Source organism: Agelaius phoeniceus, chromosome 12, assembly GCF_051311805.1.
Source record: "Agelaius phoeniceus isolate bAgePho1 chromosome 12, bAgePho1.hap1, whole genome shotgun sequence".
NCBI lineage: Eukaryota > Metazoa > Chordata > Aves > Passeriformes > Icteridae > Agelaius > Agelaius phoeniceus.
The window spans coordinates 13259687-13365920 of NC_135276.1; the positions used below are offsets into that span (position 1 = coordinate 13259687).

Genomic DNA, 106234 nt, shown 5'->3' on the forward strand with positions numbered 1-106234 from the left:
TTCTTATATTCAGCAACTTGGCTTTTATTATTTTTTTTTAACTTATGCTTAAGGTTCAGATATGTAATTTATTTTCAAGATAGCATACATTCAATTTGTCTCATATAGGCTGCAGAGTAGCAGATTTTGTGCTTTCCTGTACTAAAAAGAAGTTTTTTCTGCCCCCACCAAAAAAACCCAAAAAAGGGCAGAATCAAACATTTTGGAAAGTCCCCCCCACAAAGCGCAGCGCCGCAGCGCCAACACCCCGGCGCGGGGCAGCCGCGGGCTCCGGGCGGGCGGAGCTCGCCGCTCGGGGGGCGGCGGCTCCAGTCCAGGCGTTCTCCCGGGGGGCTCCCGCCCGGGCAGCGGCGCTGCGGCCCCCGGCACCGCCCGAGCGAGCCGGCGCTCTCGGCGCTCCGCAAGCCAGGACTACACCTCCCGGCTGTCCCCGGAGCGAAGCCGCCTCCTCTCCGCGGGGCGGCTGGGAAGCGTGGTCACCGCCGCCCGTTCCGCTCGGGCGCCGCCCGGGCCGGGGCCCCGCGGAGCGCAGCGGGGCGGGGCGGGGCGGCCGCAGCGCGGCGGGCGGCGGGCGGAGCGCGGCCCCCCCGCGCCCAGGGGCGGGAGCGCGGCGCCGGCCCCGCCCGTGGCGCTCCGTGGAGCTGTTCAGCGCCCAGGTGCTGAGTCTCCCCGCGGCTTACGGAGGCTCCGGCGGCGCTCCCTTCTCACCGCTCCCCGGCGCGGCCATGGCCCCGGCGCTCAGCCGCCTCCGCCAGGCGTTCTGAGCGCTCGCCCGCCCGCCGCGCCCCGGCGTGGATGCAGCAGCTCCAGGCGCCCCTGGCTCCGCGGGGGAAGGCGGCAGGTAAAGCTTTTCCCTCCCCGCCCCATCCGCATTGCATCTCCGCCCGCCCTCCGCTCGGAGCTGCCGGCTCGGGGGGCTCTTGCCGAGCCGAGAGCCGGAGGCTGCCGGAGGCACGAGTTGTGTGCAGGGAGCGAGCTCCGCGAGGCGGACCGCGGGGAACAAAGCGGTGCGGTCCAGATGCCTTCTGAGTAGTTTCGCTATTTTAGTTTCCGGGGAGTGGGGAAGGGAAGAGCGGGATGGCTGCTTAACTGCAAATATCTGTACTTACTTAGATGTAGGGGGAAAATACCCCTACGTATATTGATGGAATCATGGAATCACATTGTTATTCTCATGGTTCAGCCGGGGAAAAGATGTGTTTGTCATACAGGTAAGATAGTGCTATAGTCAAGCCTGCAAAATGGTTTCCTTAAGTACCCTCCTCAACTGTAATGCTTGTATAGATTTTGCACTGCAATGATTTCTTACTTCTTTTCATGTGGATTACCAGCCCCACTGAAGAGCTAGGACAAGCAGCAGAAGGTCAGAGTGGCAGCCACAGTGTTTCTGTGACAAGGTGTCAGAAGAAGAGAGGAAAAAAATCCGCTGTATTTAAGGCCAAATGGCAAGTTGCACCCTACATGAAGTCATTTAGAGCCAAGCATTGTGCTGTTATGCCTGATGCTTCAGGCTTCCTCTCAGTGCTGGCTGATGAATAGGGAATTGAGCAAGCGTATTAACCATGCATAATCAAGCAGCAAGTGTTCTTCAGTGCTTGTATGTGTAGCACCTTCTGTCACAGGATCAGTGAGTATTCCTGAGCTATCAAAAGACTGTTTCACCCTAAATTGAGTAGGATGCAGCTGCACCCTTTTTGTGTTATGGGTAAGACAGGTTAACTTACCCTTCTGAGCGTGCCAGGGGAAGGGGAAGCCTGGCAAAACAGAAACTCAGCACTTTTCTCAGGTGTAGATGGTGAGAAAAGTTTAACCCAGGAGACTGCATGGAGTCAGAGCAGGAACTTGTACAGTTTCTGTGCTGATTTTCAAAAGAAACTGAAGAACCAAACTAAGATTAAAAAATTGCTTCCTTTAGAAAATCAAATGCAATCTAATAAGGATACTCTTTAGCATTTTGTTTGAACTTACTTCTGCCCTGTATCTAGAATTTCTTTGTGTATTAAGTATCTCCTCTCCCTATGTTACTGTATCAATGTCAGAAGAAAAGAGACAGAAAAAAAATTGCAGGCAGCAGTAAGGTAAGTGTTAAAAGGCAAAATCGTGAGACTCACATAAATTCCTATAATATTAAAGATATTAAAGATTCTCCAGTCTGGACAGAAACATAGTCCTTCTCATTTTCATTATTTTCATTGACTTGGCTTTCTTTTTTTTTTTTTTTTTTGGTACTAATTATTATGGTTCAGGTATGTAATTAATTTCTCAGATAGTGTGCATTCAATTTGTCTTATAGAAGCTGCAGATTAACAGATTTTCTACTTTACTATAATAAAAAGAAGTTGAATAGATTGAATGCAGTCTGACAGTCATCTCACATCCAAAAGCTCTCCTTCCAATATGCACCTTGGAAATGCAGGGGCATAACATCTGGCTTTTAACAGTAGCCTTTTAGGGATCAATTGAGTTAATAATTAAAATAGTGCTTTACTGTAAAATTAAAAATCAATTTGTGATTGATTTTTAATTTTACAGTAAAGCACACATGACTGTGTGCAAGGCAAGCTTCCCTTCACACCAGCAGAATTAGATTTCCTGACACAGCTCCTCCCCACCTCTGCCTTTCAGTGTAAGAACCATCGAAGCCTCAGAGCACGTGATCACTATGTGTGATTTAAGCGATGCTATTGAATTTTTTCCACAGGGAACAATTACTATAGAGTGACAAGTCAACCATTTTGATCTTAACAGATTCAGCTCTGTTTAGTGATGGTAACCACAGCATACTCTGCCTAACCCAGTCTGAATATCTCACTGTAGCAGTTTGCTTCTCATTTAAAAGGACACTGTTAAACCTTAACATAGGTTCTCATTTTTGGGTAGGAATAAGAGGCTTTATAACAGAAGGATGTTGTAGATGGTTCAGCTCTATGTTTGCAGTTTGCTGCTGCCTGCAAGAGCCCTCAAGAAGCCACTAAAATATGAGAAAAGCTAAGCAGCATGCTCTGACCACACCCCTACATTGCCATAATTCATAAACCAAGACTCTGTGCTTGCTGCCACATTCTTATTTCTACCTGGTCAGTTAGGACAAAGAAAAAGCTGCTTTGTCCTAATGAAGCCACTGCAGCATGCTTTTAACAGAGCCAAAAATCTGGGCTTCCCAAAATGTATTAAAAAGGACTCGTGTTTCCCAACATTGTTTATGCTAAAGGCTATTGCAAATAGAATATTTCTGCTAATTACTTGTATGTCAGCTTGGGCAATAAACAATCAATATTTTACTGATGTAGAATTCACTGCAACTTTCTGTGTCCAGTTATCATGCCTTCAGCACAGTAAATTAAATCTCAAGTTGCAATTTCTTTGTGGAAATGTTTATTTTAACTTCCAAAGGAGACTGCTGAAGTCATGGAAATCTTTCCATTACACTTCAGTAAAAGTCTATTTTTCAAAAAGACTTGCCCAGAAACCTGACCTGGATATATTTTAATGTCAGAGCCACGGTTATGATCGCACTACACAGCAACACATTAAGGGTAAGGGTTTTTAAAGATTAAAAAAAAATTATACAATCTGTACAAAAATGATATAGTTAATAATCAACATGTGCTATAGAAAAGCAGAGACTTTTTAACTGCTGTCTGTATGAGGGAGAATGACAGGACACATACCTTTATATGGTATGGAGAATCAAAGTACTCTGTATTACCAAAATATCTTTTTAATATTGGCCCCTAGGTATGGCTGAGATGGCTTATGTATTTTCTACAATTCTAAAAACCAAAAAATAATTGCATGTATTGTGTAGTGCCAATTTTCTACTTGAATTCTAGCAATTCTTAGCGTTAAACATAACTAGATTTTACTTACCCCCATAAATGCCTGTAAATTGTTATATGATACTCCCAAGTCTACTCTTTAAAAAAGGCATTTAAATGCACACTGCAATAAGCAATTATGTACTGCTTAATTTTAGAAGAAAGGGCCTGCTAACTAAAAAGGAGCAATCCCAGTGACTTGCTTCAAGTATCAAGTAATGTTTTCAGTGATTTTTGAAGGTATAGCTTCTAAGTATATGACTGTAATGTTTAAGCATTAGTTTTAAGTTCTCCACAACACTCCCTAACAGAAGAAAATTGTAGCTGCACTCCAGGCATATTGCTATAATCATGTACTTTCATGTCTCATAGGTCAAAGCCACTCTAAAATCTGGGAAAATGTTAGACTGTCATTGAATTGTGACATTGTTGTAAAAGGGACAATCCATAATTTGAGCTGACAGCACAATGCTGACAAGATTTGCAGAAATATTCACTTCCATTTTATTTTGTCTTGAACAAGTAGTTTCTGAGAAATGGGCAGTTTGGAGACAGTATTTATGTAGATCACAATGAATACAAGGTTTTCCTCCTTGTGTAAGTTCTACTCAGCTTTGTTTCTCAGCTTGGGATGGGCACAAGAAGAGAAAAACTACGGGACAGAGGGCAAGCCCTGCACATACAGTTGTACTTATCCACTGGGAAGTCACCAGATTTTGGTGATTCCTGACTTGGTCATGCACATACTGAGCCCTTTGAGGGCTCTACTGTCAGCCACTCCACTTTTACTCTAAGAGGAGGTAGAATGCTGTCACACCTTAAAGAGGTGACCAGCAAACATCCTCTTGAGTTAAAGCAGGAGCAAGCAATTTCATCATTATAGAAAATTTCAGTGAATGTGAGGGAGACTGAGAAATCTCTCAGTCTTGGATCTTGTGCTGCAAGTTTGAGGTTTAACAAGCATATTTAAAGAACAGCTCAGTGTGAGCTGACCCCAGTCTCCTCAGTGGGAGTAAGTGCCTGGGCAGAATGCCTGCTTCTCTGTCAGGGATGATTATTCTCTCTGGCCTAATACTTGATAGTTTGCATTCTTCACTCACCTGCTATTTTACAGAGCAGAGGTGATAGGCCTGGACTAGCACCTGTTTGCAAGAACTGCACAAAACAATTTGTTCTGTTGTTTTTCAGATTTCTTTCTTGGCTTTTTTTGAGATGTGTCTGAGGCTGTGTCAGCTATCAAAAAATTACACTTGGGTTTTTTTAGATCTCTTGCTACTTGTCCTCAAAAATGCAACTTGACAAAATTTGCAAATACAGACACATGAGGTATTCCACGAGACACACAGGACCAAATTATTGAAAATTTCTGAAACAAACGGAATTTCCATTAGTTTCCATTTAAGATGGTTATACAGTCTTCTTCAAATTTGGAACCAAGATGTCTCAAAAATTATAAGAGAAGAGTAATCTATATACAACCAATATTCCACTCACAAGAAGTTTATCCTCTGCCTGTCCACTTATCTTTGTGCCAGCATAAAAGGATTATTCTTGCTACATTTTCAGTAGAGAGTTGCTCTGGTGACATGGTTTGCTATTTTTGCTTTGGAAGTGCATTAAAACTTCAGCATAGCTAACACAAAGCAGAAAAACTGGTATCCTAAAAGTATGGGAAATTATTTTTAAAGATGCCCTTTGTTAACATGATTCACACAGCATCTGTTGAAACTTGCACTTTGGAAAGTAGTGTGTGACCTATGACACAGCTCAACTACAGAATAAAAACAAGATTTAACAGTTCAGTTTTGAGATAATTAAAAATGCATATTCTTCATATAATAAGAGGATGTTTACTCTAGAAATATGTTACCAGGGAACAGGTTACAGTTAAACAACATAGGCTGAGAAATTCTGATTTAAAAATGAATTACATCAATGCTTAGACTTATATCACTGTCTTATAGGGAAAAAACCCACCAGATGCACTGTGAGTTCAGAGCAAACTGCAGAGAGCATGTTCTGGGCTCTGTTCTGGGTAGCTGATTGCTGTCTCAAGGAGTACTGTTAAGGAAAAAAGTTTAACGTGGGTTTACTGTACAATCACACCCCCACCCCCACTCCCTTGTCTTCTAAAAGGCATCAACTTGAACGGCATTCTATTAGTGTTACATAATTGCAAAGTTTAACCACATATAGCTGCTTAAATCTGAAAGCTGAGGTAATAAATGTAAGGCAAGTATTTTCTCTGAGGTACTTAAGACTTCTGTTAACTGCTGTTCCTCAATCTATTTCAGTATTAACAATAGCAAAAATACCCTTTAAAGTGACAAGCCATATCTGCCACTCAAAAGTACACAAGCTTCAATATATTTTAAAACTCACTCAAGCAAAAGAGAGATAATAACTGGATTCCATCTGTCCCTCTTGACTATTTCTAAATGAGTTAACATTGATTAACAGTTTTGCTTTAAGAACAGGGTTTTGGTGATTTTTTTTTAGCTCTTTCCCACCTATACTGTGCTTCAAGCACAGTAGAAGTTTTTCACTTTTAAGCAGGATGTCTTGCTTCAGTCTTTTCTCTGCCAAAAGAAGAGTTAAGTGGTCATTTTATTCCTTTCGCTTACTCCAAACATTGGTACAGCCATGTTGGAAAAAGGGGTAAAATTCCATAGATTTCTTTTGGGTAACTGCATTGCAAATAGGCTAGCAGGAAAATTCATGATCAGCAAGCTGTGAAACTTTGTTTTCCTACTTTACTAAGAAATTACTGTCTGGAGAAAAAGTGGAGTTTAACCCTTTCTGGGAAGAGATAATATCTAAGGAATGTAAGCAGCTATCTGTTGAGGGGCTGTAGTTTTCTGTGCAGGCTACTCCATCCTTCCCATATAGCTAAGCCTAACTGCCTGTCATTGAAAACAATGAGAAATTCTGTCTCAGTGAGAAATGACAAGTGAAAATACATCAGAATTATAAGTGTGCCCTGAAACACTTCAAATATCACAGACTAGAAGAAAAAATACTCAGTTCCTGACTCCTTCATCACAGTTAATTCTGTGGAATCAGCACTGCCATACAGATGAGAGATCAGAGATTTATAGCTTTTCCTCTAGCAGTCCTTCACTGAGCTCGAAGCTGAACTCCATGGATGACCCTGCCTGCAGAAAGAAAAGACAGGGAGAGTCTAGAAAACCCTGCATGGATAGGAGTCTCTTATCTAAGCTAAGGAACTGGCAGCGAAAAATGAAGAAAGATAAGAATCTTGTTAAGTTTATTATTTCTTTGTGAACTAGTATGTGTTAGTAGATCTAGTCAGAGGATAGAGAGCAGTTGGTGTTCTCTTGTTGCCATGAGTGAGAGCAAAGAAGGATAAAACCCCTCTTGGAATTCCTTAGTGCCTCTTTGAGAGAGAAAGAGAGGGAAGAAGAGACCCTGACAATATGAATTCCTGTGCAGGTGGATACAGACACTGCTGGCAACAGGCTGGAGATGGGGATCCTTGCTAGTCCCAGGGGATGCACACACAACCAACCCCTTTCTCATGATAGAGCTTTAAGCTGTTGTTACTCTGCAAGCATGGCAAGACAGAGCAAGTAAAGAGACTCTGTAGTGTAAAACCAGCCCTTCATTGATTCTAGTCCTGGGGAAACTTTCCTTACTCCCACAGCAAAGCTGGAAAAATTCCTGAAAGAATCCAGTCCTGATAAGGTGCAATTATGTAAATTACTCTGTTTACTGCCAGGGTATCAGCTATATGATAAACATTCCTTTGAAAGGACAATGTACAATGGAAATGAAGCACAGGAAGTTGGCTACCACAGCCTGGCAAACCTAATTCCAGTGTATGTTGCTTTAAACATATGGGAATACCTTGGATATAAAAGGATTTTTATTCACTGTGAGAAGGCCTGAATGGCAATTCACTTGCCATTTCACCTTTCATATTAAACTATTAGCTTTCAGATAACATGAGTGACAGAAGAAGGTATTTGCAACTTTTTAAAAAACAGTTTCCTGAAAATTTCTTAGAACCTCAGCTGTAGCCCAATATCCTCTTCTTTATGTCTTCCAAAGCCAAGCATAATGTAGCCTGTGGACATAAGGTGAAAAAGTACAGGCACAGCTAAATCTTTATTGAACACAGACACATTTGTTGAAAGTTTCTGTGATGCATAGCACACACACTGCTGCTGCACATAGCTAATTGCAATAGTCCTGCAAGAAAAGGCTATGGAACACAGAAGAATCAATGTATAGACACAGAACCCTACCCTACCAGACCACTAGGTCAGCACAAAGTAAGTGCTCTTTCTAATTTTGACTCTTTGGACTTTCCAAGGCAGCCTTCACAAGTAATTTACAGCAAATATGTGATGTTCATCTCAGCCAGCTGATACAATGCTTGCTTTCATTATTTCCCAATGGCAAGGTCCTTCGAGTCTAGCTTATACATTAACCTTGCAGATTTTACACATTAAACTTTAGTCAGCTAAGCCAAGTCCTAAAAGAAAGAACAAAAGAAAAAAATCCCCCAATGTCAGTGTGTCATTCTCCTCATGACTTAATGCTTTTAACTATTACTTCTCATACTGTTTTTCTTGCACAAACAAGTTTCAAATGTCACACCTAAGAGGAGGAAAAGGAAATTTTGGTTTGTTTAGTTACTGTAAATAAACACATCCATTATGCCCATTCACTCCTTCACCTGCTGGTGTGCCAGCAGCTACCTACAATTCTTCAAAAGGGCTCCCTAACACAGCCACAAAGAAAGTTTTCCCCCATGCAATCTCAGTTTCACACAAATGTATTTCCTTCCCACAGAAGCCAGGAAAATCCTGACAGATGGAAGAACCAGTAAACAGCTTCAGTCCTGGAATGGCTTCATATTAACTCTATGTCAGGCAGAGATTACAGCTCTAATTTCATAATCTGCCTCTGAAGAGCTACTTCTGATAACACTGCAAGGCCCAGCTCCAGCTTTCTCCATTCAGAATTTACCTATAGAGTCTTTAGATCTGTGCCACAGCTGTTTTTACAGAATATGTAAAGTCACTTAATTAAGCTTCTTACTGAACACATGATAGGTGAATGGAACAGCATGCCATGCCCTGTTTTAAAAAGTATGAAAAAGAATGGTAAACTCTACACAGTGATGTTCCTATTACTTTAGGATGTTGCAATGAGCATTTCTGGCCAACTGGGTGTGACTTGCTTGCATAGTTTTGATAAAATGTAAATCTATTTAACTATAATACAATGTAAAAACTATGATGAAACTAAAGCCATGATGGAAAGATTTTATTAGTCTAATATAAAAATTGAGTTTTTATTCACTTCACACTTCCTCAACTATATTGGTGGGAATTCCAGCTGGTGTGTGAGGAATTCTCTTTGGTAACTCAGATTATTTAAAGCATGAAATCTTGAAATCTTATGAGGCCTAACTTTTTTTTTTTTTTAAGAGGGAATTAATTGAGATTCCTTTTGGTTAATAGCATGCTAAGTAGTAGCTAGCTCCTTCTAGCCTAGCACGTAAGTAGATTTTGTTTGCTCTTAAAATACCCTTCCAATCACATTCTGGTGAATAGTTTTATTCTTCTGAAACCAGTTTACAAGTTATTTCAAGCAGAGTAAATTATCACAGGTGGTGTGTTCACCTACCAACAATGACATTTCTTAATGTTCATGGGGTAATGCTTGGCTTGAACCCAGACTACAGAGCACACCCTCATGACAAGAAGGGAAGATAAGTTGTAGCTCACCAGTTTCCTCTGCAGCTTCCTTGGATTTGGATACTTGCTCTTCTTAGCATAAGACATCTGTAGCTTCACATAATGAGAGAAAAAGTATATTAGTAACCAGTTCACTGTTGGAGATTTCTGGACAGTTGCAAATTTCTTTGCCTCTGCTGGTTATATTTAATCATATGACTTGGCATGATCACACCTGAGTACTTCACTTAATAGGGTTTTGGAGACAATCTCTGCTGTCACCTTCCTACTGGAAATCACATTCTGGAGTTAGGGAGTTGATTTGCCTGGGACAAAGCCAGAAAAGAAATTAATTTACTCTCACTGTCGTATGCTGCTGTCTTGAATGTTTTCACTTTCTGTGCACAAAGGAAAAAAAGGCCTGAGCAATGGCAGAAAAACACTGTGTAACTTAGTAAAACTTTTCTGTACCACTGGAATGACTTATTCCACTGGCATAAATTCTGTTACCAGTGTAGTAATACAGCTTCAAGTTTCTAGCCCAGAAGGGATGAATGCATTATGAACACACTTCTACCAGCATAAGAGCATCACACTGTGAGAAGACCTGCTTCAGTGGCAATGTTCAGTTTGGATGCAAACCTTCCTCAGATGGACAGCCCCTCATGAAAGGCATTAAATGACAGGTCTAAATTTATCCTGGAGGTCATAAGTACAGTGGGGAAATGAAATCCATCTCACTAATTATCAGTTACTACTGTAAGCACACTCAGATTTCTTTATCATTAAGAAACATTAAGTGTGGAAGAAATCCAGAAGATTACAAACAATGACATCTAACATGCAAATCAACTGGGAGTTTTAATCTTCTGGGGCTTCTTCATTGTGGACAGCTGCCAGCTGCAGATGCTTGGCTGACTAATTGGCACTAGCAATAAACAATATTTGAGTTTGTCCAGGAAAGGAGCAGAAGGTCTGAGAAAGGATTACCAATATAAATTAAAATGAAGAAAAGCTGCTATGTCTCTATTTAAATTATTATCTGTGTGGTTCATTTCTACAACTGAAAATTGCACTAAACCCAAGTAGTTGTTTATAAAGCTCTCAACACTGTCTAACTGAATCTTAGCTATTGGAAGATTATAAAGCAAGTATAGTGTACAAAAATAAACCAAACTGCTACTATAATAAGGAAAACTATACTCTCAGGGCTTCATAAAGTAATTTTGCATCCAGACCTGACTGGCTTACAAGCAAATAGAACTTTTCATCAAAAAGATTGCTAGATTGTTTAGCAATATGCCAGCCCCTGAGCTACAAAACAATCTATCCTATCTGTAACATTGATACCAGCACAGAGAAGTTATTATCTAACTTATTGACTGAAGGTAACAATCTTACACTTCTCAGGAGCTATTACCTGACTTGTGTAATATCTGAAACTACTTAGATGCTTCTTGCAGTGATGGGTAGAGTTACTGTGCCACAACAAACAGAACTGGATTAGGCCTTCCTTGCATTCAGACATGCAATCCCCCAGACAGAATTCAGGGAAAAGCTGTCAAATTGAACAAAATTACTCTAACATTTTCAGGAAAAAAGGTGAAGTGATAGACAAACAACTTGCAAAGGAACCTGTAAAAAGGAGGGTGCAGAAGAAAGCAGCCATTAAGAGCCATGGATGAGATTGAGAGGATTGAAATGTAGGATATTCATGTGCAGCAACAATTGTTTTAAAAGCTTCTGAATAAAAAATTAACAGCTGATGGCATACTCACTAGGACTTACATCTAGTCTGAGAAGGAGAGCTGTTAAGATAGTGAGTGAGCCAGCAAGACAGATGGCTGGTGAAGGAACTGACACTGCAAGAGCTGGAACATTCAGTAGGGAGGAAAAACAACAGCTCTACCCATGAAGGGACTGCTGCCAAGCACGTAAGTGAAGTGAGCAGAATCACACAATTTCAACAGTTTCTATAAAAATGTCGATGATGTGCTGAACTGCAGGCAGTGTATAGGGCCCCAAGCTGACAGTTCTGCATCAGCACAGAAGCAAACAGACAAAGGAAGAATTAAAAGGTCATTACCTGAAAACCAGCAGCAAATAGCTCAGAGATGTGAAACTACACAAGTGAGTAAAAAGACACTGTACGAGTGAGGAAGTGCTCAATAGGCATAAGCACTTAAAAGATAACTCTATCCCCTAGCATTCATTTGCAAAGACTGCCTCTTGTATTCAATATGAAAAACAGTGTCAGAGGCAAAGTTTTATGACATCACCTCACCCCTCCTCCCCAATTTAAATCTGTCTACTAGGAATAAAATAGTTTCCACAAAGCTTGCATTTCTCACAGCTACAGATTTACTATCAGTAACATTCCAGACATTCATTACAGTCAACTCCAACACCTGTATCTTGAAACCCACCAAATATTTGCAGTCAAGTCTCCACATACTTTCAAATATTTTTTAGTACAATCCACTTCTCTTTACACTGATAAAAAGAATCCTTGAACAATCTGGCCATAACATATTGTTGAAAATTGAGTGAATTCAATGCACAGGGTTTAGGGGTTGTAGGAAGAACAAGTTTGAGAACTGAACAGCTTTGCATGAACAAGGAGGTGTTGTGAGGTCTCATGAAAACTGATCTTGAATTTTGATACCAACATGTGGAGAGATAGTTCTTACAAAAAAGGAGGTTTAGAATAGTATACCAAATGAGCACCTTATTTTACAAAGTTTCTACATTCACTTTCAGTTACCAAGTTGCTCTTTCCTATTATTTTTCCTTATTATTTTTCCAGCCCATTACTGCTGCCAGTCATTGAAAACAAGAGGAAAAGTGCATCCTTCTTTTGAGTTCTGTGATGGTGTTTCTGTATTTAGCATTAGCACACAGACATACACTGAAGTACATGTTGTTTTCATTAATTGTGCACTGTGTAATAAGTGTTTAAGCTGCACAGTTCAAGAAAAACAGCTCATTGCTGAGGACAGATCTCCAGAAATTCTTTAAGCACTGATGAATCTATTACCACTACTGTAGCAGAAAAATTACTATGGCATAGACAAGTAGATTATTAAAAATCATTCCAAAATTCATCCAGAATATGATTATATTTCTGGTATTTGGGAAATTAGATTACTTTTCAAGATGCAGAAAGATTTTAATACAGAGGCCAGGCAAACTAATTAAATAAACAGTATGGGACGGCTCCAAAACATTATAGATCACACATAATGCAAAAAGCCAATATAATTATGAAGAACTCAAGTCAGCCATCAATAAAGGTAGTAGGGCTTATTCATTATTATCAGTAAAGGCACCTTTTCCCTGGTTTAAGAACTGTGTTGTTGAGAGTTTGTTGCATAGCATTAGCAAGATACAGGTAAGGCAAAGCGAGGCTATTCCTCAAGAGGGCACTGACACTGTATTCTGAGGCCAACATTACCTTCGAACAAATACAACATTGAGATTAATAACATACAGATCACACTTCATCTAGAGGAGAACACCGGTGAACGTTTCACATTTCACCCTGCACCAGAGCACCTGGCTCCCGGGAACAGCAGAATCTCTGACCAAACCCCCTGAGCCATCGCTGCCTCAGGGCCCTGAGCGTCCCTGCCTTCACATCACTGTCCCCACCTTCACATCGATCTCCCCACCCTCACACTGTGGCCCCACCCTCACACTGTGCTCCCCGCCCTCACATTGCGCTCCCGCCCTTACCACGAGGCCCCTGCCCTCACACCTCACTCCCCGCCCTTACCACGAGGCCCCGCTGTCACACTGCGCTCCCCACCTGCACACCACATCCCTGCCCTCACACCGCATCGCCGCCCACACACCACATCGCCGCCCTCACACTGCATCCCCGCCCGCACACCGTATCCCTGCCCTCACACCGCATTGCCGCCCTCACACCGCATCCCCACCCTCACACCACATCCCTGCCCTCACACTGCATCCCCACCCTCACACTGCATCCCCACCCTCACACCGCATCGCCGCCCACACACCACATCGCCGCCCTCACACTGCATCCCCGCCCGCACACCGTATCCCTGCCCTCACACCGCATTGCTGCCCTCACACCGCATCCCCACCCTCACACCACATCCCTGCCCTCACACTGCATCCCCACCCTCACACTGCATCCCCACCCTCACACCGCATCGCCGCCCACACACCATGCTCCCTGCCCTTACCGTGAGGCCTCACGCTCACACCACAGCCCTGCGCTCACACTGCGGCCTCCACCCTCACACTGCGAGGCCCCGCCCTCACACCGCACTCCCTGCCCTCACACTGAGGCCCCGCCCTCACACTGAGGCCCTGCCCTCACCTAGGCCCCGCCCCCTCCACAAGCAGCCAATCAGAGCTCCCTCATCTCTGCCCGCGCCGTGAGCAGCCAATGAGAGCGCACGCGGCGGGAAAGCAGGATCTGCATGGCAGCACGTGTGGGTGGGCAGATGAGCGCGCTGCCTCAGGGCGGGCGAGGCCCCTCAGGAGCCCGCACCGGCTGCTGCTCCACTCAGGCGTGTCACAGTAGCCTTGCAGAAGGAGGGAGAATGAGGGAAAAGCCAGGAACAGCAGCAGCTGAGAGAGGCTGGTTAGCGAGAGGCACAGCTGCCGTGTTGGGATGTCGTGGGTCATCTCCTCGGAGCAGGACTTCTGCTTGTAAAGCTCTTGGTTAGTGTTGTGGAAATAAATCCTGCTAGGCAGTGTGAAGCAAAAAGGTGTTTCAGTGGCAGTAGCTTTATTAAGTAATTAAATGTTTTATTAAGTAATTTGTTGGTAATAGATATTAAGCATTGTTATAGAATAGACTATTAGGCATTGTTCTAATACATAATTTTTCTCATGTCAGTGTGCAGATCCTTCCCCAAGCTGTACCGAGCTGAAATCAAGGCCTGGTTACAGTTTCTCTTGAAGGAGGTGAGGTTTAGGGCAGATGTGCCCATTTTCAGGGCATCTCATGAGGGACCAGCCCAGCCCTCAAAACAGGGAGTTAGACAAAAAACAGCACCAAATGATAAGTAAGTGTTGCAGGACAATGTCTCTCCTCTGAAATTACTGAGAAATGATGGAAGCACAGGAAGCACATGGATTTGCCATCCTCTTCCTCTTAAGTGAGTGAACCTGTAAATTGGGTAAGCACTCTTAATCCTCGAGGGTAGCCTGGGATGGCTCTTCTTTAAACCTTCATCAGCTTTTATTGAGGCTTTAGGATCTTGGGATCAAATTGATTAGCTATTCTGTGTTGTGTTTGCTCAAGGGACAGGAAGGAAACATTGAATTATGCCCACCTGGGGTTACTTGCTAATGAATAATGTAATTATACCCCAGGGTATTAGAAGGGTTTTACATTTAATCCCATATGTTTTTGTTTTCTCTTAAGAATCACCTACGTTTAGATAAGCTAGAATTAACATTGCCTCTTTGAGAAGTCTGTATTTGTGACCACAGTAAAAATAGTTTTTGTTAGAAAATAAGATGTTTAAATTATCAGGGCAGGTGGCAGAAGTAAAAAGCCAAGCACTTCATGCATATGTTTTAAAGGCAAGAGTTCCTTAACAGATGCATGGAGACTTCTCCATATAGCTCTGATCACAGCAGAAAAATGATGGTTCTTTTTCTATGTGGCAGTTCAGAGAACTAATGGAAAGTGACTTTCTAGTGTAACAACTATATGAAGTGGACAAAACTGTCATTTCAGTTTTAAATTTGAACCCAGAAACACAAACAACTACTATACTGCTAAATTCTGATATCCTCAAATAAACTCCAGCAACAGAACAACTTTTATTTGTGTCTTTGGGACAAAGCATTGTGCTGAAGGCAGAATTTTGGCCTTGGTATTTCACATTTTATATTAAAGTTCAAAGCTGTGAAAGCTTTAAAATATGTAATTCAATCTCATTTTGCACAACACTTTAGGAAATGAATTCTGGGGTGTGTGTTAAAGCTAAGTGATACCATTCTAGCCCACGTAAATAGCAAATGGTTACATTCTCTTTCACACCTGTATAAATTTACAGTTGGATGAATATTCTGGTTCTGTCTTTTTTTTCCCATGGTGTGTAAACTGGGATAATTTACAGACATTGAACCTGATTTGGTTGCAGGAAAAGTAAGGTGTGAGGGATTGCTACATTTTCCTTCAGGCCAGCTCATTGTTCTGGCTCTTATTTACTGTCTGTAGCAACACCTCAGGCTGATATCAGTGAGGAATTGGCAAAAGGAAGATGTGCTCAGTGCTGGCTCAGAAAGACAAATATAGAAATAAAAAAGAGGCTAAACCCAAAAGTGGATGGTGCCAGTAAATGTAGTAGTGGTAGTAAGCTTTGTGATTACAAATAGACTTATTCAGTAGATTTACTCTGTATGTCCTAGGTTGCCTCTTACTTTGTTCCTCCTCTGACAGAAAAACATTGTCAGGACTCCCTTTAGTGACTGCAGTGTTGGTTTTGAACATATGAAAATTGATTTTTAAGAGCTTGGAGCCAGGTTTTCAAGTACTTGGCATCTATAATTGGGGCAGGTTTTCGAAAGAGGTTAGCACTGACTGTTCTGAGCTCTTGTGAAGATTTGTCCATTTTGATTTTGTGCCTAACTGAACTGATTTGTTGAAAATCTGGTCTCTGTAGCAAAGCGTGACATTCTTAGAATGCTGTCAGGGCAGTAATAACACTTCCAAGGAGAAAAAAAAGCTGTACAGCACCCCCCCCTCAGTTCAGTACCCCAAAACTGCCACCCAGAACTCAGAGTATGAGTAAGGCAGGGTTGTAAGCCGGTATGTGTTGCCAAACAGTTTTCTAGGATTTCACAGTGTACAAGTATGGTATTGCTACTTCTGTTCTGGATGTGTTTATTTAAAGTAAAAGCTGCTGTGAAAGGAAGCTATAAATGCTAGTTATAAGAGTGCAAAAATGTGTTTGGGAAGCCACAAGAGGAAAATGCTTTAATTGAAATGTACTGTAGCTGTTGTTAATAATTTTGTGAGTTCTGAGATAACAGTACTGCTTCTAGAGCTGTGCTGCCTTCTGACCTGGGGCCTGGGATGAACATTTTGATTGTCCATCACTCTAATCAATAGTGTGAATCCTACTGAATTTGATTTAGCAGTGTTGAGTCCTATGTTAAAATAGTAGCAGTATGAACAAAATGAATGTTTTGTGCTGGAGAAAAAAATTTAAATCAGCCATGGGCCATCTTTTTTACTGGCAGAGCTGTTACAGGGTGATAATATTGATTGATGTGGTCTTTCTGGCTAGTTATGTCACTTACTATTGCAGATTACTGCAGAAGATTTCTATTTCTGTTTTCAAATAATTTCTTTTATTTGAAATTAATTTAGTGTCCATTTCTGCAATGTTTTGGCCTTGTCTTTGTCTCTTAATCACTGTCTGAAGAATGAATTATTAATTATTGCAGCTGGAAGAAACAAACCAATAATTTTCTGTGGCCTTTTGAGGAGAAAGACAAACCAAACCAAACCAGAGCTTCATTTTTGCACACATTGTACTACTTGCCTAGTGTGCTTGCACGGTTGAAATAAGGATCTCCAATAATCCAGGATAAGCAAACAATAATACTGTAATTTCCATGTAGGAAGTATGGGATACATGTCTACCTGCTACGGTTGCATTTACAGAACAGCTGAGTGAACCTCTGATAAACAAATGAAAATAAATTGAAAATGACTACATTTGTGTTGATACCTCTCAGAGCAGTAAGATTCATTCACACAGAGGTGATAAGGGAAAAGAGATGAGCTGTTCTTGAGCTACCTGCTTTCCAGACCTTTCATAAAACTGGAGATTAGGGCATCATGCTATTTTTAGCTTGCACTGGCAAGCTAGCTGGAGTGAATTCTAGGCTTTGAAAACATTAATAAATTAGAATAAGATGGTGATTGTAGAGATTGAAAAAACTTGCATGAAGGGAGCTGCCCATAAACAGTCACTGCTCTGTGAGTTCCAGGTCCAATCCCATTTTGTTTCCATTTTGTCTGGGTGGTTGAATGGAGGTTGTATTTTGCCTGTTACTTAACTGTCCTGTTGTGCCATTATTCTGCTTTATTGGTGTCAATTGCAAGTAAGTTTTTTGTTAAAGATTTTGACCTTTGGCTTTGGGAGGTGTTCTTGTGTTCCTTGTTAGCCATGGCCACAAAGTTCTGGAGGTTGTTGTCCTTGTACTGTTGCATATGTACACACTAATAAACACATGTAATGGGTCTTCTGATGTCAGTGTGCCATACAGATTCTATATTTACTGATTTCAATTCCACATAGCAGTTGTTAACATTCCATCTCGTGGTTGGTATATTTTTTAGAAGTAGAACTTGTACACTGAAATGGCAAAGCCATTTCATTTTGCCACACAAAATGGCAAAGCAGAGCCTGTTCTACACTGAAATTCCCAAAGCTATTTTCCCAGGCACTTGACTTGATCATTGTGCTTTCTCTCGGTCCTTTATGGCATGTCAGAGTGGTAAATAAACAGCTTGGGAAGGGGTGTGTTTTAAAAGATTTCTTTTTTTTTTTTTTTACTAATTATTTAGTGTGTTTGGTCTGTTTTGAAAAAATCTGAAGGCTAAAGAAGTCTCACAACACTCATAAGCCTCATTTTGGACAAAGACTATTTGATGTGCTTATGATAAGACTGAGCATCCTTTTGTCACACTTTTTGGAGTGGGTGGGTAACTTAGGTCTGTTTTACATCTGTATCCCTTGAATGTCCTTCTGCAAATGAAAATTTAATTTGGTTAGGTTAGTACACTGAATTTGATTCAGCTGGCTCCTCAGTGACATCGTGAGCCCATTATGGCATCATTACTCTCCAATTACAGGCATGAAGGTGAGAAGTGACCTAGTAATGAAGGGTACACACCCAGAATGGTGTAGTGAGAATTTTGCATGAGGCAAAATGGGAAAAAATCTACTACACTGATATCTGCCAAAAGGCTGTTTGTCATAAGTGACTACTTTGAAAGAGTCCCCAAGAAGGGCTTGTGCTGAGCATTGCTGTGCTGTTGCTGGGATGTGTCTCAGGTGCAGATATCTACAATTTCTATAGTTTTATGTACTGCATAAAGTTACTGTTACTTGTACAGAAACAAGGTCAAGCAGTTTGGTACCTTTATTTAACTTGCCAGAGTAATGTCTAAGCTGCAGTTTAAAATAATCTAATATGGACTGAAACTTTCTGCTTTAGTGCTTAATGTGCTTTCAGTTTTGAAAAAAAAACTTGGTGTCAAATGTACTCCAGATATTTACTGGCATTGTTATTTAATCAATTTAATTGTATTCTGTGGTTTAAGATATTAAAAACTAAGTTTATCTGCCTTTCCAAAATGTCCTTTCTATTGTGTGAGTAGAATTTTGTGACAGTAACTGTTATGAGATCCTACAGGATACATTTTTAGAGAAACTGCACCTGCTGTAGGATGAATTTATTGGGACTGTTCTGAATATGCTGCAGTAAACTGAAGGCTTGAGAGGAAGCAGCAGGATAGTAAGTGTCAATAGCAGGCAGAGTCCGTGTAAGTTACATCATATTGAATAGTTTAATACTGATTCACAGGGATGTGTATTTTCATTCTCAAGGAAGATCACACCCACAGAGGACTGGTGGCCAGAGAAAATGGAATAAACCTGAGCAGCAGGGAAACAACTTCTAGTACAGGAAAAAAGTGAAATCTAAGGAAACTGAGGCAAAAGCTGCACATTCTTTTCACAGGATGTATCTGAAAGTTAAGGTCTCCTGACAGGAAGTGATCCAGTGGAATATACATAGTAAAGCTGTCAACTGGCAGAGCAGCAAGTAAAGTGAGTTTCATTTAGATTCTCTTTTTTCTTGTATCAATTTATCTACAAGTAGTCACATAAAGATACCAAAGCAGTCAGCTGTGGTGTGGTGTGCTGTGGTGCTGTGTAGTACTTTGGTGATGCAGACCCAAGCTCAGTTTCAAGATGATGAAAATCAGTGCTGCCACACAGTTTTTAGCTGCATCAATGCCTTGGTTTAGTTAACTGTGCAGGGCTGCATGAGGTGCCAGTGACAAGTGCACAAAGTACCATGAAAACACATATAGCAGACAAGAAAAAGTGCAAACCAATCTTATCTGGTGAAGGTTCACAGTGGCCAAGTCAAAAGTTCTGTGAACAGATGAAAAATGGTCTTGCACATAGTTTAGTTACTTCTTGCCATTTAGAATATTATTAAATTATGAAATGTCATCTTGCATTTAAATTTGTCCAGCTTTCTGCTCTGGTTTGCTTTCTGGAAAAAATCATTGAAGTTTTCTAGGTGCTATGGAGACAGTGCTGATGTCAGAAATGTTTTCAGTGGGGGCCTGGAACAGGGAACCAGATGGCTGCAGTTACTGGTGAGCATGGCTGGCTGGTGGTGCATAAGTGAGCAGGGGAGTGCAGAGCAGAATTGCTGAGCTGGCTGTGGATGGTGACTCACACTGGCAGCAAGGTGGGAGAGCCTGCAGAGCCTGGGAGCTTTCCCCTGGTGCTGCAGTCACACTGTGCCCATGGTGTGCCCACAAGCACAGCCTCACCACATGGCTGCACTGGCTTCAGTTCATGCCAGCTCAGGTGCCTCTCATTTGCAGCTCTGGACCAGATTACACTGCATGTTCAACTCTGGGGTTTTTTTCTGTCCCAGGAAATGATGAGATATATTTCTGGTACTTATATTGTCCTGACCTTTATAGACCTTTATTTTCTAGGTGACTTCACAACTTATGGGGCTTTTATAAGACCTGATGCCCCAGGGGTGAAGAGACAGTATAGGTGTAGCATGAAGTGTCTCTGTAAATGAAATAAATTCTTGGGTTTTTAAAAGTATTGAGCTTTTGGGTAATGTTAAATGCTGTTGCCTTAAAAAACTTAGCATCTTGCATTTAACTGGAGCAAAACCAAGAACAGTACCACCAAAAAAGCTTTCCAAATTCCAGACTTCTCCCACACTCTGAGAAGAGCCTCCTCCTCTGTGAACCTTGAATCCCATTTGGTGCAGTTGCCATCAGTGCAGAGCTCTGCTGCTGAGGTCACTGCTTGGCTCTGGAGTCAGCCACGCTGCTTCTCCTGCTTGCCTCTCCATCCAGCACACGAGTTAATCAGCCTTGCCAGCTGATTAACTCTGCTCTGCTCTATCTATTGTGTCACTTGCTTTTAGGTTTTATTCTGAAGTACAGGTCAGCAAAGAGTTTTGGTGGTTTACTTATCCAGCTTTCTAACAATCCTCTTTTATTTGACCTTTCCTTGTGTTTAGAAGAAGCTGCTTCTAAACATTTCTTGGGGTCACCTTTCTTCCTCTGAAGTCCTTTGAAACTCTTATTTGCTGTGATACCTGTAAAGACTTTACAGTGGTTAAACATGCTTATTGTGATGTTCACTTGTATTTTTCAGTGACTCTGTTCAGTTCTCTAAAAATAAAATGAAATATTCTGTAAGCTCTTCAGAACAGAGATTGGCTTTTTGTACAAGTGTTTAACACAGCAGGGCCCAGAAATCCAGGCAAGGGCCTATAATACCACCTCAAGAGAGAAGAAAAAATATTTCCAGGTATGAATTATTTTTTCATAGGAAGGTAAGTGTGGGGTGCCTTCAGAAATCATTCCTTCATAAGGAAATGTGCATTAATTCTAAGAATATTTGATGATTTCTAATCAGGCTGACATATCTACAATGGAAAGATCAAGATTTTTTTATCAATGATATTTAAGGCACCAGTAGCATTTCTGTGAGCTCAAATGGTCTATGTGCCAAAAGTATTCTGCTGGAAACCTACAATTATTCTGTAAACTTCAAAATCCAGAATTCAAGATGAGAAGAGGCTGAGAATTCTGCACTTGATGAGCTCAGGCTGAAAGCTGGAGAAAAAGCATTTTGCCTTTTATGCATTCTGTCAGCTACAACAATGCTAACCAAAGAAAGTGTCATCTCCCTAGAGTCTCTTTTCAGACAAATGTGCTACAGGGCAATAATGAATCTTAAAAGAAATTCATGATGGGAAAAAGCAGTGTTTTGCATATAAATGTTTCTAATGGAGCTATGAACATCAGTCTTTTGCTCTATTACTTTGAAAAATTCCATGTGAATCCTTGTAGCTGTTAGTAATTCAAGACATTGAAGGTGCTATTTATTTTTATTTGTGTTATGTTCCTTATAAAATATTAAATACTCCTTTGGCCAAAATTACTACTAACTCTTTGAGACTGTACAAAAATATTATTCATAACCTCAAAAGCTTAAGTTGCTAATGGGTGACTTGGATAAACTGTGATTAGCAGAGAGCAATTCCTACTGATCTCCTAGACAGGAGTACTAGAGGTAAGTAGATTAAAATTTGTAAGGAAATATATTTCTCCAGCATTGTTGACCTAATGAATTTTTTAAGAACTCTAAAGTTATACTTTAGAGCCCCAAATAAATCACTTAGATTTTGAACATTTTTCTTAGTTTTTCTCTTTGTATCACCTGTGATTATTTTTACAGTCTACACAGCACAGATTTCCAGCTTATCTCTTCAGCCATGGGGAGTAAACTCCCTCACTATATTTTATTTTAAGAGAATTAAGATCCCTGTAATTTGCTGGAACCTTACAAGAAAAAAAACCTAACTCCACCTATGTAAGGAGTTCTTAATCAAAAGTAAATTAGATCATCACTAAATTGAAAAGAATGTTAGACTTTTTTTTCTGTATTGCATGGGGAAATTGATCACTGTTTTAATTGTCCATCTTCATGCCACATCCATCCCAAATTCTGCCCACAGAATGTGTCATCAGGAAAATGCAACTGTGCTGAGATTCTACTGCCACATGTGATTGAAACAAATTTTGACACTTCTTGGAAATTTCACAAGCACATATACCAGCTGAATTCTGCATAGATTTTTTTTGGACCAAGAAAATATTTTACTGTTTGTACAAGTTTTTCCGAATTCGGCTGTTGCAAAATGCTATTCTTAACACTTCTTTTTAGTAAAGCAGGAATAACTGGTTGGCTGCACATGGGTGTTCTTGTTTGTTGTTGTTCCTCCTCCTTGCAAAGCACATCTCCAGGGAATGACTATTACAGAATGATCTGACTGGAAAAATCTATGTTCCATTAAGACTTTGGTAGAAGCAGCAATCCAGCCTGTTTAGCAAATAAAGACTTCATCCCATTGTCTTGTCATTGTGTGCCAGCGGTGTTGCCTGAGTAAGTTATGATAAAATAAAGAGGATTTGAGTCCTAATAAGTGGACATAAAGTTAATAGGTACTTTTCTGTGGTTCTGGAAAATATTGACAAGAAGTAGTTTCCTTTCTTCTTGGGTGTAACTGTGACCTGGTTGCATTGTGCATAATAGGTATTTTCACCAGTTACAGTTTTTCACTGGAAATAAAGTTGTAAAATTTAAGTCACTCAGGAATCCCTGGCACTTGCAACTTTGAAACTCAAATGATAAGCCCTAATTGCTTGCAGTGTTATTTTTTCTTTGCTATTAGGGAGTACTGTAGTGATGGCTGCGTATTTTTAAGACTTGTATGCAGCGATTCTCTTTTCCTGACATAGTTGGGCTCCAATGGGGACTGCAAATATTTTTGCCTGAAGACAGGGCCAATTATGATGTGGCTTGTGCTGATCAGTGCTTATTTTGCTTATTTTGGCAGTCAACAGTATTTGGTTACTGGCTACAAAAATAGTGTGGAATCCTTTGGGATGCTAGTACTGATTAGAACTTAGAAGACTCTGATTTCAAGGTTTAATGCATGTCTGAGACTGGAGGAAGTGCACCTGGTGGATAAGATGAGCAGCTGGTTCTGAGCTACTTCAGTGTCAAGGCATTATTTGCTTTGCCATATGCAATTGTTTATTAGAGATCTAGATTCCAAAATAGTTTCTTTTAACTAGGTTTTTCTGTCCTAGACTATTTTGATGACATTTTTATAAAAAGTTTTAAATAAAGGAAACAATAAATTAATGTCAGACCCAAATCTGCCTTTTGCTTTTGAAGTCAAGTAGTCAGCCAGTAAAAACCTGCAAATAAGCTGGTATTGCACTCCAACTTCCAGAACCAGAGGAATTTACAAAAGGTTAAAGGTTTCAGATACTTATAAAAGTGTTTGTTGCTAGACTGTATATGTGGACTCTTAAGATTTTGGTGTCCTTTGAAATATCTGTGGAACTGCTCTTTGTAGGACAAATCTTTTATGGTTTTTTTTTTTTAGAAGCACGGTGAGAGAACAGCAAACACTCTAGAGAGGAGGAAGAGAATACATGGGAAAATAAGACATGTTCAGTTTGTAGTAGAGATTTTTCTGTTCCTGAGTATTAGAAAACCACTTATAGCTGTATCAAAATCTACCAATATTTCACATTCCTGAATTTTTGCCTACTAATAATCACCGATTTAAGTTGCTAATGGGTGACTTGGATAAACTGTGATTAGCAGAGAGCAATTCCTACTGATCTCCTGGACAGGAGTTCTTCATTCTTTACTGCTGGATATTGAAAAAAAATATAGACAACATTACAACAGTCCTTATTGATTCTAATATCTTCAGTGTTTTGTTTTAGAGTCAGAAATGCAAGGGTTTTCATGTGTCACATCACCAGAGGAACACTTTTCCTTAACATGTTATACATTGTCTCACTTTAATAGAGACATCTCATAGAACTGACAGATTTATAGTTACTGTTCAATCTCTACAGAAAAGTAGAATTTACATCAGTTTCCTATTTCTAATCCCTATTTGAGATAGCATTCTGTGTAGCATGCTTTCTTTTCCTTAGTAAATCCTGTTTAAAAGATTTGGCTGGTTTCAGAAATTAGTTCTGCTCCATTGTTAACTTCACAATTCTTCATTTTCCTTTGCTGTAAATCTGACTTCTGAAAAAATCTGTTGTTTTTTAGACAAAGGCAAAATTTTTATTTTTATTTTTTTAAGTTTTTCTGCACGGAACTTCATACTATTACTCCTTCTTATAAAAATGGTGAAATTTGATTTTAGTTAAGTTTTAGGGGAGTGAAATTAATTTAATTTGGACTGCCTTTGTGTTAAACTGTGGTTCTTCAAAAGCCCTCAAGTGCTTTAATGTACTGATTGTAAGATTTAGGGACTGGGAAATCTGGCTTCTTTCCCTGATGTTCCTTCATGTTTTCTCTGTGTGTCAAGTTGAAATCTTGCTTCCTTCTGCCTTTAGAAATGCTTACAAATTATGCTTGAAAAATGTGCTGATTTATAGATGATAGACAGTGCACACAATGTTTAGCTTTAGGTTTAGGTACTGGAGTTCTGTGGGGCCTTGTGCTGTCCCCCTACAGGAAAACTGTTGTCTTTGAATATTCTTAACTGCCAGTACTTTCTGAAAATATAAAGACATTCTTTAGATAGATACTCAGGTGTTTTTCTGTTCATGATTGTGTTTTTCTACAGTTTAATTAGAGCTGAATTTTTAAGCTGGCGTGGATTTATCAGTACAAGTGACCTTTTCTGCTGATACCTTCAAGAGAACAAGGACGGAGAAACAGGTGTTCTGGCAGAAAGTTCAAAATAGAATAATTCAAAGTAATTTCAAAGGCCAAGGGAAACACTGAGGTTACACTTCTGTGAGGAGTAGTCAGCTTGTGTGGCTTTGTGCAACTACAGCATAAAACTGTTGTGTGCACAGCATCTCAACTAATTCAATTAATCCTCTGCCCTTTTTGGGTGGGTTTTTTTTTTTTTTTTTCCATTTTCAGTGGAAAGATGTGGGCACTTCTGTGAGAAGTGCATTTCAACTTTGTAAGTCTGAGTAAAAATAGTTGCTTTACAGAGGTCAGAGCTGTCTTCCCTGCTATGACCAGAACATTTCTTGGATATATTTGAAAGCAAAGAAGAGCACAACATTTGGGTTGTGTCTTCAGATAATGTTTAAATGTAGCATGATAAAATGTGGAGCAGTTTTGTTTAGAATAGGTTTTGTCCACACCTAATTGCTTATAAGAGATGCAGTTGCTAATTCACAGCACAGCTAAATGACTGCCAGCTCCTCACAGGGACTTGTGGCACCAGGAAGACATGCTGAATTTATCACATGCATTTATATTACTTTCCTTTGAGAAGTGGAGCAGTCTATATTTACTGTCTATATTTACTCATTCTTGGTGTCAGGTGGATGTTGATGTGTTGTTAACTCTGATGCTTGTGCTAAGGGCAACAATTAATTTAAATAATCAGAACTCAAAATAGGAAGAAACAACATATCTAGGGAAAGAGAGCATTGTAGTGTTACTTAAAAGCTAAAGCACATCTGATAAAAATAAAAGTTGCAGTTTACAAAAGATTCCTTCTGCCTTCTGCCTTGTTTGCTTAGGTGAACTGTAATAGGAGGTGTGAAATATTATAGAAATCAGTGTTTGTTCAATCCTTAAAGACCATTAGAATTATGAATACCAAGCTTTTGTGGAATTATGGTAAGGAATAATTAGTTTGCCATTCCTGTGTCCTGCTTATCAGTCTATGGTAAATGTCTTACCATGTCTTTCTGTAGCCTTAATCCAAGAGAAAGTAAACCAGCTTCATATATAACCAGTTTGGATAAGCACTGAAAATGTTACATACTTAGAAATTCCAATACGTTAAAAAAATGTAACTAATATTACTCTTGCTCTATAACAGAGGACACACTGAAGAGTAAGTGAAACTCAATATTTCACATTGGATAGGATGAAGGGAAAATAAACTGTAAAGGGTATAGATGTGTAATCTAGTTACATAGACTGGCAAAGCAGCACCATCCCATTGATACTAATGTGGTGTTGATGTGACTGTTTTGATGTAAAGTTGGGGATTTCCCTCTGTAAACCTTCCTTTATATAAGAATCAATAAGTAAGATGCTGTGATTTTGCAATTTGTTTTCTCTTTTCAGAGTTGTGGGAGATTTGCACGTTCTGTTGCAGTGTGAAAGACTGATTTATGCAGAGTTATGTGGATTAGGCATATGTAATTAAATACATAACATAGATTTTAGATTTTTTGTTTGTTTGTTTGGGTTTTTATTTGAATTTTTCTGTTTAATCTAAAAACAAGTGGTAAGTAGCTCTTGTCAATAGGTAAATGTATCTTTCAGATGTGTTGCTAGACTGCGGCTATCCAGTGCAACAAAACACGAAAAAGAAGTAAAAATTCACATTAGAAATTTATATTTTAACACCATCTGAACATAGGTGTCAATTTTTTTTTCAGCAGGCCTGCAGTTGAAATGAACTGCATTGAAAATTTTCAGAGTAGTTTACTAATTTCTGTTATTACTGCAATACAAAGCAAGTACTGTCATATCAACTGCAATGAAGTAGTATCTCTCCAGTCTTTTTTGTTTAAATCTGCATAGTGTTTATTCCCATGTCTTGTACTACTGTTCCTGGATATAATAAATTTTGCCTGTAGCATTGTAAGGAAGGCACATTTCAGAAGACAGTTATGTATCTATGCAGAATTACTCAATTAGGTATGACTAAGCCTAAACAAAGTATCAGGTATTTCTGTCAGTGACATGGCTCAGAAGCTACTTCAGTGTAGGTTAAAAACAAACAAAAATGTGTAGTCTAGCTAAGGGTTTGGACTTGTGCTTTCATATTCCAAATGATGACTCAATGATATTTTGTACTGTGGAAATGTGCTCTGACACATGCTGATCCATCACTATGAATATGTGATCCCATAATAAGAAGTACAGAGATTAATGTTTTATTACTGCAGGGTAGCTTTTACAAGTACATATGTAATGACAGAGGGAGCAAGGGGATTGCAAAGTCTCCATCCTTCTAGAATTAATATGGAACTCAAATGGCCTAAAAATGAAGAACATTATGATCCAGGAAAAGTTAGCTGGCTTAAGTTTCATTCTTCCCCCCATCATGGCTCGTTACTGAGGAAAATCCTTTCCATTGCTATTTTGTACAAAATGATATTCAGCAAGAACAGAGAGTGCTCATATCTCCTAGATGACACTGAGCCCTCCCAACAGCCATACAGAATAATTTTATCTCTGCAGTGAAATGTCTGTAGTTCACACTATGGTTCTTTCACTATGGTTTGAAGTAGTGAGGTAGCTCCTTTCAATAGTTGGTTCTTTGTGTTCTTCACCTTAGAAATTACTGATAAGATAGGAAAAACAGCACTATGTCTGCTTGATTCTGCTTTCTGTCCTGCTGTTGGGCTTTCTAAAATTCACAAGCATGATCTGGTATAGAAGGTAATTACTCCCCAAGTCAATACTGTTCTCCTTAGTAATTTACAGTTATGAGTGCTGGGAAAGTTTTTGATGTCATCTGTTCATTCCCTCAAATTGACTTGTACTGACTAGCAAAACCAGCTTTGACTTGAATATGGGGGAAGAGCAAGGTAAGGAAATCTACCCATAGTGACCAGGGTCATTCTATTTTGTTGTTTTCTTGTAATTCAACACCAGTTCTGGATATGATAAACAGAGCAACTGATGTGTAGCCTTTGAAATCTGGTAATGGTCACTGAAAGCTACAAGATGAGAATTTTATACCTGATTAGCCTCGATTTAGTCAGTAACAGGCTCATCAATTTCTCAAGATGCAACAAGACAACTAACAGCCTGCTACACATTCTACAGCTGTCTCCTGAAATATGCCTGTAAAGTGTCAGGGAGTGGGGCAGTTTAAAAAAACCAGACAAACCCAGGAACAACTCATAGTGACGAAGGGTCATGGAAAGGAGAGAGAAGATGATTATCCAGCCAGCATCACAGCTTAGCAGGGACACAACATTAATGCAGTTAATCTGTATAAACTCATTATAGAAAGCAACTAAAAATGGGGGGGAAGGCATGCTCCTGAAACCTGGGAGCAAGGAGAAATCCACCTCAAGTTTGGTTAGCTATGCATGGTACTTGCCAGTGCCAGCACCTCACAGTCACTGGGTAACTCAGCAGGTGCCTTGCTGATTTTATAGCTGACATTTGGGAGGTGGGCACAGTGGCAGCAATGCTTCTCATGTCTATTGTGTGTCACTGTATTCCACTGTACAGTGGAATGTGATTTAAGGAACAGCCTTAAACTTATTGAAATTGATGGATATTTTGTTTATCTGCAACTGTGCTCTCAGGTTGAGTCCTTTAGTGTCCCATTTTGTAAAATTTTCTTGAACTGTCTTCAAGCTTGTTGCTTTCCCCCACTGATCTGCTGTCAGGAGAAAATCAAACATTGCATCTGTTTCTCATTGACAGAATTAATAAAATAGAAGCAGACAGGATACAGAGCAAGTGCAATTTCAGCTCTGCTGTTATGCATTATTCTTCCCCAGCAATGGAAGAGACAAGTTCAACTTGATATCCTGCAACAGCCCTCGAGGTGAATTCCTTTAAGTAAAGCTGTCAATTTCATCATTACATCTCAAGTTTATATCAGAAGTTCTAATGGAAATATATGGAGCTTCTGTTATCTTTTCTCTCACTTTAAGGAGAAGGAAAGGAAGAGTCTGATGGCAGAGTTGTTAGATTGATGTCCAAATTACCTGTTCCACTTCAGGGACTTGCATACTTGGTTGCCTGCCTGCTGTTAAATGTAACTGGGAACTTTAAAGGGCTCTTAAATTCTGTGGAGGTGCTTGCAGGGTTATACCCTCATTTTTCTTCTGCTCGCTGCTTTGCTCTATGATGGTTAAAACATTTAAAACCCTAGTTTGAACCATCTGTTAGATAGATCTAATATTAAATTTTGGAACTGACTCGATACTCAAATCAGCAGATAATGTTTTGAATGATATAGCAGCATGTTCAGACCAAGAAGGTAGGAGTGCAGTAGAGAGTTAGAAGCTTTTGAGAGGCCGTCTTTTAATTAAAAAACCCCCTCCCAAAAACCATAATAGGGAGAGTGGAAAATTAAATCAGCTCACGTTAGTTAGTGCCTTACCTCTAAATCAGTTTTTTTGGCACCAGAACCAAGCACTGTGGGAGATGGATATGAAGCAATTTCCACTTGGAATTTTATTTGGGCAAAGAGTTTGAGATAATTATTACAAAATTACTGTGGATCTATAGGGGGAATAAGTCCATAAAAACTTTTGATTTACTACATTTTTAATAATGTAATTACTCTCTTGCTATAATAAAATATATTAAAATATTGCTTAAAGTATATCTTGTTAACCTCTCAGCAATCCCAGACATTTTTAAGCAGTGAAATTAACATTTGTTTAGAACAAATAAAATTTTCAAGTTAGAAAGAGCTTATAGAGAGTTACAAGCTGTGCAGGATCATTTTTCATCCATTTTTCTTTTTTACCACAGCAATTAGGCAAGTTGCCAGACAGCACAATGGAAAAGACATTTTCTTTAATAGAATATTTTTTTACAGGCACTGCTGGACACATAGAAACATCTCCTGTATTTTTGTTCCTGGTGATGCTTTCTCCCTGGTTGTACTTTCCATGAAAAAGACCTGAGGTCATTAATTAATTTTTTCTAAGTTATCCACAGGGTCTTTGGGGTTTGAGCCATGTCAGCTAATAAGACAATTGCTCCCATTGGCCAGAGTGTTTCTGGGGTTTTTTTGTCCTTGAGGTACCATGAGGATACTTGATATGCAGCAATGTTAACAAGGGTGCTGCACAAAGAACCTTCTGGAATAGCACATGCAAGAACTGTCCTGCAGGTTTTACAGCAATGCAAGCATTTGCATGAGTGTAGGAGCCCTCCTGCAGCTCAGCCACTCGCCTCTGTAGCTCCCTCTCTTCTCCAGCAGGATTCTGTGTCAAGAAAAAATACTTTACTGAAGTAGCTCCTTAGTTCTTTGTTTTATATTGATTTTCTATCATTGTAGGACTGGCTGTGTTTTCAAGAATATTTTCTTTGGCTGAAATGCTGAGTGCTTTTTGCAGACAACCAAGCTGCAGAGAAGGTTTTTTGTGTTCTGTCTCATTTAAAAGCCTGTAACACCATTTAACTCCTGTTATTGACCCATGGTAGCTGAGGTTTCTAGAACCTTCAGTGTGATTTTATGGTATTTTTGATTTTATTGAAATCTAGTCTACATTTTTTGTGGGTTTTGTAATGTCTGTTTTTCATTCTGCTACTGTAGTTCAACTATTAGAGTATGGATAATCAAATCTGGAGTTGATTTTGAGAAAATCAGACTCTCAGCATTAGCAGTTCGCTTAGTAGTTGGAGGTACATTTATTTTCCTTTAAATATTTTTGAAGCCTAAGTTTGAGCTTTCAGATAGAAAATTTGAGTTGTTTGGAATTAAGCTGGTAGTAAACAGATAATTTGAGTTTAACCAGTTTTCATGGGTTTGAAATGCATGACCTTGAAAAGGTTTTGTATTGTAGGCTTTCATCAGCACTAGTGAGCTATTTAGCAGAAACCAACCTCTTCTCTTCCACAGTCTATTGTGAATTCAAAAGCTCTCTTCCCAGTGCTGTAAATCTTTTTTTTTTACTATAGTTCAGTGAGTTACTTAGCAAAAATATACCTCTTTTCTTGCAGAGGCAGCTGTCTTTTAATGTTTATTGTGCCTTTTAATTGAGACTCCAGTCCCAGTTTGTGTTAATGTAGCCGTTTCAGGAGGATAAAATACAGAATACAAAAATTTGTGCTAGGTTTTAAAACTTTAAAGGCTTTTTGTGGGTTGAGCAGATTTTGTATTAGTTTTTAAGACTTTACAGGCTTGTTTTGAATGGAGCAAATTCTGCAACTAATTGCATCCAAAGAATCTCTGATGCTGGTTACTGAGAGAGCCCCTTCTTTACTTTCCATTTCTAAAAGTGAAATGCAAACACTTTGTGTGATTGCTGCCATCTTCCAGAAAATCTGTGCTTCCTTTTTTTTGTGGGATGCGTTGAGTGGCTTTGGCCATTTTATTTAAGCTTACAGCACTTGAAATCTTTTAGTCATAGCACAATCATAATGCCTGTGGTAGACTTGATTTCTGTACAGGGTCTGAATAATTGGAGTCTGAACAATGGATGTTGTGTACATATGTGATTTGATGTACTAATACATAAATAGCAATAATAATAATTATGTGCAAGCTGGTGCAGAATTTGGTGCTGAACTAAAGGGAATTAACTTGAGGATATAGAGAAGCCATTTTCCTGTGTCTCTTAATTGCATATTCAGTTGATACTTCAATTAATGCACTTCCATTGCTTGACTGTGGGAGGGGCATGGCCTCATAAAGGACCCACAAAATTACAGTGACAAAATGGAAGCCCAGGGACAGGAATGCCTCCATTACAGAGGTTGGGCTTCTTCTGCCCTGTGCTTGCAACATGACCTCAACCCTTCTGTGAGCTGCATCTGAAAATGCTGCTGGGAGAGGATGGGTCTGTAGTTCCAGACTGTTTCCACTCTCCATTTCTAGTTACAGGCCAATTTCACCTGGTACACTTAGAACTGGGAGACTACAGTTAAATACAGGTTTTGTATAAAATTACTGTCTTTCAAAATTTGCATTCTAGACATGGGGAGTTTTTTTCATTAATTTTTTATATATATTAGAATTCAAAGAAACTGAGGGAGGAATTGAGGACATTTTTCTATGCTAAAGAAACTGATTTTAGTATTTATATTTCTAAGAGTAGGAAAAAATATCTACAGTTAAAATTAATTGCATATAGAAAACCATGTTTGAAGTAGTTGCAAGTAAAGATATTTAAGATTTTGTTCATGGAAAATGTAGCACATCTTCCACTACTTAGCTTCATGTGTATAATATACTGTTTTACTTGAAGATCTCTGATGGGGTGGAACAATTTTTCCTAGAATATACAAAGCTTAATATTATTGTCTGGCACACATCCTGCTGAGGAACCTGGGAAGTGTCAGAAGTTTGGTTACTCAGACAAATTTTTTCAGTTTCTTGCTTAGTTTGGAAGATCATATAGCATGTCTCTGTATGCTATATACCTGCTGACAATTTTTTATTGCAGAGTCTCCACCTTCTTGATATAAAGTGATCATATTGGCTACAGAGAAGTAAATAAATAGTTGTGAGTCATGTTATTGTATTGAAAGCATTGCTATTTTGCAATCTAATCACGAAGGCTTTTCCTTACAAAAAAATAGGACTAATACTTGGATATTCCATCTTCATTCCTCTCTACCATTTTCCCATGTTTATAAATGTGTTGCAGACCAAGTTGTGATTTTTTTTAAAATCAACTGATGTGACCCTTTCATGGGTGACATTCTATTCCCTTAAACTGCAGCTGGCAAATGGGGAAAATGGGTCACAACCACAGAAAACTGTTCATAGGCCCCAGATATCTAACTTGTGTTTGTCTGGCTGGTAATTGGTTTGAAAAATCTGAGCAGGAACTGCATCATTTTCTTCTGTGGTTCCTTCTAAGGAGCAGTCTGAGAGCTGAGCTACAAGAGCAGCAGCAGCTGCTGTGATTGTGGAGCTCAACAGTGATGGAAGGTGTTCACTGCTCCCTTCAGTCTAAAGCAGATCAACTGATACATTTTGAGCTTGTAGTGACAGCATGTGTAGAGATATTTCATCTAAAAATTAATCCAAAATTGAAGTCCCTGTTAGGCAGCTGATGCTCTAAATCTTTGCTGTTTCTTTCCTCTTCTGCCCCTGGCTTTAAAATGCTGCAGGGAAGCTCAGAAGCTTGGTGGTTTTCCAGCCAGCAGGATGAAGTTGTAGCTGCACTGGAGCAGCTCCTTAGCTGTAGTTCCTGAGCCCAGGGTTGCTGTATTCTCTTATTTTACTGCATTAGCTGGAAGCTTTGTTCAGACTTAATACAAGCAGGAAGGACCTTTTCTATATAGAGAAGCTTTTTCATTATGTAACTTATAAAATAAGTCTTCTATCTATGTAAAATGTAATAATTTCTCAAAATTGGCAGTCACCTTAAAAAATAATATACAAAGGCATTTTTAAATTTTAACTATGAAGTATAAAATTGGATTATTTCAGACACATGTGAACCAATTTAAAATAGAAAACTAATAAGTACTTTTCATTAAATCTGTTGATATTTATTGACTGATAGCTATGTGTGAATACTTACATTTTTAAGGGGAAAAATTTCTTTCCTGCTTTCATTTATTAAAAAAAAAGTTTAATAATCTTCATTTGTTTGACTCAGAGGTGGTTCTTTTTATTAAAGATTTGCTGTCTCATTTTTGAAAAGCCCATTCTTTACTTCTGAAAGGTCCTTAATAGAGCTTTAACAGGAGACTAAATTTGAACAGCCAGAAATATTTGAATAAAAAGTTTGCTCATTTTCACTCTGGATTGTTTAAATTTTGATCTTTAGAAATGCAGAAAGAAACTTGAAGATGTCTCCACTCTGCCTCTGCTGCAACTTTAGCCTTTGAATTTTTTCTCTACCAGCAAAATCTTGTATGTGCTACTGATTATCAACATAATTATTATTTGTTACTCTGCACATCAGAATTTTACTTCTGAAATGAGATATTAAGAAATCTAATTTCTTTTAACTTTTGGGGAGAAAAAATTTATATACTTAGATATTTTACACACAGACTGTTCTAAAAATGTTTGAAGTACTGGATTGTTGTAATTCTTGTAATAACTTCTATTTGATCAAAGTGATGTTGAGTTATGCCTCAGTAACTTTGAGTTATGTAAATCTAATTTCTGGTTAAGAAACAATAGTCTTACTTATGCAGAAACAAGAGAGGACTGAAAGAAAGCACCCATTTACATCCTGTTTAGGCAAGGGTTTTTTCACTCCTTTTCAAGATCTTGTGTAACAATGCATGAAGAACCAGGCCCAAGAAATAGGCTGAGTTTACTGGGTATTTTTTCCTGAGGAAACTGGACTTTTGTTTTATTCATAAATGTGAATAAAAAAATGGATTAGCACATCAGCCCCAGCTAATAGTTAGAGTTGCAAACACCCAAGTTCTATCCATGTGTTCCAGTTGGGCACCAGAAATTTGCCACTGCTTAGTAAATTTAATGTACAGGGAACTTGTATGCAGTAAAACAAACGGTATGATTATATTTATAAATGTCACTAATTTCATGAAATAGGAGAATGGAATTGTGTGCCTGATTGCACATGGGAAGTATGAATTAAAACAAAGTCTACTGGTCCAAATGTTTGATTGTTCACAGCTGATGGTGAGCAGGTGCTTTATAGCCAAATCTTCCCAGCCTCTGCACAGCTGAGAAAAGCAGCAGTTCCCATTTCCCACCTCAATCCAGTTCCTGCTGAAGAATATTGTAGAAAAGGAAATAGATGATCCTTCATGATTTTTTACATGCATGGGTTATGTAGAAAATATGGACTAACTGAAAGCAAAATAATTTGCTGAATAGGATTTTTTCCTGTTTATCTCCTGCCTTAAGAAAAACCAATTTTGAACCAAAATTATTGAATCATTATGCTTTTTTATTTTCAAAATTAAATATTTAGGGCTTTCATTAAAAATTCCTTTTTTTCACTTATTTTCTGAAGAAAAGTTCTAAAATCAAAACACAATTATTCAAAATTACTGACTTTGAAATCAAATTAAGACAGAAGGGACACTGGATCAAAAATTTTCTACTTCTGAGGAAATATTTCAGTATTTTAGACCTTTGGCTGTCCTGAGAAAATAATTCCATAGAGAGATTTTCACAGGAGCTCACAGAATAGACTCTTGCATATTTTGGACTTCTTTTAAAACCTAGACCCAAAAGCATTTTCAGATTACTGTGTAGACATAACAAAGGTGAGATCAGAGATCTTTTGAATTCTACAGTGGGGTGGGTTTTTTGGGGGGGAAGGGTATGTGTGTTTTCTTTGGGAAATGCTGTCTTTTTACAAATTTTTAATTACTTCTTTGCTTTAATTTCTCCTACAGCTTTCTTCATTCTGTATTGGGTACTTGTTTGGTGTTGTTTTGTTTGTTTGTTTGTTTGTATTTTGGCCTAATTTCTTTTTTTCCTGTTTGTTTTGCTCATAATTTTTTCTGTTAAAGTTTTCCAAAGATCTTTACAATAGGCTCAGAATTTTAAAGTACATTTTGTGTTTGGAAACCATCATGTTTGTGTATAGGAGATCTTTTCATCTCTCAAAAGTTCACAGACATTGTGGGCCTGGGTTATCAATAATCAGCTCAGCCATACTCACAGTAAAATGTTAAAATTGTATTTGCAGGTGTTGCTTGCATAAAGCCAAATGTAATTACTAGGGAAGTCAGCAGGAAATGGAATTCACTTGTTCATGTACCAAGTTCTCAGCTGACTGCAGTGATGAGCAGCAGGACTCTTGTATGTCCAAGTGCTCCCCTGCAGAAAGTCTTCGAATGGTTCTAGAACCTGTCATCAAAAGTTTGTCCTGTTATTGCAAAGGCTGAACTTGTCCCATGTAGAAAAGTCTTTAAATCACAGCTGGTAGTCCCAAGCTTTCTACTTTCTTTAAAGTCAGATTTGACCAAACTGCTAGCAACCAGCATGGCTTTTTCCTTTGCTTAACCACAGGGTACAAATCTCAGGTTTTTAACTGCTGCTAATCTGTTGCTGAATCCCACTGAGGAGAATAGGTTGCTGCATAACGATTTCCAAATAGGTCTTTAAAATTAGAAGGCAATATTATTATTGGGAAATTATACAAAGTCCTTCTTGTTTATATTTTAAAGGTTTGCATTAGAAATATTTTGTGGAGCATTAGTTTGTCATGCTGTAGCAGTCTTCAGGCAGAAATTATGTTCAGGGACCATTAGCCTACTCATGGTTTTGTGAGGAAACACTAAACTGTTGGGGCTGGGAAAGTCACTTGGTTTTGTTTTATTTTACAAATCTTCTCAAGAATTTGATAATGGAATGCATTCTGGAATGTTTACACCAAGTAGCTGTGTAATCTTGATAGAAGTATTTTGCTGGGAGGATGTTTTTTCTTTTCAAGAAAGCTGTTTATAGCTCTTGAGTCTAGAAAGATTGGTGCATAAAAATTGACTTGTGGAAGCAGAGATGGTTATTTATAGGATAAAATGTGTGTTAGTAGCATTGCAGAAGCTTCTCCTTCCTTAAAGTTTTATATAGTCACATTACTATTATGTGTTCATAGTCATTTATATTTAATCTTTCTTCCACTAATAGCTGAGTATAGAGTTATTCTCACCTTTGGTGTGCTAAAAGCAGAAATATGTGTGGTAGGACCTGGTGTGAATATTCACCTGTGTGATTCCTGTTGATGCTAACAGAATAACAGAGCAAACTTTTTTAGGACCCAGATCTTCAGTCCAGGGAAGAGAGGGATGTGTGTTCCTGACTGGCAGGTCAAGGAAGGTGCTGTCCTCTGATGTGGCCAGCACTGGTGGAGTCCCAGGGGCTCTCTCCATGAGGACAGCAGGATGGGGCTGTGGTCAGGGTCTCTGCAAAACTGCAGTAATTGTCTGTCACTGGATGAGGGGATGTGCTGAAGTTTGCTGCTGAGAGAGAGAGGAGGGTGCTGAGTACACTGCTGGAAATATCCACAGTTGGCTGCTGAATGGGGGAAAGAGAAATGGATGGGGTTTAAAAAAAAAAAAGAGTTCTGAAACTTCTGACATTAAAATTGTTTAGGAATATGCATATTGAATAGCCTTTGTTTATTGGTGAGATACAAATATTGTAAAAAATGAAGATTTTGAGCCTTTGGGAAGTCAATGTGTCCAGATACCTGTGGATTTAAACACACCTGCAAGTCTGCCATTAACTTTTCTCTGTATTGTACAAAATGTTGAATCAGTGCCTCTGAAAACTGATATGGAGAATATGTCTTTCTGTCTGGCTGATTCAGAATGAAGTAGTTCAGAAGCACAATGAAAGGCAGTCACTGTTTTGTCTTATCTCTTTTGTGCCATATGTTCCTTTACTCAGCTGAAATGGTGACTGTATGAGACTATCCAGTCTTCTCTCCAGGATTGTCTGAACTGTGTAAAGGGTTTCTGACAGGTGTGTGTAGTAACTGTTGAACTCAGAACTCGGTTGTGCATTTCATGTTGCTTTTGCCACTTTTTTGCAAGAAATTTCCAAAGTGGTTGGAGCATATTTTGCTTCAGAAATGTCGATTGCAAAGCCTTGATTACTGCAGGCAGTGCATGAGGTGCTCAGTAATTCCAAATGGGTTTTGTGGAACTGAAAGTAGAACAAAACCATAGAGCTAAATTGCAGGAATGAGGCACTGATATAAAGTAAAACCTTTCATTACCTGATTACCAAACCCAGCTCTAATGGCCATGATTTGGCACATACCTTTCTCATGCTTTGCTTAGCAGAGGTAAATATATACAACTCTGAAAATGTCATTGTTGCACACTATTTTTTCAACAGAAATCTGCTGTGTATCCCTTGAAGTTTTCTCTGCAACAGGCATTGCTGAAATTTATGAGAGAATAGTAAATATGCCTCATGTGAATGATAGCAAGGCAAGCATACTGGTGGTAAAAATATATTTTTTGGATGAGGTTTTTTATTATTGTTATTTTGTGTGCTAGTTTAAAGTCTGTTGTAACTGGAAAATGCTGAAATATGGAACTTCTCAGTTGTGGCAGAAATTAGTTGCAGGGCTGAGTGATGTAGTTGAAAGTACAAAACAAATGTAATGCAATTTGTTTGTCTTTGGTGACTTGCACTTCTCAGGAAAATCTGAGGTGTCTATTATGTGTGACAAATGTGCTGGTGAATCCAGGCTGGGAAACATAACTTTTGATTACTACAGGGAATACTGTACTTGATTTGTTGGGCAAGACTTGCCAAGAGCATAATGAAAATTGCTTTGTCATTTAATAGATGCTTAAAAGATGCAGTTGGCTTGGATGAGGTGTGAGGGATCTCTATTAAGAAAGTGGTTACTGTAAACCTCAGTACTGCTAATACCATCTGCCCCTTTGTCTTCTGATTGTCTTGTTTGCAAGATTTCTGTTTGTGTAGTTTTTGTGCTTCAATGTGCAGGATCTTGTAGCTATAACAGTGTTTTACAATATGGGTGGGGAAATTATTCATGTACCATTTGTCACCTGACTGTAAAGCACGATAAAAAGTGATTATTATATTTTTTTAGTGCAGATAGTAATAGAACTGTCTTGTGGAGCATTTGATATATACTTACCAACTGGTATGCCTAAATCAATGACAGAGTTTTGTTTATATGCATCCCTTCTGAAGGTTGTACAATTACAAAGCATTTGATGTTTGACCAGCTGGTGAGATGTATATGCAGAGGATATTTATTAACTTTTGTATGGAAAATTCTGAGGCTTGGTACAAGATTTTTTCAAACATTGTTGCTTGTTCTTATTTACAGCACACTGTATAGTGTGCATGGCAGTCACCTGCATTTTTCTTAATAGCATCTGATACACTATTATGAAGATCAGGAGCCCAAATATATTATGAAGATCAGGAGCCCAAATATTAACAGCCACCCCTAAAAGGTCACCTCTTATTCTTTTCTTAAACCTATGTAATTTTTGTTGGTTTCCTAGGCAGAAATTCTGTCATTGCAATTGCTAAATATATTAGGGTTTGGATATTGGTTTCAATTTAACAGGGAAAAGCAATAATAGAAGGGAGGAGGGAATTTTTGAAGCCTAAATAACTGCCTGTAAAAAGGCTGTTGAATTTCCAAAAGAATGGCATGTAGAGAGGTCAAAAATAATAAATAACAGACTTAATAAAAGATGTAATGAAGCAAGATTAAAGCAATAAAATATCTAATGCAAAGGACTGGTGATTTCTTTTAGTCACATTGGCAGTAATAACAAATTTCTCATGGGAAGTCTTGGTCAGTTTTAGACATTGACATATGCTGCTGTTCTTTAGGCAGAATTTTCTGAGTACAGAGAACAAATTAGATTATTTCTGTAAGCTTAGAGGTTTACTAATATGTAAATCACTATACATATTCTGAGTGATTTCACATCTAAGGTTCTGTGAAGTGTTAGAATTCTCCAGTGTGAAGAATGAACAAATAAAGTCAGCATTTGTTTCTGAGTGAAAGTCACTCTCCCTGCTCTCCAAGCGGTTGAGGGGCTGATTAAACTGGCGTGGGCTATCAGCTCACACAACAAATATTCTTCTTTGGAGCAGAAAGGGGAAGACACCAGGTGCAGGAGAAAATAGGGCTTCTCTTGCTGTGACCATTAAGTAATGAATGATGAAAGACACAGAAACTCAGATACAAAACTGCCACTGCACCTGTTTCTCTCCTGCTGTGGTATTTCGATGGTGGAAACACTTTCTAAAAGTGTTTGAGAATAATTTTGGAACCATGTGTTTACCTTGCTGTCTCAGGATCCCACTGTATTTACTGTGGCACTTTGTTGTCCATTTTCAGGGATGGACTTCCTGGGAATTCTATTTGAGTCAGTGAAGTAAATTCTGGAAAGGAGCAGCCCTTTGCAGCATCTTGCACCTGACCTTTCAGAAGCTGAGATTCCAATTTCCTGATCCAGATGGTTGAGGAAATAGAATAAGTCTCTACAGAATCTTTACAGATGCAAACAGTTCATTAATAATTCAAATTGCCTGAATTAAGACAGTCATTCCATTCTTTATTTGGTGTCTGAATTAGTGTAATCTTATTTCCTTTATTTCCTGTACTGCCTTTACCAAATCTTATTTTGATATAGCATATGATTAGGCCATGCTATGAAATAACATGCTGTAAAGGGTTCTATTGAATGACTTTGGTCATAATAATATGAACAATGATGACTGGAATGTATTTGAAAAGAAATCTTTACATATAAGACCCAAAACAAATAGCCTGTAGCATTATATAATTATGTGCACTCATTTGCAGTTACATCTCAGAGTGACAATCTGGTCTAACAGCAATTTGGATAAGAAGTTCCAAACATAACTGGGTCTTCTGTTCAGTATATTCTATATATCTGGTTTTATGTCGTTTTGGTGCTGTTTATATATTAGCTGTTTTAGCATTCAGTTTTAAAATTGTTTATAGTTGTTTTGTCTTAAAAATGAGGTAAAGTTGTTATTGTTGCAAATGAGCAGCTCTTTCACTATTAGGTGTTTTGAAACTAATATTGCACTCCTATTTTGGGCACTAAAGGTGTCCTTTCTCTCTCACACAGAGGGGTGTGAGAATTCTTAAAAATGCTAAGTTACAAAAGGAAGTAGGTGATCCTATGAATTTAATTTAAATAAAGTTTAATAAAATAGAATTTAAAGGTGCTTCTGGCCAAGGGGAACAATATGGAAACGAGTGGTAACACTTAAATTTTATGGGAAAAAAATTCTAATTTTTTCAACTCTCACTGTAAGAAATGTTATGTTTAGATGGCAAGTTCATTCCAAAGCTGCTGTACAGAACTCTGTGTCAGTCAGCCTGAAATACTGGTTATTCCATGCTGCCCAGCCTGGATTCTCACACAACAAGAAACAGCAGAGCCCTGCAGAGTGAGGCTTATGAAGCTGAACTGAGCTCAAGTGGAGGTGAGATTCTCTATTGTTCAATCAAGAGGAAAAGCTCTTAAATACTTATTTGAAACCCTGGTTTTTGGTTTTTGGCCATACCTGCTTAATTATTTTGTTGCCAATAACCTTTATTAGTGGAAACTGGACTCTCCAGAAAAGTACTAATCAGAGCAGGTTTGCATTTTTCCCCCGATAGTAAAATTGTAAATGCACCAAGCTGCTTCAGTCCTTACCTTGTGAACATTTCTTTGAAACATAGATAATTCCTCTCTCTTATAGCTTTTTTTAATAAAGGGATTTTCTTTGAGAGGCAAAGAGTTGCCTGATTTAAATATTTACCTTTCTAATCGACAGGCTCTGTAATGCTAGGCTGTAGAGTTCACTTGCAGTTGGTTGCACTTTGGATTCTACAGAATGGAATGGTAAAGTAACTGCATAACATGAAAGACCCAGATCCCCCCCTCTGACACCTGCAGTCATTAGAAATGCCATTTCTGCAAGCATCAGGCACAGCTCTGTGAGTGACAAGGCTTTGTGGCTTCTTTTGTCAGGTAGCAATTGTTAGGTTATGTGAACATGAATACAGAAGGATTTCCACATCCAGTAGTCCCACTGATGATGGCCAAAGCATTTTGAATGCTTTTGTGAAAGGTCAGCTTTGTTGGTGGGAAACAAGAAAGGGCAGTGGTTTTAGAGATCTCATGTTAGGGGAGGTGAAGTGGAAGAACTGAGACGTGGGAGGGATCTTACAAGCAGCCAAGGCACTTCTGTTAATTATATTGCTTTTTAATTTTTTTCTTCTAAAAGCTCTAAGGAACTGGAAAAGAATGAAGTTGAGATTTGATTAATGGTTGCCTAGACTGCAGTTTAAAAGAAATGGATAGAGTGCTTTTGAAACAGATTTGACTTTTAAAAAAGAAAGATAATCTGTTATTGCTCTATTTCTTACATCATTGTCTGGCAAATGAGATACACTTTGAAAGAACAAAACATAGCTGAGATACCAGTGTGACAGCACAACTAATTCACAATCACAGAAACTTCCAGAAGCCATCAGAATCACGTTCTCTGTTGGTTTCTGCAAGAAGAGCTCACACTACTCCTACATGTGTACAGAGGCATCGTGTACTATAGGTGCCTGCAGTGCCTGGAGTGTTGTCCTGGTCAAAAATAAACATCTCCTAAGCACTGAGTAAACTCCTGCATGTATAAGAGACAGTTACATAAACCTTTAGATTAACCTTAGATTAATTCAGGATTTGTCATGGGATATATCACAGCCCCTGGGCATCCCCTGGGCATGTCCACTACAAGCAGTGTCTAATGAATTCATAAATTCTGTAATGCACCACGGGCCTTTGACTGGATCATGTCAGTCTGTATTGTGCAATGGAATATAGAAAAGGGCTGCACTAATAGGAAATCATTCACTTGGTCATTGAGGCTATCCTGGAGACACAGACAAGCTTAATCTGCATGCATTGTGATTTTGACTTTTTTCTGATAGTCTTCTAATATCTAGTGTTTTGTTACTCTGCAGAGATAAAAATAATGGAAGTATGAGGTGCTCTTTTCTTTGTTTTAAAATTTAAAGTGCCATTTTTCCTGTATATAAAATTTGATCTACAAAGATAATGACTGTTATTATGATGACTAATTCAAAGGCTTTTTCCAGTTCTGACCATTCTTCTGCTTTTCCACTGTAAATGATAATGAAGATATCAGAGTGAAAATTAAATTTAGCCTGTTCTGTCCTTAACATGACTCTAGTCAGATTGAAAAAGTTGTTGATGTATATTTTTTCGTGACACTGTTTTGAGGAGTATAGACATGTATAACTTTTCTTTATGAGGCTTTTGGGTTTCTTTTTTGTTTGTTTGTTTGGGTTTTTTGAGGTTGTTGTCTTTGTAGGATTTTTGTTGTTGTTGTTTGTTTTTCAATCTAAGTTCTGCTTCTTCTCTTTCCCCATGTAGGACTGGTTGTATTTTCAGACAAACCTCCTCTTCTTTTTTTTCCCCAAATCACTAGTGCTATCAGTCTAAATTTACCTGATCCTGAAGCTAACAAAAAACTCATATGACTGCTAATAGGAAAAAAAAGAAAGACATAGAGCCTGCAGTTACCATGCCAACACTGTTCCCTGGGGTGCAGCAACACAGAGATGGATGCTGTGAAATTAAGATCTGTGTGATAGGTAGGAGGTACCTGTGCATGTGACTGTGCTGTACTTGGAGCTTTCATGTACATTGTATTTTACCATCTGTATTTTTAATTTAATGCATTAATCTGGTCTTTATGTTGTTCCCTTCACTCTCTGTGTGCACATTGCAGTTTGCTATTTTTGTGGAATGAGAGAATTTGGTGTTTCAAAACATACAGTGTATATAGTAAGTTTCATGAAAAATGAAAAAAAAAGGGTAAGATTTGATGAAGAAAGAATGGCTTCTGGCTTGAATTCTATCTAGGATTTAATTGTCTCTGTAAAGCAGTTGGAGTGCTACTCTACTCTCACCTCACACGTGCACAGTCTGTTTGAGGGGGCAATATGGGGATAAGCAAAATGTTTCACAAGAGAACCACTAACAAAACTCACACATGAGACTGGTGCAAGACAAAATTTACTTTGTATTGCCCTGCTTATATGTGATTTTTCCATGTTTGCTTACAGCTGATCTTTAGGTATTTGTTAAATATCAAAGACAAACCTCCTTTTTCTCAATGCACTTGATGTGTTTACTTAAGGCTGCATGATTCTAGGAAGTTACAGCTTGCTCCTCACTGCATAAGTAGTCCTTCCTTAGGTTCTAGAAAAGGGCTCTGCTCCATATTCTCTCCCACTCTGTGGTTTGTAGGTTGATGGGATGACAGGAGATTAGGGAATATAATTCTTAGTCAATATTTAAGATGGTCATAAATCAATAGGACTTTAGAATTGTATGTTACAATTCTACAATATTGTCCCATTTGAATGTTTTGATTTAGTGACTGCTTTTAAAAGCTCTTTTTAAATACCTTCAGACCCTTACTTCCTGAAGCAAAACCTTTCTGAGTTAAACACCTCCATTTGTTTTTTTTTTTTTCCTGCTGCTTTATTTGTTTCTCCATCCTCCAGTCACAAATACATGCAAAGCAGAGGCAGAGCTGTTTATAACATGGTGAGCTTGCCAGGTTGGTTTACTTGAACTTTTTTTGAAGACTGCGGATTGGTTATGTAAGTAGAAATTCTGTGGGATATCTTACTGACATTTTTTCAAGTCTCTGAGAGGTTACTTTGTGCACTAGGAATGCCAGTCTTGAAGACTGAGACTGAAAGCAGCAGAAAGCTCATCAGCTCCTAAATTTAAAATCTGTTTAGATTTTTTTGTGGGTCATATTAAAGATAACAGTCTTTAACTCAATAGCAGCTAATTAAAAATATTTAAATTGCAATGTTTTTGCATAATGATTTTTGCTGAGGTCACAGAGCAGCAAAGTGATATTCATGGTAACTGCACTTATATAATGTCCCAATGAGGTTTCCTTCCTTCCAGGCCACAGCTACACCAGAAATGTTCAGCACAGCTGCAAGTGCACTTTGTCAGTGTTAATAATTAACATTCAAAAAGGAGCTAAAACAAGAACTCAGCCAGAAAGGTAACTAAATCTATTACTGTTAGTTATGTGGAAGTATAAAAGGGATTAATATATGTTGCAGTGACATTTTGAAAGCTGGTCTGCTACTGGATAGAAACTTAGCAAACCAAAATATGTGGTTTGTGGTTTAGATCTACTGGGTGCAGCTATGTATACTGGGGACTTAGAAATTAAAATTTGAAAGTAACTGAGATACTAATGCATCTGAGTCTTGTCAACCAGTGGCTCCTTCTGGGAGGGTTTTTTTGAGGTGGCAGCTAAAGCCACCTAGCACATATTGAATCCTTCCTATCGAACCAGGCTCAATGAAGCTGTTCTTGACATCTGCAAGCATCATGTTAATGAGGCTAAAGTATAGAAAGGTGGATGAGAGCAGAAAATCTAATTAGGAGCTGCTGCATAACAGCTGTTACATCAAAACATAGCACAGATAAAGGAAAAAAATGCAGGTGAGGGGCACTAATTTTGTATGATAAATGTATATTTTGTGTGTGATAAGAGCCTGTCTTGGATATATGTCTGATACGGTCTATCTAGGACTGCCTCATTTGCACAGTAAACTGCTTCCCTGTGACTCCATATGAAGAAGGAATTCCTTGAGCAATTGAGGCTCACTCCTTATTTGTCTATAAAATCTGACTGTGAAAGCCATGGGAGTTGTAACTCTGACTTAACAAAGATTTTCATAGCATCAATCTTTTCCTGTAAAACCTTATGAGTTAATTAAGCTGAGGAAAAGGGTCTGGAGTTATAAGTTACTAAAACTTACTATTTTTCATGCTTTTAAAAAATTCTCTTCAACAGAATTTATTTTTCAGATTGTAGCCTGTAGGGGTTGAGTATTGATCAATGTATAAAAGTGATGAACTTTTCCCTTGAAAATATCCATAATCATGTATCACCTTAGCAGAATTTTTCTTGTAACTAAAAAAGCCTTTATCTCTAGTCTTACATCCTCAGTTTTGGATTTCTGTTGGTCTTTTAGCAACTGAATTGCATAATGCCAAATTCTCCAGTTGGAACTGGAGTGAAACTCCTGTTGCCACACAGAATGACCACTTGACACTATTCTTGAATGACTGCTGATACCATATGAAAAAGAACTCTGTTATATTTGTGATCCAGCTGGAGGAAAACTGTTTTTTCAGAAAAACATTCACTTGCTCATATTAGGAAATGAACTAAGTAGGCCTGAAATGTAACACACTTGTAAAACAATGTGTATAAATTAACTTTCTGTAGAAAGTAATGCCACTTTTGCAGCTATGTTAATGAAAAGAGCCAGGAAACAATGGGACATGGCAGCTACATGAATCCTGAAATTAAACTGAAATTTTTAGCCCTAACTAGTGGTTAAAGCAAGGGGTTTTATTGTAAATCACAGAAAATCAGCTCACAGAGGACACTTTAATCATGATTCCAGGCAGAGCACCTGGAAATATTATTTCAGTGGTAACTCTAAGTATGGCATCTACCTACCTTGCACTGCAGAGGAAATGGGTTTGGTATGCTGCTGCATAAGTGAGGCCATGCCTCTGGATTAACCCCATCAGCCTGTCTGAATGAGGAAGTTCCCCATCTGATTGAAAGTGTGCCTCATGAATATTAACTCACTGCGTTGGGAAAATACAGAGCAGATCACAACATCTAGTTAATAAACGGATGCCTTCTCTTTAGCATGTGTTGCCCCTTATCCACTCCCCTTTTTTCAGGAATGTTTTCACGAGATTGGCACTTGACTTCTCCTGTGGTGGATTAGTTTGTCAAACAAAGAGCAGAAGCCTGGGGTTTACAGCTTGGTGGTGGCTGTGCTTGTGTGCTCTTCATCTGCTGAGCAGCTTTCTGCAGCCTTCAGTCCTGAAAGGTGCACTTCAAATGGAAACTGTGCATTCCCAAGTGAGCCTTGATTTGCAAAGTGAAAGGGAAAATCACAGTCAAAGAGTGGGCTAAAAAGGAGCTGGGCACAGTTGATCCTAATCCAGGGCTGGCAGCAGGGATTATAGTAAAAATGTCACCAGCTGTATGGCACTGGCAGTGGGGGTCTCTCCCAGGAATCTCTTTGAGTATTTAGTCAGTGCAGCAGAGTTGTGTGATTAGGAATTCCCAGGATGATATTGAAGTCTGTTGAGTATCCCCATGCAATTCTAAAATCTGAGAATAAAATTGGCCTTGCTTAATTATTGCCCAAGCAAAAAGCTAGAGTTGAACTGTATATCTGAGGAAAAAAATACTAATTAAGACCTCTATAATATGCTTGTAATTCTGATATCATGGGAAAGTGATTCTGAGTTTTGCTATGATGCTGCCTGACAGGGCTCAGTGCTGCTTCCTTCCTTGCTTTTGCTTTTAGGAAAGCTGTTTGGATCATCCCTCCTAGCAGATCTTGACAAAACCTCAGAATTCCCAAACTGAATATCTTATGTTGATGTTGGTACTGGTAAGGAGGTAGCTGCACTTAATGAATCACCAAGTCTTCAAATTATTTATTGGTTCCTTTTGGGAGGCATTGTCTTAATGCCAGTGCTTAAGATTTCACTTTGTTAATGTTGGTTGTCAGAGTATTTGGAAATTTTATATAATTGTCACTCTTCAATGCTGTTGAATGTGAAGAGCTGTGAAGACTCTTCTGACTGTATTAAAAAATTAAAATCCTGGTAATGCAGCTTATCCTGAAAAAGGTGATATACAACAGTCTCCACATAACCTACCAAACAAATGATTTTGTTCCCAACAAACAAGTATTTCAGTGTGCTTGATAGTGATAGAATTGTTTAGAACATAAATTTATTAAACTGGAGCTTTGTATAGCAACCTATCAAAATATACATTGATAGCTAAATTAAATATTAATTATTGTAGTGGAGAAAGAGAGGAGAAAATAAATAATGAAAAAATAGTGACAGCAAAAGCAATGTTAAAATTGGATGGGAGAGCTGATGTGTTAAGAGAATGCAGAACACCAAGTGATCAAGGTAAGGAGAGGAGCAGTTCAAGTGCAATCACATACAGTGTCTCTGCCATAAAAAGAACGACAAATAAGAAATGTTTTCAGACATTCTCTGCTTTGTTTAGGGATTTTCTAAAACACTTTGGCATGAATGCACAGAAAGTGGAAGTGACCTTTGCAAAAAAAAAAAAAAAAAAGAGCAACAACATTTAATCTGAAAACTCTTCTCAGAAGGTTTTTTGTCAGTGTCTGTTATGGTGTGAACTACCAACACGAGTTTCTGCTGAGGGGTTTTTCTCCTTTATGTTACAGTTTTTTTCTTATATTCTTGTTTTCTTTTCCTTGAAGCTTATGCTGTGCAAGTGTTTGCAGGCACAGATGGGCAGCCAGGCATGCAGGGTGCAGTAATAACAAATAATAATAGCATTTGACCTCTTTTGTCTGTACTGTGATAGCAACATGTATTGCCTTAGCACTCTGATTGCAGTGCTCTTGTCAAGATTCCTGCTTTTTGCTGCTGGATTCTAAAAACACTTGATCAATTGATCTTGGAAAGTGCTGGGCTTTTTCCCTAAGTCTTTCATACTTGGCTATCATCAGGTGAAATTTTTAGCAGTTTGATTCTGTCTGTAAGTAGAGGTGAATGAATCAATAAATGTTTAATGATTTTCATTGAACTAGAGAATCAGGAACATATATGTAAGAGAAATTTCCTCTTTCTGCAGTATTTTTTTGTAAAATTAGATGAATAATACAAGGATCTCAATAGGACACTGGGAGCTTTCCTTGCAGACAGTAACTAAAACTATATTTTTTTACTTTCTGGAGAACTTCCTGTACTGTATGCCCTGCACTTACTCAATTTTTAAACTTGTATGGATAGAAGGTTTGTACTATGTGAGTCACAGGTTGTTTATTTCTTTGTATTTTAACAGTGTGTATTTTAAATCTGTTTGTAATAGCACATTTTTTCATATATAACCATGTGCCTAATTCTATTTAGAGCATCACCATAATATAAAATATTGAAAATATGATAGGAAAAGCCAGTGAATTTTTGAAATTTCCAAAATGTGAAAGGCTGTTAGTACATGGTGTGAGATCCTAGTTCAAATCTAGAACTGCAATGTGACAGTTCCAAACTTTGCAGCTGGTGCTTATCTGTGTCTGACAGAGCAAAGCTTGGACTTCAGTAACACACCCCCTAACAATTCAAGTGTTATTTAGTTTATAGATGCATTAACAAAGACCCTTTGCAGTTGGAGTCATTACTTTGCAATCCTTTTAAGGAGAACTGTGAGCTTGCTGCTTCTCTGATCTTTATCCTATCCCAGCCTAATAGGGTAAGAGTAGTTGGGTAAATGACAGCAAAACCCTGCTAGCAGCCTTAAATAAGAATCAGCTCAGATATGAACAAAGAAAAAAAATAGTGAAAAGCTGTAACATGTATTTTGGAGAGCCCTGTTGTTCCACCTTTGTTCAGTTTTCTATACTTTGGGGATAGGAACCAGGGACCTCCCATCTCTCTTAAGTGCCACTGCTTTAGGAAACTCTCCTATCCAAAATGGGGGATTTTGCTTCCTCCTTACCTATTTCTCTGAGTGTTTTTACTGTCTTCTGCTGCATTTTGGAATTGTTTAGACTAATATTCTCTGGGCAGTGCTGTATGCTGGAGAGGTCTGGGTTAAAATTTCCTTGATCCTCTAAAGGACAAAAGCTAACTGACCATGTTGATAGATCAGTGGGGGAAGGAGGGAAAGCAAACAAATCATTAAATAAATTAGTGTTGTGGGCTGATACAAGAGGATTTAAATAAGAGATGCTTAGAAGAGATTGTTTGAAAAGACAATGATGGAAGTTCTGTGAACCCTGCAAAGCAAAGATGGAGACTTATTTAAGCTACTGACTTCTGAGGAGATGAGAAAATCCCACCTTTAATGCTTTGTGTGGGGGGAATTCTTAATTACAAGAAACTCGTTGCTCTTTCTGTAGAGGAGAAACAAAGGACTGACTTGCAGTGTTGGAAAAGCCAGAGCTGTAACACTAACTCACTTCCCTGGTGGCTTTCTACCAAAGACATTTTAAAGGCATTTGAGCACCAAACTGTTCTTTGTGCCTTTGAAAAATCCCTTGTGTGAAAGCAAGGGTGATTTAGAAAGGCTTATCATTTGGAAAAGCTTTGATAAAACCTCATACTGGTTTCACAAGTTCAGAACAAACAATCTTAATTAATTCTTAATAGGAACCTGCTTACAAACTCACTCCTGCTTTCTCAAATGCATTCTTAGTAAAGAGAAGGCCAGAGTGAATGTCTGGATACTTGATGTGATCCCTGAAAAGGATGAGATGTGAGCAGTGGACTCTGAAAGAGGTGCCTGACACAGAGCAGTGCTTCAGATCCCTCTTGACTGTTACACAAATGTGTATTAAATTTTCCAGACTGCATCTCCATATTTATTCCAAACTGGATTTGCTGCTAGTGCTTTCCTTCATGTTTCCTTCCTAGCTTATTCCCAGCTTCTAAACCATGCTGCCTTGGATCCTTGCTGAAGTCATTCATTTCCTTGGCATCACATCTTAGGCTGGTTTGGTGTAGTCAGGGCTGTCTGTCAGGTTGAAAGTTCTTATCACTCTTGGGCTGCACATCACCACAAAACTTCCATGAAGGTTATTCCATGGAATATGCACAGGAACAAATGCTGCTCCTGGGCTACAAACTGGGTTTCCTAGTAGAAAATCAGCTGTGCTGTTTCCTTACGCTGGATCCATGAGGGAGGTCCCTGTGAGGCCAATTCCTGGCTGCCACCCTGGTGGGGCAGTAAGAGAATTTCTGCAAAATGGTGTAAAGCCTTTGAAGGCAAGATGTAGATCATAACAACAGTGATGGGAAGTGCTCTTCATGTGCTTGTCAAATACCCATCTCCACACAAAAATACATCTTGGTGACTATTTTTAGGATCATCACATCCAATAAAATTCCAGGTTTTTCTGTATTTCATTTATTTTCAATAATTATACTTATGCTGCTGCAGATCTGGGGGAGAGATGCTGCATTTATACCTTTGTTTAATGGTAAAAGTAGCTTAATCTTCTGATTTCAGAGCTTGTTAACACAAACTGCCTTTGAAAATGGTAATTTTCCTTTAGTGAAATGGCATTAATGGGGCTAAAACTTGCTTGGTAGCTGCATGACATTTTTAAGAATTTTGTGATTTTTGTGTGCCATGTGGCATCAGTTTACAGTACTCAGTGTCCTTTTTAAGGAATGCAAGACTAGAAGGGACCATCTGGGTTATCAAATACAAAGCCTCACAATTTCAGGCAGAGAGAAACAGACCTGGTGCAGAAAGGCCCACAGATACTTTCTTTCAAGCATCCTCCCTTGCCAAATACAATAAAGTCATCCCCAAAACCTTACAACAAAGTAAAAAATATTTTTAATTAGGGAGAAAGAAAACTACAGTGTCAGGTTTTATCAAGGCCAAGAAGAAAAGCTGAAGAGTAATGAATTGCATACAAGTTGGGAGAAAAGAAAGAGCACTTACAATTAACTGAGAACAGTATTCAGAAGAGTTCTAAATTTTTCCAGTTTACTTATTGCCAAGTGCATTTCTAAAAGCAAAAATGAGCCCTGCTTGGCACACAGGTTGTGTATAAACCTCTTACCAATTTGGAAGGGACATCAAAGCTATTGAAGAATGTTTGTCCAAGGCACAAAGAACTATGAGTCTGAGCTACAGGGAACATTTCATTTTATTGTATAAATTACCTTTATCTTTGAGAGAAATATAAACTAACAATTATGAATAGATAGTCGAGTAATACAACTATTCATTCTAAGCAATTTTTAGTGGGTTGATTTAAAGTTAATTTTGAAAAACAGCATCTTTTGTTCAGAGGAAGGAACTGCATGTTACCATAACATTATGCAGATCAGCTGCCATTACAGGAGCATTTATTTTAATAGGAGGAGGTTTTCCTGCTGTGAGGGGGACAGGCAGTTGTTTAGTTCCTTCTTGAGAGCAATTCTTTTTTCTGTCTTAGTGTCTCTTGGAAGAGATATCCTTTTTTCCATATCTGTGAGACAGTGAACAGGTGTATGTATACTTAATGTATCTGGAGTTTCTTAATCCACAGGGGCATGTACTATATTGAATTAATCTCCAGAAGAGAATTACACAAGGGAAATTCCTCTTCCCTGGCCCCTTCTCCTTCTCTGTACAAAGAAGAGAGAGATATTCCTACCGAGGATTAAGTATTTTTTATGCTCTGCATATTATCTGTGATTACTTTAAATTCTTTTTTGTTGCTTTTAGGAAGGTTTTGTATCATAAAATAAAAATAATTTAACACTGAAGAAGCATGAACTGGCAGTGTTGAACATACACCACACTGATTCCACCAGTTCCTTCCTACAGCTTTTACATGAGTGATGATAAAATAGCTTAACAGTTCTGCTTATCAATATTAATATATGCAAATACATCCAGGAATGTTGCTGCAGACCTAGATGCTCATCAGTTCTTAGAGAAGAAGTCTTGGGTGAGTCAAGTCAGGAGTGTGGTTAGCATGGTACAGAGTAAGTTCCCTCTTGAGGATGAATTTTCCAGTGTTCCTGATTGGTTTTTGACAAGTGTCCCAGCTCCTGCCTGTGACCAACTCCTCTAGCTCTTATTTAGATATAGTTTAGGCAAAACTTTACTGATTTGATTAGAAATTTTGCCTGGCAGAGATTGAAAGATTTGTTTCTATATGTCATGTTTAATTTATATAGTACCAATACTTATTCAATTTACAATATTAACAAATTACCTAAAGACAAAAAAAATGCCTTTTTAAACATACTAATATAGAATTAGAACAGTAGGAAGGAAAATTATTAAATAACTTTGTAGATGGAAACAGAAATTTTAATTAAAATAATTAGGGTTACCTAATGTTTCCATAAAGCCAAGGCACAATATAGGAAGTACAGAACACTAAATAATACATTCCAGAATGTTAAGAAGTAGAAATTAAAAAACAAAGCAGAATAAATTTAAAAAAAAACAACCCTTGTGTATTTCTCCAGTGTTTGTGGAGCTCTGATTTTTTTTTCTTCTTAATGCCAGACGTTTCTGCCAAGGCAGGTCCTTTCCAAACCCATGCAAAGAAAGAGATTCAGATTCTGTTTCATCTCTTATGCACTGTTTAATACTGGTAGGGGGTTTTGCCTGTTACTATCTACATCTGGTTTAAAAACTGTCCTGTTGGAGAAAAAATTCTCGTTAGCATTTCCAGTGCAAACACATAAAATAAAAAATCTGACAAACAATGCACAATACTGAACATTTAAAAAAATGCTGAAGAGCATTTAACACAGAATTTCTGAGTGATTCTTGTAACAGCATTGTTCCTGTGAAAGGCAGCAATATCCTGCTGGTTGAATAAGCAGCATTACTGCTTTGTTGGGAGCTTCTTGCATTATTTTTATGAAAATTATATTGCTTGGAGTTTTTTTTTCTTATTTCTCATTGTTTCTGTTGCTTTGATTTTTGCATGCAAAGAGTTATCTCTTGCTAAGTTCCCCTCTTCTGTCTGCAGGAGACAAGGAGCAGCTTTCAAGAATCCCTTTGCCATCATTTAGTAGATTGTACTGAGTGCTAATGGTGCTTTAAATTTTATCTTCAGTATCTCAGGGTGTGATACTAAATATGAGCTGAAGAGTTTCAGCACACTCAGAGTGAACAAACCTTCTCTGGTTAAAAATGAAAACCCCAGAAGTGACTGAGAAGCACCTTTGAGCAGACAGAGCCCTCTGCCTAGCAGACAACAAGGCTGGAATGTTGACTCTAACATTCATGTTTTCCCTCAGTAAGATAGAGGAAGAGTTGGGAAGAAATAATTTCTTTTAATTCCTTCTTCTATTTACTATATTCCCACGTGCAATTAGTTAGAATTAATTTTGAAAGAGTCATTCTGGATCTCTGCTTTTGCACAATGGTCTCTGCTCCTTTGGTAGCTGAGCTGTCAGCTGGCTGCCTTTGCTGGTGAATGGGGCTTCAGTTACCAGGGGCATTCTCAATCAAGGGATGATGCAATTCTGCCTCAAGGGTCTGATCTTTCTGGGAATGCATTTCTAAGAAGGCCTCCAAATTTTCAGACTGAAAGGTGAAGATTGCCCTACAAGAGACAAAGCCTAGCTGAAGGAATATGAGAAATAATTGTAGCCCTTACACAGCAGCAGGTAGTGCTGCATGAATCTTTCCCTTAGCCCTTAGGTTGTGGCAAGTGAAGCTCTTCAGTCTGTTTCTAATGACAATTCACTGGAGGATTCCTGTGTGGGTCTTTACAGTGAAAAATATGAATATGCTGAACGCTTCCAAGTGGTTCTTTGGGGTATGTGTATTTATTTGCTTTGTCAGAATTTGTTTTGGGGGGTGGGAATGGGAAGCTGAAATGAATGCAAAAGAAAGTAGATAACAGTGTATGTCATTAATGTGAAATAGTTATGGCTGCTGTGAGCTGCTGCTCGTGGTATGAGCCTTCTCTATGATCCAAGCATAGCAGCTGTCTTCCCTGTATTCTACATTTGCACTGACATAATGATTCTGAACTTAGGATCAATAAGCTGAGAGAGTTAGTCATTATATATGAGTACTGTGGTTTTTTCCCAGGGAATTTAATCAGTAACACCATACACAATTAATTTGAACAAATCTCAGCAGGGTACAATGGGATCAGGAGCAGGAATATATTCTTAACAGCCAGGCAACACCTACAATAACTGCTCAGATTAAAATTAGAATTTGAATTAAAATTCAAGTGATAGCCATTTGCCTTTAACGAATTTCTTGGAAATAATCACTGCTGAAGTACATATTAAGCCCTTTCATTAACCTCTAAAAGAATGCCTCTAAGTGTTGCTCCTTGGCTGAGATGTTAATATGCTAGTCATGCTGATGACCTGTTCACAAAAGCTGAATTACCAGCTGCATTTGCATTGATCTTCAGATGAAGAGTGCTATTTCAGAGCTGTGGTGTTCTCCAGCTACAACTGTATGCAATTATTTTAGTGATAGTACAACAAACATTAATTATGTTGATGAAAATGCATCCATTTTTATTATGATGAGTATGAAATATATGATTTTATATATATGATGGGAAATCTTATACAATGAATAATAATTTTTCCATCAAAGGCACCAAAATAGACAGTTACTGCACTCATAAAAGATTATAGTGAAGGGGTGAGACACAGGGCAAGAGACTGACTGATCTCAGTGGGGAGAGTGGCTTGAGTAGCACTGCACGGCTGATTGTTGCCTCAAAAAATAAAATTGCCAATTTTCAGAGGACAGCTTCTCTTCTGATATGCTGACTAGCTGAGGTCCACAGCTCATGGGGTCCTGACCAGGGAGGTGCCTCCCCAGCAAACTGTGCCTAAATCTGAGGTCAGTCACAGCACAGAGCTCAGCAGGACTGGCAGAGGGGACAGTGACCGAGCAGGGGCACACAGAGGCTCAAAAGCTCCTCTAGGGGCAGGTGGCAAATGCAGGAGCAGAACTTCCCTCTGCTCTGAGCCTTTCCCCAGCTCCTGCTGCTGGCTGGGAAGTTTCTGGATCACTGTGTGTGCTTGTGGTGTGCAGTGGGCAAGGGGGCAAAGGCAGGGTCTGAGCTGGGACCGTGGGTGGCGCAGATGTCACAAATGGTGAAGCACATCTCAAGGTCTCTGAATCAGAGCTCTGTCCTGTGCTGGCTGCCATAACCTGGTCATTACTCTGGCCATGACGTTTATCCTCCTGATACAATAGAAGAAAATAATGCAAATTCTGTAAAGTTACAGTGCTGGGTTACTGTGGAGAGGTCACCCTTTGTTCTGGCCTAGCAGTCCAATTAATAGCAATGATGGAATTAACTGTCTCTGAGAGATCAAAGCTAGTGATGAGACACATCTCTGCTTCCTTCCTGTAATATTCCTCTTTAATTTAGCATATTTTGAAGGTAGAGTTTTAAGCCTAAAAGCAGGTAGAAGTGCTATGTTGAAAGCAGACATATGCAGTATAAAGACAAATAAGTAGAAACAAGGTGTATTAGCAGTACTCATATCTTTGTGTCCATTAAAAGAAAACCATGAAACAGAAAATGTTAGGCAGAGTTAAAAAGAAAGGCATGTTGTAAGATTTGAGCTTTCTTCTGTGTGAATGGCAGAGTATTTTGTTGGTGATTAGTTTTTACATGTGTAGTTATACCTAACCTGTTCCTGTTGGGGGAATTTCCCTAAAGCAATAGTAGTAGTAGTAGTAGTAATAATAATAATAATAATAATAATAATAATAATAATAATAATAATAATAATAATAATAATTCAGTTATATTCCCCAAATATGAAGAAATATAAATAATACAAAGGATTTTTATAATGAAAAAAGGATGTGGTCACAGCCCATAGGGAAAAAGAAATGGGCACAAATATGTTTAACACCTAGTAAATAACTAAAAACTAGGGCAAATAGGTTTGTATCATAAAGCAAAACATTTGAGTCACACATCTTGTGCCATGATTACTTTTAATATTGGATGGGAAAGTTTCCTAGATTATCTATTTATAAATAAGATTTTTTTTTCTATTGAATTACAGTGTAAAGTCTGTCCTAGCCTCACCATATGAAACTGAAATGGCAGAAGTTAACCCTCATCAGCTTCCAGCCCCTTGGTATGAGGCATAGTATCAAATAATCCTCAACTGTTCCTCATTCAGTATTACTCAAGTCCTTTACTCTGTGATTTATCTTAAAATATAGCACTGCTACTGGTGAGTGTTAATCTGCTTTTTCAAACATGTTTCAAAGCATATCCTAAGATTACAAAGGAAGGTTGTCTCCTGAGCCCCAGGAGGGAGGTGCTCAGAAGGTCCATGCATGGGTAGAAAAAAAACTTAGAAAAATTAAAAATTACTTTTAGAAACTCCCCCTCAGAAAGCAAATAAACCTTTGATATATTTCAACGTTTCAAATATTATACTAAGCACAACATAGTAGAGGAATGGTTTGGGTTGAGCTCTGTCCTATAAAATAATGGCTGTCTGTGCTGCCTGGAGTATTTTGGAGTTTGAGGTTCCTGATCTTTTTTCTTCTACCAAGTCAAGTTGTCCTTTGAAGTACTTTTTTTCACATGGCTGTTGCCACAAATAGATAGTATGAGTTTCTTCAAAGACTGACACTGATTGTAGCTGATTTTGGCATTCTTGAAAAGCCACAGCTACAATCTGAGAAAGGGTTAGGCCTGGCTGAATTTCTTGTGGCAAATCTGTTATGTGGATTTGTGGGTATGAGCCATTGTAGGTGGACTTGGTGAAGAACTTTCAAAATAGGCTCCTAACTTAACATACACTGGGAACTGTGAAGTATTTTACATAAAAAGTCATGCATAAATATGTGTTACATAACCACAGCAAGCAGCTGCAATGGAGCAGGACAGGCAGCAGCCCCCAGCCTGCCTGGAGAGATCAGTGTAAATTACAAAAGCAGTTGGTTCCTCAAAACTTGTTTGCCAGAGTTCTTTCCATTGAAAAGAGGGATGAATGTGATAAAACAAGGCAGCTATTTGGTTTCCAGAAAATATTCACAAACATAGAATTAGTGCTTTTATTTGTTGTTGCTCTGCTTTGTTTTCAGATAATGCTGCAGCACAGAAAATACTGGGTTGTAGAAAATGGAAAATCATTTAAGATTTTATTTTATGTAGAAAATGGAAAATTATTTAAACCTGCATTTAAGTTACGGTTGACTTCAAAGAACACCTCTGATTCTGAAGGAGTGGGTTTGGAACTGAAATGAATTTGCTTTGAATTTACTTCTATTCATGCCTTCCTTTCTTCTGTTAGTTGCTTATAATTTCATTGATGTATCTACCAGTGGTGCACATAAAAACATGGTATGCTAATGGCATAATTAATATGCCAAGCAGCACATGAAGGCACCTTGACAGGTTTGTGGTTTACCAACACTGTTTTACAAGATTAGGCTGGAGCTCTCCAGCTGCCTGACGTGAGTTGTTTGCTCAGTCTCTCATAAAGCTGAAAATCAAGTTGTTATCAGCTGAGTGAGCAGCAAACTGTTACCATCTTCAGTGCTTACCAGTTGGGCTTCTTTGCCTTAGTGAGCCAGCCATAATCTTCAATTAGTGTAAGGATAATGAATTCAGAGAGCAATTTTGATCTCAGCTACAAAATTACCTGTGTAAATGCTTAAGAGAGTTGGAGATACAAAGAAAACAAAACAAAACCCAGAACACAAACTTTTTAAAATTTAGTAGAAGAGTTTTTTTGTCTTTGAAAGGTTGAAATGATTGGATCTTGCACCTTACAGCTTTTGGCCAGTAGTCCAGTGCATCCCAGCAGATCAATAATCCTTTGAAGGAGAGTGAGCAGAGTAACCTGCTGGTGGTACCTGTGCTGTGTTCTGTGCCAGCTCAGTGAGCTCAGCCCTGGCCAGCCTGATAACCCTTCCTACAAAATGCAGCAGCAATATTTAGGGACTTTGTGGTGGTTTTGGCTGTAGGGCCCAAGGGGGAATGAATGTGGCTGGTAAAGGAAAGCCCTTTGTTCCCTAGGAGAAGGAGACTGATGTTAGGGTGGCTGTGTGCAGTGGGGATTGTGCTGCTCCCCAGGTGTCTCTGGGATAGCACTCAGCCTCTCACAGCTAAGGCACTTGTGCCTGCTGATCACATTGCAACTTGTTGTCCCTTTTGTGAAAGGTTTGCTGCTTAATTGCATAGACATAAGTGATTTCTTGTCACCTGTAGCCAAGGCACAGTGGAATTGCCAGTTCTGCTGTCTTTGCTGTACAATATAATTTTATGTCACTTACACCAGGCCCCAAGTCCCCTGATTTAGAAGCTTAACACCTGTCAGATTCATAGGACAAAGTCAGAATAAAAATTAATGTTCTCTTTTGTGAATTCCCTTCACTAGAGGTAATCCAAAGGCTTTATTTCTTCAGTTTTGCTGGTGCATTTACTGCACATAACAATAATTATCTGAGATAAAAATCTACTGTACTTTGACTCCCATTGATAATGAAGTTCATTACACCCCCATTATAATTATTACCCTCTTTATGTATACCTTGTTAAACACTTCAAAAGCTGGCATCTAGGGGATGCTGTTTTAAGAAACTATTTAAGTGATCAGGATGAATTATGTAAGATATTAACAGTATGTTCCTTCTACATCAAATCTTACAAAATTTGGGGTGCATAATAATCAGAATTATACAAATAATATTATTCTGTCTAACAGTTCTCTGACACTTTCCCAATACGCATTGGGAATTGCAAAAATGCAAATTTATCTCTGGGAGCAGTCCTACTAAAGACAATATAGGAGTAAAAGCCATGGCTAATAAACAAAGGGTTTCTCTGCCTGCAATACTCAAGTAAATATAGGTCCTGAAAAGTGTAGCACAGGCTAGGGGCAGCCAGCAGAAATAGAAATGCAACTTATAGCTAATAAGGCTAATTACAAAAACCCAAACCCCCAAACATTTTTGTTTTATCAGTGAAGCTGAACCATTCATGACATGGAATCTTGGCTCTTGGTATGTGACAACTTCAGCTGTGTAGTGGGGATCAGTTAACCCAAAGGCACAGAGATTACCACTGTCAGAAATGTTGCTTTTCCCAATTTGCACCTTTTTCCTTGTCATTTCTTTGGCGACTGTTCTGTGACATGCAGGAGATAATGCAAACTTAGACTGAAATATGATTTTCATTTCAGTGCTGAAGAGCTTCACTTCCAAGAACACAGCATTCAATATATGAAAGCCTGCTTTTCTATTAAAGACAATTGAATTTTTAGAAATGTATTTCTGCTCTGCAAAATGACTCTTAAAAATTGAATTCTGAAGTGAATCATAGGGCAAAATGAGTTTATTTAATAGCAGGACAAGACTATGCTGGTTTGGAAAATGTAGCAAAAGTCTCTACAGTTTAGGCATTGCTATTGACAGTTCTCTGTGGATGCTGTACTGTTTAGCAGCTGCATGAACCTAATAATTTACACAGGTATTTTACATGCCTGAGGATGCTCTTTGTAAATAATGGACTGCACAGTAAGTCCAAAGAATGAAACAAACTTCACAAATACATCAATGCAGGTCTTGTAGAACCAAATCCCTATTTAACTCACTGTAACAGCTTGTGCAGAGTTTACTAAAACTAACCTTTTAAAAATAGGTTTTTTGTACTGTGAATATGCATCAGAGGTATGGTTAAAAAAAAGGCAATTTAAAAAATTTTCTGACCATATTTGGACCAAATTTTAATGCACTTCATTTTTTACCCCCCTGGAATAGCAGTATAAATCCCTAGCAGATTTTTGCTGAACCATTGTAACAGTAAAGCTTACCTGAGTAAGTAAAAGCAGCAGTAAGATCTAGGATGTTTGCTTTGCATCCTTAAACTAATACTGAGATGGAGCTGTTTATACTGGAGGTAGGCCCGGATCTATTTTGGAATCATCACTTCTGATTCTCTACAGTTTTGTTATTTGGACTGAGATCTTATTTAACTTGTCATATATTCAAGTGTATGAAAAGATCATGCATGGAATGCCATGCATGAAAATCTAATCTGCAAATACCACGCGTTCGTGCTCTCAGCTTCTGGTTATTTATTAAGGAGCAGCTGCTTCAATTAAACATTTTACTTTTGGTCACAATAAAAAAACTAGTAATAGCTTGACTCAGTACTGACATTTTTAAAAGCATATTAAATATTTAAACAATTTTTTTTCTGCTGATGGCTAAGAGAAGCATCTAGTTACTTCATTTGTTGGTGACCACATAAGATCACTGCAGAAGGTATTTTTAGATGGAAGCAGTCTGTCTCTCTTGCTTCTTCTGGATATAGGAAACTTTCTGATTTTGTTCTGGTTCTAAGAGTAAATAGAAAATGGGATGTAAAATGAAATATCTCTATATTTCCCTGATCTTTAAAAATGCATTTAATAACAGAAAAAACTACAAATATTTGCTGTATTTTTAAGGAGCTAAAAGTCCACAGAATAGTGAGGTGAACTTTGTATGCATACCTCACTAAAGTAGCTGCCCATTTGCATTCATTCCTTGTTTTTGTTCTTTTAGATTTTTGCCAGATTCTATTACTGGATTATGCTACTCTCTTGGTTTAGAAGTGGTAGAATGTTGGGTATTTAGCATGGCTTCTTTTGTTTCTTTTCTAAATATGGACCACTTTGATTAACAGCAGTACAATTTTGATATTTCAGGTATGTTATGGATTAAACATACATTTTGTATAACACAAAAAATGAGATTAGCCTTTATTCTTGTTTTTCCATAGAGATACAAAAGCTTCTGGCTTAGAAATAAGATTTCCCTCTCCCTATCCCACCTCAAATTTTGTGTTCACTTTTTTCTACCAAGTCTTTTGCCAACTCATGCAAAAAAGCAGTAATGTCTTGAGTAGCAATAATGACAAGAGTAGCAATCTCTGAAATCTGGAACCTGAAAAGTTGAAAGTTGAGGCCTGAGCCTGGATCTGTTCTGCCAGCAGAAAATATGGGAGACTCTTGGGCAATTTAATGTACAATGCCAGAAACCTGGTTCTTATCAGGCAATGTCAGAAGACTTCAAAGGCTGCTTTGTGGCTGAACATTGCTTCCTGTGCTGTAGCAGTGAGGCATCCAGAACAGACTGAGCATGTTCTCAGTTTGTCAGATGTCTTAGAAGGCGAAGAGGAAGGATCAGCATTTTCTGTGTAATGCAATGGTTAATAAGAAGTGTAGAAAGTTTTAGGACAAGTGGGAAACATATTGCAGTCCTTCTGTTTTGCATTCTTGTGAGAGTCAAGATTTTTTTCAAGAATGCCATTTTGGTGGCAAGCATATTTCCAAAAAACATTGCAGGGTTGTGGAAGGGAAGGGAAGCACCCCAGATTTGTACATGCCCGTGGTTGAGAAGGAACCACAAAAGTCAGAGGCTTTTAAAAAGACAGTTTTATTGGTAAATTATACACTTGGCATGGAAATTGGTATGTTAGTCCCTTATCTTCCCATGTAAACACAGTGGTGGATTTTGAATAAAGGGTAGAAGGAAAGAGAGAGGGAGAGACAGAAAGATCAGCAGTGCTGGCTCCAGCACTGATCCAGCAGCCTGGGATGTGCACACCAGGGCTTTGTGGAGGTAGGTTTTGATAAATTTTCCCTACCCTCGAGGTAACTCTCTCTCTTTCTATGGAAGCTGTTGCAATGTGCAGTTCATTCTTCTTGGCATGTCTGGAAAAGGGTCAGAGCCCTTTGGGGGTCAGAGGTGGTCTTGTTTTCCCCCTACTGAGCTGGCCTTTGGTCCATGTCTGCTTCCTGACCTCAACCCCATGGCTGTGCTATGCTGTGCTTATTCCCAGGACCCAGAACAAGGACATTTGTCCCAGAAAAGTACTGCTCCTTGTCCTCAGGCTTCTGCAGGGGTGTCTGTACAGATGTGTAGCAGCAGAATGTGAAGTGGGTCAGAAGATTCTTGACATGGATCTTTTCAGATATCCCTGTTCCCCCAGAGCTGCCCAGCCTAGCCAGGATAAATGTGTTACTGTGAGGAGCCAGCAAAGCCTCATAGGTAGAGCAAGCCATGAGGCTTCCTGGAATAAACCTGCACAGCATCTTCTCCCTGCTTTCTCAGGGATGGTTTTAAGACAAGTCACCACATAGATCTTGTGGTTTTAAATAATTCTTGAGTATTTGAGAGATTAGTAGCTTTGTAATATCTGAGCTAAATTTAGCTATGCTTTATGTGAAGATGGCAACAAGTGTTCTTTTAGAGTGTTAAGTGATTGGAGGGGATAATTTAAAAAATCACATATTGCTTTCTGTCCTCTTTTATGTGTTACTCTGTAAAAAGAAAATATGAGAGGATTGGCACACTTTAGTCTACCAGTGTATTGCAGTGACATGAATTTACAAATAAGTAAATGTAATATTTTTGCTTAAATTTCCTATCTTTTAAAAAGCTGAAAGTGTCAAGTGCTCTGGGTTGGTTTTTATGCTGCTGGGTCCTTTTTTTCACTAGATGTGTGTTTGGCTGTATGAAAATATGCAACAAAAGTACTCAGCCTATCTTGGTGCAATTTGATTGTAAAAAGCTTGAGTTTGAATTCTTGCATTTTTGTCAGAGTGGCTTGACATAGAAGCAAGTTTTGGGGGAAGGACTTGGCATTTAAGTGTTGAGTTTTGAGCAATGCTGGGTTTTTTATGATTACCACCATACAATTAGATCTCTGGGTCCTGGGGAAATACACCTTTGTCAGTAGAGATGGAAACTGTGAATTAAGGAGTCTAGTTTTGGGGTTTCCATGAAAACTTATCCAAGTTACAAAGGCTCTGTTTTCCAATTTTCCATAAGTAGAAAATGAATAAATGTACTTTAATTTTCTTTATAAGGGTAGCTGTGTTTTAATTCAGTCGCATTGTATTTTAATTTCCTTTATAAAGTATTTTAAGAATTGTAGGTAAGCATTTTTTATAGAGGAACAGATATTTATTGGCAGGAATTTGTGTTGGATTTACTGTAGGTTAAGGTAACTTTTCTTTCGCACCTTTAAGAACAATTTCAACAGTATAAAAATATCCACTCTGGGGAAAAATGATTACTTTATACTTCTATTGAGCTGCCATGGAGTAACCAGAAGCCTGGAGGCTCAAAGTGCTGCTTGAGAAAGTACAGCTTTTCATTTTACAGGGAGCCTGTGCCCCTGCTAATTTATGGGCAAGGCATGGCTGTAGTCAGACCTCTGTAGGATTTAGATGGTGAAAGATGAGTAGGGAAAATTTTATCTCCACTTCTGTCTTGTGCACCTAAAGCCAATATTGTTCCATCTCACTGGGTTTTGTTAAACAAACCATCTACAAGGATCAGATTTATTTAGCCATTATTGAATTACTCCAGCTCCTGTAAAATACGAGGCTAAAGCACACTAAAAGGTGATTTTGTAAATAAAGCCCATTCTGTTTCTATTGTATAAACAGAGCTTAGTGTCACAGATTCATACTTTTGTAGGCTGCAGTTGTCTCACTACTGAAGTTCACCAAATAAGGTCTCAAAACAGAGTGTTTAGCTTTCCAGGTGCTGAGTGAGATCACCAAGTGGTCAGATTAACTTTTTTTGTCTAAATCTTGCCTGATAGTAAAGCTTTTCTGAAAACCTAGAGCTCTTTGTATTTGCAGTTATTTTCATCTATCAATATGCTATTGATCCTACTTCTTACCAGTTCCCAAGATCATAAATAGGAATTGATAATTTGGAAATATGTAATTGTCCCCTGTACAAGAAGCGACAGTTCTGCTGGTTAGGATTTTTTTGGTATTAATTCTGAAGTAGCTACTTTAACAATGCAGTCAAATTAATGTTTTAAATAATGTCCTTGCAGATCAGAACTGACATTGGTTGCTGTTAGTTTGCATAACCATGATATTTTTAGAGGCATTCGTGGCATTGGCCCCTCTAAAATACAACAGAAACTGTCATTCTACTTCTATTTCCACTGAAATAAAAATAATTGAAGAAAGTTTGTGGAGTCCAGATTTTCAGATGAGTCTTCATGCCCTCCAGTGAAGTAGAACTAAATGCCCTTGTAAAAGGTTCCCACATGGCTTGTATTTGATTATTTAGCTGATGTTCACAGGCTGGTACTGGTACACTCACAGAGTGCACAAAGCTTTGGAGGTGTATTTCAGAATTTGGAGCTGTACTGGTGAAGTTTCTGGGTTTGGGTCAGGCCTCCAGGGAGCAATTGGTACAGCTGGTGTGTAAACACAGCATTCATTGTTGGAGTGCAGTTTGTATGTGTGGAGTAAAGAATAAACCTCTCCTAGGCTTGAGAGGTGTGATGTGTCCCTTCTGCATTTATGACTCTGGATGTGAGGTTTGAGCAAGTATAATCTCTTGTGTCAGGGTAGACTCAGTGTTGCTTGCAGGAATATGAAAGATGATTGTTTTCTACAATAATGCACTCAGCTTCAATTTTTCATCCATTTTGAAAGAAAAAAAGGGACAAAACTGACATGTTTTTAATGCTTTTCAATGGGTTATAATTGTAAAGATCTTTTTTTAACCTGTGTTTTCACACATTAACATAATTGAATTTATATATTTTTTTATTAAGTTTAAAACATAACCCAATTTATTTAGGTAGCAGAAGGTGTGTGGGTATGGTTTTTGGCCTAGGAATATGATCTGGGACTACCAAATTCAGGTAATTTGCTTTTGGAAATGAGAATCTGCTGCCATGGCCCACATAACTGTAAAGCTCAGAGCAAGTTTTACAGTGTGATCACAAACAACTTTTCAGCACTTTGAAAGAAAAGCTCCCATTTTGAATGAGGAGGTACAGAGGGCACCAGGCCAGCCCAGTTTCTCTGCAGGTGCAGCCAATCTTTTGTCAGATGAAGGGGATGACTCCCACTCACACTGGTGCCCACAGGTACCTTGGGCCCTGCTGATCCAGCTCCAGCCCTGTGACCAATGGGCTCCAGCCCTGGTCCAGCTCCCTTCACCTGTGGTTAATAACAGCACCAAATCTCCTCCAAGCTTTGGAGACGTTCAGACAGAGGCATCACTGAGATTCCAAGGACTCCTTAAGAAAATTTATCACCTCCTTGCTTCAAGCACAGATTGCATCATCACAAATCTACTCCCTGAATATGCCAGAGGCTTGAGCAGCTCCCTGGACTTGTGGGGGTGCTTTGGGGTTTTTGACTGCAGACATCTGCTTAATGGCTGACATTTCTGCTATTCAGGGAGACTTTAAATTCACACTTCTTAGTATTTTATTTTTTACAGGTTAGCTCAATTAAGTTAGACATCTTGTTTATGCTGATTCTTGCCTGTTGGCTGCCTATGGACAAAGACAAGGTGCAGAGCAGCCTGGCAGTGTTTGATGACCTTTAGAAAGGAGGGAGAGAGTTTAGGCAGAAACTGGTAAATGAATGTTGCAATGGCAAGTCTGCAAAAACATTGTCCTCCTTCCCTTCTCCTCCTGCCAAATCCTTAGTTTGAATGGGTTCTGCTTTATTCATCAGTAGCAGTGATTCACCAAATTCAGCTTCTCATACCAAAGAGGATCCATGTTTTCCCCAAGTTTTTACAAAGATTTTCCTAAGCTGTAAATTGTTACTGATTTAAGTGGAAGTTAAGGCGAGCCAGTAAGTTCTACCTAAATTCCCTTCGCCTGCATGGTGAACTCTTTCATGGAACGAGTCCCAGCCAGGATGAAAGGATTTCAGATAGAACATCAGGCTGTGAAGTGATCACAGGGGAACAAGGAAACATCTTCATTAGAGCCACTGACCCCTTGAGATGGCTGCATCTCTGTAATTACAGCCCTGTAATCAAGCATGGAAAGCAGTTCACATGGTTTGGCCTTTTGGAGTGGTTTTTTTTCCAGAAGGTTAGTTAGCCGTTGAACTAGACTCTAATTAAAAGCATGTATAAGAATAATCAGGGGAACAACACTGAATAAAGGAAGGAAGATTTTATGAAGTGTGTCTGGGAGGAAAACCAGATGAGAACAATGAGGAAAGCAAAAATTAAGTTGTGGTTTGTCTAATAAGTCTGAATGACGTGAGAGCCTGAGTGAGAATTCCCTCAGTTACCCCAGATCTTCATTTCACCTGTGCTCAGTTACAAGCACTAATTTTTGTGGTTTCACATGGTCTAGTGGGATCATTTTTGTAAGACTGTTTTCTTTGATTGAAATTACAATGACAATAAGTAAATCAAGGTAAAACCACAGCCTAAATAAACTGCTTTTCTAGAATTAATTTTAGAAAAATATTGCTACAATCTTCACTGGAAACCAACTGTTAGGATTCAAGAAACACTACTTTTAATGAATATATGTAAATTATGATGTGAAGTTACCCATAGGATAATTTTCCAAATCAGTTAGCCACTTCAGTTTTATTCTGTTTTTAAATAAATAACAGTTTAAATAAATCACTGTGCCAGTGATTTACTTATAGTTTTAAAAATACAGTTTACTGTATTTTTACTGTATATAGGTGATATTACTATCACTTTTGAAGAAAGTTTAGTTGTCTGAATTTGAAAGTGTATTTTAGTTTCTAAGCAAAAGGAAGTTAAAACTTTTCTGACCATTTCTAGACTGTTCTCATAACATGATTATTGTAAGATTTGTTGTTTTTCTTCTGTTTCTCCTATCACTTGTTGACTTGTATTGTCCTTTATTTAGTTTGCAAGCAATGCTGGAGCTAGAAACATCTCTTTTGATCTATGATGTCTCCATCATACTTCTGGGCATAATTATGATCATAAAAATCTTTGAAACCTTTCTGCCTGATGTCTTGTTATCACTAAAGTTGAGATGTTCCATACCGCCACCATAAAAAAAATTAAATAAAGTCTATTTTTAGCCTTCAAACACTCACAGAGTAATAAAAACCACCAAACAACGCTGCCGTTTACGTCTTTGTAGCATACAAAAATATCTGTTTCATTGCAATATCTTAAATTCTCCCTTAATCTCCCAAACCCCTATGAATAAAGCATTGGATTACCAAGTAATACCCTTCATCACAAGGAATTAGGCACTTTAGCTTTAGGCTCCATCTAAACCATTGCATTAGGAGAGATGTGACTGACGTCATGTTTTCCAAGTTCCTGTTGACTCACATGGTGCCTTCCCTCACCCCTTAAGATCTTGCTGAGATAAAATCTGCCTCTCATGACCCTCTTAATTCTCTTTTTTGGGGTGGCTTTGAGGCACTAGCATGCATAGGATTTTCTAGCAGGGAGTAGGAAACTTAGTTCCAGTTTACGTGTGTGCCAGAGAGTCTGCGACAGAGCTTTGGCAAGTTTTGTGATTGCTTTCATCTGGAAGTTTAGTAAGTCAGGCTAATCATTTCCTTGCAAAAAGAGGGTTTTTAATTAGGACCTTGACATGTCTATGTCTTCTGTCTGCAATATGTAAAAATTTAAAGGACATCCAGCTCTTCCCTTCATACCCTCTTCCCTTTTTTCCAGCTATTATATTTTAAAGCTTGCTGTGGTACCAGGGTTTTTGTGCTTCTGTGTAATGAGTTGTGGGAATTCTATTAGAATTCATGGAATAAAATGCATGGAATACAAGTATGTACTCAAACCATTATTGCCTCCTCACTCCAGCAGGCTGGTAGTGAGAAATGCAGCTGGCACCTGGTCAAAAATCCTCCTGATTTTGAAAGATACTCTCCCTTTTTAAGGCAAAGGAAGTGTAGGAGTCACCAATGTGGCCTTGAACCATCATACAGCCTTTAGTGTTTACAGAGAATCACGTTCTTGCTAAAAGTTGTTAAAACAGACCTCAGTCCAAACCAATCTGCTTCATGACATGGGCTGTGCAATCTTATCCCATGGAAAGATTTGTGATTGCATTAATTTTTCTTCCATTTTTACAAATACACAGTAGTATGTTGGATCTGCAGTAAGCATGAATTCCTTTTACACAGTATGTCTCCACAATCTGGATAATGGCTTTTGTGAAGCTGTTTTAGTTGGGTGTTTCATGGTTTGCTGGACAGCTTTATCTTGTAGATTTATCTTGTAGATTATCGATACTGCTGTCCATAATAGAACTGGCAAGAGTTGTATTGAATTGATTCTGGTTTTTTTGTTTTTTTTTTTTTTACTTCAGCACATCACCAAGCAGGCATTGACTGCTCTATCTACAAAACTGTCCCTTGGTTTCATGTTCCCCAGGGAGTTGTAACATCCTGTCATCATATGCTCAAGGAAACACCTATTGAAGACCTAATTAGGCAATTTTTTTATGGATCCATTGTGCTTTTGCATTTTCTTCTGGTCTTTTATTTTAAAACAGTAAGAGTCAAATTGACCTTATATTCTGCAACACTGCTACACCTTTCACCAGGAAGGCTGTCAGCCTGAAAGTTGGAATATAGGGCTTGCAGTCTGTCCTCACTTCACAGATCCCAAACACAACGTTCTGTTTACCCTTGGCACTGCTGTAAACAGGAATCTTTCTGGTCTGCTGAGTGATTATGTAAATAGGGCTTTTATAAAGCATTTTAAGCACCCAGAAGAACAGAATAACTTCTTTAGAGATTTTTCTTTTCTAATGGTAATTACATAATTGGATAGGTTTTAGGTTAATTTTTTTCCTATCTGATGCGTGGATGCCAGAGTGACTTTTGAGCATTTTTACTGAAGGAGCCTAAAAATCATCCAGAAAAACAAATCTGCCAGGCTCCCCCCTATTATCAACATCCCAAAATGCCTTTGGCACTGAGTAAATGCCAAGCATTTGTTATTTGGCACTTGACTTGTCCCTTATTTCTTTGAACTCAAACATGTTGCATAAGATTGGTGAAGTTATGCTGAGCTAATAATTGAAACAAAACAAAAAACTCCCAATTTCTCCCTTGATCCAACCTTTCCAATTTCCATCTAAATACAATAAATATAATAAGTCTTTAATTGTTTTGAGAAAAACTCAATCTGCTTTAACTTCCAATAAGTGCTACTTAAACTTTCAATATGTTTTGTCTTTTGTTTCTGCAGGTTTCTGTTTTGCCTCTGGAGAGTTTCATTATGGCAGCCCCCAGTGAACAATGACATCCTTTGACAAATACAGATGCCAAAAAGCCAGACAAAAACAGTGGCCTTGTTTCATTTTTACTCCAACACAGTGAAATGGTGCTCTTAAAGTTTTGTTATTGACTCTCACTGGAAAAAAACCCAACAATCTCCTGACCAGACCTTTTTTCCCCATCCCTCTCCCAGTGTTCTTATGGATGCTTGACACAGTGACATCATGTAGTAGGCCCTGAAGTGTTGTCATAACTGAGTTGCAATGGTTTTATACACTTCTCCATTTCCCAACAGCTTTCTGTCAGTCCTGCATTCTTTTTCCTGGGGCCTGATTTTCCCATGTTACTGGCTAGCAGACAGGCTCGTGGGCTCTTTTGTTCCGACCACCTATGAAAAACGTCAAAGAGCAGATGACCCATGCTATTTTCATGCACTCTGCATCATTATCACCACTCCCATCTACCTGGCACTCTTGGTGGCCTCTCTTCCTTTTGCTTTGATTGGCTTCTTGCTCTGGTCCCCTCTGCAGTCAGCCAGAAGGCCCTATATCTACTCCAGGCTGAAAGACAAGAACCACGCCAATGGAGCCACACTGCTCACTGAATGGAAGGCAGCAGGGACTGGGAAAAGCTTCTGCTTTGGCAGTGCCAATGTTTGCCTGCTGCCCGATTCTCTGGCAAGATTTAATAACGTCTTCAATACACAGGCCAGGGCTAAGGAGATCGGCCGGAGGATCCGAAATGGGGCGAGCAGGCCACAGATTAAAATATACATAGATTCTCCTACCAACACATCCATCAGTGCAGCGAGTTTCAGCAGCCTGGTCTCCCCCCAGGCCGGAGACAACCGCACTGTTAATGCTGGCATCAAAAGGACAACATCAATGGAGTACAAAGGAGACAACTGTGGCTCAAACAACGGCGAGGAGAACAGAGAAGATAAAGGTGGAAGTGGAGAGCCACACGAGGGGGAAGAAAACACTTGCATTGTCCGTATCAATGGAGAGGAGAATGGCCACATGTCAGACACAGAAGCAGACACCGTCAACAGCCAGGCTCATGCCAGTGGCCCAGCAGAGCCCTCACTGGAAGGTGATGCAGAGGTGTCAAAAACACCAAACCACAAACAGAAGGAAGGAGATTCTGGGAGTTTAGACAGCTGCTCTGCCTCACGAGAGTCCCTAGTCAAAGTCCGTGTTGGAGATGGTACAGTGGACCAAAGCACTGTCAACAACAAGCTCCTCTACAAAGCTTCAATCATGAAGAAGACTTCAGTGCGGAAAAAGAAACACACAGATGAGACCTTTGATCATGAGATCTCTGCTTTCTTCCCTGCCAACCTGGACTTTCTGTGCTTGCAGGAAGTGTTTGACAAAAGAGCTGCGGAGAAATTGAAAGAGCAGCTCCATCACTATTTTGAATACATCGTCTATGATGTTGGGGTCTACAGCTGCCACAGCTGCTGTAGCTTTAAGTTTGTGAACAGTGGTCTACTTTTTGCCAGCCGCTATCCTGTTATGGATGCTGCCTATCACTGTTACCCCAATGGAAGAGGAATGGACTCCTTGGCTTCCAAGGGAGCCTTGTTTCTCAAGGTAAGAGCCTTTCTGAAGCTGTAAGTATTGACTCTGTATATGTGGCAAGTTATACAGTTACATTATTTTAGCATTTCTTTAGACTGCAACAGAGGCAATATTCAGATTTAGATTTCCTGATATAATGTAATGGATTATAGATATAATCTTTATAGGATTTGTAGCCTATAAATGATGGATGTGTCTGAAACAATGAGGGACTTTTGGAGGTAGAACTCAAGTATAATTTCAAGACTCAAAATTTGAAGTGATTTTCATGATATTTGAATTTCTTTCTTTATGGAAATCTCTGTAAGAAAATGCACAAATTCTAAGCCTCATAACATGAGTACAGTACAATGAGCATCACTGTTGGAAACCAGCTTGTGCTCGTTGTGTGTTTGTCTGGCAATCAAAAGACAATGAAATGTCTAAATGTCAGTATAATAAAACTGAAAGAATTACAGTGAAAGGTATGGCTACTCTGCGCTCTTGTTTGCAAAAGAATTAGTAAGGAGAGATATGAAGAGGAATAAACAAAACAAACATGCCTGGGACACCGGGGAGCGCAGAGCTTTTTTGTGTTATTAACACAGTTTACATAAATTAACTGATGGTAGAGAGGACAGGAAGCCTGGGGTTGTAAGTCTGTAAATCATGAAAAGCAGAAAGTCTGCATTTGCTTTTCCAAGACCGAGTGGCTGTTCATGCTTAGCTCTTGGGATTATCTGTGCTCTTTCTAAACTGGAAAGTGGGCTTTTCTAATTTGTCAATTATCAAGAACCAAAAATTTTTGCCAAAGATCCAAGTCTGTAGACGCAAACCTAGAAAGATCTGAAAATGTCCAAAATACTGAATTTCAGATTTTATTATTTAATCACAGTTTAGAATGGTTTCACTAACTAAATCCTGAATTTATTTTCTAACATGGGCAAAGTACATCAGATGCTCAAATTATATGTACTTTCTAATCACAAGTCCTGAACAAAAGCCATTAACAACCATTAAGAATATGGATTGTAAACAGGGATCAGTGGGAGGCTTTGTACTCCATTTGTAGTTGTTAACCAAAGCAAAAACTTTTGGTACCATGACTTGTGTAAGAAAACCCCCAAATATTAGAATTTTGGTTGTGATAATACTTCAATATTTCAGGTACATTGACATAAACAAAAGCCAATCCCTATCTGAATACAGGTTTCCAAATCTGGGTCTAAACTCTCTATGTTGCACTCTTATGTGTTTATAAACAAAAACCATTTATTTTTTCATCACAAATTGCTGCGGGCAAAAAATAAACATAGATCTTGGGCAGTATAAATATTTCTGGGGTCACAAAGACTACCCTTGAACATATGCAAATATTGGGGATTAAGAGATTAAAACCAATCTGTTTGTAACTGCCCATTGCTGAGTCATTGATTTGCCACCCTGCTAGGCAGGCTGCAATGTCTCCATTTCTCTTGCAGAAAATTAAGCCTCTTTTCAAGATTCCACTGGGAAGATGAACTTAATTATGGAACCAAGTTGTTAAATAATGTTACGGTTGAGCAGGGAATAGAGGCCAATTATTACAGAGTTCCAAAGATGACTCCATTCGTTTGAACATAACAGAGTTCTGCCCAGACATAAGACTGCTTTTCCTCCTGTCTGTGTCATTCTGATATACTTTTTTTCATACCTAAAATATTTTTCATTCTAAGTGTATCTTAACATGAATTTACTTTCTCTCTTAATCGTACATTAAATGACCAATTGCGCATATTTCATTTCTTTGATGCCAGCATCAACATAGAGTAGGAATAATGACTTAATTTTGTCTTTGAAATAAAGTAGGTTTAGAGGCTGTCTTTCTTGATGTGGTGCTTAGTCAGCAACTGGGTGGGTGTGGACTCCAGAGACAAAAACTACATGCAGTAAGTGAAAGCCTGGCTGGGTTTTGAAGTCAGCAGGAACCAGTGCAGTAAGTTCAGAAGCCTGGAGCTGTTCCACAGAAGCTGGTAGAGGGTACCAGAGCTCTGGGTGCAGGTGCTGTTCTGGCCAGCACTCTGCCATCCCTGCTCATCTCCCTGCTTCCAGGTGGGACTTTTTCTGGCCCTTACAGAATTCTGAATGTCCCTAATACCAGCCAGTCCTACACAGAGTTTCTCTGGTTTTAAAGAAAGTAAGAGAGCCTTGCAGAACAGGGGTGTCCTAACTGCTTCCCCCTCCACAGGGGCATGGAGCAGAGCCTCTGTCCTGTGCAAACCCTGGGCTTTTAAGTTCCTGACTCCTGTGGAATGCAGTGTTCCCATTTCTAAAGTAGAAAAGGCATCAATTGAGTTTTGTTTTGGAAAGATACTTGCAAAGACTGTTCTCCTTGCACAGCTTCCATCTCTGAGTAAAAGAGCAGTTGCTCTCTGTGTTGGTTAAAAGCCAAGAGTTGTGCAAAGCAATTGAGGGGAGAAGGCTCATATGTTTTGAAAATATGGATAAAGCCAGTTAATGCTTCCACTCATGGGAAAGATGAAGCCTTTATTCCAATTATTCTGAACCTTAAGAAACACCCAACATCTAAATTCAGAAGACCGTTCAGAGAAAGAATCTGATTGTTTTTTAGTAAGTAGGATTGTCTCCTTACTACAAATAGAACTGTTAGGGAGATAAAGGTCTCAGAACTAAATATTTAAAGAAAGTTGAAGCAATTTGAAAATGACAAAACTGCTTTGGGGGAGTCTGATACAAAACAGATCCCTACTGGCCTGGCACAAGTGTTTTGCACATTTTTTTATTTTAGAATGGGTTCTGTTTCCCATGAATAAGAAATTATTTTCCATTGCCCTTGTCTTCCCTGCCCTGTCTTCACTATCTAGATTGTAAAGTTCAGGTAGAGATTTGGAAGGATTTGAGAGATTTGCTTAGTCATACAAAATTATTTCACCTGAGAGACTTACAGAGCTCAAGGATTATTATTAGTAGCTCTAATAACAATCAGCTCTTACCCACTGCTTTTCATTCCTATGTCTCAGAGTGCATAATGAAGAAAGGTCAATATGTGCTTAATAGAAGGAGAAACTAAAGTACAGGAAGGTAAAGTGATTTGATTGTGGCTTAGCACCTAGGGTGTCACAACCAAGAAGCCAAGTTGGAAGTAAATTACAGAGGCTTTTAGCACAGTTTCATGCTACCCAACAGCTATCTGTGTAAAGGAAGTCTGCCTCTGCTCTCCTCCTAAGGATGTCTGCCACAAAAGGTGCTGCTGCTGGCATTTTCCTGACAGAGACCAGACTGGTTTTTCCATCTTTAGAGGCTGCTGCTTTCCAGGGCAGGATGAAGACACGAGGATGGCTTAGTTGTGAGGAGCCATTGTGTGAAGTCCATTTTCTGCAAAGAGGACTAATTTGCATTTGGCACTTGGAGCTCTTCAAGCTCTACCAGTGCTTTTGTGTTCTGATCTGAGGGTCTCATTGGCATGTAAGAAAAACACAAAAAACTAGCATATATGAAGGGGGGAAATGTCACAGCTAAATGACAGTTTCATGTCTGAAGTGTTAAACCATTGTTCCTAGTTGCCATAAAGACTCAGAGGAGAAGTTAGCAAATACATAAATCAGCCAATCCATTTTCATACTTTGACAGTCTGGGCCCTTGGGAGACTCTGCTGAGACTCTCTGTTCCAGCCTGGCATTTCACATTCATTTAAAATGCTGAAGAGAAGAGCCCTGGAGTCACTTTGTAGTTTTATAACTTCCATTGTCTCTGCTGCTGCTCAGCTGCAGACAGAGGTGGGCAGGGGGCCTGGCACAGCCCCTGTGCTGGTGACTGGCACTGAAAAGCTGGCTTGGACAGTTCTGTCTGGAGCATGGTGCAGATTTCAGCAGCCTCAGCTCCTCTGCAGCTGCAGCTTTGGCTCACACATAATGTTAATGCACTGTAGTTTTGATGGATTTAAAGGGAGTTATAAAATGCACATCCTTTTCAGAAACTGGATGTTGATTTTACAAATCAGCATTGTCAAATCAAGTTTAAAAGGTGTCAATGAGTGCTGAGCAGAAATTGTGCATTGCATCACCTGTCTGTAATTTACTAGATGGTTTCAAAATGTCAACATCCCTCTTTAGACAGAGGATTTAGTGTGCAGCCTTGGTTACCCTGTGCCAGGGATGCTGTGTGAGTTTTGGACAGTAGTGCAACAAAACTGGAAAGCATCCTTAACTTGACCTGGTGAGTTTGTCCATATTTTTCCAGTGTAGCAATCTAATAAAAACTCACTTTTGGTGGCAAATTTCACCTCTCTTATCCATCAATTGTAATATTTGTAACAATCATGTAAATCTCAGCTAGATTGTAGATGCACAGTCAGAGTAGGGAGGTGAGTGAAAGAGGCATCATTCCCAAAATGGCTGTTGACTGAGAGAGAGGGTTTGGAGGCTTCTTGCTGCCAATGGGACTGGGAGATACAGATGGTGTGTAGAAGGCTGTGCTTCCTACTGTTCCTAGGAGGAAACTATTCTGGGGTTTGGCATCTGCCAAAAGAGTCAATTTTAGCAAAAAAAAAAAAGAATTCTAAGTTAAAACAGAGTATGTGAGCATAATGCAAAACTGCTTTCTGATGTGGGAAGTTTGAACAGTTAATAGTATTCTTCAAAATCAAAAGGAAAAAGAACATCTTGTGGATTTTGCTAGATTTCTGGAAGAAGTTGTGTTTAATTAATATTAATTCCTGAGGTTATTAACAGATTTACTTTTCAAATTCTCTGAAAATGAAGGCTGTTCTCAGGGAGTACAGTAATTGTGCAGAGAACATGTCATTATTCATTGCTTAAAGGAAACCTAGCAACCTTTGCTCTGTGTGCAAAGCTCAACTTGTTTTCCAAAGAGCTGATATGGTGGTAACAGATGGTGGAAGGAGCAGCAGCTCTGATTGCAAAACTGTTTTGAAGCACAGTTTTACTGTTTTCTCCTCTCAAGGAGCCTGCTTTGTGTGAGAAAATGAGGGTTCCCTGAATTTACCCCTGTGATTCTCCTCTTTGATATTTCTGATGCAGATGCATTTCACTCGGGTAATTTAAGCTGCCTTTGCATGTGAGCTGTGCCTGGAGTGCAGGGGCAGCTGCTGCAGTTCCACACTGGGTTGAGGGGAAGATTTTGGACCTCAGGATTGCACAGGAAAGGGGAATGGCTCCTTTCTGCCCCCAGTAAAGAACACCTAGAGCTTCCAGTGGTTAGATTTCCTTGTCCTTGATCAGTTGGCCAGCACCTACAGTTATCCCAAGATGTATAAAAGAAATGTCTGGTGCTGCTCATGAATTTGTTTAGATGACTCTAAAGCTGTGCCATTTAAGGCAGGAGGGTAACCTAAACATTTTCCACATGCTGAGTTTCTGCTGTAAAATGTTAATGCAGGAATTGGATGGAGTCCAATAAACGGAGACTTTCTTAAAAAAAGAACAAAAAAAAGACTCTACCAGGCACTGTACCATGTTCCTTCACTTTGATATAATTAATGTTATTAATCATGGTCCTTTTCCCCTTCATTAATGGGGATAAATAAAAACTGTTGTGCAGAATGAAATAAAGATTTGAGAAAATGTGAGTTGTGGGCTTTCTTCTCTTCAGAAGAGGAAGAGCCCTTCATTAGTGGCACCAATTTACAGCCACTTTCCCTCATATATATGTTTAATGAAGCTTTGCCAAATAACAAATTCTCTGAGTTCATGGAACACTAATTGTTGCACATGGCAGGTGGGAAAAAATAGGATTCTGAAATAATCAAGTGAAAATGTAGCTAGAAAGAATTGCAGAGGACTGCATAATTTTGAGCCGACTTCTATAACATTTTAAACTTCTTTAATATACTTAAAAAATGCTGTTTATTATAATAAAATAGGGATTTAAATAATGTGTCTTCTTTAGAAGCTGCTACATATTTCTGAAGGCAAAAGGCAGAGCTGTTGAAGGATGGAAAATAAGATAGATCTTTTTGCACCATGTCTCAGCTAACCAAAAATACACCTTTCTTGGGAGTTATGACTAATCTAAGTCATCTCTGTGGGACAAGAATGTTTGAAGTGGGAATGGGAGTAGCTGCAAGTTTTCTTTGGCATCTTCTCTTAGCAGTAACAGGAATGAGGACTGGGACAGTTTGGCTGTCCCAGTTAGGTTCTTAATGCTGCCTCTCCTGCTTGTATTGGAAATTTGCTAAAATGGGAAAAAAGTCCAGGAGAGGTTGATACAATTTGGAAGATTACAGAAATATTGTACTGGAAAGAAAACAAATTGTGTTTTCCATTTCTTTCTTTTCCCTTCCTCACTGCTAACTCATTACAATTGCATTGGGTTGCATAATGACATCCCCAGTGCAGGGGAACAGGAGGCACAGAGCACATCCCAGGGCACCAGCCCTGCAGTGGGTGTGGAAATGCCACTCCTTGTGCATTGCACCTGCCTTATCCACAGCAACCCTCTTGGGTCTCGGGCTCTTTTTAAGGGAGCTTCCCTGGAACTTAAACAATACTGGCTACATATGGTAAGATGAATATTTCTGTGGGAGTAAATCACTGTCACATCAACTGTAAATTCTGTTTCTGTGCCCTGCACTTACTCTCTCTTTGAGGTGTTTTATTTCCAACACAAAGAGTTACTCAAGGCCCCTGCTCAGATGATGTTCTTTACAAATGCCATGTTCATACTTCTGTTTTAGGGAGAGAGGTTTTGTTTTTCCTCCCCAGAGCATGCAGAGTTTCTTTCAGCCTGGTTAGTTTTTCTTCATAGCATGAGCATCATTAGTGTGGTTCCTGCCATGACTGTGAATTCATTTCCTGGAGAGTTCTGTACTTTGGTGACTTCTCCTCCTCAGAAGAGCAATGCAGGGAGCAGCACTATGGTTACATTTACTTCAGTGGCAAAACTGACACCTCCATGGTCACCTGAGTGGATGGAATGGAAGCTTTTGCTCCTTTACAGCCCAAGATGAGATTAAACTGTACTGGTTGAGGCTGGAGCTAGACTGTGGAGATCCCAATTCACCTGAAGAAGTCCCAGTGTTACAGGCAGGTTATTTACCTTTCCCAGCTCTGGCTTTGTTGGCCACATGGAGATTCTGGGGTAACAGACTTTGTGAAGAGCTTTTGCCATGAGTATGCCAAAATTTTAGCTCTCATCCAGTTTGCATACCAGGATTTGCTTCCCCTGAAGGGAGAGGCAATCATGTATGCTTGGACTTTTATGTTAATAGTTCCTTTGTTTTGGAGGGTAAACGTTTAAGAAACTATTTTATTTTGCATATTTTTGAATGGCTCCCTCCTGGCAATGTGAAGCTTCTAGAAAATGTCACTAAAGATTAAGTTCTCCTCATAACAAATGTTTTGGGTTTGTGTATATATTATTGGTCAGTATTTGAGACTCTAGATTGGTTCTTTAATCAAGTGAGATTTCTCATGCACAATTCAAATTTTTAATCATTAAAGAGCATTTCCTTCAGAGCACCTGATGATTTGCTGACACAGCCATGTCCTGTCTGAAGCTGTTTTTCAAGGTGGTAGAGAAATGCCCCAGTACTGAAGTAGCATTCTCATGGGTTTTGTTTAAGTATCTGTTGATGCTTTTCTTGACATCTATCATCCAGATGTGATAGAATTGTTTTGCACTGCTGGAACAGATGTGTGTAAATATAAACTCTTAAGAGACAAGGTATTTGTCAAGTTTGCAGCTCTGTATACTTACTGTGCCAGAATATGGGAAACATGAGATGTGCAAGATTTTCCAGTTAGCCCAGGAAATTCCCATGATAGCAAGCACTGTGATTAAATTTCAAGTTATTTTCCCTTGCTGTAGCTCTAAAATTTCAGTTCTTGCTACTCATTAGTTTTTTCCTGTGAACAAGAATCTTTCTGCCACAACCTTGCTGCCTTGATTTCTTCCATGAGCCATTTATTACCTCACACCAGTCTCAGTGGAGGACAGACCATTCCTCAGTCATGCAGGACAAGTTTTTGCAAAACAATTCTAGGAATATTCCCAGTCTTGCACAGCAGTCCCAGTGTGATGTCTCCAACAGATTGTACTAATGTGCTGTGGCACTGAGATGAAATCTTTTAATAAAATCTACTTGATGTCAAGTACTTTGGTGTGCTTGACACAGTCAGTACTTGGAAAACAAAAATTCAGAGAGGTCACTTTTGCACTTTCTTATTTTGTTTGCAGGTAGGAGGACAAATGTAAATATGCAGCAGCAGAAAATGGCATTTTGGGTTCCAAACACACCCTAGCAGGATTTCCCCCTTAAGGGAAAAAGTCTCTTTCCCATCTGTAATGAGATTTTTATGGCCCCCTCCCAAGAGCAAACAAAATTTAAGGGTCAGAGTGGTGTAACAGGGATCTGAATCCACTCTTAGCTTCTCAATGTTTGACTAATTTGATTATTGCAAATCTAGTGAAAATTGGAATAAATTTTGCGTATTTCAGCATAATTGTGAAAAAGGCTAATTTTTAATGTGAAAATTATATAACTGGACACTTTATTAAACCACAAATAGGTTCAGTCAGTTTTAATTTTACCTCTAGAGTTTAACAGGTTATCACATACCTTTTCCCTCCTGTGATCATTTAAAAATAAATATTTGAAAACATTGGGACCTTATATTTAGATATTTTCTTCCTCTACATTTCCATACACAAAGAGGAATGGTTCATGGCACAATCAAGACTGTATGGTGATTTTTAGAAAGCAGTGCCTGAAGTAGCTCCCTGCAGAAGGATGGTTCAATAAATGTGTTATTGACACACAGCTACCAATGCAGAGCAGCTGAGGTGAGCTGAAGTCAGGCTTACGGTGGCAGAGCCACTCTGGCTTATTTGTTTACACCTATTTCCTTTGTAAATGTGACTGCAGATGTTTCTTCTGTGTTAAGCAGCTAAAATTACATGTGTGAAGTGCTGACTTGGTGTGGTGGAAGCAGAGCCCTCCTGCCAAGGTCCACGTTGGAGGCTCAGCCTTGTCCTCCTGCCACGTCTGCAGCATCCAGCACAGCCTGGAAAATGCAACATCTGAAATAGCTCCTTGGCCACACAAAAAAATGCTTTCATGTAGAATTACAGGGCTTGTAGTATTTCAGAGGTCAAGTAGGTTTCCTGTCTGCACAACCCACAGTCCTTGTCCATCTGTGAAATACAAAATTAGACTGAATAAACAGAGTTTTCTTACTATTTTACTTCAGACTGTATTTAATACAGTAATGCCTCTACTGTAGCTGGGAACTGACTAGGAGGATGCAAAGGTATTTGTTTACTCTCCTAGTAGTTGTCACAAATATTTGCCTCCATTATGATTATACAGCAAATATACTCAGTTTAGTGGTTGCCATCAGTACTGCCTCTTAAAAGAAACTACAAGCCCCTAAAAGTCAAAAAAGCTGGAGGAAATGTGAAATCTGGGAGACAAGCTGCTTTGCACTTCCATGCTGGCATTTTCCAAGGAAATTCCAATTATGCTAATGTCTTCAGCTCTTGCTTTGGAGCTTTATTTTTTAATCAGAGAGTGTTTATGGAAGCCCCTCTCCTTTCCTCTCCCCCTGGGATTGTGAGTTCCAGCAGAGCCCTGGGGCACCATCCCTGTGGGCATTTGCTGTGCTCAGCCCCTCCACAGAGCACACACAGGCTTCATCCTGGGCCATTTCTCACAATCCTTTGAGAGCAAAAGATCCCAAGTCCATCTCAGCACAGATGAGCACACAGGCTCACTGAACAATACACATTTATTCCTGATTAATGGAAATCAGTATGATCCTATGCACAAGCTGGGTGAGGAGTACAGGGCCTTGTCAGGCACTCCATTAAGGCTGCACAGGAAATTCTAAAGCCAATTTGAGCTGACTCTTTTTCTCAATTGGGCTATAATTTATGTCTGGATGTGCAGCTTTTACAATTAAATCTTTTCTGCTTTTTGAGTAGAAACACTGGAATGATTCCATCTGCTTTGGTCAATAAGGGGATTATAAGGAGCACATTCCTGCTCTAAGGCAGAACACTTTATGTGCAGTGTTCTCCTTCCAGAGTGGGGACACTGGGAGGGGTGGGACATCCACACCTGTCCTCTGCTGCAGGAAACACTGCACATTTGCAAACAAGTGGAGTTTATAGTTTATAGTTTAGGGGCTTTTAATAGCATTGAAGAGAAACCCTGAGTTTGAATCACTAAGTTTGGAAGAGATGGTTCATTCACATGCCTATCCTAGACAGCAGAGGAAATAAACTGTTTTCCACATTTCTACTGGAATGGTTTATGTTGCATTAAAAAGTTGGAGAGAAAGCTCCTCATGGTTCAGCAGTGCCCCTGAGACGTGCAGGCAGGAGGGAGAGGTGTGAGCAGCCCCTGCAGCACTCCCTGCCAGCCCTCCAGCACTGCTGCCACCCTCTGAGCCTGCTCAGGAGCATCTCCAGCTCTGGGGCTGGAAGCTCCAGGGATTGCCTGTGCTTGCTTGGCTCCCTCTGCCTCCCTGGAGCAGGTTAGCTGAGTGGGAACAGCTCTAAGAACACCATCAATATCCATTTGTAAAACTGTCTGAAAAGGGACTGGAACAGACTGAGGACAGAATAATGCCAGTTGTTTATTACCTACTCCCCTGGCTGGCACAAACCCTCAAAGTTAACAAGGCATTGTTAAGTACAAATGACTTCTAAATTCACTTACTGCAAAGCTGCCTTTTCAGTTATAAAATATATCAGCTGGTTCTTGAATAGCTGGAAAACAAGAAAACCAACCAAGCTGAGAAAATGTTGGCCATATGAAATGGAGCTCTGCTTGTTATTTAGAGGTGTCAGATAAAATTTGAGCCTAGCCTCATGAAGTAGAGTCATCTGTGGTGGTGTTTTCTGAGCCCTGGGTACAACTTTCCTCTGTGGGCATTTTCTTTAATTCATGCAGTGTTGCCACATAAACTGTCAACAAGAAAACCACAGACTCAAACTAGTTTCTTGCCACAATACAAAACTTATCCATTTTTCATTTGGAATTTTGATTTGCAGCCAAGTCCTGAACTGCCAAAATTACCAATAGAGTTGAAAACCTAAACCAGAGCTTGATTAAAAAAAAAATCAGAAATTTATTCTAAACCAGAAATTTATTATAATTTGCTTGTGTGTCTACCTGCAAGTACATTTTTAAAGGATTGTAGCTTAAGATATAGATGAGGAATTATATTACATTCCAGCTTCCCTGGAAGCTCTTCCTCTTCTGTGTGTAAGAACATGATTCCAGGCAGTGTTTTTTGTCTGCTTGACAGGCATGGGGGCTGCTGCTGTGAGCTGAAGGATGCAAACACTGCTGAGGCACACCAAGGCCCCCAACACCTTTGCAGAAGAATGTAAAAAATCCATTAAAATCCAAAACTTACTGTGGAATGGAGAAAACATGATCAAACCCAATATCTATTTAATATTTCATCCCTTTTCCTGGCATTTTCCCTTTTTCATTCTAGTCATACACAGGCAGCAAGAGCCAGGCTGCTGGTAATACTGGGTTTTGAGGCACTGGAGTGGTGGGCCTGAATTGTACATGGGAATGAGACCTGGGCCAGGGAGCCTGTGGGACTGCAAAAACAGGAGAAAGGAACATTTTTTATGTGTGCAGATCAAAATCAAAACCCTGAACATGGTGATGAGCAAAGGGTCAGAGTGCTGGCCACAAGCCCCAGTAAGATCAGGAAGCCTCAGTGTGTGTCTCTGGGAGCTTTTGCTGGTTTCAAAATGGAGTTGGCTGGAAAGAATGGTAAAAAAGGCTGCACAGATGGGCTTGGAGGTAGAGTTCTATGAGCTCTTCCACTAATCACCTTTTTGTTTCTTCCCTTCCAGGTGCAAGTGGGAAGTACACCTCAGGACCAAAGAATTGTGGGATACATTTCCTGCACTCACTTGCAAGCTATTGCAGGTACTGTCCTATGATTCTTCTTTGTTTGTCACTATTCCAGGCCTGGGGTGGTAATTTTGTGCACAAGAGCAATAGTGCAAAGAAGGGTAGACAAGCATCCCCAGCCCTTCACATCTTCAGTCTTAGAGTAATTATTATGGGGCACAGACAAAAACTATCCCTTGGGAGCTTCTCCTTGCTCTCTCTTAACCAAATACTGGTATTTTAGAAATATATTACTATCATTGTTACTCAACAGCATTTAACAACCCATACTGTATCAGCATATAAACAAAAATTTATTTGTACTTAACTGGGGGATAATCAGAAGTTAAATGGGACAGTAATTCTAGCTGCTGATTTCTGGTGGAAAAAGCCACAATTCTCTGGCTTTTGACCTGCAAACTTCATCCATAAATGACCAGCAAGTTAATACACTCACTGCAAAATTCTCTTGGTTGTATGTTTTAAAGCAGTTCTGAACTTAGAGTAGGTGTAGTTCTAAGAACCAAATCTACAGACCTTTACTTTGAGTATGATCAGCAATTTATTTAGCCAGAGGGTTGGATAGCCTTCCTTCATTAAACATGGCTGTGCTTCTGGTGCTGCTGGGAGCAGGAGAGCCCTGGCAGAGTGGTGCTGCCAGCCCATGTGCTGGGACCCAGCGTGGCTGCAAATCCATGTGTGAGCATCTGGGGCTGCTCTGCTGCTCCAGCCTCAGCCACACACGGACCTGCCAGCAAAACTGACACTCCCTCCCATCCATTACAGACACTGCATGGTTCTGAAAAAGATTAATGAATTTTTCAGCTCCTTTTTAACAATGTAACATCCTTCTCTGCTTTTCTATTTTTAACTTACGGTAATGTACTGTGAGATTACTGAGATTTATTGCTGTTCCAGTTTAGTATAGTTTTTTGGGTTTTGTTTCTCGTTTTCAGTCCTGTTCCTTTCCTAATCCTGTATTCTCAGTTAGTCCTTGATAACCACATTGTGAAATTCCTAAGATATTAAAGAGGAAGAGGGGGGAGGGAAGAAGAAAGGGGAAGTAATGTTCTATTTTCAAAGTCAGCCTAAAGTTTGTTCAAGGGTAAAACACAACCTTTTATTTTCCTGCTTTGTATTTTTAGGCTTATCTTGTTCAAACTACATTCAACTAGAGCAGACAATGATTTAAGAGTCAGTCCCTAGCTATTTTGTATTTGTTTATGTAATGAAATGGAAAACTAAAGTTCATAAGTTCGGCAGAGCTGTGCTTTCTGATTTGCATCATTTGATTCATAACATTCATGCATTGAACAAATTATCCAAAACCCCAGTTTAACGATGTAAAGATGTGTATCTATAAAAACAAGCAGTGTTTAAAAGGTCAGCCATTTAAATCATCTTGTCACACATGGCTGAGTGCAACCCGGTTTCCCTTCTAGGATACGTAAACTTACACTTGACAGTTCTGATACTTACACAAGTATAAAGTGAAATGATCCAACTGCTTATGATCAGGGACCAGCTGCTAATGCTTTTCTCAAGGTATGTGCTGGCTCAACTCTGTTCTGAGCAATTACTATTTGTTCAGACCTGACCCTCAACTTTTTCAACAAACATTAGAATTAGATGTAGCTTTTCCTCACAGGTCTTTGCCTGGTACTGGTTGCTGCCATGAAGAAGCTCTTTATTTCCACTGTGGAAATTGCTGCATTTCAGTGACAAATGAAGGGATCCTTTAATGAGATTTGATGTAATTATTTTGCAGGGCTGTTAATTTTACATGGTTCTTTTATGTCTGTTGATTAGTCAGTGATTAATGTTCTGGCCAGGTTTTGCTGCCTTGAATCCACCCACGTCCCGAGTGCCATTGAGTCACAGCTCAGACACCCCACCAAGCCATCAGTCCAGAGTTAGCCTCAAGCTACTCCAGCCCCAGCTGAAGGGATGAGGCCTGCTGGATGCTGTCTCCTCACCTGCTCCCATCCCTGTTCTGCATTGAGTGTGAATGCAGCCATTGGCAGCCCAGCTGCTCAACCCACACTTCTCCAGCCCCAGTTTCAGGCTCCCAAGCCTGCACAGAGCTGAAGCAGAGCTGAGAAAGCTCTCTGAGTGTTTGAACTGTGGTGGTGCAATCAGGAGTAGCTGCAGTGCTGAGCATCCTCAGGCAGTGATTCCAGTGGTGCTCCTGAAGGAGCAGAGCCGTGTCCCCAGCAGGGCAGCCTGGCCTTGCCCTCCTCTCAGCTGTGCCACCCCAGTGCTGCACTTGGCTGGGGACCTGACCCAGCTGAGAAGGAGCCCAGCAGAATAAAAGGGGACCCTGTTCCTTTGGGTTTTAGGTGGTTTGTTCTTACTTTGATTTATTTTATTTCCTCAGTCTACCCTGGATTAAGTGCTGCAAGTGCAGGGGCCTGTGACACAGCCTGTCTCACAGCTGAACCGAAGCCTTTGGTTTGTGACTTGGAAACAATTTTTCCTTGTGATTAGGCTTCACATCCTACACTCTGCAAGTTTTTTTTTTTTGCTCTTCTTCCCCAGGTTCCCTGCCAATATATCCCATACTGCACTTCCTCCAGTAGATTTTTTAATTTCCCGTGACTAGGCCTGTCTGTGCTTTGTCCTACAAGCACAGTGCTCCTTGCAATGTCTGTCAGACTAGGATAGAACAGTCAGTGCATAATTCTTGCCTGAGTTCTGACTGAAGCCAGGGTTTCACTCAAGTGTTTTCAAAGTGAATGGAAAGGGCAAGTATGATTATTCTACAATGAACAAAGGTGAAGTATTTATTTATGCTGGCTGAAGTTTCCCATATTACCCTTTCATCCTTCTACAGAATTTGAAGCTGAAAGGAGCTTTCAGAGAATTCAGAAATGCTGACTGCAGGAACCCGTCAGGACACAATTATGTGCATTTTTCCAGGCCAGTTACTGAAGAAAAGAGTGCAGAGCAATTAGCACAAATCTGTATTCTTTGGCTAATCCCTGGTGGCAGTCAGATCACTGATTCTATCTGAATGTTTAAGAAGTTGAACCTTTGCTGGGAGTTACTACCTAGTTCTCTTCTATCAGTATTTAGTGAACTGTTTCCCTGAGTGTGCTGGATCCAACTTAGGCTTCTCTTCTACCTGGATGTCTGATGAGTTCACTTATCTTCATCTCCAAAGTTATTGATCATTGGGAGCTGCTCAGACTGGGGTCTGGGTAGTAACTCCTGTATGTAGATGTGTGCAGTGCCTGCTGAGAGCTGCAGTCAGCTGGATAATATTAATCTCAGAAAACAATTACATTCAAGTCATTCATTAGAGGGATTCATTAGGGAGATCCCATCTTGTGTCCTGGAAATGGAGCTGCCTGTGTGCCCCTGCTCCCAGTAGTGCCCTGAACATAGCAATTACTGCTGTGACCTCTAAGGGGATAGCCAGGGATGCTGGGCTGTCACAAGTGCACACTTGGCTAAAGACAGATGGAAGTCATGTTCCCAGAGCTCCAAGGTTCACCTGTCAAGCCCTGAGGTTAAAAGCTGTGCAGGGCTGTTACCAAGGCTCAGCATCCTCAGAGAGAGCTGTATGGCACTATGCAGTTAATGCTTTCCTAGTAACAGCAATGTATCTTATCAGACACAACACCATTTTGCCTGTGTGTCTCTTGTTATTCTCAAGATTTTTCTGTTGGAGAATTTTACCTTTCTCTGTTTCAGTTAAGTGGGTTTGCTGTATTTTTCATGCTGATCTGGGACAGGTTACTGCCTGAGTTTTATGCCCATGTGGTAATGGGCCTGTTATTTTATTTCTCATTTGGTGAAGCCATGCCAGATGGATAATTCACAGAAAATGAGTGAAACATCCTTGGCCATTCAGGAATGTAAAAGCACTTCTTAGAAAATGAAGCCATTTATGTAATTGGAACTTTGTGGGGAATGAGATTTTACTGCATTCTTATCAACAAGCACCATGCCTAAAAGTTCCTTATGAGGAAACAATGACAGGTCAGAAAAAGTACAGCCTAAGGAGAGGAGACAGGAGAGGAAGATTCAGATGCTGCAAAAGGAGGACAGTCCATGAATTTGAATGAGCTTCACCAGGAAAGAGGAAGCTGGGACAGCTTCAGGAGGAGAAAGCTCTTGTCCAAGTGTGAATACCTGATGGGAGGGTGCAAGGAAGGTGGAGGCAGCCTCTCCTCACTGGGGTCCAGTGATGGGACAAGAGGCACTGGGCACAAACTGAAATCCCATTTACACACAGGAAAATGGTGTTGATTGCAAGGATGACAAAGTTACAGATCAGGCTACCCAGAGGTTATGGAATCTCCAACTACAGAGATTTTCAAGACCTGACTGGACATGGTCCTGAACAACCTGCTGTAGGTGATCCCTGCTTGGGCAGAAGGGTTGGGCTGGATGATCTGCAGAGTCCCTTTCCCATTCACAGCTCCCACATTCCATGGGTCTGTGATTTCTGCCCTATCTTTAGCTCAGCAGGAAGGATCTGTTAGTCACGCACACCTTTTGTGGTGAGTGTCACCTGCTCCAGGCTCCATTTGTTCCATGTGACCTATTTCCTGTGCTTTTGTTTGGCTCCATCTCCACTGTGGGGCTTTCTTGTGCTGTCATTGCAGGGGCTTTCCCAAGTTGTGTGAGTAGGGTACAATGGGAACCTGAGGGACAAGCAATTTGAAACTGTAGGTTAGGGAATAGATCTGGGAACACATCAGCTTTTATATTACAGCCCAGCTGGTAAAGATTTGTTAGGAGTAACACAAACAGAAGAAAAAAAATCAGGGTTTTTGCTGTTGGAATTACCAGTCTGAAGAGGTGAGTCAGTGTCAGAACCTACTTAAAACCCTCTTTCCCTGGTCATGTTTTTTTCAATATATCTTTTAATTATTTAGCATCATATCAAATAATCCTTGGTTGAACATTTCTGATTCTGTTTGTATTTAACTATTGATTTAACTCCTTCCTGCTCACCCCTGCCCTGAGATGATGTTGAAGCTCCAACCTTTCACAGGGCAGCAGTGGTAGGAAGGTGGAGCCCTATGGCTGGAGCCTGTGTGTGCTAATGCAGTGACAGTGCCAATGTTGCAGGGCTCACTTTTTAAGAGTCTCTAAAGAGTCCTGGTGACAGCTGCAGTTGAGATGAGTGATTAATAAACTGTGAGGATGCAGAATTAAATATTCACCATCTCCACAGTGGCCTCTGAAAGAAGCTCTGGACATACATAACTAAACAGGTTTTACAAAGTAGTAAATTATGTCAAAGTAAAATTCTACTCAGACTAAATAATTTTGGGCTTGCTGCTTTTCCTTCTGATTCTGACATTTGAAAACAAATCTTTTATTTTGAAGAAAAGAAATGTTGTTCTGACTTCATATATCTTTAAAAGTCTGAAACAAGCAAAATTATAGCTGTTAACTCTAGGGACAGTGAAAACAAAATAAAAGGAAAGACAATATGGTAAATAATTGTTTCTAGAATGCATCTTTCTACTCCTTTGACCACATCAAAATGATTTGCTGTAATCATTGTAAGAGAGAGACAGTAATCATTTTTTGTTAGACTCCATGTCACCTGATGTGCTTGAAGTTAAGTGTGGTTAGTTGCTGTAATTCAAGAGCTGTTATGTGTGTCAGATGGTTCCATTTGGCAACCAATCAAGCTCAACCCTTCCATGCAGAACAGGGCACATCCTGGTATAACTCCCCAGAACTGGTGAAAAGAATCCTGTTCTCTATTTCTGGATTTCTGCCTACCTGAACCTGTTTTCAACACATACCTTTGAAAATATGAAAAAACACTTCCAGTTTAGGCATCCTCTTCTTGACCATAAATAGGTTGACCTTTCCTCAGATGGACTGAGTATTCAGTATAAGGAAGCTGAATGTACCATTGATGTATATTTACAATTTACACTTGAAAGCGGAACTTTTCCTTTTTAAAAATTAGAAAGCAAAGCAAGATCAAGTGATTTACCCCAGAACAGACTGTCTAGTTCTGTCTGAAGTAGGATTTTAACTCTGAATTCCTGATTATAAACACAGTGCATCAGATTTTCCTATGAAAAGAAACATCATTGTTTTGGGAGTTGTCTGCAGCACAGGGAACTTGTCCTCTCATTTCTTCAGAAGTGCCTGGCTCCAGAAGGAGACACTTCAAATCACCAAAAAGTGAGTCCTGATGGAGCTCCCAACAGGCTCAGCACTGTGAGTGCCCTTCTGGCCACACCATTTCTTATCTTGCAGCCTTTTTCTCAGGATGTCTGCCAATAGCTCAGCAGCTCATATCTGGCTGAGTAACATTCTAACAGGAGGTCTTACTCCTTGATTTGTTGTTTGTTTGCTGCAGGAGACACAACTGTTCGATGTGAGCAACTGGATATGCTTCAAGATTGGCTGTCTGAATTCAGAAAATCTACCTCCTCCTCCAGTACAGCCAATCCAGAGGAGCTGGTGGCTTTTGATGTACTCTGTGGAGATCTCAACTTTGATAACTGCTCCTCTGGTAAGACAAGGTTTGCCTTTTCCTGGTGTCTACTAGTCCTGGAGAGGAATAGGAATGTTCTTGGTCCCTGTGGGTTATAGCAGTATATGACTATATGCTGAATTATGACTGCCTTCTGCTAGGAAAAACTTAATTGCTGCAGACATTTCTAAAATAGGTATGAGCTTTGAGTGTGAGCTACTCCCTTGGCTCAGGCCATGAGGTCTGTGGAATTATTAAGCATGATGGTTTTTAAGGCACAAAGAGCAATAATTTGTGACTTGTGGTAGCAATAATGAGGACAGATCCAGTGGTTTAGTTTTGAATTAGGTAGACATTTACTGTTCAAGAGTTTTAGTTACTGGGAGTCACATGTATGGGATTTTTGTGGAGAAAAAGTAGTAAATTCATGCAGTTAAAAATAATTTGGTAGTACATATATGCAAACATAGGAGACTAATGCTGCAGAGAGAATTCAACTTTGCTGAATCAGTCATGGAAAAAAATTAACTGATGCTATGTCCTTTTGAGTTTTTATTTTTTATTTTAAGAAATTTGTTTTTTTTCTTTCAATTGGATGCTGAGGGTACTAGAAAAAGAAATCCACAAAACCATAATTAATGGGTGGTGAGCTCACAGAGATGGAAGCTTTTTCCAAACATGAATATTATCTTGTGTAACCAATGTGGAGTGCAGAGTGTTGTGTGTGCATCCTCTGTGCCTCCCTGCTCTGTCCAGCTCAGGACAGGCAGGCACAGGGACAGGCTCAGCACAGGGACACTGCCCAGGCACCTCAGGCTGCAGCTCCCACAGGGATTCAGCAGCTCAGAGCAGGGTTTGTGCATGCACAGGTGAATTGGGAACAGCACCCAGTGGATTCTGTGGTTTTTATAAGTCACAGGTAACTGAGATAGAGAGCAACACCTGTACCAGAAGCAATTTTAACAAAAAGCATTGAGCTAAAAACCCCCAGAGTGTAATCTCTAATCTCATTGCTTGTACCAGACACATGAAATGGAGGATTTTAGCAAAGTTTGGTAGAAAAGACCAGCAGCCCAAGCCCCAGCCCTTGTCTCACTCATTTCTAGCTCATATGTACAAACAGGGAATCCATCCCAACTTCACCTCCCAATAAACTCAGAATGGTCCCAGAGCTGGCTCCTGCTCCCACTGCTGAGGGGAGCAGGGAGTGGCAGTGGCTGCACAGTGCTGCAGTCAGACAAACACATCTCAGGGGGAAGAACAGTGCAGCAGAGGTACTGAGGGCTTGAGGGAATCCAGGAAGGAAATGGTCAACAGCAGCTCTCCATGTGCTGAGGAGCTGCAGCAGGGCTGGGCAGGGCAGGGCCTGGGACACAGACAGACAGACAGACAGACAGGCAGACAGACACATCTGCTCTGGTCTGACCATTTCCCTTCATTTTCACTGTTGGCTGCGTGGAGCAGCCTGGAGGCAAAGGTGTCCATCAAGGAAATAAACAAGGAAATGGGAGCCTGCCCAGTCAGATCACAAATGGAGAGTGAATGGGCTCTGCAGCACGAGCACAGAGAGATGGACTGGAGCTGGGAGGTAGAACATATGGTCAGGACTCTCCACCTGAGAAGTGCTGGCACTCTACCCAAGATCTTTCACAAGAAGCACAGAGCATAATTAATGCAATTCTGAGCTGTCTTTTTAATGACAAAGCAAAAATAACAATTTGCTTTTGCAAATAATAGCTGTAAACATTGCAACTACTGCCACAGAGGATTGAAAAATGGGTTATAAAAATTAATTTTATCTTTGCTATCTCTGATGCTTATTTATATTACCCTCCCCTTTAAAATGCACCCAGCCTGGAAACTGGAATGAAGCTGGCTATTCAATTTTTTTATTTTCAGATTTCTTTCTTTCCATATGTACTAAGCAAGATTAATGCAATGTTTTAAAGTTCTCTCCTCCCTTTTTACATTACTCATTGTTTTAGGGACATTACTAGCATTATAGGTTGAGTATCTTAAGTTGTTTTAAAGCAATAATTAGCTTCCTGTAATTCTCTTTGTGATTTTCTGTATCCTTCCCCACTCCACAGACTGATACAACAGCTAATTAATGTTTCAGTGAATACCAAGCTTCTATTCTTAGTTATATTGACAGTACAGTTTTCAAAGATCTTTAGGTCCATGAGTGACCTTATGCTTATGACAAATTTTCTGCAACTCAGTTTTACAGAACATTATGGCAACATTTGTACAGGGAATTCACACTTAGTGGGAATGTTATCAGAAAGTTCCTTACTATTATCAGAAAGTTCCTTATGTTGCTTTCAACCAACTTGTGTAAAAGTCTATTATGTTTTTAAACCTTTTAGAATAAGAAAAAAAGCCTTCCAATCAGATGGGCAAAGTCTTGTGTCATCAGCTGTGACTTGCCATGGTCAGTCCCACTGTTGTAAATTAATATTTTCTAATCTACCTTGGTTTTGAGGGAGATTCTGTAGACATATGATACAACAAGGGAAAACCTGGAGAAATGAAAAATGGCAAAGATTTCATCTTCTACTTTTCCATAAACATTAAACAAACCAACTGGCTGCTCAGACAGAAAGAACAATTCTTTGTGTGGTCCACGTGGCAGAACTTAGGGAAGGTCAATCTTCCAATCATCTGCTACAAGTCCAGGATTCACTGAAAAATTAGTTTTTCAATCTCCTTGCAGTTCTGAGGATGTTGTCAAGACTGAGAGCTAGCTGGGAAGATGTAATGAGCCAGATGAACTGTCAGTCAGCTGAGCTAAAGACTCTGAATAACAAAATGGCAAACGAGCCAACAGCTGTGAGCACAGCACTGCTGCACTCCAGCTTTTTGTTCAGCAGAGAGATCAGCAGCTCCTTCCTTGGCAAGAGCAGCATTTTACATGAGGAGATTCATGTGATCCTTGGTGTGTGAGCTGGGCTCTGTCTAAGAGACACAGCTCACAGTTCAGAGTTTTGTTTTGGACTTTATTTCCCATTTTCACAACAGCAGCAGCTCCAAACTCAGGTGAATATTCTCCCAAGAGAGAGCCTTCAAGTGTTTCAGCCTTGTAAAAGCTGTAAGTGCTGTGAGGAAGCTTTCAGGGGCTGTTTGCAGTTTCTTTGCCATTTAACAGTGGAATTGTAGCTGTTGGCACTTTCAGGTTCCAGTTTCTTTCCCAGTTATGGTGATTGTGTTGATAAGCAGCACTCACAGAACTGGAAGCTGCTGGTTTGCTCAGGCTCTGAAATGCTGATGTGTGCAGTTTTGTGGGATTTCTTACCAAGTTAACCTTGGAGCTTGGTGTGCTTTCAATGCAAGGAGCACAGTAGCAGCTAGGAAGAATTTAATTTAAAGTTTGATAGTCATGGTGATTATGTTTAGAATGGCTTTAATGCTGCAGATAACATCCCAAGCAAATTATCAATTGCCTGTCCTTTCTCTGATCTGTTACAGCTTGGAAAACATTCAGTCAGTGAATTCTTCTGGAGCAAAGAAAGCATAAGGTTTTATCTTCAAACTTATTGAGATGTGTGAATATGCCCACAAACAGGCATTTCCTTTGCCATTGGGAAGCCAGCCCAGCTCTCCTCTGGGTGTTCTATCTCAACAAGAGTTTTGTACTGTGTAAGCAAACAATGGCAGTGGCAGAGGGGGGAGATACACTGAAAAACTCTCTTCAGCTTAGAGCTAAAAACTACCAAAAATATCTTCCACTGAAAAGACTTGGTAAGAAAGCACAGGAAAGCACAGTTAATAGCAAGCATTTGTTGGAATTTCTGACAGAGGCAAGATCCTGCTGTGCAGTAAAGCTGTGGCTGAATTGACTCAAATCAAACCTTTGTATTTAGGATTCTTCTACTGAGGAAAAACGAGGGCTTGGTGTTGCTCCTGTGTCAGAACACAGAGCTGTGCACAGGTTCACAAGCAGGAGCTGATGTGCTTTTTCCTGGGCTTGTTCTTTCCCTGCAGAGGACAAGCTGGAGCAACAGCACTCTCTGTTTACACACTACAAAGACCCGTGTCGAGTTGGTCCTGGGGAGGATAAGCCTTGGGCAATCGGTAAGAGTTCCCCAGCTCTCAGTGTGGGAATGCTCCCTTCTGCCACCCACAGCCTGCCCCAAGCAGCTGCTGCTTCAGCTGACCAGCAGCAAGGGTTTGGTGGAGGACAAATACTTATAATAATATTATATATATATTTTTTAATATATATTTGTGTATATATATATATATATATATATTTGTATATTTATTTTATATACAATATTTATATAATATTTATATTTATTATGGTATTTCTATACCATAAATTTTATAGACTTTAACAATATCTCATGGAATTATAATTAAGCACCAAACAGAGATCTTGAACTTCATTCCACATTCTAGAAGTGGATCAAGTACTGGATGCATCAAGCTAGCTGAATGTCTTCCCCAAATATTCTACCTTTAAAATAATCTCTAGATTACTTGTAGAGGAAGGTAGCCAATTTATTGTTTCTGTACTTTGTGCATGCAGTGAAAGCCTGCAGCTTCTGCTCAGAGTGTTCCATTTGGTGCTCAATAAATAGTGAGGATGTAACAAAGCAAACCAGCTCCAGAAATTTGTAAGGTTTGTATTACAAAAGATTTCCTGGAATTCTGAGATATTAATACCTGGTGAGACTCAGTTGAACTCGCTGAAGTTTTAGAACAGGAATTAATACTTCCCCCAGAGGAGCTTTAATAACTGTGAAGGTACTAAAGTTAAGTAGAACTTTTTAATAATGAGGTTTTACTCTGTGGTAGGAGAAAAACAAATTGGAGTCTTGGGGGCTGAGAAAGTGGAAGTGTGGGGACATTTGCAAGGTGTCAGGCAGCAGGGAGGTCTGGAGAGAGAGGTGAACACTGCTCTCAGAGCAGTCCCCTCTGTCCCACACACCTGTGCCTCTGCAAGCTGCCCAAGAGGCACATCCCAGGAGCTGTGCTGGGACACTCACATCTCCCTTCTGTTCACAGGTACCCTGCTGGATCCTGAAGGATTATATGATGAAGAAGTGTGCACCCCAGATAACCTACAGAAGTATGCAATTCCTAACCTTTCCACATGTTTTAGACAGTTCTGAAAAAAGCAAGTTCATTGCTTGCTGTTTAACGTTTCAGATGTTCAGACTGAGAGGTATTTTATGGACTGAAAACAAAACAAATAATCAAAGTTTCACCCAGGGGTGTTTGGGGAAGAGGATAAAAGGGGCTGATTCTCTAAGTCAAACAGGGTTGGCTTCAGTGGGTGGAAAGATGAGAGAGCTGCAGGCAGTGTGTGTCTGTCTCCAGAGCTGGTCCTACCTGGGCAGGCCCACGGCACAAGGGACTCCAAGCACTCCCAAAAGAGCCATGACCAGCTTGTCTGAAAGTCTCTGCAGGCAGCCAGTTCTGAGGTCACTGCAAGGGGCAGCAAAAAGGAAATGTAGTTTTCCTCAAATCAAAACCCCACAAAGCTTAAAACACCACCCCCAGTTCAACAGCTACTGAGTTACCCATTCACTGCAGAGTTCAATACACCTAAAACACCAGCCCAAAAATACAGACAGGAATCCAACTGCACAGCAGACAGAACTAAAAATATGGCTCAGAATCTTGCAGTGATACTAGTGCAGCATCATCTCTAAGCAGTGTTTGATATTCCCAAACAGGTGTCTGTGGTTTGAGCTAGGGGAGTTACGAGAAATACAAAAAAATCTTAATTAACAGAAGTCTTAAGGTAAATTTCTTGAATACTTGTTTGTTAAATAATATGCCAGTGGAGAGAAATTAATAAGCTTTGTACATTTTAGAGCAGCACTTAATTAATGTGGCAATCCCTTTGTCACCTTCTCTTCCATGAAGGCAAGTTTACTGTGCTAAATAAATACCTCAGCATCACGACTAACTATAAAAGATGTTCTAACTATGCATTACCAAAATGTGCTACAGAGGTAAAGTTATTTAAATAAAGAAGTCAATCCAGATGTTTCTGTTGACACACATGATGGAAATGGCACATGATAGGAGGTTGATGTAATTACTCAGCAAGCACAGTACACTTCATGGCATAGATGAACACTTCATTGAATGCATTAAGTGAGGCCACACCCTGAAGTTTTCTTTCAGTTTTGAACAAAGAAATTGAATTCTAGGCATCAAGTTTGGCTTTAGTTTACATCCAAAATAAAATTTTTTTATAGCGAATCCTGCTTTGCACATTTGAGACATTACAAATTTTCCAGACATTTCTATTCACACATTAAAAACATAACTTTAGTACATGTGAAAGGGATTTCTGGAAAGCAAAAATCAGGTAATTTGGCTCTACAATCAAGTTTGCTAATGTAAATCTATATATGGATATAGCATTTTATCTTATGCCTCCAAGAGCAGGTTTGGAGCATTTAAAAAAAACAAAACAAAACCTAACCCCCTTCATCCCCTAAGAAAACCAAACCAAACTAAAGCCCAAAAAGACCTTGTGTTTTAAAGTGGCCTTTTCAGACAATGTGTCACAAAATTCCTTTTAGGGTATTATGTTTTATTCCCTGAAGAGTTACTGGTGTTCAGCAATTCTGTTCCACTGACAAATACATGACTGATTAAATAGGGAGCCATCAAATAATCAATAACAAATTAAGAATATTACTTCTGCTGCCTCTGGGCATGCACAGGACCTCTGGCTGTGACAACTGAAAAATAGCCTTGAGTGCTGGGAGCAGAATGTACATAAGGCTTCTTCCTGCTAAGTTGGCTTTCAATTTCTGCAATGTGTTACAGTTCTTTTGCACTGATGAAAGAACCTCTAGGAGACTGTAAACCCCCCTGGCTCTTTCTGCAGCTCTGCATGTGTGCATTTGTAGAGTGCTCATGTACTGCAGAGCCAAGGTTTCCATGAGAGGCTGAGGGAGCCTGTCCTGCTCTCTCTGCAATGGACTGGCAAACAGGGAATTTGCAAGGAAATTCCAGGAAGTGTAAAGCAGATAATGGAATCTGGGCTTTGAAGACATTTAAATGTTAAATAGCACAGTGGCTGTGGGCACTATCTAGCTAACAAATATTGTTCACATACACAGCAAAGCAGGGTACTGCCTAGAATTGATCCATTCTCAAATTTTTCCATAATAAACCTTAATAAAGCTTTACAGACATTTAAATTGGCAATGTCAGCTATCCAGAGAATTATTTCTTCATCAGCACTCTTCTCTGGTTTATAAATAAAATTATGTATTTCACATTACTAAAATAAATAGGCCATAAAAGCAGCAGAACAACTCATTCCTAACTATGTCTTTTGTGTTAAGCACAGTGTATGTAAAACATCAGACTAGAACAACAGTCTTGGTACAAGTAATAAGCAAGTCATTTCTGATTATCAAATAATTAATTAGCTAGATGTAACAACCTGGGCCCTGCCACAGTCCTGGAAGTCACACAAGCTTTTGCTCAGAAAGGCTTCAAGAAATGCACACAAATAATCCCATCTCACAGTGATGACTGTCATCTTTAAGTTAAGTCCTGGAATAAAGCCAGTTTTATCTCTGAACCCTGACCAGAGCCAGGTCTAGGAGAGCACATTGCAGCACAGCTAAGAAAAAATTAAATGCAGTTTTTTCCAGTCTCCTGTGCTGGTCAGGGGCTCACAGTTCTGTGCTAAAGGCTTCAATACCAGTGAGAAAAGTCTTCCCTGGCTCAGGTGCCTCTGGCCAGAATGAGAGCTGGTCCCCCAAGGTCTGGGATGAGGGATTTTTGTTTTATGGCTCCCTTGCAGTCACTGCTCTTGGTGCTCCTTGGCTGCAGCTGGGTCAGCACCACATAACCAACCAACACAGGGATGGAGCTCTCTCACTGCAGCTCTGGGGTACCTGGGACTGAAACCCTGTCAGGGAAAAACAAAGTTACAATTATTTCATTCTCCCTTTCTTTGTATCCTATGGACCAAGACAGTTATTCTGATAAAATTGAGGTTTAGGTGTGCTCAGTCATGATTAGAAATGTTCCCTCAAATTGTCAGGGTTTAACTGGCAGCATGGCTGAGCCAGCTGTCCTGGAGAGACAAACAGCACACCCCTGTGCACAGAGAGGTGCAAGTTCTCAGCAGCAGCACATGCATGCACATTTACAATTTGCCTCCCTCATGTATTTGACATTAATATTTCCCTTCAATCAGCACTTGTGCAGTTAAGTGAATACCCAGCACTCACAGACTTTTCAAAAGACATAACTGAAGCTGAAACAAATTAATGTCTTAAACTAATGCATAGAATTTTTTTTTGCAGTAGTGCTGCAGAGCTAATCAGCAGTTTCCTCTAGTTTGTTACTTAATTAGCTTTGCCAAATATAAATACAATTTTTGAAAGAGGTCAGTACCATCAAAGAACTTGCTTCCTTGAACCTAGAAAAACAATCTAAGGAAGTGAATAATTTGCAAGAGCTCTTTGGAGAATCAAAATGGGGTGCAGATAATAAGCTAATTTAATGTGAGTTATTATTAAAACAAAGCGACACATAAAAGAAAGTTTACTTTCATAAACTGATTACAGTAAGCTCTAAGAACCTTCAATACCTCCCTAAGTCCAAAGGGGAGTAAAGAAAAGTTCTGATCAGATGACTACATGATCAGTTTTGTCATTGTGATCTGCTGCAGCACAAAAAGTGCCACTTTAAATGTATTAATTGACCCAAACTTAGAGATTATTACACCACTGAGACCTAATCAGCTGTAGCCAGTGCTGGGTCCCCCCTGCCACCAATCAGGTTCTTCCAAAACCCAAAATCTAACAAAGCAACCATATGAATCTCACACATTAAAACATACCACAAGTGCTCATCCCTTGTTTTTCCTCCATTCTGTACTCCCACATGTCTGCATTAAAAAAATTCCTGAACCCAGCCCCATAAAACCCTTCCAAGTCAAGTCTTAAACACCAGGTGATCAAAAGACCTTATTTTTCTCCAAGGTGACATTAGAGGCTTTGTGCCTGCAAGGAGCCAAGTTCATGGCTCAGTGTTTCTCCTGCAGCAGTTGATGATGCAGCTCAATGGCTTCATCAGCCCCTGAAAGGGAAAGCACAGAGCCCTGAGCTCAGGTTGGGGCAGGTGAGTAAAGAAGGAGATTTTTGAGGAGGTGCTTTTGAAAGTTTGTTTTTTAAGGCAGATTTAGCAAAACCACAGCCTGAGCAGCCCCTGTCTGTGTGGGCTGTGCCACCCACCTGTGCTGGACTTGATGTCACCCGGGCACAATCCCCAGCAGGGGTGGGTCCCATGTCCCATTCCAGCTTTGCTCACATGGCTGGGGCTGTTCCTCTCAGTGCTCCTTTGGCAGAGCTCTGAAATAGAACACAGGAGGGTAAAACAAGTTGCCCTCAAAATCCAACACAACAGGAAAGCAGCACAGAGCAGCACAGGATTAATGTAAGAACAGGGACCCTTGTGAGGTACATGGTCCAAGGTCACGTTCGAAGCTGGGCTCACTTCAAAGTTAGATTGAGTTGCTCAGGGCCTTAATAGTCTTCTGTTTAAAGCCTACAGGTAATGTTTAAAACCCAAAATAAGTATTTTAATGGGAGAGCAGCATCTTATTTCCTGGAACACAAAATTGGTACCTAGAAAACCAATTCTCAGTTTTGAGTGCTTCTGTATGTGGCCTTGGGCTGGGCAATCTCCTTGCAAGGTGGGAGGGCAGTGCTAGCACACCTGCTGAGTAACTCCTCCATGTGGGGGAGTCTGCAGTGTCACAGACAGGAACCAAGCAAATTAGGCTGTCATTTCTAGTGAAGGAAGGGCTTGGGGTCCAAGACACAGTAATCTGATGCTGAAACCTGCTCAAAACTACCCACCATGTGCCCAGATGGTTCCTGCAAACCAGTCCTCACCCATCCCCTGTCTGTAAGGCTGGATGTTGTAATTTCAGGAGTTGGTCTGATCAGAATGGAGAGGTTTGTATCAAAGTGCACAGGTTTGTAAAAGCAATTCAGGAAACAACTTCCTCCTCTGCCAGTTTCAGCAACACTGGAAATCAACAGAGGGGCTCTGAGCAGCCCTATAGCACTGATAGCAGGCTCCCCTCTCAGTGTTTGCTCTCCTGGCTTCAAGGGAGCTCTAGGGCAGCACCAGTGATACCAAGCCTGCCATGAGGCTTTAAGAGCACTGTCAGCAGTTAGAGCAGCCTCACACTGGAAATCACATTTGGAAAAAGATGTGCTTTACAGCTTTAACAGTCCTTTGGGACTGGGATTGTCCTTACCAGGGACTTGGAGAGAGCCCTGGGTAAGGCGAAAATGGCCAGGATGAGCAAACATTTAAACACTAAAACTTGCTTTGTTTGGTTTTTTTTAATGAAACAGGGTGCTGGAAAGTGAAGAAGGAAGGAAAGGATACTTAGTCTATCCCACCAGCAAGAACCATGGTTCCAGTCAGAAGGGGAGGAAGGCATCACTGAAGGGAAATGGGAGGAGGATTGACTATATGCTCTATACAGAAGAAGGTCTCTACCTGGAGTGGAAAGTGGTGAGTTTCAGAGTTGCCAAAAAGGCTGTAACTTGCACAACACACTTCTCTGAATGGCACTGCAGCCTGCTCTGCTTGGATTAACATCCATACTCCTGGGAGGACCTGCTGCTTTGCTGTTTTCCACTTCTGCATGCAGGTACCATGTTTGTAAAGCTACTGCATAACAAAGTTGAGTTTGAAGATTCCAGCAGCAGCACTGATAGATGTACTGGTCTTCTAAAACAACCAACCAACCTTGATTTCACTCCTGTTAAGCTTTTGCCTGTTTTGCCTGATGCTTTTCCTGTGCCTGCAATCTGAACATTTTTTAATGTTTTCAAGTGTCTGGATGTTCTTTTATGCCTACATAAACCTGCCTAAGTTACAATTCTGCAATATGTAGGCAGAAGATGACACAAGGGAGTACCCAGAGGGAGAACTTGTAGGGTGCAGTCTGCTTCCTAGTGTAGGGCCTTGCCTTACAGAGCTCCATGATGTAAACAAGGAGCTCATCCACATCTGTATTTACCATACCCTGCACGTGGATCACCTACTGCAGCACTGCAGATGAGTCTGTCTGGAACAACAGAGATGTTACTGTAAATGGAAGGAAAAGGCCCAACAGATTTCATGCAGAGCAGCTCAGCTGCATGAGTGGCTCACTCACCCTCTGCAGCACACTGCCATGCCCTGGGTGGCAGCTCCCCACCAGCACAGCCAAGCCAGGCTGCTCCCACGCCTCTGTAGTACACTAAGGTAGTTCAAAGAGGCTGAGCTGTGATGTGTGGAATGACAGACCGATTTTTCAGCTCCTTATCTTTTGTTCTCCTTCTGCAGGAAGTGGAAGAGTTCAGCTTTATCACCCAGCTGGCAGGCCTGACTGACCACCTTCCAGTAGCAATGCGTCTCATGGTGTCTACAGGAGAGGATGACCCCTAAAACCGACCAGCTCAGAGAGATTACAAGAGGGAAACATGAATGATATTTCAAAAATATCAGAGGATAAGAACGAACTATTCTGGTGCCACGTTAGGAAAGATGACCAGACCTGACCTGGGCTACTCCCAGAAAGTACCAACAATGTGGATCTAAAAAGGGAAGAAATGGAAGGGGCTGTGGCCAAAAGCCACTGTCACAAGTGGCTCAGGCAACAGGGCAGGCCTGTACTACAAAGCTTTCACTGTGGACTGAACGGAACCGAGATGGAAGTCCTAATTCCTTCTGAACCAGTGCCATTCTTACTAAAACATGTTTTTATACTAATATATAGCACAATTTAGTTTGTACTTAGTCTGTGAGTTAGTGCTGCTCAATGGTTTTTTGCATCATTTCTTTGTCTAACTACAAAGCTGCAGCTTTTTCTCTTTCTTTAGCCTGTGACAGTTGTAGTTCGTGCTCGCAGCAGCCGCATGCGCCCGCACTGCATGCACGGGAGGAACCGGGCAGAGGAACCTGGCAGCAGGCGAGGGAGGGCACAAAGCAGGCCCAGCCAAAGCCTCCTGGGACTGGAAACCCTTCTGTCAGTACAGGTAGACCTTAAACCAAACAACTCTCTTCAATTTGCAGACCGGTATCTTCCTGTCTGATTGAAGGATAATTAAAAGATTTGGAATTGAGACTTCAAGAACACAGTCCCACCCTTATTCCAGCTGTGTTCCCACTGAAATGATGAACTCTTTTGTCTGAATGATGACTCCAGAATCAGGCCTTCAGCTTTCTAAATGCAACCTATTCCCTTAAGAAATAGTTTCCCTGTAATGTCTTTTCTTTCCCATGTGTGGGACAGTTCTGAATTATGGTATGGGATATGTATGTTACAGTAGAGTGAATAGATTCCTGTAGTACCATTGGTAACACCAGAGCCAACATTCTGCCTTAGCTAGAAAGGGTAAGTGGGAAATGAATTGTAAAATGCATGCTAGATATAGAGTCAAAAATAAAAATAAGTGAAATTTTGGGGGAAAAAGGTGTAGAACAGTGTATGATTGATAAGGCAGAATAACCTGACCATTTTCTAAAGGAATCAGTACACTTAAAGGGGAAGTGGAACATGGCCAGAAGGAGAGTAGAGAATAGAATTGTGACTCTTGGCCTTAGGTAACTGCTTCCCAGGAACAGAGGCTGTTTTGATGTCTGTGAGACACAATTCTCCATTTTTTATGCACCCACAGACTTGAATGGGGGTCTTGCCACCTGAATCATAATTCTTTCCATTGAAACTCTTCAAATGTGGGGCTCCCCTCTGCCATCTTGTCCCCATGACCTGACCTACCCAGCCTCTGTAACCTTAACAAAAATAATGAAAACCTGAGAATCAGGTCCATAATGAGACTTGGCATTTTTTAGGGATTTAATTTCAGAGGGTTTGTGTTGTTGGGAGAACAATGAAACCCCTTCTGTTTTAACCCTCACTTAGTTTCTTCTGCCTATTTCCTGTTCTAGTTTCGTTTTATTTCCTCTTGCATTACAAATCCCCTGTGTTAAGAAGAGTTAACCCAATATTAGATGTACTCCATTAAGTAACCTGTTTTAGTTTTGCTGCCCACAAACTCCTGAGGACGCTCTTGTTTTGGTTTAGTTTACACTTGCTGTGAATCAGCTTGAGCTAAATCAGAATAGATCTAAATTAGAAATCTCAGTCTGCACAGCTTCTGGTACTTGCTTAGTTAGCTACAGTTAACAACAGAACTTGTACTTAGATCTGATTTTGCAAATAGAGAAACTCGTAGTAGTCATGAGAGTACAGGACTAACAGTATTGGCTAATCCAAGGAGGCACAAGGCCACTGCTCACACTCTCCCTCTGCACCTGGTCTTGACTCATTTTATGCCTCATTTTCCAGTCCTGGGGTTCCTTCAGCAGAGACTGCCTCTCAAAAGTGTACTGTGCCAAACCATGGGGTAGTCTGAAGTGTAACCCATGGGGACTCAAAAATGGAACCAGACTCAGCTCCCCTTTTTATAAAATTAGGAATTCAAGTTTACAGAATCAGAGACTCTAGTGTACTACCCCAGTGCACCACCAGTTTCCCACTTTGTATGTCTGTCTTTATACAGAGGGTGCACATATGTGCAATGTGTTTTTCGGGTTTCTTATTGCTCCAGTCAATTCAGAAAAACTTGTACCCAAACCAATGCTTTTTAATCCTGTTTTCTACCTTGCTTGTATTTTATTAATCTTTTTTAAAAAACCCAAACAGTACCAGTAGCAATTTGTGTGCTGTCCAGCAGATATTTCTCTGTAGTAGTAAGACTGACTACAAGGTACAGTATTTTTAATAGTTTTCCTAGCAATGTAAATTAAAATTTGATATCAATTTCACCAAGTATCAGTTGCAGGAGCTGAATTTGACACTGTGTGGGATACAAACATAAAACTACTGCCAAACAATGTTACATTATTTACAGTAAAACTATCATGGTCTAAATTACTTTAAAATTTGTTCTGTGGCTTTGTGCTGACTGAAAAATCAGCCACTTTCATCAGCTTTTTGAGATATGCTGAGAAATGTTTTTTCAAACTTGAAGTAAACTGTTTTAGATTTTGATGTTCCTAGTTCCTCAGTGCTCAAGAACTGGCTGGTTGTAAAATGCTCTCTTACACAATACACAGACATTTAACCAGTGTGAGTAGTTCTAATTTACTGTCTTGGGGATGTGGCTTTGCAAGGGAGTGATGCTGGGAGGTTCAGCCTTGTGGCACCACTGTGCAGATGCTCCTTGGTTTTTGCATGGATCCTGTGCCTTCTGCTGCCTTGGCAGTGCTTGCAGGGGTCAGAGAGTGTCTGTAGCAGTGAGCTGGAATGAACAGGCTTCCCCTTCCACGACAGTGACCTCCAGGAGAAAAATGAGTTTTGTCTACACCACTCCAGCCACCACAGTTCCATCCAACACCCCACAGAGAATCCACCCAGGCAATGCCTGTACTGGCACAATATCAATCATCACAGGCCTTAGGCAGACACTATAGAATAAAATATTTGCATTAAAAAAAATTGGGGGGGGCAGGGCTGGGGGAAAAGAGACCACACCCAGGAGAACAAACCCTGGAAAGCTTTTTCAGATGTCAATCCTACTTTGCTTATGGATAGCATGACCCAATTTATAAGTAGACTATTATAAGAAATCAAGTTAAGCTTACTCTACTGTGCTTATCCCACTTTGTACTGGGATTTCAGGCATCTTCAAGAAGTGGCTGATAAGACTATGCTTGGTTAATACCTGCCCCTCACCAGGGATACTGCAGATGAAGTGAAATCTTTTTATAAAAGCTAGATAACATCTTCTGTTTCTCATGTTCAATTTGCATTTTACAACAGCACTTCTAGAACAAGTGAACAAAAGGCCCAAAGAGGACAGTAGAAAACCAAGCATTTCCAGGAGTTTCAAAGGTGTCAGGTCCTGACAAAGTTGGTAACTTTAGATCACTTCAAAAATACAGCCTAGAGATGGAGCCACTGAGCCCAGGGAGGTACCCCCAGCCTCATGCTGGGGAAAAGGCATTTGACTCATTCCAGTGGTGCCCAGTTTTGCTCCATCCCAGCCTGGACACTTGGCAGAAGCTGCCTAAAGCCCCCAAACAGAACCTACCAGAGCCTGGCTCCAGGAGAAGCCTGAGCCCCAAGGTGTGTCCTGCTGGCTGCAGAGGGAGCTCACCTGCCCTGTGCCAGTATCATGGCAGTTTTATCCCACAAACACCCTCTGTTAGTCTGGCTAGACCCTCAGGCCTACTTGTTGGGTGAGACAGTAAGATTTAAGGAACATACCATTCCAATAAGGATTTTTTCAAATGGCCTTTGTTTGGTGGTCAGGTGAAGCCAATCTGACTGTCCCCAGTTTGGTGTGGGAGCTACCCTGGCTCACACAGCAGCACAGCAGTGTCAGCACATATCATCAGCTCAGAAATGAAACAGTTGGGCCTCCTCCTGGCACTACAGGATGAGGACAGAAATACAATTCAAGCACTTTGAAAACCTCCCAGTTTTATCCATTATGAGGGTCAAATTGTTACTGAAGGTCTCACTTTTCCATGCCATTTTCTTTTAAATATAATCTTGATGCTTTTAAAGACTTGTATTATTGCTGAGGTTTAGAAGTCCTGTAATAAGAATAACCTTTTTTTATTTCAATGATTTTTCGGTATTGTATCCTTCTGGAACCTAATGTTTTTATATGGTAAGCACACACCTTCTGACATTTTGTTATAAATGTATTAAAAAAAAGGAAAAATTTAAATATTTTCATTGGTTTCTTTACCTGCAAGAAAACCACAATCACAGACCTGATAAAAACAAGGTATTTTAAACAATATGGAGGGGTTTTTGTCTTTTATTGGTGCTGAAAGGAATAACTGGTTGATGCAAACAAGATAATAAAATTTCAAGGCTCAAATGATTCTGTGCTGTCACTTTCTCTGGTTTTGTGATGTGGAGTCTGATGTCACCAACACAGATCTGACTCCAGATCACAGTCTGGTGGGTGGGTCACGTGCAGCTCACTGTGCTACACCTGTTATAGAGAACTTGCAGAAGAGAAGGAGTCCTTTAACTCCCCCTCCAGTGCCCCAAGAGCCCCTGCACAGCCCCCTGAGCAGTTTTCCAGCAGAGCATTCCCTGTGCATCTCACACCATGTCCCTGCTGTAGGGACAAGGCCCTGCCCTGGAGCCTGGCCCCAGACTGCAGAACAGGGCAGGCTGCAGGAGCTCAGCTGGGCACCACAACAGGCCCCTGAGCTCAGGGAGAGCAGCTTTCCATCTCTGTGCTGTCCAGCCAAAGATAAAAACCACACATCACACCCCCTGTACAACTGTTGATTTAACAGAACAATGTCAAGAGAAAAGAATCCATTTAACTGGTTTAGTCTTCCCAAACGGTCCCATAAAAGCCAGTAGGGAACCCCTCCTTGAAGAATTTATTTTTTCCACAAGCAGAAGGGATGAAATCAGTGGATTTCATGCAAATGAGATAGAAAAAGGACAGTGCACAAGTTTCTTGTGATTGCCTCAGGAAGGCACCACCCCATCCTGTCAGACAGGACATTAGAGATGATTTTCTGCAGCTTTCTCCATTGCCACACAGGTAATTTTTGTCTGCATTCTGATGCTACCACTGCATTATACTTTGACAGACTTGATTTTCCAGTGGTAGATTCCTAGACTGCCTCTCTTGCAATGCCTGACCTATTTTCCCATTGCTGCAGTTGGTTATTATGTGAGCAGCTCATGAGTGGGTTCCCTTCCATGAAGTGCTAAGGAACTACAAGTTAAAAGCACAGTAATTTCTTGGATATTTGCATATTGCAGACAGTTACAAGAACAAGTACAGAAAACTGCAGCTCCTTCCTGCTCCCTGTGCCAGGAGCTGCAGTGATGAACAGCTGCCTGTGGGTCAGCACTGGAACAGCATTGCCATCTGCCTCCTCAGCTGTTTTACAGACTCTCCTGGCCAAGCAAAATTATTGAAACACAAACCTGCCTATCCCACTGAAATTCCTGCTCAGAATGCTGCTAAAACCATCATTCTTGTAGCCCTTTGACTATTTAATACTTTGGTGTAGTAATTCTCCTTGTTGCAGCAAATTGAAGTAGCTCATCTGCATTTTCTTGACCTTTCAGAAGATTATTCCAGATTTCCCATCTACCACTCCCTAAACCTGTGTGCCCATTTTCTTCCACACTTTCCCTGACATTTAGGAAAGCCTCCCAGAAGC

General features: G+C 39.8%; 1 protein-coding gene and 1 long non-coding RNA gene across 2 annotated transcripts; one reads left to right on the forward strand and one right to left on the reverse strand.

Annotated features, from left to right (window-relative positions):
• The first annotated feature begins 596 nt into the window (after positions 1-596).
• Positions 597-104919, forward strand: SMPD3 (sphingomyelin phosphodiesterase 3). The gene is made up of 8 exons (XM_054640675.2): positions 597-841; positions 69092-70715; positions 82524-82599; positions 88904-89059; positions 93005-93094; positions 94031-94094; positions 99382-99544; positions 100364-104919. The coding sequence occupies exons 2-8, from the start codon at positions 69384-69386 to the stop codon at positions 100463-100465; spliced, it is 1983 nt and encodes a 660-aa protein (XP_054496650.2). The 5' UTR covers positions 597-841; positions 69092-69383; the 3' UTR covers positions 100466-104919.
• On the reverse strand, positions 96381-98448 carry LOC143695070 (uncharacterized). Its single transcript, XR_013183965.1, has 2 exons — positions 98248-98448; positions 96381-96914 (listed from the first exon to the last, which is right to left on the reverse strand). It is a non-coding gene; the product is annotated as an uncharacterized LOC143695070 (long non-coding RNA).
• Positions 104920-106234: the final 1315 nt, after the last annotated feature.

Bases quoted from the DNA above. Each gene is read 5' to 3' on its own strand.
- SMPD3 (XM_054640675.2), top strand. From the start codon at position 69,384: ATGGTTTTATACACTTCTCCATTTCCCAACAGCTTTCTGTCAGTCCTG. The intron at 89,060-93,004 runs GTAAGACAAGGT...CTTTCCCTGCAG, and splicing joins CTTTGATAACTGCTCCTCTG to AGGACAAGCTGGAGCAACAG. The intron at 99,545-100,363 runs GTGAGTTTCAGA...CTCCTTCTGCAG, and splicing joins TCTACCTGGAGTGGAAAGTG to GAAGTGGAAGAGTTCAGCTT.